Here is a 129,244-nt window from a genome sequence, read left to right on the forward strand (position 1 = left end):
ACATCAACATGTGTTACAACATACAACTACATCAGCATGTGTTACAACATACAACTACATCAACATGTGTTACAACACACAACTACATCAACGTGTACAAAGAGCTGTGATTGTATCAAAGTTGATAGATCTATGTGTCTTACAATCTGCAGTAAGATCACAGTGTGTCACAACGTAAATTTGCTGAATACCACAACTTTCTGTGTGATCAATTTGTGTCACAACTTAAATCAGATCTAATTATACCATGCAATGGAGTGGTTGGATTTTGTGACTTGTTTTTTATTTATTTAAACCCACCCCCTCCAGTGTTTTTTTTTAAGTTAAAACCACCCACTTCGATAAAATACTAAATTAAACTGATTCTATGAGGGTAGCCATGGGGGGGGGAGCTCACCCCCCCCCCCCGGCCAATAAAAACGTTAAAGAAAACTGCAGTTTCTAAATTCAGTGGCAGCCAAAGTTTTGAGCTTAATCCCCTCCCCCTTTTTTCAATAAAACAAAAACTGAAGGATGACCATTAAACAACCTGTCATAATCGTAGCCAAGGAGAACTTAGATGTTAATATCTCCCTTTCTAAATACAAAAAAAAAAAAGAAATGTAAAGCTACAATCCATACATTCCATGAGCTTAGCTGGGTTAGTTTATATGATATCTCTTGCTGGGTTAGTTTATATGATATCTCTTGCTGGGTTAGTTTATATGATATCTCTTGCTGGGTTAGTTTATATGATATCTCTTGCTGGGTTAGTTTATATGATATTTCTCGCTGTGTCATTTTATATGATATATCTTGCTGGCTTAGTTTATATGATATCTCTTGCTGGGTTAGTTTAATTGATATATCTCGCTGGGTCAGTTTATATGATATCTCTTGCTGGGTTAGTTTATATGATATCTCTTGCTGGGTTAGTTTATATGATATCTCTTGCTGGGTTAGTTTATATGATATCTCTTGATGGGTTAGTTTATATGATATCTCTTGCTGGGTTAGTTTATATGATATCTCTCGCTGGGTTAGTTTATATATCTCTTGCTGGGTTAGTTTATATGGTATCTCTTGCTGGGTTAGTTTATATGATATCTCTTGCTGGGTTAGTTTATATGGTATCTCTTGCTGGGTTAGTTTATATGATATCTCTTGCAGGGTTAGTTTATATGATATCTCTCGCTGGGTTAGTTTACATGATATCTCTTGCTGGGTTAGTTTATATGATATCTCTTGCTGGGTTAGTTTATATGATATCTCTTGCTGGGTTAGTTTATATGATATCTCTTGCTGGGTTAGTTTATATGATATCTCTTGCTGGGTTAGTTTATATGATATCTCTTGCTGGGTTAGTTTATATGATATCTCTTGCTGGGTTAGTTTATATGATATCTCTTGCTGGGTTAGTTTATATGATATCTCTTGCTGGGTTAGTTTATATGATATCTCTTGCTGGGTTAGTTTATATGATATCTCTTGCTGGGTTAGTTTATATGATATCTCTTGCTGGGTTAGTTTATATGATATCTCTTGCTGGGTTAGTTTATATGATATCTCTTGATGGGTTAGTTTATATGATATCTCTTGCTGGGTTAGTTTATATGATATCTCTTGCCACTAGTGGATCCAGAACTTTGGAGTGGGAGGTGGCGATTTTTTTTCGAAACCCTAACCCTAACGCCCTGTAAACCCTAACCCTAAGCATAAATGCGAGAACAGTATATATATATACCGTACCGTACGGTTTCCCAGAAAAATTCGTCCAGATCCTACGACACCTTTACAGTCAGTCTAGTTGCTGCATTAAAACAGAAGAGGGAACAACAGAGTTTTTTACCATCGAGACAGGTGTGAGACAGGGGTGCATCTTATCTCCCTTCCTTTTCCTCCTGGCCATCGACTACATAATGTGGGGAGCAATGAACCAGACTGCCTTTGGTATTCCATGGCATGAACAACTCCGATTGACGGACTTGGACTTTGCTGATGATGTTGCACTACTCGGGGCTACAAAGAAATGCATTCAAGAAATGACGGAGAGCCTAGACAGAGAGGCACCCAAAATTGGCCTCCGCATAAACTTGGATAAGACTAAAATAATGCTAGTGGGATATAAGGCAAAGGGTGTCCCCGTCAGACTTAGCGAGTCAAAGCTTGAAGAGCTGGACAAGTTCACGTACCTTGGCAGCATCATAACAAATGATGGAGATGCTTACTATGATGTAGCGTGCCGAATAGGAAAGGCAGGGAGCCTTTTCCAAAGGCTGCAGCCTATTTGGACTAGCCAAGCCATTGGACTCGAGACAAAAATACACCTTCTCAACACAATCGTCATTCCAACTGCTACATATGCATGTGAGACGTGGAAGTCATCTGTCAAAATTGAGAAAAGACTAAATGTGGCTCAACAGAGATGGCTGAGACGGATTTTGGGAGTCAGTTACACAGATCGGGTCTCAAACAAGGAAATCCTATGCCGAACTGGGAGTCGAACACTAAGTGAGGTTGTGACTGAGCGTCGCATGATGTTTACGGGACATTTTCTACGTCAAAATGAGTTACGCACACCAAGAGTTGCGATAACATGGAAGCCAAAACGAGGAAAGCGCAAACAGGGACGTCTTCGTATTACTTGGCGACACACCTTCATGGAGGACCTCAGAACAGAGGACACCAGGTGGGAGGAGGCTTCAGACATTGCCAGTGACAGATCTTTATGGAAACAGCTTGCCGCCCAATGCGCCGAACGGCGCGGGAGGACCTAAGTCTAAGTAAGTAAGTAAGTAATATATATATATATATATATATATATATATATATATATATATATATATATATATATATATATATATTAAAGAGCAGTATTTCTCAACTTTTCTTCACTACAGAAACGCGTTCTCCGGATATCTACAGCTCATTATTCATCCTATTAAAAAATGACCTTTTGAATAATATTTCACTTGTTAAATATTCTAATATGCATTTACAGGCCCTTATTACATTGCAAATACAACCGATTCGCTCCTTGATAAGATAAGATACCCCACATATTTAGATTAAGGTTTTGAGGATCGCCGCCGAAAAAAATATTCGAAGAAAAAAAGACAGCATTCTTCACTGCAGAAACGCATTCTCCTGGCATCTACAGCTCATTATTTATCCTATTAAAAAAGGACCTTTTGAATAATGTTTTACTTGAAAAATATTCTAATATGATTTTACATGCTCTTACTACATTGCAAACACAACCGTATTTGTTTTTTGAAAAGATCAGAGACCTAACATAGTTAGATTAAGACTTGGAGGAGCGCTGCCGAAAAAAAACGTATTCGAAAAAAAAAATTTAAAAAAGCTCATTTGTAAGTGATACATTTTGTTCACTAGGCATGTTTGTAACTTTGTTTTGTTACAGAACTATAATTCAAAGCTCTAAGCAAAAAATCTCGGAAGTGGGAGGAGAAATTAAGTGAACCAATTAGATTCTACTTTACATTTTTTGCATTTTTAGGATTCAAGCATATATTGTGAGTTATAGCGGCACCTTCGATATGGGTTATGGAGGTCACGGTTATAGTCCCACATTTTTTTATGCAGCAGAAAATATCAGTATGAGTAAAGGTTGGAAAAAAGATGACTAGGAAAATAATATTTGGGTTCAGAACTATTCTCAATTTTTACTTTTATAATGAAAAGTTTTGTATAAATTTTAAATTTCCCCAAACAAAGTCTTACTTAAAATAACTCACAGCTTAATGTGTGATTAATGACATACACTCTGTCGTCATATTTGACTTTTCTATTTTAAAACGTCCGGAAGGGGAGAGGGCGGTAGAGTGAAAACGTGAATCCTCGCTTCTTTGTATACTTTCTGCTAATGATTGCATTTGGCATTAAAGAATAGGGGGTGGGGCGACTCGATAAAAGTTTTTAATTTATAACATATATAAATTATATTAGTGACAATTTCTTTTTTAATTTAGTAATTTCTTAACTAAAATACAAAATGAAAAAAGTATTGGTTTGTCCGATGGGCCGAAGGCGATTGCATGTATCGCCCCTCCCACCTGGTACAACTCTTTTTTATTTTATGTTTACTAATGATAAAATTTGAGACCAGAGTGTGTGTGCGACATAATCTACAAATGGGTTCAAACATCAATATGAAGCTTATATTATATAGATATTCATTTAGAGGGCTAGAGTGGGGAGGGCAGTAGAAGCAATCGCCCCCTCCCCCCCACCTCACTAAATCTGCTAAGATACCAGAAGTGTAGCGATAAAATATAAAAATTATATGATAATTCAACTAATTTTCTTCACAAACTATGATTTCTAAAAACAAAATAGGGCTGCCCCCACTCAAAGGCTAAGTTGGAAGGGCAGTAGATGTTTTCGACCCCCAAACCCACCCAATTGGCTAACAGGGGGATGACATAATAATATTAATAATAATAATAATTTTATTTATAAAGCGCTGTTAACAAACAAAATGTAGGTTCAAGGCGATGTAATAACATTACAAACACAAACACGACAACAGAAATCAAAAACTAATCTAAAAAAGTTTTAAACAAGTAGGTCTTAATGTTTTTCTTAAAAGTGGTATAGCATGTTGTCTGTCTGAGATCAATGGGGAGTGAGTTCCAAACCTTTGGTCCGTGCACTGAAAAAGCCCTCAGAAACGTGGCATTGAGTCCATTGAGCGCAGGGCTCTCTGGGGGACATATGGAGTAATCAGTTCTCTAAGGTACAAGGGCATCTCATTGTTATATATACACTGATGACAAAGTGTGGCGACCTTGTAATCGATTCTCGCTTTCACGGGAAGCCAATGGAGCGTGCGCAAGAGCGTAGTAGCAGAATCTTGTCTTGTTTTTCTAAGTACTATTCGTGCGGCGTTGTTCTGAATACGTTGCATTTTAGCTATTTTGTCATCAGGTATACCTGCTAGCACGGCGTTACAGTAGTCAAGGCGGGAGAGTATGAATGCCACAGCCAGCGTTTTTGTTGACTCCGTTGCTAAATATGGTCGGATCTGGCCAATCTACGCAGCTGCAGATAAAGACCCTTGCAGAGCTGACTTATGTGTGGGTCGAAAGATAGTGTTGAGTCGAAGAAAACTCCAAGATTCCGCACTACATGGACATAAGGAAGCTGGCAGTTCGTAATAAAATGAGAATATGTGCCTTCAACTTTCGAGACGTTGTTCCGAGTGCCAACCTTAATTATTTATGTCTTATCTTCGTTCATCTTGAGCTTATTTTCAACCATCCAACTGCTCACCCTTGCAACGGTACTACTGATCGGTTAAAATAGCAATAACATGTATTAATTATATAGATATTTAATTGATTCCGTTAACAAGCTGTGATTTCTACAAATAAATTGGACCGCCCCCCTTGAAAGTTTATGGTTGGGGGGGGGGGGGGCGGGATTAGTGCCTTCGCCACCTCCCCATCCCACCAAATCGGCCAACATACTAGAGGGGGGGGGGAAATAATCTAAAAATAGGTTGAAAATATAAATAATTATTAACATAACTAAAAAATTCGTATGCGAATTGTGTGATTTCTTTAGTAAAATTCGTCCGCCCCCCCCCTTTGGTGTGTGGGGGGGGGGATCGGCCGAGTGGGGTGGGGGGTGCGATCGCCCCTACCGCCTGTGTCTCTTGCTGGGTTAGTTTATATGACATTTTTAGATGCACTTATCTTTAGTAAACCCTTGCTAGTCTAGTCTAGATGTCTATGATAACTCTTGCTGGACTAATTTCAGTGACCTTCAACATCTATAATTTGACCTAGCTAGATGACTTTGACCAACACCTTTTAGTCCAGTACTTTTGACCAAGTGGAAAAAACAAATTCCATAGAAACTCGATCCAATGTTTGTTATTTTTGTAACTCACTTCTATCAGTTCCTGATTGGAGGGGGGTGTGCCTGGTCATCTCTTGACCCAATTATCGATTCTTCAAAGGTAAACCTACTGACCATTTAGACGCCGTTTGAACAGTTTTGATGAAACCAATCAAGTCAGTGTAATAAGTATTAGCAATCAAGTATTAGCAACATAAGTATTAGCAAGCAAGTATTAGCAAGTAAGTATTAGCAAGTAAGTATTAGCAAGTAAGTGCTAGCTAGCAAGTATTAGCATGCAAGTTTTAGAAAGCAAGTGTTAGCAAACAAATATTAGCAACATAAGTATTAGCAAGCAAGTATTAGGGTTAGGGTTAGTAAGCATTAGCCTGCAATTATTAGCAAGCAAGTGTTAGCAAGCAAGTATTTGCAACATAAGTATTAGCAAGTAAGTATTAGGGTTAGGGTTAGTAAGCATTAGCCTGCAATTATTAGCAAGCAAGTGTTAGCAAGCAAGTATTTGCAACATAAGTATTAGCAAGCAAGTATTAGCAAGTAAGTATTAGCAAGCAAGTATTAGCAAGTTAGAATTAGCAAGCATGTATAAGCAAGCAAGTATTAGCCTGCAAGTATTAGTAAGCAAGAAGCGAGAATTTGCAACATAAGTATTAGCATTGAAGTATTAGCATCGCTTTGAATGGACGCAAGACGTATATAACTTGTAAATATTGGCTTTGAATGGACGCAAGACGTATATAACTTGTAAATATTGGCTTTGAATGGACGCAAGACGTATATAACTTGTAAATATTGGCTTTGAATGGACGCAAGACGTATATAACTTGTAAATATTGGCTATAAGATAGCATCCGTCGGCATCTGTTTGATCTAGTCTTTAATTAAGACTCTTTATTATCGACAACATATTGGTAATAACTACATCTTTGCTGCTAAAATATGGAACACCTTCCTACCAATTCTTGTCTTTTGCCCTAGCCCAGTGTGCCCAGTTTAAATTCCTATAGATCTTCAGCTTTTATTTATTTGTCTATTTTTAGGAGCTTTAACCCATGTAAGAGAAATGTGCATTGCGCTTAATTAGAATTTAGAATATGGTTTAATTATTATTTTTTTATTTAAACAAATAGAAAAAAAAATATCCGACCTAAAAAAAAAAAAGCAGTATTTCGCTAGATATGTGCGAAGTGTTAATGAAAAAGTTTGGGAACCACTGGTCTAGACAAGCGTTACTTTAAGTGCTGTCTCTAGAGAATTATGCAAATGTTTCCTTCAGATGTGCAGCACCATTAAGATCTATTAACAGACGTATCACTCTCTTGCCACTACAGAATTCAAACTTCAGCCTCAGCAGAGAACATCAAGAAGATAGCATAGAGTGGAGGCTGGGGCGGGACTCATTTGTTTGGGATGCAATAATAATATTAATAGCAATGCCTTCGAGTCCGAAGATTAAGGAGGAGTGTAGTGTTTCACAGGACTATAAAAACCCAGTTTCGACCTGTATATTTTTCCGCATCTCGTGCCGACAAAGCCGTTGTCTGTGGGCGGTCTATTTAAGTTTTCTTTCTTCTTTTGCGCCTGTTTTCAATAAGGGCTTTGCTTTGGGTCTCAAATGTGTGTCCCGCAGCCTTTGTGAGAGCTATCTGTTACGAGCAGATGAGACTCTTAATTATTCACCAACAGACTCATTTATAATAGATTATGAAGACTTTAATCTTGATTAACAAACAATAACATGTCCATTACAACTTCGTTTACATTACTCCATGTTTACCCTCCCCTTTCTCTCTAACCCTTTCTCTCTAACCCTTTCTCTCTAGCCCTTTCTCTCTAACCCTTTGAACACCCATTTGCACCATTTCACATTCACACTGCGCACGTAACACTATCCAACTATTTCTTTCTTAGGCCATCTGCTACCAGCTATTTTCCTCTATGCCACTGGGGGTGAAAAATAAAATGAGCGAGATAGAGAGAGATAAAGAGTGAGACACAGAGAAAGAGAGAAAGCGAGAGAACGAGAGCGACAGAGAGACAGGGAAAGAGAGAGAGAGACAGGGATGAAACTATCAAAAAATCAAACAAAGTATTTGGGTTTATTAAAATAAATTTCCATAAATCAAATAGAACATAAAATTAAAATGTTATTTAACCTTGGTTAGGCCAATAATGGAATATGCATCCTTTGTTTGGGACCCCTCAACTCAAGAAAACATTAAGAAACTGGAACAGACACAAAATAGAGCAGTGAGATTCGCAATAATCGAATATTCACATTTGATTAGAGTAACACCTTTAGTAAAATCACTAAATTTAGAAAGCCTTCAGGATAGAAGACTTAAAAGTAAAGTAGTAATTATACATAAAACAATGAACCACAATCTTTAAATACAAAAACAAAATCTAATAAAATACTTAGAAAGACACAAAGATAAAGGCACATTCCTCGTCCCATATGCTAGGACAAATGTTCCTTCTTCCCGAGTGCTATTAGAGCATGAAATTGGTTGCCTGAGCTAGCCAGAAAACCAGTGACAGCCGAATTCAGGTCATTGGTTAATATGCATGACTAAATGCATGACGCATAGGACGTAATCATCTTTTTTTTTGAAGTAACGTCTGTATTATTTAAGATAAGATAAGATAACATTTATATTTTCGTAGGAAAATAAAATAAAAATTGGATCGCATCCCCAACCACAGTCAGTAGGTTAGGGGGGAAGGGAATTAGTAGCAAAAAAAACAACAACCCACCACTGAATCCCCCCCCCCCCCACTGAATCGGCCAACATACCAGAAGGAGGACGACATACCAGAAGGAGGACGACATACCAGAAGGAGGACGACATACCAGAAGGAGGACGACATACCAGAAGGAGGACGACATACCAGAAGGAGGACGACATAATATAAAGATTGGTGAAAATATCAATAAGTAGCATTTATCATTTAGATATGTGACTAAGTCTCTTTAAAAAAAAACTGTCATTTGTAAAAAAAATAAATAAATTAGACCCATCTCCCACTTGAATGGTTAAGGTCGGGGGCGCGGGATTGATGCAATTGCACCCCTCCTCCCAACCCCACCGAATTGGCCAAAATACTAGAGGGTGGAGCAACATAATGGTTCAAATATAAACTTATTAGCATATAGTATTAACGTAAGTAAAGAATTCGTATACCAATTGTATCCGCCAGTGACTGGATGTTCAGTAGCAGACTGCCAGTATCCGCCAGTGACTGGATGTTCAGTAGCAGACTGCCAGTCACATTAATCTTGTGAATCTATAATGCCTTACATTCCCAGTCATTTCCGAGCGCGATTAGTCTTTTCAAGATAGATGTTGGATCAGATCTAGACCTAATTATAAATAAAATGTATTTATTTTTTTTTTTACTTTCAAAAACTATAACAGTCAAACCTAGAGTTTTCCCCGTCTGGCCAACGAGCTAGTCATTCTTTTCTCAGCGAAACTGTTTCTAGGAAAATCGTTAGAGCCGATTTTGAGATCCGTGTCCAGGTACCACCCAGGTTATTCCATTACTTTGACTTGAATGGAGGTATTGTTATAATAAGTGAATATATTTGTTTATTTGTGATACTTTACAATGTAATCTAATCCTCTTCGTGGCGTCTCCAGTTGTCAAATGTTGTACATAGATTTAAGTAGATTTAAACAGACTGACCTTTCTCAAAACACATACATGCAGTCATAGGCGTAGCCAGGATTGTTTTTCGGGGGAGGGGGGACTTGGGGGGGGGATTTTTCACAACCTTACTAAGGGGTCGACTCCCAGTTCGGCATATGATTTCCTTGATTTAGACCCGATCTCTATAACTGACTCCTAAAATCTGTCTTAGCCATCTTTGTTGAGCCACATTTAGTGTTTTTCAATTTCGGCAGATGACTATTCACTGCACTTTATTAATGAAGCCCAGTCACTGGTAGAAATGTGTAACCACTGGAGGGGGGTTTAACCTCAAAACTCCAAACCGCATATGGCTACACTCATAGAATTTTAAGTGTGTAAATTGCTTTTTTTTATTGAAGAGAGAGTTTTATAGTAAATTTCGGAGGAGGGTTTAAAATCGAAATCTTCCTTAGCTATACTTTTGGAATTTGGGGATTGTCGTTTGCATTATTTATTGTTTGTTTTGTTTTATAGAAGAGTGGAATTTCACTGCAAAACCCCCTGGTAGGGGTTTTAAACTCAAAACCACCTTGGCTTCGTTGGGGCAAGTGATGGTTTAGTATTAAAATCTTAACTAAAATAAACAAACTCAAGCAAACAATCATTCACTAAATTCCGACTCCCCCCTGCGGGGGGGGGATATTATTTCGGGAGGGGTTTGAACCCCCTGGCTACGCCCATGCATGCAGTTACAAATATAGTTTATACAATTAGATATACGTATAAAATAAGTATACATTAAGTCATACATGTATATATACACATTGATATAGACAATCATTTATTGTAATTTCACTTTGTTCTTTTCACAAATGTTATAACAGCATTCATAGATTTAGTATACTGACGATTTGAATCATTAATATTTGGTTATTGATTGGCTTAAAAATACCAAAGACAAGTTGATTCACTTGATTAAATTTGTAATAAAATTGTGATGGACATTGGTATTAGCAACCAATTGTTGCGTTGATAAACTGGAAGTTAGGCCTAGGCTCATATGCATCTATTGTAGTGTATTGTAAATGAACATCTGATCGATTACAAATTGTTTTTACTCCTAAGGTGAAGCTTTCGACTTATCAAACAGCTGACACTGACATTTTGGGCAGCTGTTGCAGCTGTTATAGCAAAGTCACACTAAGACTTCCTTCATTCCCTGCCAGCAAGTTAGCTGGACTTTGGAATTTCAATCTTAGCTTTGCCGTCTAAAAAATAGTCTGCTACTAAAGTACTATTTTCAAAAAGTAATTTCTAGACTCTAGAAGACAATCAAGTAAAATATGAATCGCACAGACCTAGTCTAATTCTTTTTATCTAAGTATTCCCACTTCCAAGGCCATTCAGACCTAACTACACAAAAAATTTTATGCATGCTTCGAACGAGAGTTTCAAAAAGGAACAAACAAGCAAAAATAAAAATTCTGACTGCAAAAAGTTTCAGACAAAGAGCTGCAATACAATAGGGTTACAAAATGGAATGCTGTTTGTAATTTGTTTTTACTGTTTGTTTTTAACTATATGAAAGCTGTAAGTAAAGCTTTTAAAATGACGCTCTTCTAAGTTGATAACTGCTCCTCCTCTCCCCACTTTGCTAAGTGATAAGAACGTCTTCCATCAGCGCTTTGACATAAACATTCAATAGCATGGAAGTTCAAAGGTCATCATTGTTCTGCTATCTAACCCCCACGTTTACGACCTTCCATGAGTTCACATTGAGAAATCTTTTCTTACCTGACATTTTCCTCATGTGTCACAAACACATTTGTCTTCGGACTTTTGACATCAATACATCAATCTGTTGCTTCTAATGAGAGATTAGTGCGATGTTGACAACACGTCATTGTGTGCAGGCAGGTAAAGCGTAAAAGCATAACCAAACAATCATATCAACACAATAATAAAACATTCTCACAACCATTAGAGATTAACAACACACTTATAAAACATTCTCACAACCATTAGAGATTAGCAACACAATAACAAGACATTCTCACAACCATTAGAGATTAACAACACAATAATAAAACATTCTCACAACCATTAGAGATTAACAACACAATAATAAAACATTCTCACAACCATTAGAGATTAACAACACAATAATAAAACATTCTCACAACCATTAGAGATTAACAACACAATAATAAAACATTCTCACAACCATTAGAGATTAACAACACACTTATAAAAGACACTCATAAAAGACAATAATTGAAATTCAGTTCACAAAACGCGAGCGTAAATGCATAATATTAACATCTCTAATATAACTCCAAGGGCCTTACTGATTTACTCACCACTCACCTTTCACTGAGTCTTCCACTTGCTGTGGTAAAACAAATCACGAAAACTTAACCTGTTATTACGTACATTGCGCCTAAAATAATTGAGCATATTTCACAGTCGAAATCGCAGCGGTTAAATTTAACAAAAACGTTTTTTTAAGTAATTTCGAGCCAATATTTTTGTTTTAAGCCGACCTATCCAAAAGTGACAAGATTAGGCTTCCTCTAGTATTGAAACGCTTTTTGTGCAAATCAACTACTGCTGGTACCAAGTACTGCTGGTATCAAGTGCAGCTGGTATCAAGTACATATGGTATCAAGTACATATGGTATCAAGTACTGCTGGTATCAAGTGCAGCTGATATCAGCTGCTGCAGGTATCAAGTGATGCTGGTATCAACTACTGCTGGTATCAAGTACTACTGGTATCAGGTACTGCAGGTATCAGGTACTGCTGGTATCAAGTGCTGCTGGTATCCGATACAGTTATTATCAGGTACTGCTGATATCAAGTACTACTAGTATCAAGTACTACTAGTATCAAATACTGCTGGTTTCAAGTACTGCTGGTATCAACTGCTACTGGTATCAAGTACTGCTGGTATCAAGTACTTCTAGTATCAATTACTGCTAGTACCAAGCGCTGTTGGTATCCAGTACTGCTGGTATCAAGTACTTCTGGTATGAAGTACTGCTGATATCAAGTACTGCAGGCATCAGGTACGGCTGGTATCAGGTACTGCTGGTATCATGTCCTTAACTAATGATTGTGAACTCCAATATGGGGACTCTGTTTCTTGATAAAATTAAAACATTATAAACTTTTCCTACACGAAACTATTTACAAATGAGCTTGTAAAAAATTCATAAATTTAAAAACAGCGAAAAATATATAAATACTAATTGTGTTTGAGCTACAAATTTAGGCCTACTGACGACATATTTGTAAATAGAACTGTCGATATTATAAATAGTCAACTATTGAGAAATATAAAATTACATTGAACTCACACAAATAAGGAAATAAATATAAACGATGATATAGTCATACGTCTAAATGGGTCCTTTGAGAATTAGTGTGACATTGTGAGTCAATCAGCTAGGATGAGGTTTCACGTGACATTGTGAGTCAATCAGCTAGGGTGAGGTTTCACGTGACATTGCGAGTCAATCAGCTAGGGTGAGGTTTCACGTGACATTGTGAGTCAATAAGCTAGGGTGAGGTTTCACGTGACATTGCGAGTCAATCAGCTAGGGTGAGGTTTCACGTGACATTGTGAGTCAATCAGCTAGGGTGAGGTTTCACGTGGCATTGCGAGTCAATCAGCTAGGGTGAGGTTTCACGTGACATTGTGAGTCAATCAGCTAGGGTGGGGTTTCACGTGACATTGTGAGTCAATCAGCTAGGGTGAGGTTTCACGTGACATTGTGAGTCAATCAGCTAGGGTGAGGTTTCACGTGACATTGTGAGTCAATCAGCTAGGGTGAGGTTTCACGTGGCATTGTGAGTCAATCAGCTAGGGTGAGGTTTCACGTGGCATTGTGAGTCAGTCAGCTAGGGTGAGGTTTCACGTGACACTGTGAGTCAGTCAGCTAGGGTGAGGTTTCACGTGACATTGTGAGTCAATCAGCCAGGGTGAGGTTTCACGAGACATTGTGAGTCAATCAGCTAGGGTGAGGTTTCACGTGACATTGTGAGTCAATCAGCTAGGGTGAGGTTTCACGTGACATTGTGAGTCAGTCAGCTAGGGTGAGGTTTCACGTGACATTGTGAGTCAATCAGCTAGGATGAGGTTTCACGTGACATTGTGAGTCATTCAGCTAGGGTGAGGTTTCACGTGACATTGTGAGTCAATCAGCTAGGGTGAGGTTTCAAGTAACATTGTGAGTCAGTCAGCTAGGGTGAGGTTTCACGTGACATTGTGAGTAATCAGCTAGGATGAGGTTTCACGTGGCATTGTGAGTCAATCAGCTAGGGTGAGGTTTCAAGTGACATTGTGAGTCAATCAGCTAGAGTGAGGTTTCAAGTGACATTGTGAGTAATCAGCTAGGGTGAGGTTTCAAGTGACATTGTGAGTAATCAGCTAGGGTGAGGTTTCACGTGACATTGTGACTATTCAGCTAGGGTGAGGTTTCACGTGACATTGTGAGTAATCAGCTAGGGTGAGGTTTCACGTGACAAGATCCAACTTTCTTGCAAAACTAATGCCTGGAGGAAGATAAAGGATGACAACTCTGCTGAACTTTGACTTTAAGAGGTTAGGGTTAATGTTAGCTTTCAGACGTGTCTGCAGACGTGAAGATGATTACGTCCTTGCCAGACTTCCCGGTGAACTTGAGGATTTGAAACCTGGACTATCGTGAAGACAGCCTGAAGAGCATACCACACGACCACACGACCACACGACAAGGAGTGAAACAAAACATAGTTCTGTTGTGTTGTGTTCTGACAGGTGCGGTGGTAAAGCGCTTGGCTTCTGAACAGATGGGTCACGGGTTCGAATCCTGTTGAAAACTAAGTTTTTTTTTATTTCAGGGCCTTTAAGACGCCGCTGAGTTCACCCAGCTTTAACGGGTACCTGACATTCGTTGGACCTACAGAAAAACAACAACAACTGATGAGCTTTACATCTTCTGCCCTATAGATCGCAAGGCCCCAAAGAGAACTTTTAATTTATGTAAGACAGTCTTAGAAAATTTCCAGTTTTAGGCTATTCCAAGAATGCTGTTGACTACAGTGTTAGAAAAAACTGAACTGGTGACTTGACACCATAGAGTCGTGCTATGATTCAGCCTTGTACAGCCACTAGAGTCGTGCTGTGACAGCCTTGTACAGCCACTAGAGTCGTGCTGTGACAGCCTTGTACAGCCAGTAGAGTCCCACCTCACTCATTGTTTGGATCAATCCAAAGAACACTTCTCAAGTAGGTTCGTGACGACATCCATTGAACTCAATAACCCTAACCCTAAAAATAGTTTCTAGGAGTTAAATCTGTACACTGAATGTAAGAAAGTTTTTGGCGCCATTGATTTGATGTTGTCCTCCAATAGCGAGTGAAAGTTGAATATGTTCTTGGCCCAAATAGTAACAATTAATAGACCTCCCATTTTCTCTCTATCTCTCTCTCTCTCTCTCTCTCTCTCTCTCTCATCTTTACATCGCTGACACTCACTAACTCTTACTGACTCTCTAACACCCATTCTCATTCTCTATATGTCTGTCAACCTCTCTCTGTCCCTCTATCTCTCTCTCTCTTTCTCTCTCTCTTTCTTTCTCTGTCCCTCTATCTCTCTCTCTTTCTCTCTCTCTTTCTTTCTCTGTCCCTCTATCTCTCTCTCTCTTTCTCTCTCTCTTTCTTTCTCTGTCCCTCTATCTCTCTCTCTTTCTCTCTCTCTTTCTTTCTCTGTCCCTCTATCTCTCTCTCTTTCTCTCTCTCTTTCTTTCTCTTTCCCTCTATCTCTCTCTCTCTTTCTCTCTCTCTTTCTTTCTCTGTCCCTCTATCTCTCTCTCTTTCTCTCTCTCTTTCTTTCTCTGTCCCTCTAAGTATCAGTATCTCAGTCCCTCTATCTCTCTGTCTCTCAATCTCTCTGTTTCTCTGTCTCTCTCTATCTGTTTCTTCCCCTCTGTTTTAATAAATAAATAGATAGAGATAGATAGCATGGGCGTAACCAGGGGGGAGTTTTGGGGGTCAACCCCCATCCCGAAATGAAATCTCCCCGGGAGGGGGGATCGGAATTTAGTGACTGATTTTTGCTTTGATTGTGTTTATTTTAGTTGACATTTTAATACTAAACCATCACTTAAAGCTAAAGAATACCTCTTCAATATAACAAAAGCAAATAACACACTCAAAATTCTATGAGCGTAGCCAAAGGGGTTTTGAGTTTAAACCCCCACTAGCGGGGTTTGAAGCTAAAAAATACCTCTTCAATATAAAAAAAGCAAATTACACCCTAAAAATTATATGAGCGTAGCCAAAGGGGATTTGAGTTTAAACCCCCTTCAGCGGGGTTTGAATCTAAAAAATTCTTGTGGGGGGTTGACTTTAAACCCCCTCCTCCAGAGGACTTATTTTAAAGTTTAAAACCCTTCCGGATGGTTTTGAGTTTAAATACACCCATACAGAGAGTTTTGAGGTTGAAAACTTCTCTCTTCAATTTTATTCTAATGGAAACTACAGTTACCAAATTCTATGAGCGTAGCTAAGGGGGTTGTGAATTTGCAAAAAAAAACTCTTGAGATTTTTCAGTTTAAAACCACTAACAAATGATTTTGTCGACAAAACTTCCCTTTTCGATATAAAATCTAAAGCAAACTATAGTTACCTTATTGCAAGAGTTTAGCCAAGAGAGGTTACAAATTTCTACCAGTGGCTGGGCTCCATTTATAAAGTGCAGTGAATAGTCATCTGCCGAAATTGAAAAAGACTAAATGTGGCTCAACAAAAATGGCTAAGACGGTTATAGAGATCGGTTCTCAATCAAGGAAATCCTATGCCGAACTGGGAGTCGACCCCTTAGTAAAGTTGTGACAGAGCGTCGCATGAAGAAATCCTATGCCTAACTGGGAGTTGACCTCTTAGTAAGGTTATGACAGAGCGTCGCATGAGGTTTGCCGGACATGTTATCCGACAAAATGAATTAACAAATAAAGCATGATAAGAGTTGCGAACAGGGACATTCTAGTACAACTTGGCGCCACACTTTCATGGAGGTCCGCAGAGCAGGTGGGAAGATGCTTCAGACATTGACAGTGACAGATTTTTGTGGAAGCAGCTTGAAGCCCAATGCGCAGAACGACGAAGGAGGATCTAAGTCACTAAGAATAGCACATAAGCTTTTTAAAATAAAACTTTTAATAGCAGGATGAGTAATGCACTGTAGATACCTCAGAATTTGCATTTTGTTGGCTTTCAATACCGGAAATATGGTTAAGCGGCGGGGCTCCACCTCGTGCTAGGGGAGCTCACAGCGCTCCTTCAGACCCCCTTGCTGGCTATGGCTGAGAGTTTACAATTTTCCCACTAACTCAAGGAAGAACCTATTGTAGGGTACAATAAACGTCTTCCGAAAGAATGAAGGGTCAGAATGTAATTAAAATTAATCATGTAGATATATTTGCGGAGGGGGGGGGGGGGAGAGAAAAAATCCCACCAACCTCCCTCCTACAAAACAAAAATTCCTGGCTACGCCCATGATAGATAGATAGATAGATAGATAGATAGATAGATAGATAGATAGATAGATAGATAGATAGATAGATAGATAGATAAATAGACAAATAGATAGATAGATAGATAGATAGATAGATAGATAGATAGATAGAAAGATAGATAGATAGATAGATAGATAGATAGATAGATAGATAGATAGATAGATAGATAGATAGATAGATAGATAGATAGATTTTGTATGTAGTATGTATGTATGTATGTATGTATGTATGTATGTATGTATGTAGTATGTATGTATGTATGTATGTATGTATGTATGTATGTATGTATATGTGCGTAGAAAGAAAGATAAAGGTCTACATTTCGCCGAGACATTTTAAACTTTTAATTTTGATTCATTAATTAAAATATATTTAACTTATTAAATTCCATTCATCGTAGACAAGAGTTACACAATGGAATAGAAACTAAACCAGAGACATGTCAGTTCAGAATGTCATGAGGTGATCTAGAAAAGAAAAAAAATATTTTTTAGAGCTAGATCTTGGTCTAGCCAGCATATTCCCGTCATAACAAAGACTGGATAATAAAACAAGTCTGATCAGCGGTTTGCATTACGCAAATACATTTTTATTTAAAAAAATAAATATCTCGTTATATCAAACTTTAATTAAGTTTAATTAAGAAAAAAATTTACAGGATCATTAGCAAGTGTGTCAAACCAAACAAGATTGTCAGCAAGTAGGTCAAACCAAATAAGATTGTCAGCAAGTGTGTCGAACCAAACAAGATCATCAGCTAGTGTGTCAAACCAAACAAGATCATCAGCAAGTGTGTCAAACCAAACAAGATCATCAGCAAGTGTGTCAAACAAAACAAGATCATCAGCAAGTGTGTCAAACAAAACAAGATCATCAGCAAGTGTGTCAAACCAAACAAGATCATCAACAAGTGTGTCAAACAAAACAAGATCATCAGCAAGTGTGTCAAACAAAACAAGATCATCAGCAAGTGTGTCAAACAAAACAAGATCATCAGCAAGTGTGTCAAACAAAACAAGATCATCAGCAAGTGTTTCAAACCAAACAAGATCATCAGCAAGTGTGTCAAACCAAACAAGATCATCAGCAAGTGTGTCAAACAAAACAAGATCATCAGCAAGTGTGTCAAACAAAACAAGATCATCAGCAAGTGTGTCAAACCAAACAAGATCATCAGCAAGTGTGTCAAACAAAACAAGATCATCAGCAAGTGTGTCAAACCAAACAAGATCATCAGCTAGTGTGTCAAACCAAACAAGATCATCAGCAAGTGTGTCAAACCAAACAAGATCATCAGCAAGTGTGTCAAACAAACTAAGATCATCAGCAAGTATGTCAAACAAAACAAGTTTATCAGCAAGTGTGTCAAACAAAACAAGATCATCAGCAAGTGTGTCAAACCAAACAAGATCATCAGCAAGTGTGTCAAACCAAACAAGATCATCAACAAGTGTGTCAAACAAACTAAGATCATCAGCAAGTGTGTCAAACAAAACAAGTTTATCAGCAAGTGTGTCAAACAAAACAAGATCATCAGCAATTGTGTCAAACAGATCTTTTGAACACAATCATCAACATGTATGTCAAACAGAGATATTGAACAAGATCATGAAGTGTGTCAAACAGAGATATTGAACAGGGAAAAATCTATTTAAAGATAATATCGCCATTATACGACTTGTAGAGCGATCGTTTTGCTCTTAATAACTAATGAATGTTCGCCTTGATCAGAGAACAGATGTGGGAGAAATAACGAATACAAACTTTTACCAGACAAACAGAGTTGATATATACTTTGTAAAGACACATTGGAACGTGATACACGAAAGCATAGAGGGGTATGCAAAACACTTTGTTCTTTTAAGCAGAGGTGGCTAGCGGCCCCGCAATCTAGATATTCTTTTTGTCAAATGCGGGAACTCTGCCACATATTCTAAAGTACCAAACCAATATAGAATTTAAGCTTAAAGCTATAGGCGAAGAGACTTTATTCGCTATACCTAACTGTTCCCATTATTGAACCGCTATATCAATATTTGTCTCTTTGCTTACAATTTGTGTCATGTTGAGAGGTACTGAATCATTCATTAGGCCTATCCAATAACATACGCCGTTTACTAATGTCACGTCGACTTTCGGACCCTTCATTTTCGCAATACTTTCTAGTAGAATAACATAAAGACATGTTCCTATGCCCCCACCCCTGTTTTGAGATTATATTTTATGAGGACTTTTTAGCTGCGAGGACCTTATCGTCTTGAATACTGCAAATCAATAAGTTTTTGATGAAAATGATTAGCCTATGGCTGTGTCCCAGAATATTGTAATCTGCCTTCACTAGATACACGATTAAAAGCTGGCCAGATTGGGAAGTTTACAACATAATTATTTTCTTTAGTCTCGCGGATCTTTAAAAAGAAAAGGATCCAGTGTTATTATGTTCAATCTTTACTTCAAACTCATCAGTTTTGTGATTTCATCCTCCTACTAAGCGAGTCCACACCTTCAAAGATGTTTTCTTATTCTTGGTTTGAGAATTAGTATCTTGATGTCATTGTCATCAACTCCAGGATACTCATTTCCGGAATACGTTTAAAAAGAGTCTCAGACAAAACAATTTGTTTACTGGACTCTAGGATTTGGACTTGTAATCAAGATTAGATTTGTATGTAGATAGTATTGAATAAAATATCTAGAGTCCAAATCCCAGTCGTTTGGAGTCTCTTTTGGGATATGTGTATGAGTGTGTGTATATGTGTATGAGTGTGTGTGTGTATGTGTATGAGTGTGTGTGCGTATTGAAGTGTGTGTGCGTATTGAAGTGTTTTTTTTTTATTAAGCATGCTAGCCAATAAGTTGACACCATTGATTTGAGATCGATAAGTTGATACCATTGATTTAATACTGATAATTTGATACCAATGATTTGACAATAAGTTAATATTGATTTGATATCGATAAGTTGATACCATTGATTTAATACTGATAAGTTGTTACCATTGATTATATACTGATATGTTTATACCGTTGATATGATACCATTGATTCGATATTGAATACTCTACTTTGACGTTATAATTTTTCAAAGTAGAAAAAGAAATACATTTAAATTTGGCTACAGAACGAAACAAATATTAATCTTGAACGGACTCTACGTCATCGGGTATTTCCACATTCCTTGAATAAATTAATGATCAGGGGGGAAAAATCATATTGTTTTTTTTTACTCTAATACTCATTAGTTATAAAGAGAAAAACAATCGCTCTAGAAGTTGTATAAAGGGGGGGGTGATATTGTCTTTAAACAGTACAATTTTGAATGTGTCTCTTGTTTTATGTTGATGCTAGAACTTTAGAAGGTTGGAAAGAAAATAAAATCCCTAATGCTTTCAATCGACCTTCACTAAAACAAAAACATGGCGGATGAAGTTTGGCTAAAGACATCTTGAGAAAACACAAAGAAGACTTGAGGCCTGCACCAATGGACAGCACGCGACTGATTTGAACAGAGACAAGGTGGCAAGCTACTTCATGGTTTAGACTTTTGGAAAAAGTCATCGCTAAGAACAGGCTGACAGCGATGAAGTAGAAGAATCAGTCTCTGTATCCGCTAACGTTCTTTCTGAAGAAGACAGAAGCTCCACTGCCTCTGGCATATATATCCTACCAAAAGCTCCTGTGCCCCTGGCCTATATATCCTACCAAAAGCTCCACTGCCTCTGGCATATATATCCTACCAAAAGCTCCACTGCCTCTGGCCTATATATCCTACCAAAAGCTCCTGTGCCCCTGGCCTATATATCCTACCAAAAGCTCCTGTGCCCCTGGCCTATATATCCTACCAAAAGCTCCTGTGCCCCTGGCCTATATATCCTACCAAAAGTGTAGTATGGCTTTTGCTAAACGTCCCACCAGTCCTCATTTGTACTCGAAAGCGAATGGTTTCAAGATTGGATAGGCTCCCCTGACAGTGTAGCTACCTTCAAGACAGCCAATAGATGGACTCGACTGTTTGTACATGGTAGCTGCGGGAGGGGGGGGGCTACACTTTGACAGAACACTAGAGGACACGGAATGGTTGCCGATTCAGAGGCACATCGTTACACAGACTGAGGTTGACCACAAAACTTTATTTGTTGGTGGTCAATATTTTGCAATAGTATCAGCAGCATGAACGATGAACTTGTAGATAAACTTTCGCCGCGTTGAATGTAGACAGTGGATCATGGGTACAAAACTAGCAGACAATTAATGGAACATAATACGTAGGGTCCTACTGCAAGTTGACTAGCGGAACATTTGTGCATCACTAAAGAGCATTCACTCCCAGTCGCCGGCTGACACCAAGTCGAAACTACTTTGTACTGCTGCTGTTATTGAACTGCCATGCAAGACGTTATGCCATCTATTAACTTTTGTTTCATTTTTAATTGTCAATCCTAGTTTTTAATTACGTTACTCTCAGTGCTAAAAGTAAACACAGTCAACAAACCAAGGCCATCTAATATTGTCTCTGACATTTTACAGCGATAAGTCACTTCTCTGTCTAATATTGTCTCTAACAAGTTACAGCGATAAGTCACTTCTCTGTCTTATATTGTCTCTAACAAGTTACAGCGATAAGTCACTTCTCTGTCTTATATTGTCTCTAACAAGTTACAGCGATAAGTCACTTCTCTGTCTTATATTGTCTCTAACAAGTTACTGCGATAAGTCACTTCTCTGTCTAATATTGTCTCTAACAAGTTACTGCGATAAGTCACTTCTCTGTCTTATATTGTCTCTAACAAGTTACTGCGATAAGTCACTTCTCTGTCTAATATTGTCTCTAACAAGTTACAGCGATAAGTCACTTCTCTGTCTAATATTGTCTCTGACATTTTACAGCGATAAGTCACTTCTCTGTCTTATATTGTCTCTAACAAGTTACAGCGATAAGTCACTTCTCTGTCTTATATTGTCTCTAACAAGTTACAGCGATAAGTCACTTCTCTGTCTTATATTGTCTCTAACAAGTTACTGCGATAAGTCACTTCTCTGTCTAATATTGTCTCTAACAAGTTACTGCGATAAGTCACTTCTCTGTCTTATATTGTCTCTAACAAGTTACTGCGATAAGTCACTTCTCTGTCTAATATTGTCTCTAACAAGTTACAGCGATAAGTCACTTCTCTGTCTAATATTGTCTCTGACATTTTACAGCGATAAGTCACTTCTCTGTCTAATATTGTCTCTAACAAGTTACAGCGATAAGTCACTTCTCTGTCTTATATTGTCTCTAACAAGTTACAGCGATAAGTCACTTCTCTGTCTTATATTGTCTCTAACAAGTTACAGCGATAAGTCACTTCTCTGTCTAATATTGTCTCTAACAAGTTACTGCGATAAGTCACTTCTCTGTCTTATATTGTCTCTAACAAGTTACAGCGATAAGTCACTTCTTTGTCTAATATTGTCTCTAACAAGTTACAGCGATAAGTCACTTCTCTGTCTAATATTGTCTCTAACAAGTTACTGCGATAAGTCACTTCTTTGTCTAATATTGTCTCTAACAAGTTACAGCGATAAGTCACTTCTTTGTCTAATATTGTCTCTAACAAGTTACTACGATAAGTCACTTCTTTGTCTAATATTGTCTCTAACAAGTTACTGCGATAAGTCACTTCTTTGTCTAATATTGTCTCTAACAAGTTACTGCGATAAGTCACTTCTTTGTCTAATATTGTCTCTAACAAGTTACTGCGATAAGTCACTTCTTTGTCTAATATTGTCTCTAACAAGTTACTGCGATAAGTCACTTCTCTGTCTCATATTGTCTCTAACAAGTTACAGCGATAAGTCACTTCTCTGTCTAATATCATAATTAATAGTCTGGATTTTCTAACATGTTAAAAAAAATATTGTATGTTTTCGTCATAGACATATATATATAGACTGGACGATAAAGAACACATTATTATCGGAAATATTTGGGAAAAGATCAGTTTGTAGATTCACATCACAAACCTATATATATTTGCCTATGTCTATGATTATAAAACAAAGACAAAATATTGGGAATATGGCAGTTTTGCACTTTTCAAAACTAAAGATCAAAGGTATATATTGGCTGAAATGTTAGTCCTAGAATTTATAGCTCAATCGCCGCCATTTTTTTTTCACATAGTTATAGTACATAAAACATATTGACTCCCCCCAAATAAAAATAACTTCCTACTTCCAGTCTATATTTATTTATGTCTATGGTTTTCGTCCTTTATATTCTTTGTCCTCCTTTTTGTCCTCTCATATGCGTGCGGATGTCTGGCAACTCTATGTTTCGCTCATTTAAATATTATTTCCCGCAATAGAAGATCAAGGAGTGAACATTCGATATAAAACATCACAAAGAATCGTTGTCCATTACGTATCACATTTTTACATAGAGTCTAACGGAGAAAGAGATAAACATAGATATCCATGGTTTTAGCAGATACACTTTTTTTTTTTAAACTCGTGTCTCCAGGGACGCCAATTCAGTGTGCCGGGTTGGACTGTGGAAAGAATCAATCATTAAAAAGCCATTGTGCCAGGGAGAGAAGAAAGAGAGACAATCAAAACGGCAACACTGATCTTAAGAGATGTATTGTTTTCACCAGGAATGGCCGCCCCTTATGATGTGGGTGTCTTAATCTGTAATTTAGTTGATCTGACTCTTAGATGTGGCCCGTGTGTCGCAAAGGAACCTTGGACACACATTGTGCTAAAGAAATATAGACTACAAGACCACAACAATTCATTCTCTCACGTTCTCTCTCTCTCTCTTTTCATCTTCACTTCTCTCTTTTATAGGACTCTCTTATTTCTTTTCATTCTCTTTCTCTTGCTCTCTCTCTTTCTCGTTCTATCTCTTTCACTCTATTTTCTTTCTTTGGATTTCTTTCTTCCTCTATATAAATATGTAGGTAAATATGTATTTTTTTTAATGCCAGAGAAATTTTGAAGGTGACCTCTGGAGAGCCCTCACGAAAGTTGAGTGACACACAAGAGAAAAATCCTTTCCGAAGACAGGTGCAGATGACGCAAAGGACATTATAAGGTATCAGATGTGGCAAACTATGTAGGTGGCAATGGGTTTGTGTGGACTAGTGTACTACAGCATTTATCATTCACCTTTGGACTCTAAGAGCATGTCATTTATTTATAGTGGTAACAGTATGGACTCACACTGACTAACAAAAGGGAAGTAAGGAGAGGAGAAAGAAACAAGTATTGGAGAGAGACAAAGTGAAAGTAAGAGTATTGGAGAGAGACAAAGTGAAAGTAAGAGTATTGGAGAGAGACAAAGTGAAAGTAAGAGTATTGGAGAGAGACAAAGTGAAAGTAAGAGTATTGGAGAGAGACAAAGTGAAAGTAAGAGTATTGGAGACAAAGTGAAAGTAAGAGTATTGGAGACATAGTGAAAGTAAGAGTATTGGAGAGAGACAAAGTGAAAGTAAGAGTATTGGAGAGAGACAAAGTGAAAGTAAGAGTATTGGATAGAGACAAAGTGAAAGTAAGAGTATTGGATAGAGACAAAGTGAAAGTAAGAGTATTGGAGAGAGACAAAGGGAAAGTAAGAGTATTGGATAGAGACATAGTGAAAGTAAGAGTATTGGATAGAGACATAGTGAAAGTAAGAGTATTGGAGAGAGACAAAGTGAAAGTAAGAGTATTGGATAGAGACATAGTGAAAGTAAGAGTATTGGAGAGAGACAAAGTGAAAGTAAGAGTATTGGATAGAGACAAAGGGAAAGTAAGAGTATTGGAGAGTGTTAAGGCCTCCGCGCGGTGTTGATTCTTGGCAATCTGTCTAGTGTAGATCTGACTGGAAGTAACGCTGAACTCAACTACTTCAGTAACACCGGCGAAAGGCCGAAACAATCAAATATGTAGTCGACGCTGATATGTTGTTCTACCAATATGTTTAATACTCAAGAAGGGAATCATCCGATGTCAATAATGTCGTACTCAAGTCTACTACTCTACAAGAAGCGTCTTCCTTTTTGCGTCACTTAGAGCGTTCTTGTTTTTTAACCAACTTTACGTCATCGTCGCTAAGTAAAACTTTACCCTATTCCCGAAACAAATAACTAATTCCTAATCATGTCATAACAAGAGAGACAAAGTGAAAGTAAGAGTATTGGATAGAGACATAGTGAAAGTAAGAGTATTGGATAGAGACATAGTGAAAGTAAGAGTATTGGAGAGAGACATAGTGAAAGTAAGAGTATTGGAGAGAGACAAAGTGAAAGTAAGAGTATTGGAGAGAGACAAAGTGAAAGTAAGAGTATTGGAGAGAGACATAGTGAAAATAAGAGTATTGGATAGAGACATAGTGAAAGTAAGAGTATTGGAGAGAGACAAAGTGAAAGTAAGATTATTGGAGAGAGACAAAGTGAAAGTAAGAGTATTTGAGAGAGACAAAGTGAAAGTAAGAGTATTGGAGAGAGACAAAGTGAAAGTAAGAGTATTGGATAGAGACATAGTGAAAGTAAGAGTATTGGAGAGAGACAAAGTGAAAGTAAGATTATTGGAGAGAGACAAAGTGAAAGTAAGAGTATTGGAGAGAGACAAAGTGAAAGTAAGAGTATTGGAGAGAGACAAAGTGAAAGTAAGAGTATTGGAGAGAGACAAAGTGAAAGTAAGAGTATTGGATAGAGACATAGTGAAAGTAAGAGTATTGGAGAGAGACAAAGTGAAAGTAAGAGTATTTGAGAGAGACAAAGTGAAAGTAAGAGTATTGGAGAGAGACAAAGTGAAAGTAAGAGTATTGGAGAGAGACAAAGTGAAAGTAAGAGTATTTGAGAGAGACAAAGTAAAAGTAAGAGTATTGGAGAGAGACAAAGTGAAAGTAAGAGTATTGGATAGAGACAAAGTGAAAGTAAGAGTATTGGAGAGAGACAAAGTGAAAGTAAGAGTATTGGAGAGAGACAAAGTGAAAGTAAGAGTATTGGATAGAGACATAGTGAAAGTAAGAGTATTGGAGAGAGACAAAGTGAAAGTAAGAGTATTTGAGAGAGACAAAGTGAAAGTAAGAGTATTGGAGAGAGACAAAGTGAAAGTAAGAGTATTGGAGAGAGACAAAGTGAAAGTAAGAGTATTGGAGAGAGACAAAGTAAAAGTAAGAGTATTGGAGACAAAGTGAAAGTAAGAGTATTGGAGAGAGACAAAGTGAAAGTAAGAGTATTGGAGAGAGACAAAGTGAAAGTAAGAGTATTGGAGAAAGTCAAAGTGAAAGTAAGAGTATTGGATAGAGACATAGTGAAAGTAAGAGTATTGGATAGAGACATAGTGAAAGTAAGAGTATTGGGGAGAGACAAAGTGAAAGTAAGAGTATTGGAGAGAGACAAAGTGAAAGTAAGAAAACAAAAAAAGGGACAGAACTCAGGAATACAAGTTATGCATTTTAAAAAAAGAGGGAAATGAAGAAGAGAAGGAGAGAATGATAAAACAATTGAGGAAATAAGAGAAGAGGAGAAAAAATAGACTTAAGGGAAAAGAAAGTCAAACAAGACTGAAGAATCCAAAGTGAATACCAGAGTTTAACAGACGTAGCAAAGAAACAAACAAACAAACCAAAAAGCTAGCATCCAATCTGTTTTTTTTTTTATTTCCATTATCATTATTTTATTATCATCTCTTTTGTAAATAAATTCTTCTAGTCAAATTCATTGTCTGACATTCCAGTTTCACTCTGTAACTATTTTTAAACAATCACTTCCGCTATTTTTTCTATTTCAATTAATTTCTTTATCCGCCCATTTCACACATTTTTAAAATAGAGTGACGCCCTCCTCTTTTTACACACACACAGAGAGAGAGAGAGAGAGAGAGAGAGAGAGAGAGAGAGAGACAGAGAGAGAGAGAGAGAGAGTTAAATCCCATGTATGCTTTATGTTTATTTAACAGTGTAAGCTTCTATTTTTAAGTCAACAATTCAGCTTTATGCTGGTCCGCCCTATTTCCCCGCCCCGGGCGTTTATTTCCCCCTCTTTATGCTTTTTTGTCCCCCTCCCCTTAATCCCCCCCCCCTTTCCCATTTCATTGCAATGAATGAAACTCAAATCTCTGAATGATACGCGAACACCGATATTCCTATTGAGCGAGGTTTACCTCCCCACGTGGAGGGAAGGGGGGCAGTGTTGATTTAAACTTTGTTTGCAGGTAGATCTTACTAAAAACTTACTTCTTGAAGTTTGCCAGGGCTGATACCCCTCCTTCCAACCCCCCACTCACACACATACACAGTTTCCTTGTGTTTAAATTGACTTTCCCTAAGTACGCTGGAGTATTGACTTAATTGTGACGTCGACATTAACATGATTTTGATCTTGGCCGATGCTGTTTGAAAGGAAACTTGTTAAAATCTGGGACTGTCTGACGGTTAAAGCTGTTTCCTAGTTTTTCATCCACATTTGGCAGCTCGTGCATGAAATTATTCTTTGTGTCAATCTGAAAGTCAAACAAATATTTTTTTCTTACCGGATATCTCTCTCTATGGTGGATACCTATAAATAGCTATCTGTTTGGTGTATCCGGTGTAAGCATATATAGGAACTGTTGATAAACTATGTTAGTCAAAAGCTATTCGATACATTCTGTGCCTTTTTATAGAATTATAACATTCAATTTTAAGCTCTTTTACCTATAGCACAAACTAATTTTTATTACAAAGTTGGCAGCAGTGATCTTTTCAATTAAAGCGTCCTTAACATTGTTTAAAATGGAACATTTCAAGTGAAAATCCCCCAATACGTTTTGAGTCCCATTGGAGAGTTTCACGAGAAGCTAAACAAGGTCAAGGACGTTCAATTGAACTTCAATGTTGCCAACCAAATTTGTAAAAAATGTTTTTCAAATTTGATTCTGTAGAACTAAAAAACTGCACGCAAATTATAATCTAACTTTGGAACTAATTTGAACACACCTTTTATTCTGATCACCTGATGCACCAAAAAGCTAGAGAAGAAGTTCAGCATGAAAAATTAACGTAATAGTTTCACTATGCGATCAGCGTAACATGCGTAACACTAAGTGTCTTCTATAAATACTGGATTGGATTCGTCGAACCGTAGCTAGTTATTTGTTTGCAGGGGAGGGTAAAAGATAAATTATTTCCCCCCCCCCCTCCCAAAAAAAATATATTTATAAGCCGTTAATTGATGACGTACACAGTTCTTTGATGTTATAAAAAGAGATTCAAGTGTCATGGAGAGCTTTAGCTTCGGTGTTGACTTTCAATCGTACACTTTTCATTGGTCATGTGATGATACCAGATACAAACGTTATGCTACTGGATAGTTCTGGACCAATGTAAGAGATTTCATTCAATAAAGATGGAAATAAAGATTTTGAACAAATTGAAGGCGATGGACAAACGTTTCCTAGACTGAGCTAGACCAAGAGTTGATCTAAAAGCTTCCCGCCAATAGAAAAGATATATCAACACGTAGACTAATTTGAAATTCCCAGTAACTCTTCCAAAGCGAAAGAGTGTCCTTTAATAGTGCGTTAAATTTTGTGTGTGTACAATCTGAAGTTGTGAATGCTGGAAACAAGTAACAGACCCTAAGGCAAGGGTTGGAGGGTCATGTGGTCATCCTCCTTCCTTTGCATACATCAACATGGCTCTTAAATACGATATTTGTCTGTATTGCAAAACTAATGTAGCACAAGAATTGACTTACAGTCTCATGCTATAAACTAAATAGATCTGACATTGATTGACCAGGGACATGAGCAGGACGTTTCTGTTTGTCTCAAGTAACGTCTGTGTCTGTGTGTATGTGTGTCTGTGTGTCTGTGCCATACCCTAAAATACCAGCTCGCAAAAATGCAATAATAAAAACAAAACGATCACTGCTGCATAACATCAATACTAGAAGGGTTTGGGTTGAAGGGTTTGGGCTGTAGGGTTTTTATTTGAAGGGTTTGGGTTGAAGGGTTTGGGTTGATGGCTTTGGGCTGAAGGGTTTGGGCTGTAGGAGAAGGTGGAATGTAAAACATCAATAAGTAGCGACTATATTTTTCTAAAAATAAATTCTATTTCTGTTTCTCCACAAAAAGCACGCCCGAGAATATTGAACGGAAAGGATGACGATAGGAAAGGGGAACAACCTCTACTGCACCCCATCCGGTTCCACCAGTCATGGGCGTAGCCAGGAGGGGGGGGTGACCCAAGAAATGAAATCCTTCCCTCAGGGGGGTGGGGGATTTTGTGACTGACTTTTTGCTTTGATTTTGTTTATTTTAAGTGAGATTTTAATGTTAAACCTTCGCTTGCCCCTCCGGGGGGCTTTGAGGTTACCCCCCCCCTCTTCTATAAAACAAAAAAAATAATGCAAACGGCAGTCACCATTTTGAGTTTAAAACCACCTCCAATTTTTTTTACACCCTCCAGTTAGTTTTGAGTTTAAATAAACTGCTCCCAGTATGGTTTGAAGCTAAAAAAAACACCTCTTCAATATAAAAATTAAAGCAATCTACACACACACAATTCTGGGATCGTAGCCAAAGGGGGTTTTGAGTTTAACCACTCGACCCATTTCCCGAGGGCTTTAAGTTTCAAACCTCCTCCAGATGGTTTTGAGTTTAAAACCCCCCTACAGATAGTTTTGAGTTTGAAAATTCCCTCTTTAATATTATTCTTAAGCAAACTACAGTCATCAAATTCTATGAGCGTAGCCAAAGGGGTTTCCAGTTGTTGTTTTTTTTTTGTTTAAAACCTCCCAATAGATGGTTTTGACGATAAAACTTCCCAATTCGATATAACATCTAAAGCAAACTCCAGTCAACATATTCCATGAGCGTAGCCAAGAGGGGTTACACATTTTTAACAGTCGCTGGACTCCATTAATAAAGTGCAGTGAATAGCTGATTTGGTTTTTGAACTAAAATATTTTAATAGCAGAATAATAAATGTAGTTACTTTAGAATATGCATTTCTTTTAGTGTTTTAAATACCGGAAATAGTGCTCCCTCAGCAGGGCCGGTCCTAACGAATGCGGGGCCCTATGCGAAACTGATTGCGTGGGGCCTAGTCTGGGTGGCAATAAGCATGATAAGTAAAAATGAAGATTTTGTATTAGAAAAAAATTCGACTTTGCATTTTATTCATTCTTTACTAAGTACAGAATTGCGATCAAATTAACTTTACATTACGAACCTTGCAACCTATGGCATATTTATAAGCCAATGACTATAAAAGTAAATAAGGTATTGGAACTTTCGGTTAAGGTGAAAATTCGTCCGGTTATTTACATTTTATTACATGAAAGCTGACAAAGCCTTTTTTTAGCGCACGTAGGTTTGGCGTTTTTCGTAATAAATGACATCCACAAATGACAATTTTGTCTATTTTTCAGGAGATTTTTATGAATTTTCTTGAGATTTTTATGAGTTTTCAGGAGATTTTAATAAATGCAGGATATTTCCATGAATTTTTCGTATAAAGTTTGCAATTTAATATTCACACATAGAATCAGCGCGGGGCCTATGAAAGCGCGGGCCCACTGCGACCGCATAGGTTGCAGTGGCCTAAGACCGGCCCTGTCCCTCAGACCCCATGGCTGGCAAAGGTCTACAGTTTAACTGTACTCCAGGAAGAATCTATTCTAGGGTACAATAAACGTCTTCCGAAAGAATGAAGGGTCAAAATGTAATAAAGATAACATTACATTCACATACGTGTGTCAAATATATAAAATCCTCCCCAACCCACCCCCTTCTGGCCACGCCCATGCCACCAGTATTATATAGTTACTTTTTTTTTTACTTTATCTTGAGTTACATACGCCAATCACGATTATTCAAATTTAAACCAATGTCTGTAAACATAGATGAAAGAAGTCTATTGTTCTAATATTAAGTACTTACGTATTTAAAAAAAACAAAAAACTTTAAAGTTTCTCTTGAAGGCACAGACTGGGAATTGTGTTTTCTGTCGTGAAATGTCACTACAATTTTATTTCAAGTTTTTATTTTCTAAGCTCAATCAAATCACGAGATAATCATTTAATAATAAATATAAAAACCCAAAATGACACACAAAACGGAAGAGGCGTGGCGTCAGTGGTTAGAAAAACTTTCTCCCGTCTTTATGCCAGCTTCTAAAGGCAGCGCAGATCTCATTTTGTCAGCGACATTTAGCAACATCGATTCTAGCAACATTAAGCACCCTAGCAACTTTTAGCACCGCTGTAAGCTACATTAACATCCCTCGCCACCTTTAGCACTGCTTCAAGCAACATTAAGCACCCTTGCAACTTTTAGCCCCAATTCTGGTTGAAGTTCACCTGCACAAGTGACATCTGGACGTACTGAGAGAAAATATATCACCGACGTGGGAAACATTTGACTGGATGGGAATACAGACTAGAAGCATACCCTTAATTCTGTATTCTCCAATAAAACGACCACTGTCCTTCTCTAAAACCCTTAAATTCTTGTAGTTCTAAATTCTAAAAGACTTGCTATAAAATACACTACTAATGAATGCAATGAAGCTAATTGATAACAACAAGGTGTACCTAGACGTTTCTTTGTTGTGTTTTTTTAAATCAGGATAAGATAACTTTGTGTTAATGAATCCGCTATGCCAAGAGACTATCAAAGTACCTAGCTCAAACAAGTGTACCTACATTTTACATTCTATTTATGATGAACCAATGTCTTTTAATGTCATATACTAAAATAGAGCAGATTATTTTTAAAAAGTATATTGATTCTTTGTTTGTTTCTGGTTCTAGCCGAGATTGTAAAAGTGTTCCAATATTTGATGAAAGAAACCGTAAACGAAAGAAGTCCCCATGATATAAAAACACTGTGGTTTGATCTTCATTGATATAGATATAGATGATACTCGGAAGATAATCCACTTGTCTTTAAATGCTCGGTTTGAATGTCTCGCCACTCCATCGACTTGTAAAACAATCAGATCAAATGGCATGCCCTGTGGTCCTGTCGTGAACAGTTGGTTTTTGGTTTGAAACGAATGAATACTTTTATTTCATCAACTGATCGCGTTCTTACAGACACATTTCATTTAAAACTATTGTTTACCATTTATTCGACGCTTAAGATTTATTTTAAGCATTAAAAAAAATAAGCAGCCTTCTGTTTCTCTCGGAGACAAAAAGTGCAGAAAAGAAAAACAAGATCTATGTTTAAATGAGTTGCGTATAAACTTTTCAGACTGAATGTGCGAAGAATGCAGTTTTTACTTCTATTAAGTTATATATAGGTAAGGGGGCGGGGGGATAACCAAAGGTGTCACTAACGGGCCCTAAATATGAGAGCGTGTATGTGTCGGAGAGCATTTTGAAACGGGTCTTTCCAACTCAAGTCAAAAGTCTATGTGGGAGAAATTACGATGCAAAGGTAAAAAAAAAACCGAGGGGGGGGGGTCCATAGAGCGAAAGAGAGAGAGAAAGAGAGAGAGAGAGATAGAGAAAGAGAAAGCGGGCCGTAAAATGTTATTGTAACAGATACACTAATTCACAAGCTTAAAAAGTATGCTAGGTTGATCGTTAAAATATGGCCCGTTTATTAAAATTCAGAAATAGAAAGAAAAGAAAGGGATGTTTCAGCCTTATTATAAAGCTTATGAACAAATCGACGGGCGCACTGCTAGTTAAAAATTAAAATAAAGTATTTTAAAAAATAAGGGTTAGGCCAAGTCGGGTATTGATCTCGTACTTTGGCTTGCGTACAATTATAAGCACAGTTTAGATCATCTTTCAATAAACTTAAAGGGGGCGGGGTGGCTGAGTGGTGGAGTCCTGGTCTCGAATCTCGGTGAAGACTTGGATTTTGAATTTCGGGATTTTAAGGTGGTTGGTGGTTGTGCTAGGCACATGACACCCTGCTCGTTAACCGCTGGCCGAAGGAACAGATGACCTTAACATCATCTGCCCTATAGATCACATCTCTTTAACCACCACAAGTAAATACAATACACTGTAAGATACGCGCCTGTAGAGGGGGGCAGGAGATGGTTTGAGGTGAACTTGACATAGATCGCAAAGTCTGAACTTCACTTTATCTGGTACAGACCCTGAAAAACAATTGCCTCTTTGTAAATTGACCACTGACCGCACTAGTATCTGATTTTAAAACCATTTGAAAATAGCTTAAAAGACATAGGGCCTATATTTTGTAATGAAGATAAATTCTATTGATATTTAATTGTTAAGAATTTGAGGTGTGGTATTTGACTAGACTGTAAAATAAAAGTCTCAATGCTAAGTTCAGCCTTAAAGTAACTCTTGATGAATGAGCTTTGCTGCTCTAACAAGAGTCACTAAATGTAGTTGGCACCTTTTGGTTTATTTCAGCGTATCTCAAACTGTGGGGTTGGGGACGATACGTTCTCTCAAAGAAAGCGCAATGTCTTGATAAGATAAAAAAAAGTTGTATTTATTTTTATTGTAAATATCAATCCATCTGTGAATATTAGTAAAATATTACCAGTGTTTTAAAAATTTAAAATATTTTAAGTAAAATGTATAGTATTTTCGCGAGGGGTGTTTGCAACACTATCGAATGACAACTTTTTGAAGAAGACATTTCACAAGGTCTCAGAAAACTTTTTGAAGAAGACATTTCACAAGGTCTCAGAAAACTTTTTGAAGAAGACATTTCACAAGGGCTCAGAAAACTTTTTGAAGAAGACATTTCACAAGGTCTCAGAAAACTTTTTGAAGAAGACATTTCACAAGGTCTCAGAAAACTTTTTGAAGAAGACATTTCACAAGGTCTCAGAAAACTTTTTGAAGAAGACATTTCACAAGGTCTCAGAAAACTTTTTGAAGAAGACATTTCACAAGGTCTCAGAAAACTTTTTGAAGAAGACATTTCACAAGGTCTCAGAAAACTTTTTGAAGAAGACATTTCACAAGGTCTCAGAAAACTTTTTGAAGAAGACATTTCACAAGGTCTCAGAAAACTTTTTGAAGAAGACATTTCACAAGGTCTCAGAAAACTTTTTGAAGAAGACATTTCACAAGGTCTCAGAAAACTTTTTGAAGAAGACATTTCACAAGGTCTCAGAAAACTTTTTGAAGAAGACATTTCACAAGGTCTCAGAAAATGTGATTCTTTTCGACTTTCTTGTGTGAGAATGGTCGAAATTCTTCCCACTGTTGCTTCTCATTATGTTGGTGACGTTTGTGTGAGAATGGTCGAAATTCTTCCCACTGTTGCTTCTCATTATGTTGGGGACGTTTGTGTGAGAATGGTCGAAATTCTTCCCACTGTTGCTCCTCATTATGTTGGGGACGTTTGTGTGAGAATGGTCGAAATTCTTCCCACTGTTGCTCCTCATTATGTTGGGGACGTTTGTGTGAGAATGGTCGAAATTCTTCCCACTGTTGCTCCTCATTATGTTGGGGACGTTTGTATGAGAATGGTCAAAATTCTTCCCACTGTTGCTCCTCATTATGTTGGGGACGTTTGTGTGACAAAAAAAAAAGGTCCGCGTCAAAACGTCTTATTTAACACAAGACGTCTTACGTAAAACACAGGTGGTCCTACGACTATGACCCTCATTACAGACTTACGTGCGCTCTAAGTACCTCGAATGTCCCTCTCGCTTAATTATGTTGGTCATCGCAGCCTCTTTAGTTATGAGACGGTGCGCCTACACCACTTCAATAGTGGCCTGGACATTCTCTCTTCTTACTTCGAGGAAAAGGCGTTCTAGACTTCAGGACAGCGTTCTAGACTTCAGGACAGCGTTATAATAGACTCCAGGACAGCGTTATAATAGACTCCAGGACAGCGTTATAATAGACTCCAGGACAGCGTTATAATAGACTCCAGGACAGCGTTATAATAGACTCCAGGACAGCGTTCTAGACTTCAGGACAGCGTTATAATAGACTCCAGGACAAAGACTTTCTGAAGCTCAGAACGTCAGAATACGTTTGGGGACGGGGCTCTGAACTGGTTCCTTTTGGATAGCTTACAGCGCTTTCCTAGGCCTCACCTCTTGCTGAACGAACACCTCCTGCATCTTCAATTCTAAGAATTTGTTTTTAGTAGTAAAAAAAAATAAATACGAAATAATTTTTCTAAAAAAAAAAGTTGAAATTTTAATACACATGAAAAAAAAAGATCTTGAAAATTTTGTTCTACTGATAAGTCTTTAATTTTCTTTTTTCTTTTATTATATTCTTAAAACCTTCCCAGACCTCATTGTGAGAGCCTACAGTACTCCTCCAGATCCCCTGCTGCTAAGTGACTCGTGAACGTAATTTTATCATTTAGGAGGGGGGTGGGAACCGGTAAAAGTTAGAGAAACACTGGCTAATCTAATCAAATGTAAATTGTAATTAATAAAAGAAATCTTTGAAAAATCAGTCTATCCAGTTAGAGTATTAAAACTTAATATTTAAAAAAAAAATATATAGTTTGTCAACATGATCTTATCAATTTAAAACGTGGTGTCTGTCCGTCAGTTTGTTTGTTGTGTTGTTTTGAAAAAAAATGTTATAAAAATTGTAAAATGGTAAAGTAAACACTGACATTTGATGATCTTTACTGTTGAATTAAGCCCGCGAGCCGCGTGTCCTTGATCTAAATCGAATCTTGTAAGACAACATTTCAGTATTTGTAACTTATAAATACCAGCTGAAGGGAACCACAACTTAGCTGACTGGAATCAGGGCAGGACGGACTAATAATGACATTCCAGATTCTCATCCTATTAGTGTCTGCTGTTAACTCAACAGTTTCTAGTTCACCCCGCCACCTCCTTTCCGGGGCTCAAAAATAAAATTAATAGCTAAAATGCCTTTGTCATCCCTGTAATTTCTGGGTCAAAGTTCATGAAGATAGACTCTTGTCTCCGTCTCTATTAAATTTCTGTCTGGTTATTCTTTTAGAGCCTCATACAAATCTTTATATGAGTCGCTCACAACCGACCCATCAGTGTAACGACTAACGAAGATGGCATTGTGTGATAAGGGTTTAGAACGGTTATTGTCATCTCTTTAACCACCAGTAAATACAAGCCACTGAAAGATAGCTCTAGGGCGCCTGGAGGATGTCGATGTAGTTAGAATTTATTTTCATCTAGATCCTTTCTTTGGGAGGAGATGGTTTGAGGTGAAGCTAACACTCTGCTTTAAACAAATCAGCTTTCTTTGGGAGGAGATGGTTTGAGGTGAAGCTAACACTCTGCTTTAAACAAATCAGCTTTCTCTGGGAGGAGATGGTTTGAGGTAAAGCTGACTCGCTTTAAACAGATCAGCTTTCTCTGGGAGGAGATGGTTTGAGGTGAAGCTAACACTCTGCTTTAAACAAATCAGCTTTCTCTGGGAGGAGATGGTTTGAGGTGAAGCTGACACTCGCTTTAAACAAATCAGCTTTCTCTGGGAGGAGATGGTTTGAGGTGAAGCTAACACTCTGCTTTAAACAAATCAGCTTTCTCTGGGAGGAGATGGTTTGAGGTGAAGCTGACACTCGCTTTAAACAAATCAGCTTTCTCTGGGAGGAGATTGTTTGAGGTAAAGCTAACATTCTGCTTTAAACAAACCAGCTTTCTCTGGGAGGAGATGGTTTGGGGTGAAGCTAACACTGCTATAAACAAATCAGCTTTCTTTGCGTTGCCAAGAGAAAGATATCATCTAAATAAAGAAGTTTACGCCATCAGAGAGATGATCAAATCATTAACTTACTTTATAAACTCATCAGTGTGAGCATAGCAGAATGGCGTGTGTCTGTGTGTCTGTGTGTGTGTGTGTGTGTGTGTGTGGGTTACACGCAGACAGAGAAATAGACAAATTGTACATTGCAGCAAGCAATGGTAATACATTTTACTATTGAAGACCAAACGGCCTGATACATTTTGTTTTTCAAAGTGGACAAATATACAATGTTCTTATATAGGTCTGTGTTTCTTACTTGGAAAACAAAAGTGCGCAGCTAAATATAAGAAGCGGTTGCACATAATACACAGACGTAATCTATAAAAATATATATCATTACAATTGTGATTTATGTACATTGGGAAACTTTGACTTGACATGCTTTAAATGTTTTGAAACTGTTTCCCTTTATACAGGGCCGGTCTTAAGCCACTGCTACCTACGCGGTCGCAGTGGGCCCCGCGCTTTCATAGGCCCCGCGCTAAGTATATCTGTAATTGCATAATGATGAAAAATATACGAAAAAGTCGTGGAAATTATTTTTTAAATCTCCTGAAAATTAGACAAAATTGTTATATGGAAAACACAAATCTTACTCGAATAAAAAAAAAAGCATTGTCAGCTTTCATATTTAAATAAAAATATAATAATAGTGCGAATTTTAACCGAAACGAAAGTTCCAATAGAACTAGAATACGTTTTTAAAACGATCAAAACCCGAAAATGAGAACATAATCACTTCTAGTGAGACAGTTGAAACAGATTCTATGAAGAATGCAAAAACTGCAGTGGTGAATGTCGTAAGAGAAGAAGAAAATGATGTAACACTAACAACTGATCAACATGTCGCAAGAAATGAAGGCAATAATGTAATAACTGATCAACGTAGTTATAGATAATGAGCTAAATGTGGTCGATTCATTGAGAAATCTGGATTATCCTTCCATGTGTCTAGAAAAAATGGAAAAATCTTATATTGACTATTTATTACAAAAAGGTCCACCTGAGATTACTTTGGAGAATTTTCCGAAAAATAAGGATGGTAGATATTTCTCTTAAGTGCATTGCAAACCAAACCTGAGTAATGGTGAAAGTGATTTGCGTCCTTGGGTGATATATTCTGTGTCAGCAGACAAGATCTATTGTTTCTTTTGTCGTCTACTGGAAAAACAAAAAAAGTTCCTTTTTAAATGAAGGATTTGACCAGTGGCAAAGCTGTACCACAAGGCTAGCAGAGCATGAAAAATCGCAAAGGCATTTAGACGCCATGACCAGTTACGTGAAGCTGAAGCAAGACATAGTAAAAAAACAACAGGCATTGACAAAGTTCACCAGGAGATGCTTTATTCTGAGACTAAACTTTGGACTAGTTGCAATTGTACGATTTCTAGCGAAGCGCAATTTAGCTTTCAGAGGGACCATTGAAAGACTTAAAGAGCCAAGTAATGGGAATTTCCTGGTCTAGTAGAATTACTCGCAAAGTTTGATCCAGTAATGGAGGAACAACTTCGACGTGTTACCAATGCAGAAATTCATGATCGTTACCTGGGAAAGAAGATTCAAAACGAACTTATTACTGTAGTAGCTGATGCTGTTGTGAATATTATCCTTCGAGACATCAAGAATGCAGTGATATTGGATTGTACTCCAGACATAAGTCACAACGAGCAGATGTTATCGGTATCTCTCAGATAAGGGTTAATGTGAAAGAGCTTGTGGTTGTGTATGAACGTTTTAAGTTTCTTCCTGTTGTTTCTTCTTGTGACAGCGAAAAGAAGTTGGCTGGAAACATGGATGTTGTTGCAATCTTTCCAGCCAAAAGTCAAAGGAAAAGGCAGTATGATAAATCTGTGGAAAACTTCACACCTGGAAAAGCTGAAGATGGCTACAGGATAAAATGTTTCAACAGAATTGTGAACACTGCTATTTACTCCTTGCAGCTGAGATTTGAACTGTAACTGTGGCATCTTGTGAAAGAAGTTTCTCACGTCTTAAAGTAATCAAGAATTACTTAAGGTCAACAATTCACGAAGAGAGATTGAACAATGTGGCAATTCTTGCTATTGAGCGTGATCTATGTAGGAAACAGAATTTTGATGATGTACTGTATGACTTCGCTACACACAAGGCTCGTAGAGTAAAGTTAATTTGATCGTTGATTTTGTATAAAATGCAAAGACAAATTTATTTTTTAATACAAAATCTTAATTTTCACTTATTATCCTTATCCCAACCCAGAATAGGCCTCGCGCAATCCGTTTCGCATAGGGGCCCGCAATGGCTAGGACCGGCCCTGCCTTTATATACTATATCTCTTTTATTGTGTTTGGTCACGGTTCAGTGCGCAAGCCAGGAAAGTAGGGATGACCAGGTTATTAGGTCACATTGTGTATGCGTAAGGAAAAAAGTGTTGTCCTGACGACCTTGAAGTGAAAGATACATAAACAAAAGTAATTTAGGAATAATTAGAGAAAGCGAGAAGGTCAAGAGAGAAGGTCAAGAAAGAAGGTCAAGAGAGAAGGTCAAGAGAGAAGTTCAAGAAAGAAGGTCAAGAGAGAAGGTCAAGAAAGAAGGTCAATAGAGAAGGTCAAGAGAGAAGTTCAAGAGAGAAGGTCAAGATAGATGTTCAAGAGAGAAGGTCAAGAGAGAAGGTCAAGAGAGAAGGTCAAGAGAGAAGGTTAGAGGCTAGAAAAAAAAAAGACTAACAATGACGCAAACAACCCAGAGAAGTCTTGTGACGACACTACATAAAGGATGAAAAACTATTAAGACCATTGTTCCAAGTAGACTATTTAGTGTCATTATTCTATGAAGGATAGTTATTGATCGTAAGTATCTTCACTCTGTGATTTATTCATTCAATAATAACATGATATTATTATTATTAATTTATTCACAGAGGGAATACACATTTTATGTTTGTTCATCCCTGGATGATGAGCTGAATTTGAAAGCATCAAACTCTGGGAGCATCCATTCTAGACTCTGTTTGTGTGTTTAAGTAGAAACCATAGAGGCAGCTCCGTGCTCGTCTTGTAATTTAGGAAGACACTACTACTCTTCAAAATAAGTCGTGACACTATCTATAGTATTTACTCTAAAGACTGTCTTGTAATTTAGGAAGACATTACTACTCTTCAAAATAAGTCGTGACACTATCTATAGTATTTACTCTAAAGACTGTCTTGTAATTTAGGAAGGCATTACTACTCTCCAAAATAAGTCGTGACACTATCTATAGTATTTACTCTAAAGACTGTCTTGTAATTTAGGAAGACATTACTACTCTTCAAAATAAGTCGTGACACTATCTATAGTATTTACTCTAAAGACTGTCTTGTAATTTAGGAAGGCATTACTACTCTTCAAAATAAGTCGTGACACTATCTATAGTATTTACTCTAAAGACTGTCTTGTAATTTAGGAAGACATTACTACTCTTCAAAATAAGTCGTGACACTATCTATAGTATTTACTCTAAAGACTGTCTTGTAATTTAGGAAGGCATTACTACTCTTCAAAATAAGTCGTGACACTATCTATAGTATTTACTCTAAAGACTGTCTTGTAATTTAGGAAGACATTACTACTCTTCAAAATAAGTCGTGACACTATCTATAGTATTTACTCTAAAGACTGTCTTGTAATTTAGGAAGGCATTACTACTCTTCAAAATAAGTCGTGACACTATCTATAGTATTTACTCTAAAGACTGTCTTGTAATTTAGGAAGACATTACTACTCTTCAAAATAAGTCGTGACACTATCTATAGTATTTACTCTAAAGACTGTCTTGTAATTTAGGAAGGCATTACTACTCTTCAAAATAAGTCGTGACACTATCTATAGTATTTACTCTAAAGACTGTCTTGTAATTTAGGAAGACATTACTACTCTTCAAAATAAGTCGTGACACTATCTATAGTATTTACTCTAAAGACTGTCTTGTAATTTAGGAAGGCATTACTACTCTTCAAAATAAGTCGTGACACTATCTATAGTATTTACTCTAAAGACTGTCTTGTAATTTAGGAAGACATTACTACTCTTCAAAATAAGTCGTGACACTATCCATAGTATTTACTCTAAAGACTGTCTTGTAATTTAGGAAGGCATTACTACTCTTCAAAATAAGTCGTGACACTATCTATAGTATTTACTCTAAAGACTGTCTTGTAATTTAGGAAGGCATTACTACTCTTCAAAATAAGTCGTGACACTATCTATAGTATTTACTCTAAAGACTGTCTTGTAATTTAGGAAGACACTACTACTCTTCAAAGTAAGTCGTGACACTATCCATAGTATTTACTCTAAAGACTGTCTTGTAATTTAGGAAGGCATTACTACTCTTCAAAATAATTCGTGACACTATCTATAGTATTTACTCTAAAGACTGTCTTGTAATTTAGGAAGGCATTACTACTCTTCAAAATAAGTCGTGACACTATCCATAGTATTTACTCTAAAGACTGTCTTGTAATTTAGGAAGACATTACTACTCTTCAAAGTAAGTCGTGACACTATCCATAGTATTTACTCTAAAGACTGTCTTGTAATTTAGGAAGACATTACTACTCTTCAAAATAAGTCGTGACACTATCTATAGTATTTACTCTAAAGACTGTCTTGTAATTTAGGAAGGCATTACTACTCTTCAAAATAAGTCGTGACACTATCTATAGTATTTACTCTAAAGACTGTCTTGTAATTTAGGAAGACATTACTACTCTTCAAAATAAGTCGTGACACTATCTATAGTATTTACTCTAAAGACTGTCTTGTAATTTAGGAAGGCATTACTACTCTTCAAAATAAGTCGTGACACTATCTATAGTATTTACTCTAAAGACTGTCTTGTAATTTAGGAAGACATTACTACTCTTCAAAATAAGTCGTGACACTATCTATAGTATTTACTCTAAAGACTGTCTTGTAATTTAGGAAGGCATTACTACTCTTCAAAATAAGTCGTGACACTATCTATAGTATTTACTCTAAAGACTGTCTTGTAATTTAGGAAGACATTACTACTCTTCAAAATAAGTCGTGACACTATCTATAGTATTTACTCTAAAGACTGTCTTGTAATTTAGGAAGACACTACTACTCTTCAAAATAAGTCGTGACACTATCTATAGTATTTACTCTAAAGACTGTCTTGTAATTTAGGAAGACATTACTACTCTTCAAAATAAGTCGTGACACTATCTATAGTATTTACTCTAAAGACTGTCTTGTAATTTAGGAAGGCATTACTACTCTTAAAAATAAGTCGTGACACTATCTATAGTATTTACTCTAAAGACTGTCTTGTAATTTAGGAAGACATTACTACTCTTCAAAATAAGTCGTGACACTATCCATAGTATTTACTCTAAAGACTGTCTTGTAATTTAGGAAGGCATTACTACTCTTCAAAATAAGTCGTGACACTATCTATAGTATTTACTCTAAAGACTGTCTTGTAATTTAGGAAGGCATTACTACTCTTCAAAATAAGTCGTGACACTATCTATAGTATTTACTCTAAAGACTGTCTTGTAATTTAGGAAGACACTACTACTCTTCAAAGTAAGTCGTGACACTATCCATAGTATTTACTCTAAAGACTGTCTTGTAATTTAGGAAGGCATTACTACTCTTCAAAATAATTCGTGACACTATCTATAGTATTTACTCTAAAGACTGTCTTGTAATTTAGGAAGGCATTACTACTCTTCAAAATAAGTCGTGACACTATCCATAGTATTTACTCTAAAGACTGTCTTGTAATTTAGGAAGACATTACTACTCTTCAAAGTAAGTCGTGACACTATCCATAGTATTTACTCTAAAGACTGTCTTGTAATTTAGGAAGACATTACTACTCTTCAAAATAAGTCGTGACACTATCCATAGTATTTACTCTAAAGACTGTCTTGTAATTTAGGAAGACATTACTACTCTTCAAAATAAGTCGTGACACTATCCATAGTATTTACTCTAAAGACTGTCTTGTAATTTAGGAAGACATTACTACTCTTCAAAATAAGTCGTGACACTATCCATAGTATTTACGCTAAAGACTGTCTTGTAAAAATGGTGTATCTCTGTGAAATATTTAAGTTTCACAACAAAAAGGATCGCTTTCAAAAGTAGTTGGTGCATATAGTTTAACAAGCAAAAAAAAATTGTGAAATCGAATGTTTAACAAATCTTCAATTTTTTTGCAAGACGGACTAACTTGTTCTTATTCTTAAAGCACCTTTATATTAAGAACTAGTCGACCAACGCCGTAGCATGTACCGCTATGATATGTTTTTGGACTTCGCTACTCGTAAGCCTCGTAAAGTAATTATGTACGTAGTAAAGAATGAATAAAATACAAAGACAAATTTATTTTCTAATACAAACTCTTCATTTCACTTATAATCCATATCCCTACTCAAACTTGGCCCCGCGAAATCCGTTTCGCATAGGGTCCCACAATGGTTTAATCCGGCCCTCCTATTTAGTGACGGGTGAATACTACTTGTTCTTCCCACCCCCCTCTTTATTTTCGCCGCTAAAGTAACGTGTGGTAACTCTAGTCCGACTTGCAGAAATAAAAGAGTGATCTTTCCATTACGTCTTGGTATCCAGACTGTTGAGCCATGAAGAGAATTATATATATAGACTAGTCGACTCACAGCTTAGCATGCGCCGCTATTTTGCAGGGCCGGCTTTAGGTCAATGCAATCTATGCGACCGCAGTGGGCTCGCACTTTCATAGGATCCGCGATAATTCTAGGTGTAAATTATTAAATTAAACCATTTTATATTTTATAACAGATTTCCTGCGGCCTCCTGTTGATTTAACAGGAGGTCCAGGAATTCTCCTGAAATTGCAAAATATACGAAAAAGTCCTGGAAATCTCCGGAAATTATTAAAATCTTTTAATAACTCTCTTTTAATTACAATCTCCTGAAATATATAGACAAAAATTGTCATTTGGGGTGTCATTCAATATGGAAAACGCCAGTGTTACGCACTATAAAAAAAAGGCATTATGCAATACCCGTAATTATGGAATCTAGTGAAAGAAGCTTCTCGCGCCTCAAACTAATGAAGAATTACTTGAGGTCAACAATTTCTCGTAGATAGATTGAAACATTTGGTAATTCTTGCTATTGAGTGTGATCTATGTAGGAAATATAATTTTTATGATATACTGTATGACTTCGCTAAACGCAAGGCTCGTGTAGTAATTCTGTACGTAGTAAAGAATGAATAAAATGCAAAGACGAATATATTTTCTAATACAAACTCTTAATTTTCACGTATTATCCGTATCCCTACCCAAACTTGGCCCCGCGAAATCCGTTTCGCATTGGGCCCCACAACGGTTGAATCCGGCCAAGTTTTTTATTGTCGAGTGAATACAGAGTAGATTACTTGTTCTCCCCCCTCCCCTCCCCCCTCTTTTTTTTTTTCGCCGCTAAAGTTAAGTGGGGTAGAAATAAATAAAAGAGTTATCTCTTCATGGCTTCTTGGTCACAATGGTTAAGTCGGCCCTGCTATTTATACTACTTGTTTCCCCCCCACACACACACACACACACACTTTTGTTTTGTTCTGGTACCTTTAGTCCGACTTGCAGAAATAAAAGAGTGATCTTGCCTTTACTTCTTAGTGTCCAAACTGTTGAGCCATGAAGAGACTTATATATATATATATATATATATATATATATATATATATATATATATATATATATATATATATATATATATATATATAAGATTATTTTATAAAAGGTCACAAATAAATCTGTGAAAAAGAAAAACAAAGTAAAAGCGTAATTAACCATGTTAAAAAAAGTTCCCCTTTCAGACCTTACGGTCTATAGGGCGGATGATGTTAAGATCATCTGTTTCTTTGGCCAATTGTTAACGAGCAAAGTGTCATGTGACCAGCACAACGACCAACCGACTTTACTTTCCCCAAATAAAGTGAGATACCCATTTACAGTCTTCAACGAGATTTAAACCTATGACCCCAGGTTCGAAAGCCAAGCGCTTAACCACTTAGCCACTGCACCCCATAAACGTGTTTAATTTCTAGCTAAAATATCGAAACCTGCGTTTTGACCTGCTTTGCTTTCTAAAAAATGGACCCATAGGGTCTGACTTTTAGTTTGAATGAAAGCACAAACTCTCTTTGTTATCTTGTTTAAACTTTAAACGTATGTTGCATATTTACGTCTTTTGAAAGGCACTACAAATTTAGAGTAGCTACTGACGTGTTTTGTTGATTTCTAAAGCTGCAGGAGAGATAGCGGATGCATTTAATTACCGTAACATTGTTTTCTAGTGACTAGTTCCATTCACTTTTGTGCACTTGCCATAGGGTACATGTGAAACAACTTAAAGTAAGACACAGGCGCCATTCATGGAAGTCATTTTCTTACCTCTGGTAATAGACACAATTTATTTCGTGTAAAACCAATCTTTCATTTCTATCCTGGATAAAACCATTCTATCTTCATATGGATTCCCTCGTTATTGTCTTTGTTTCATTGAATCCGTTGCTTTTGAAACTCCCAGGCACATCAGGTGAAAGTTGTGTGGACTGCAGAATGTTCTTATCCGTCTTCATAGGACAACAGAAGCTAGATCTAGACACACCGGCTAGAGGATTAACAGCTAGACATACACCAGCTAGACATGTGCCAGCTAGACATACACCAGCTAGATGAGCAGCCAGACATACAATAGCTAGACATAGAATAGCTAGACATACACCAGCTAGACCTACGCTAACTAGATAATCACCAGCTTGCCAAGCACATGGTCACCAACTAGAAATACCAGCTAGACATCCACCATCTAGATCAGTTATGCCCAAAATACGGCCGGGGGCCATATCCGGCCCGCGACGTGGTTCAATCCGGCCCGCCAAGAAGTCGGCATAAAGCGTAGACCCCCCCCCCTCTCCAAAGAAAAACTACGCTAAGGCCCTCACATTTTCTCTGACGGATTGGTCAATGACGCTTTAAAATTTGTGCGTTTATGAAATGGACTCTGAATGTAGAATCTTAGAATCTAACAAGAAGAGTGTATTCATTTTACTTTTTTTATTGTGTGGATATTAAGCCAACATATTTTATTTGTAAAGATTGTGTGGATGTTTTTAAAAGAACAACATATAAACGGCTTTATCAAACGAATCTGACGACTTCTTGGTTTGAGTCGCGAATAAAAGATTGTTACATTTTTTAAAGCCTAGATGGTGGGGGGGGGGGGTTGATGGGAATATTGACCAAAAAATAGCCTTGACAAATTAAAGACTTGTAGAGACTCAAACAGGGTTGTGGTCTAAAACAAACCCCTAAAAATATTCCGCAAGTTTGTTCATAATAAAGTAGGCCTACATACGTTTCACACAGAGGCACTCCCTCTCTCTCTCTCCCTCTCTCTCCCTCCCTCTCCCCCTCCTCTCTCTCTCTCTCAAGTTGTAGAATAATTCCAATAAATGATCAATCTGCGCCAAAGGTAGCGGGGGCTGAGTCACGTGGTCTGCCCATGAAAACGCCCCGGTCTCACGGTGTGGGTGTCGTCCTGACTTTAAAAAGTGTTTAGAACTAGCTGTAGATTACAACCAGTCTAGAGAAAGAGAGGGAGAGGAACTAGAGAGAAGGGTTGCTTAGGATATTTGACAACCACCCTGAACATTGATTGCAAACTAAGGTAAACTTTTTTTTACACAATTTTCAAATAGTTTCTTGTTTACCTCATCAGAGGTTTCGGTACAAGTTTTTCTTATCTGTGACACGCGGATGTGGGTTATGGTCTCTTGAAATAATATAGAACTACTGGAATTAGAACTACTGGATCTATGTTCTAATGGTATAGTCACACGATAACACAAGACTTATGTTAGGAACTAGACCTTTTTGTAAAAAACAAACAAACAAAAAATAATCAGTGTGTTAAAATATAATGTTGGCTACAAGTAAAAAAACATAAACTGGATTTCTGAAAGAGGAAATAGTTGTGAATTCAGTTTTATGAGTAGACAATGACACAACATAAAATTGCACACCTAGAAGTCTTCCTAATTGAAGAACACATCATGTGAAAAGAATTGTTCCATCAATTCCAACTTTACGAAGCTGGTGCTAGTCTATCATTTCTCTTTCTAGTTACTTCTTGTAGCAGGCTACTTTAGTGCAAGGAGTCTTTCCAGCTTCGAACAATCGAGTTTCTCTAGTGACAGTTCATTGAATGATATTACACGACTCCACTCGATATCTGTTGGACCTGTCGCTAAGAGTTTTCGTCCAAGATATCCTACGGCATGCTCTACACTGCTACCCTTACATCTGATGTAGTGTTGATAGCCTAGACTGTACTTCTGGGAGCAGATATATACAAAATCAAAATATAAACAAAGGAAATCATTTTTTTTAATTTCAATAAAATTTGTTGTCAGGGAATTTCAAGCTTTCTTTTCATAAGCAGAAAAACATTTAAAAAAAAAACTTTAAAAAAACAAACAAAGCTTATGTTAAGTGTAATTGTATCAATTAGTTTCGATCAGATATGTAATTATGAACACATATAGTTTACTTATAATAAATCTGTGCAATTGCAAATACTTTTACCAATCGTTTTTCTTTAGCTTTTAGCTTTCTCAATGATCCTATCAGTTATCAGGATCAGTTGTGAAAGGTGGAGGGAAGAAGGGGGTATCTTGGTGAATGTTGACATGATCGTTTTTTTAAATGTATAAAAAAAATGTTCACTTAAGGCTCTAGAGTCCTGAGGGGGACTAATTCACTTTAAACCACCGGATCTGTCAAGTACGATTTTTTCCCTTGTTCAAGATCTCAAACAACAATTATTAATTACCAATATTTAATTATCTAATTGGTAAATGTTTTTATCGATTTTTGTGTTGTCAGGTAAAATAAATAATATGAAAAATTTCCGTTTAATCCGAGATTTGGGCGTGGGAGAAATAACGTGTGAAAACCTTTTACCATGCCGACAGACAGACAGCGTGAGTTGATATAAGATTGTAAATATTGGACAGTACTAGGCACGTTACCAACAGCCTAGCTAACCAACCAGACTACCATTTCAGCTGGAAATAAATGATGCAATGTTTTCCTGCTCCTGGTTTTACTCCTACGACTTGTGGATTGGCTTTGACGCCTTGAGACTTTGGTTCTGACCATGTTTGATAAAGTGGGAGCTAAAAGTAGGGATTGGAAATAAAAAAAAGAAAGATCTAAATTAAAAATTTGTTTATATCATTCTTAGACATTTTATTTCGAAAGCATTCTTTTTTTTTTTTTTGGCACCAACAAGTTACGAGAGAACTGAAAGGTCAGAATAATAATATCTTTGTTATCTTCAAATGACAATGTTTAGTTCTATTTGATAGGATTAGTGCGGTACAGATACCGAGAGATAAATAAAGTATTATATAACAGAATGAATCGCTGTACTTCTATATGTATCTCTGTACTTCTATATGTATCTCTGTACTTCTATATGTATCTCTGTACTTCTTTGTATATCTCTGTACTTCTATATGTATCTCTGTACTTCTTTGTGTATCTTTGTACGTCTATATGTATCTCTGTACTTCTATATGTATCTCTGTACTTCTTTGTATATCTCTGTACTTTTATATGTATCTCTGTACTTCTATATGTATCTCTGTACTTCTTTGTGTATCTCTGTACTTCTTTATTTATCTTTGTACTTCTTTGTGTATCTCTGTACTTCTATATGTATCTCTGTACTTCTATATGTATCTCTGTACTTCTTTGTGTATCTCTGTACTTCTATATGTATCTCTGTACTTCTTTGTGAATCTCTGTACTTCTATATGTATCTCTGTACTTCTTTGTGTATCTCTGTACTTCTATATGTATCTCTGTACTTCTTTGTGTATCTCTGTACTTCTATATGTATCTCTGTACCTCTTTGTGTATCTCTGTACTTCTATATGCATCTCTGTACTTCTATGTGTATCTCTGTACTTCTATATGTATCTCTGTACTTCTATATGTATCTCTGTACTTCTATATGTATCTCTGTACTTCTATATGTATCTCTGTACTTCTTTGTGTATCTCTGTACTTCTTTGTGTATCTCTGTACTTCTTTGTGTATCTCTGTACTTCTTTGTGTATCTCTGTACTTCTATATGTATCTCTGTACTTCTTTGTGTATCTCTGTACTTCTTTGTGTATCTCTTTACTTCTTTGTGTATCTCTGTACTTCTTTGTGTATCTCTGTACTTCTATATGTATCTCTGTACTTCTATATGTATCTCTGTACTTCTTTGTGTATCTCTGTACTTCTATATGTATCAGTATCAGCCGTGATCGTGTTGGTTGAGTATTTCAGTAGTCACCTTAAAATTAAAGGTTCTTGTGTTTTGAGTTTGCGGCTCCTTTCTTTCAAGCTATTGAGTGCCTCATTCCTGCCTGACGGTTCTCAGCCTGAGTGCAGTAGCTCGGCCTCATTCCTTCATAACGGTTTTCACCATGTTTATTAAATCGGTTTTATATTTGCCTGCCTTACTGTTCTCAGCCTGAGTACAGTAACTCGGCATCATTCCTGCCTGACGGTTCTAACCATGTCTCATATATCGGTTTCATATCTGCCTCCCTAACGGTTCTCAGCCTGGGTACAGTAACTCTGCCTCATTCCTGCCTGAGTGCAGTAACTCGGCCTCATTCCTGCCTGACGGTTCTCAGCCTGAGTGCAGTAACTCGGCCTCATTCCTGCCTGACGGTTCTCAGCCTGAGTACAGTAGTTCGGCCTCATTCCTGCCTGACGGTTCTCAGCCTGAGTACAGTAACTCGGCCTCATTCCTGCCTGACGGTTCTCAGCCTGAGTACAGTAATTCGGCCTCATTCCTGCCTGACTGTTCTCAGCCTGAGTGCAGTAACTCGGCCTCATTCCTGCCTGACGGTTCACAGCCTGAGTACAGTAATTCGGCCTCATTCCTGCCTGACGGTTCACAGCCTGAGTACAGTAAATCGGCCTCATTCCTGCCTGACGGTTCTCAGCCTGAGTTCAGTAACTCGGCCTCATTCCTGCCTGACGGTTCTCAGCCTGAGTACAGTAATTCGGCCTCATTCCTGCCTGACGGTTCACAGCCTGAGTACAGTAATTCGGCCTCATTCCTGTCTGACGGTTCACAGCCTGAGTACAGTAATTCGGCCTCATTCCTGCCTGACGGTTCACAGCCTGAGTGCAGTAACTCGGCCTCATTCCTGCCTGACGGTTCTCAGCCTGAGTGCAGTAACTCGGCCTCATTCCTGCCTGACGGTTCTCAGCCTGAGTGCAGTAACTCGGCGTCATTCCTGCCAGACGGTTCTCAGCCTGAGTGCAGTAACTCGGCGTCATTCCTGCCTGACGGTTCTCAGTCTGAGTACAGTAATTCGGCCTCATTCCTGCCTGACGGTTCTCAGCCTGAGTACAGTAATTCGGCCTCATTCCTGCCTGACTTTTCTCAGTCTGAGTGCAGTAACTCGGCCTCATTCCTTCCTGACGGTTCTCAGCCTGAGTGCAGTAATTCGGCCTCATTCCTGCCTGACGATTCTAACCATGTCTCATATATCGGTTTCATATCTGCCTCCCTGACGGTTCTAAGCCTGAGTACAGTAACTCGGCCTCATTCCTGCCTGACGGTTCTCAGCCTGAGTACAGTAACTCGGCCTCATTCCTGCCTGACGGTTCTCAGTCTGAGTGCAGTAACTCGGCGTCATTCCTGCCTGACGGTTCTCAGTCTGAGTACAGTAATTCGGCCTCATTCCTGCCTGACGGTTCTCAGCCTGTGTACAGTAATTCGGCCTCATTCCTGCCTGACGGTTCTCAGCCTGAGTGCAGTAACTCGGCCTCATTCCTGCCTGACGGTTCTCAGCCTGAGTACAGTAATTCGGCCTCATTCCTGCCTGACGGTTCACAGCCTGATTACAGTAATTCGGCCTCATTCCTGCCTGACGGTTCACAGCCTGAGTGCAGTAACTCGGCCTCATTCCTGCCTGACGGTTCTCAGCCTGAGTGCAGTAACTCGGCCTCATTCCTGCCTGACTGTTCTCAGCCTGAGTGCAGTAACTCGGCGTCATTCCTGCCTGACGGTTCTCAACCTGAGTGCAGTAACTCGGCGTCATTCCTGCCTGACGGTTCTCAGTCTGAGTACAGTAATTCGGCCTCTTTCCTGCCTGACGGTTCTCAGCCTGAGTACAGTAATTCGGCCTCATTCCTGCCTGACTTTTCTCAGCCTGAGTGCAGTAACTTGGCCTCATTCCTTCCTGACGGTTCTCAGCCTGAGTGCAGTAATTCGGCCTCATTCCTGCCTGACGGTTCTAACCATGTCTCATATATCGGTTTTATATCTGCCTCCCTGAGGGTTCTCAGCCTGAGAACAGTAACTCGGCCTCATTCCTGCCTGAGTGCAGTAACTCTGCCTCATTCCTGCCTGACGGTTCTCAGCCTGAGTGCAGTAATTCGGCCTCATTCCTGCCTGACGGTTCTCAGCCTGAGTACAGTAACTCGGCCTCATTCCTGCCTGACGGTTCTAACCATGTATCATATATCGGTTTCATATCTGCCTCCCTGACGGTACTCAGCCTAAGTACAGTAACTCGGCCCCATTCCTGCCTGAGTGGAGTAACTTGGCCTCATTCCTGCCTGACGGTTCTCAGCCTGAGTGCAGTAACTCGGCCTCATTCCTGCCTGACTGTTCTCAGCCTGAGTGCAGTAACTCGGCGTCATTCCTGCCTGACGGTTCTCAGTCTGAGTGCAGTAACTCGGCCTCATTCCTGCCTGACGATTCTAACCATGTCTCATATATCGGTTTCATATCTGCCTCCCTGACGGTTCTCAGCCTGAGTACAGTAACTCGGCCTCATTCCTGCCTGACGGTTCTCACCTGAGTGTAGTAACTCGGCCTCATTCCTGCCTGACGGTTCTCACCTGAGTGTATTAACTCGGCCTCATTCCTTCCTGATGGTTCTCAGCCTGAGTACAGTAACTCGGCCTCATTCCTGCCTGACGGTTCACAGCCTGAGTGCAGTAACTCGGCCTCATTCCTGCCTGACGGTTCTCAGTCTGAGTGCAGTAACTCGGCGTCATTCCTGCCTGACGGTTCTCAGTCTGAGTACAGTAATTCGGCCTCATTCCTGCCTGACGGTTCTCAGCCTGTGTACAGTAATTCGGCCTCATTCCTGCCTGACGGTTCTCAGCCTGAGTGCAGTAACTCGGCCTCATTCCTGCCTGACGGTTCTCAGCCTGAGTACAGTAATTCGGCCTCATTCCTGTCTGACGGTTCACAGCCTGATTACAGTAATTCGGCCTCATTCCTGCCTGACGGTTCACAGCCTGAGTGCAGTAACTCGGCCTCATTCCTGCCTGACGGTTCTCAGCCTGAGTGCAGTAACTCGGCCTCATTCCTGCCTGACTGTTCTCAGTCTGAGTGCAGTAACTCGGCGTCATTCCTGCCTGACGGTTCTCAACCTGAGTGCAGTAACTCGGCGTCATTCCTGCCTGACGGTTCTCAGTCTGAGTACAGTAATTCGGCCTCTTTCCTGCCTGACGGTTCTCAGCCTGAGTACAGTAATTCGGCCTTATTCCTGCCTGACTTTTCTCAGCCTGAGTGCAGTAACTTGGCCTCATTCCTTCCTGACGGTTCTCAGCCTGAGTGCAGTAATTCGGCCTCATTCCTGCCTGACGGTTCTAACCATGTCTCATATATCGGTTTTATATCTGCCTCCCTGACGGTTCTCAGCCTGAGAACAGTAACTCGGCCTCATTCCTGCCTGAGTGCAGTAACTCGGCCTCATTCCTGCCTGACGGTTCTCAGCCTGAGTGCAGTAATTCGGCCTCATTCCTGCCTGACGGTTCTCAGCCTGAGTACAGTAACTCGGCCTCATTCCTGCCTGACGGTTCTAACCATGTCTCATATATCGGTTTCATATCTGCCTCCCTGACGGTACTCAGTCTAAGTACAGTAACTCGGCCTCATTCCTGCCTGAGTGGAGTAACTTGGCCTCATTCCTGCCTGACGGTTCTCAGCCTGAGTGCAGTAACTCGGCCTAATTCCTGCCTGACTGTTCTCAGCCTGAGTGCAGTAACTCGGCGTCATTCCTGCCTGACGGTTCTCAGTCTGAGTGCAGTAACTCGGCCTCATTCCTGCCTGACGATTCTAACCATGTCTCATATATCGGTTTCATATCTGCCTCCCTGACGGTTCTCAGCCTGAGTACAGTAACTCGGCCTCATTCCTGCCTGACGGTTCTCACCTGAGTGTATTAACTCGGCCTCATTCCTTCCTGATGGTTCTCACCTGAGTGTAGTAACTCGGCCTCATTCCTGTCTGACGGTTCTCACCTGAGTGTATTAACTCGGCCTCATTCCTTCCTGATGGTTCTCAGCCTGAGTACAGTAACTCGGCCTCATTCCTGCCTGACGGTTCTCACCTGAGTGTAGTAACTCGGCCTCATTCCTTCCTGACGGTTCTCAGCCTGAGTACAGTAATTCGGCCTCATTCCTGCCTGACGGTTCTCAGCCTGAGTGTAGTAACTCGGCCTCATTCCTGCCTGAGTGCAGTAGCTCGACCTCATTCCTGCCTGAGTGCAGAAACTCGGTCTCATTCCTGCCTGACGGTTCTCACCATGAGTCTATTAAATCGGCCTCATACCTGCCTCAAGGAGAGAAGTCTCAAGAAAACCTCCGGACGTTTTTTGTTGCTTCTAGTTGTCTGTAGAGCCTCTAATTAAGATCACTGAAAAGTACATACATTACCTGGCCACCGAGAATTCGGTCGTGAGTCTCCAGAGGCTAGCAGTCCAACCTTTCAAAGATCTTGACACTTGCCCTATTATTCTAATTCCGAGGTCTGCAGGTAGGTCACTCAGTCTAGCTAGTACTTACACTCTGCCACAGAAAGCCAACGCGTTTGTGTGTTTGCATGTGTGAATGTTATCATTAGCCTTTAGATATTTTATTGAATGGCACATTGTATACAAGTTGTAAATCACTTTGCTGCCGAGCCCATTTTCTAGACTTCAAATCCTCAAAGTGGGTACCGTCCCTATAAACTTGAAGAGCCTGAAGTAATGTAGCAATATACTAGGAAGCAGTATTTATTAAATCTCTCTTTTTTTTATTGTGAAGATATGTACATAAGGTTTGTGTTCTTTTTTTTTTTTCAATGTGAGGACAAAAATTATTACTTTTCTTGTATTTTAACGTTTATTATTAACTTAATATATTATTAACTAGACAGATATTACCCGCTGCCGGCGGGTCTGAACTTGCGTATTGCTGACATAGTCACTGAAACATTAACATTAACATTAGAAACAATTATGAAAATAATAATGTTATTAGTAAAGTGAATGCATGAATTCATGAATAAAAAAATATTATAAATGGAGCTAAAAATAGCTAATTGACCTGAATTCAAAACATTGGCGAACGAATGTAGACCTATGTTACGTAAAAATGCTTTAGAAAAACAAATTTTAATGTTAATTTGATTAAAATCTTTGCGAAGAGAAGTTCTATCATCTTAGAGTTGAAATAGAGTTTTAGACCTAGGAATAGAGAGATGTGTAACAGTTCGCGTAATGTCTAATGAAAGAATGTTCGTGAGGAATTCTAAATTCGCGAACGAATTTATGTAAAAATGCTTTTGAAACACAAATTTGAAGGTAATTTTACTAAATAATGAAATCAATAGACTATATTTTGTATTTTCATGTGTCAAAGTAAAAAACTATCTGCGCAAAGTGTAGTTTGTAAAATTAGATCTAGATCTAGATCCTTTCAATCTTTTCATGTAAATATGGTAAACATAGCCTCGATCGATGAAGTTATAATGCTTTCATATAGTTTTTTTGAGGGTCTTAAGTTTGTTTTAGGGCTACAATACATACACTACGGTCTAAGTTAGTACCCAAGGAACATTTATGCCAAGTCTTATTACGATTGGTTATATGGTCTTAATTTCTATTAGAAACATACATACACCTTACATTCTACTTTATAGTATAGATTTGTTAAAATTGATTTTTTTTAAATTGCGCGCAATAAGAATTAGAATATAAAATGTGTTACTGCTTAATAAAGTAATAAAACAAATTAAGTGGGTTCATTATAAAATAAAATTGTTTGAGACATTTAGTATCTTTGCAGTTGTGATTTAGCTTGAAACGAGGTGCAAACTGGTAGTTAAAAGTTAGGCAATTCATCACTGAATACCGGCACCTATTTTTGTTTTTTACAAAAAAAGCAATATATATATATATATATTATTTTGACAAATGACATTACATAATTATTTAATTTTTCTGATATGATTTCTTTTACTTCTATTTATTGTTTTTATTAATTAGTTTTAAAACTAAACTTTAGAAGACAAGAAGTAACCTTTTCATCTAAACTTTGCAGGCGTTAAAATATGGTAAACATGGATTTCCAATGGCTTTTCTAGTTTTTGAGATCTCAACATGTCGGACGGACAGACGGACAACAGAAACCCATTAGGGAATTTTCCTAAAGGGTACCTCTAAAAACAACTCGTCAAATAGTCCCAAAAATTATTTGACCTTTCAAATTAAAAGTTTTAAAGTTATAATTTAGCACACAAAAAAATGTTTTTAAATGTTACTAGTGTCCGTGCCTTTATTTTCGATGTTTCTTTCTAGCATAAAGTACATGTAGCATTACCTGCCTCTTTTCGTTGATTGATTTCTTTGTAGATCTATTTACTTAGCAATACAGTTGCTTCATGTTTTGACCAAACATTCATTGAGGCGATTGGGGGGGGGGGTGCTAGATATCAAACCGGTGGGGGAGAAAAGGGAAAGATATTTGGTTGGAACGTTGTTTTTTTCTCGAGGGGGGGGGGAGTGTTATGTGGGCTGTGGTAGGATGATACCATGCGCTAACCTTATAGCAATAACCCAAGCGAAGCGACTCTTCTCCTCACATCCAAAATCAAATAGGAATCTTTGTGTTAACAGAGGCGGCACTTCGTGTTACTTTTATGGCTAACCTTGACTGAATATTCTCCTTCATCTGCTGCTCATTTGTGACGTCACACAAACATTCCTTTTAAAAATGAAGATGAGATTGACAAATACAATTAGTCCAGGACATCTGTGCCAGGAATCTGTTCCTTCAAATCAGGTAAAAACATCAAGGCAATTTCCAATTGAAGATTCAATTCAGCCAAATTAGATTTTATTTTCAAATGAGCATTAAAAAAGTTTTGTAGACGGCATCGATATGTCTAAATTACTTCAGGGCTAGTCTCATTTTTTAAAGCTTTATGTATGGTATCGATATTTCAAAATCACTTCATGGCTATTCTCATTTTGAAAACATAAGTAACGAGAGGTAACAATATGTCTAAATTACACCAGGACTATTGTCATTCTTTTATGGGCGGTATCAATACGTACACAAATAGTTCATGTCACTTTTCATTTTACTTTAAAGCGTTTTGTAAGGTATCGATATTTCAGAATTACTTCATGGCCATTCTAATTTTGAAAAAAAGTTTTACGGACGGCATCGATATGTCGGAATTAACTTTATAGCTATTTACCACAGCCTGGCCCAGCACGTGTACGTGGACAGCTCTAGATGTACATTCCAACTTGAAACTTGCCTTGACCGATCAGTGCTAGCTCCCAAGGGAACGATGTCTCTAAAGTAGAAGAGTGGGAAACCAACGTTGCTCATGTCATTAAACATTTCATTGGAGTTGTTTTTTTTCGCTTTTGTTTCACAATAAATGTGATGTTCTACACGTGACTTTGTGTGTGTGTATATATATATATATATGTATGTATGTGTGTGTGTTTGTGTTTTGGATTGTGTTTGTGGTTGAACGTGTGTTTGTCTGCATGAGGTCAGTTTGGAAGTGGACATATTTCCTTTGAATGCTGTGTTCAGAAACAACAACTTTGCCGCTAGGAAAGGTGAGACAAGTGGGGAAGTAACTTTAGTCTTGAACTGCGTGCTCACATTACGACCCGCGGGCCCTATCCAGCCAGTCACGCTGTGCTAGACCGCCCCCTGGAAACATCTGTCCACAATGTATAACGACGCTGTAGTGGCCTAATGGACTAGACACAGTGTTGGCGGGCCCACAGCCCGTGACGTAAGTGTCCGAGGAGAGATGGCCTCCAGGCACACACAAAATAATAAAAAAAGAACAACGTCGCACTCGGCTGGTGTAGAAAACATCTGACAAGTTAGGGATGAGAAGGAAAGAAGGAAAGAAAGAAAGAAGGAAAGAGAAGAAATGAAAATGGACGTAAAGGAAAAAGAAAGAAAGAATAGAGACAAGGAAACTAAGGTCAATTAAAGACAACAATAGCAGCCGCTCCCCCAAGATACCCAAATAAACCCAGATAATACTGTCAGATAGTGACAGCAATAGCAAATAGTGGAATCAACTCTTATCAATGAACTTAACCCATTGACGTCTACAAGTGTGTAGGTGTGACTGTATGTGTGTGTTTACAACTGGTGTAAGTGTTTGTTCTTTATTATGGTTTTAATCTCGGAGATATCGTTCCTTTGAAGTTATTTACTCCAATGTAGCTTGTAGATTTAAACTTACTTCTATCCGGTCACGAGACAGTGACACATTTTGTAAGTTTGGTATGAAGTGACGTACTCTAATTGGTGAGACATTAGCACCACGTAACACCTGCTCACAACAAATGCTAAATTTAGATATCAATACCTATTTGCATACGTTTATTAATGGTGAGCTTAAAAATGTGACATTCTGGTGTTCTTCTTAACTCTTGTTTACAACACTTCTATGAACTCCTTCTGTCTGTCTGGTACAAATTGTGTTCACTTCTTATTCTTGGATCAAGTTGAAACTTTGCGACAATTATTCGCTGTCCTTAACAACACATGAATCTATAAAGAAACGTAACCAATTAATTACTTAAATAGTGATAATTGAATAATTTTGTTTTATTTATAAAAAAAAAAGGAATGAAATCTTAAAGTATTGAGATATGTGGTTGTAAATGTGCATTTATTTCCTTTATATAAGCGTTGTTTTCATTTAAAGTATTTGTTAATATTTTGCTTTTTTCTAGTTAGTGTTTATCCACTTGAAGAGATCTATCCCTTCTAAGTACTACTATTGAGATCTATCATTTACATTTTCTGCTAATTAGAAGATATATCACTTCAATCCTACTTCTATGTACTGTTATTGGGATCTATCACTTTATGTACCTCTTTTGAAGAGATCGATCCTTTCCATTTACTGCTATTGAGGAGTATCTTTGTACTTCTTTTGAAGAGATCTATCTCTTTTTTTGTACTTCTATTGAGGAGATCTATCACTGTATTACTATTGAGATCTATCACTTCTTGGTATTTCTATTGAGGAGATCTATCACTTCTTGGTATTTCTAAAGAGGAGATCTATCACTTCTTGGTATTTCTAAAGAGGAGATCTATCACTTCTTGGTATTTCTATTGAGGAGATCTATCACTTCTTGGTATTTCTATTGAGGAGATCTATCACTTCTTTGTATTTCTATTGAGGAGATCTATCACTTCTTGGTATTTCTATTGAGGAGATCTATCACTTCTTTGTATTTCTATTGAGGAGATCTATCACTTCTTTGTATTTCTATTGAGGAGATCTATCACTTCTTGGTATTTCTATTAAGGAGATATGTCACTTCTTTGTATTTCTGTAAACCAGTTTTAACAATGTGATTCACTCAAAGTTCCACCCTGTAAACCAGTTTTAACAATGTGATTCGCTCAAAGATCCACCCTGTAAACCAGTTTTAACAATGTGATTCACTCAAAGTTCCACCCTGTAAACCAGTTTTAACAATGTGATTCACTCAAAGATCCACCCTGTAAACCAGTTTTAACAATGTGATTCGCTCAAAGATCCACCCTGTAAACCAGTTTTAACAATGTGATTCACTCAAAGTTCCACCCTGTAAACCAGTTTTAACAATGTGATTCGCTCAAAGATCCACCCTGTAAACCAGTTTTAACAATGTGATTCGCTCAAAGATCCACCCTGTAAACCAGTTTTAACAATGTGATTCACTCAAAGATCCACCCTGTAAACCAGTTTTAACAATGTGATTCGCTCAAAGATCCACCCTGTAAACCAGTTTTAACAATGTGATTCGCTCAAAGATCCACCCTCTAAACCAGTTTTAACAGTGTGATTCACTCAAAGATCCACCCTGTAAACCAGTTTTAACAATGTGATTCGCTCAAATATCCATATTGTAAACCAGTTTTAACAAGTTTTATATCTCCGCAATAGAAATACAAAGTTAATAATTCTGATCACACGTTTAGATCGACAGATTTCGTTTTGCTCAGACAATCCTTTTTTTCACAAATTAAGTCAAAGTCATAAATTTGTCTATCTCTGACAATAGTAGTTCTAACCCGTCAGGCGGAGGCTGTCAACTGGTCTGGGAAGGGAGCGGTGCAGTTGTTTAGTCAATGACTAGATCGACTCATGTTTCCAATGTTACGCTCAGAAGGTCAACGTGACAGAAAGTTATACCTTGACGCGTGACACGAGCACAGAATAAACCGCTCCCCCGTTATCTCGCCACACTGGTCATTTTATATTGACATTGTCACTCAGCGTGGCGAAATAGTCGATAGTAATTCATGCGTGACGGAACTGGTTCAAAACAATAGTATCCCCTTAATAATGAATACATGTACAGGATAGGATGGCCGGGTAACAGGGCAATTTACCGTCAAGTCAAACGAACCGGGTTCATGCCCTAGTTGTTTTAAGAGTGTTGTTTTTAAAAATCTTACTCCGTCTGTTTGTCTGTCTGGGTGGATGTTTCAAACCCTTTTGAGGTTGAAATTTTGCATCATTTTTCATTGTCGATGACAACGCATGAATTAGTCGAAAAATTAACCAATTAGTTAATGAAATAGTGTTTATTAATTAATTTTGTGTTATGTAGGAAAAGCGTAGATACAACTTGCAATATTAAGAAATCCCTTCACTCAATCTTTGTTTTAAATATATATATATATATATTTCTTAAGTCTTCTTACTAGGCTGACTTCGCAAAAACAAAAGTGTTATTTGTATCAATCCGTCTGTCTGTCTGGGTGGATTTTTTTAACCCTTGTTTTTCTCCCATTTCCCATAATCGGATCAAGTTGAAATTTCGCACAATTCTTCATTGTAGATGACAACGCAAGAATCCATCGAAAAATTCTGTGTGGCATTTGACGTCTGGAAAGATCACTTCCTCCCTTTGCAACTTCTTGTGTGACTAAAGAGACAAATCTTTGATACACAGCTGCGGTCATAGGTTGGGCATCTGTAATCACCAGGGGCAGTTGCACTTTCGTCCTTCTTTCTACTACTGTTGTATATGGCATCTACAAATCTCCATGTGGATCTATCCAGTGCCACTTTTTCCCAGCTGTTAGTCTCGATTTTGAAGAGCTTCATGTCGCGTTTTCCGACATCAGTATACACGACCCGCGGCTCTCCTGCCTTCTGTTAGATCATTATACATCCAATCGAAAAATTAACCAATTAGTTAATGAATTATTGGTTATGAGTTAATTTTGTTTTCTACAGAAAAAGGGAAGATACTACTTGCAATATTGAGAAATATGACAGAGAATGAACAGTGCTCTCCCTTCACTCAATCTTTGTTCTTGTTTTTTTTTTATTATATTGATAGCCTTTGTTTATAAAAGTTGAAATGATTACTTTTGTGTCAATTGTAGCACTAGTCAAATATTTTCTATTAAGCTTTTCGTTCTGAACTTTTATTTAGTTGCCAACTTTGTTGAAGTATAGGTGCGATTTTTTTGAAGCAGGAAATAGAAGCCTCAAATCGTAAGACTGAGACAGAGTTGGCCCGCTTACCGTAGTTAGCCCATCACTGGAACTTTATCGTACAAATCTCTATAGGGAGTAATACATTTTTCTCCGTCTTAGCGATCTAGGGACAGCTGGTGTCAAGTCTCCTTCTATTGCCGATGAATAACGAGAATGATATGTGGCCAGCACAACGACCAAGTGCCTTTACTTTCCCCAACTAAGGTCAGACAACTATTTGACATGGGTGGGCTCATGGCGCCCTAATAATCCAGAAGTTCACAAATGTGTGTCGTGAAATAATATTGTTTCTTTTTATTTGGGCTTTCAATTTGATAAATTGAGGTTTTTAGTTGTTTTATTCCCTTCACCCTACACTCCAATGAGAAATGGTTTTACTTTTGAAAGTCTAGCTCATTTCTCGCCTGCGAAATTTGATGTGTGTGTGTGTGTGTGCGTGTAGGTGTGTGTGTACGTGCGTGCTGAACTACTCTCAAATCACGGTTTATAATTGAACTATTATGCCATCAATGTTTACATTAGCGTATAGCCAGGCAATAAATGAGTCAGTATTATTAATTCATTTTCAAAATAAAATATTAATTCAGCTCTCATTTTTTACGGTGTTGGACGGTTTCATTTCCTTCGGCTTAGAGAACCCTTTTTTTATGGGTTGCAAGTACGCCGTATAACTAATCTACCAAGAGAGAGAGAGAGAGAAAGAGTGAGAGAGAAAGAGAGAGAGAGAAAGAGAGAGAGGAAGAGAGAAAGAGGAAGAGAGAAAGAGAGAGAGAGAAAGAGAGAGAAAGAGAGAGAGAGAAAGAGAGAGAGAGAGAAAGAGAGAGAGAGAAATAAAGAGAGAGAGAGAAAGTTATAGAAAGAGAGTGAAGGAGAAAAGTACAACAGAGAGAAAAGAGAAAACATTGAGGTATTCCTAAAAGAAGTCTAGTGATAGAGACAAAGAGGAGGAGGAGGAGGGTATTGGTATTAGAAAAGATGGATTGAAGGGAAGAGGCATGTTAAGAAAGAGAGAGGTTCTACAAAGTGTTTTAATTTGGAATTCATTTGTCTGATCTATTACGTCCTCTAAGTTTTTAACTCAATGATAATCTCCCCTGAATATGGATGGCTGCCTGGTCGTGCGGTTTGCGCGCTGGACTATAGTTTGGATTTATCGATGGTCCCGGTTTCAAACCCTGCCCTTTCCCATCCCCCGTCGTCCTGCTAGAGGTTTGGTCTAGGAAGTAAACTATCTTCAACTCTGAAGGAACATCCGAAACATGTAAAAAAACAGACATATTTGTTGAACTAAATGATCCATTTCCTCTAAATAAGTCTGAAGCTAAACGACAATCTCTCACACACAAAGACTGTAAAGGATTCGAGCATCTAGAAACACAGTCTTCCCTTTTTGTGGTGAAGGAATCATGAGATTGAGAAGATGGGACTCCAGAGAAGATCAGTATGGTCAATCAAGGTCATACAGAAAGAGAAACTAAAGAATTGCATCATGGGAGGACAGAGGAAGACAAGAAGGCAACTGAACATTCAGGACATCAAATTCCATTCCTCTAAGTCCTACTGTACGCATATAGGTCTACATTTTTAAATGAGTTTATACCAGAATATAGGAAGTGTGTGTGTGTGTGTGTTTATACCAGAATATATGAAGTGTGTGTGTGTGTTTATACCAGAATATAGGAAGTGTGTGTGTGTGTGTGTGTTTATACCAGAATATAGGAAGTGTGTGTGTGTGTGTTTATACCAGAATATATGAAGTGTGTGTGTGTGTGTGTGTTTATACCAGAATATAGGAAGTGTGTGTGTGTGTGTGTGTTTATACCAGAATATAGGAAGTGTGTGTGTGTGTGTGTGTTTATTCCAGAATATAGGAAATGTGTGTGTGTGTGTGTGTGTGTGTGTTTATACCAGAATATATGAAGTGTGTGTGTGTGTTTATACTAAAATATATGAAGTGTGTGTGTTTATACCAGAATATATAAAGGATTCAATGTGACGAATAGATAATATTCCCTAGAAGTAAACAGCAGAGTCAAAGCCGGACTGCCACACGGAGCACGTGACCTCAAAAAGGGATACATTTGTACTTGAAATCATTAGCAGGGCAGAAAGATGGCAAGTTGTTGACAATATCCCCTATGAGCAGTGATATTTGTGTATTTAGGGCTGTTCATGTGTAACCCGACCCTCAGAGCTAATTAAGAATTTTTCTTTTAAAACTGCGACAGTGACACAGTGTCTAAAACATAGGAATGTTCTCTCCATCGGCTGACCAGCATTCATCTCACTAAGTATAATCCTAGATTGATGAGATGGTTCTTTGATTACTCAGATTGTATACAAGTCAATTAGTTAAAGTATTGACAGATTACATTTGCAGAACAATAATTCTTCCAGTCCATGTTATTTATTAAATTTGCTTGTAAATCATTAACCAGATAAAACTACTAACCGTTGTCTTATCTTTGTAGTATATGTTTCTTTAGAAATATATATAAAATATAATATAATAAAATCAGTGCTGAAAAAAGAATTATTACAAAATATTATAACTAAACAGGTACATTTAATATATCAATGAGATCTCTAAAATATTTTTAACATAGGGGGATTTCTAGAATAATTATTGCTTGCACCCCCTATGGGCGTCCCCACAAGAGACAAAAAAAAATTGTAAATTCCTGCTTCAATATTAATAAAAGTAAAATCTAAGGCTTGTCTTCAAGTCCGAAGATAAACGAGGAGGGCAGTAAAATGGTTTTATTACAAATGGTTTGACAATTAAATTATTTGAAGTAAAAGGCTTCCTTTGATATTCTAAGTAAGACTTTTTCAAATGTGAGCGGTGTCCACAACAATTATGAAAACGTTTTGACATTTCAAATCTTCTCTCTTCTAGACTCTGTTATAATGGTCGAGTTTATCTCCACTATCGTTTTATCGATTACGCTTGTAAGACCAAAAAATGGTAGAGAGGAAGGGACAGTGACAAATCGACTTATTTACGACAAATCGACTTATTTACGACAAATCGACTTACACAAGGACGATCACAGACGTACGCATAAAAATATTGTCCAGTGCTGCCTCCTTCATTAAAAGATTTATTTCGCCATGGCTCGTCCCATCTCTTTGTAATGTAACCTTTTTTTTTAACCTGCGCAGTTGTGCCATAAGAAAGAGTGCAATGTAAACACCAGGAGAATGAACTTTTGAAGCTCCGAACTCCGGAGGAGACCCTGTTGGCTGGATGAGGTCCTGCTGCGTTTGCAATACTCTTTACAGACATTTCTTTTTTAAATATAGAAAACACTTAAAAATTAAGAACGAAACTATTTCCGTAAAATAAAGACTAGCGCTTTAAGGAACAGTCATTACGTCAATTTGAAATGATTGAAATAGACTGGAGATATCTGGAGAGGACAAAAAACATTCGACTTACGTCTCTAGTTTTTCTTTTTGATTATTTTCTTAAAACCCTGCACACTGTGAAAGCTTACAGCGCTCCCCCAAGCCAGGCTGGCTAAATAGAGGGTGGGGGGCGCAAATGAAATTTTGTTTAGGGAGGGAAGGCCACTAGTAAAAGTTTCGATGCACTACTGTTCTAAAAGTTTTAGGGATGAATTTCTAATCAGTCAGTGGTTGCCGTCTTTTTTTTTTGTTTAATGTTTTGCATTTCAAAAACGTTTTAATTCCGACTAAATTGAAGATGTCATCACAAGACTGGGTACAAAGAACAAATACAAGAATGTACGCACTTTTTATTTTTTAAATCAATGAAACAGAAATGAGATTTTTTTGTTCACTTTGTGTATCATTCGTTAGAAACGAATAGAATAGCGACCTAGGGGCGAGTAAATAAACTTCATTCCGTATCATTGTGTTAGGCTTACAATGGATTCTCCCCTAAGAGAGAATGGCAAGAAACAATAGGAGCCAACATCCTAACAACGCTAGATTAGCAACTTGTGGACATGACATGTCGTGATGGCACTTCAAACATAGAACGAGAGGACAGTCACAGACTCACAATGATAAACGTAATGAATCGAGTCTGACATTGATTGTGTAAGAAACATGACAAATACTTGTGTTGCTTGTTCCATTATTTTTTTTTACTAATTGTTGAATAATAACTCCTGTCACAATCTCGCTCTATGGTATAAAAGTTCAACAGAGACTATCACCTGTCATCTTTTTTTTTACAAGTAGTGAAATAAAAACCAGTGAGTCTCAACTAAATACTTTGTAGTTTTAAAATGATTTGAATTGCTGCCAACTCTAATTTTAATAAACTTTTTAACCTCTTTTCTTTTCAAAGGTGCTGGTATAGCCGAGTCTTTAGGGAAGGGAACGTAGATACAAGTCTCTCTTGAAGCAAGAAATTCAAGTTTATGGAGTTACTACTGACAAACTCATCAGTTCAAATGCAACTTTAAACACTAAACTGTGTAGCAACGTTGGCAGATGTTATAAAGGAATTGCAAACTTGAACAGATATTCCATAGTTGTAAATTAAAACCCAAATCCTGAAGATGTTGTACAGATTCTGTGACATTCCACAAGTTTCTATTGCAGTTGTGTCAATGTCAATTTGTTTCGTTTTATCCCGTAAGTAACATAATACGTTTGACTCTTTATTTGGTTCATTTAGTTTGGTTGGAATTTAGATAGAGACATTGATATTATGGTATATTGTTATACTCTCTAACACTCTACTATCAGTATCAAAGGTTATATTTTGGTTATCAAGAGTTGTCAGTATCCTTAGATCATAGCTAGATCTATTTACTGTAAAGAAGAAAGTGTTACAGCTAAATATAAACTTCTTATTGGCATCAAATTTTGGATATAAAGTTTGTCGTCAAATGTCTTGCTCTCATACCGAAATTCTCCTGGGTCAGGTGACTAAATGACTGGACCTAGAATTATTTGAACTACTTGACGTCAGTTTCGAACCAATGTAACGACAGTTCGAGGCGCATCTCAAGACCAGGTATAAGGTAATGTTATTGGTCCAAACAAATGGAAATGTAGTAGGCTACGACTGCAGTTGTCGATCTCAGCACTACTGCTATTAATTTAATGATATAGATGTGAATACAAACAACATAAAACTCACACACGCAACCAGCGTTTTATGAATAGCCATCTTATGTAGGTCTCGGTGACGACGAATGACATTGAAACAGCCTGACTGGAAGTGAACCAAAGGAGTTTTAACATCTTTCTGTTCTAGCTTTTAGGAAGAGGAGCTGCGACCACTTCGTCCAGATCGGAGATGTAACTGTGGTGTAGTGGGTGCAGATTATAGATATATAAGGATTTTGTTTTGATTACGTTTTTTGTAGGCATCTTTCATGAAAATGTTCTTCAATAGATATTAGAGAGTAACTGTATTTGAGTGATATAAGATGGTTTTAAATTAATCTATTCAGTCAATGTCTTTGTGCCCATGAAGTGTTACCGTAACAGCTGGTGATGTCAATTTAGTCTACAGTAAGTGATACCGAGGTATTTCCACAACTAATATCCCTTAGAAATTGTTTTGATTTAATAATGGTTTATATGGATGTGCATATTAATATCTTTAAAAAAATGGGACACAATAGAAAGAACAAAAGTAGACGTTGCTTTTAGTTCCAGCTCGATGTTAATGAAATAGAATTTTTAATAGTGCTCTTTTGTTTGTGAGATAGGAAAGTGACGGGCGGATAACACAAACGCAAATAGCCGGAACCAAATGACAATCCTGAGCAGTTCAATGTATCCAAGCCTAATCCTTCAATCTTTCCATCTCTCCATTACCCCTTGGTCCCTCCTCCTTTCTACTGTTGGGATGAAAAGAAAACCTGAAAACTCATTTGAACACCGATTGTTGCAGTATTCGATTATTAATTGAGTGAGAAATGTTTCAGTTAGGTTTGTGATTTGGATGGATTTCATGTTTCGTAGCGTACAAATAACTTTGATCAGCCAGATAGGTTCAGTATCAGCCAGATAGGTTCAGTATCAGCCAGATTGGTTCAGTATAAGCCAGATAGGCTCAGTATCAACCAGATAGGTTCAGTATCAGCCAGATAGGTTAAGTATCAGCCAGATTGGTTCAGTATCAGCCAGATTGGTTCAGTATCAGCCAGATTCAGTATCAGCCAGATAGGTTCAGTATCAGCCAGATTGGTTCAGTATAAGCCAGATTGGTTCAGTATCAGCCAGATAGGTTCAGTATCAGCCAGATAGGTTCAGTATCAGCCAGATAGGTTCAGTATCAGCCAGATAGGTTCAGTATCAGCCAGATAGGTTCAGTATCAGCCAGATAGGTTCAGTATCAGCCAGATTGGTTCAGTATCAGCCAGATAGGTTCAGTATCAGCCAGATAGGTTCAGTATCAGCCAGATAGGTTCAGTATCAGCCAGACATTACAGAGAATATATATATATACTTTGTCCGGGAGGTGGGGTTGTATACGAAGATTTGATTTTTGAATTGTGAACATATGATAGTTACATAATATTTTTACCAAATTATTAAATTTTTACTACCTTTACTATTTTAACTGTGAATAGACCTTGTTTTTAATGATTAACTGTATAGAATTTAGCCCTTGTTATGTAAAGGGAGAATGACCCTTAAAGGATTACGGGCACGACATGGCCCAAATTGTGCCGATGTGCCTAAACTCAAAACTCAAACTTAAATTCTTTTTTTTTTAATAGGAAACCTAGAATTTACTAATTTTCACTAATTAATTAAAAGACATTCAATTTAGCGTCAACTTAAAATATTAATTTCTGTTTCTTAAATAGTTAACATATACGGTAATATTAAAGAAAGAAAGAACAATGAAACTTAGCTTTAAAAACATTTACAATTCTATCTAATAAGAGTAAAGTACTTTCACATTGTAATTGTTTACATATTTATTATTATTATTATTATTATTCAAACATCTATCAGTAAGGACATTTACATTGATTTGTGGTCTGTTGGTAATTTTTTTGTTTTTTACTAACGTTTACATTAAGTCAGAGGCGGCCTTAGCAGAGCGAGGGGCCATACACGAGTGTCATATGCGGGGCCAATATATAGGCCTACCATACCACATCACGCTTACTGGTTCGTCCGCCTCTAACACTGTAGGCCTTATTATTGCTACTAAACATAGTACCTTACGTAGGTACTGTACTAATAGCCTTTCACTAATTACATACTGTATTGTTATTGTTCTGCATGAAAGATTTCGCCTTTTAAGGTTAATACACGTGACTAATGATTCAGAAACATTTTGCATGGAAAATTGACAAACTAGATAATAATAATTTCTGCTAAGCACGCTTAAGTCGGAAAGTAACCATTAATTACGGAGGAAAACCAGAGCATCTATATATATATATAAACAACTCTCTTCATGGCTCAAGAGTTTGGACACCACCTAATAAAAGATCACTCTTTTATTTCTGCAAGTCGGACGGACTAGAGTTAACCTACGAAAAAAAAAGAGAGGGGGGGGGGAACAAGTAGAATTCCCCCATCACAAAATATCAGAACCGGATTTAACCGTTGTGACCAAGAAGTCATGGAAAGATCACTCTTTTTTATTTCTACCCCACGTGGTTTTAGTCTCGAGTGCATAATGCCGTTTTTACTTATCGCGCGTAGGATTGGCGTTTTCCATATTGAATGACACCCCAAAATGACAATTTTTGTCTATATATTTCAGGAGAATTGTATGAGTTTTCTAAAGATTTTAATAATTTCCGAATATTTCCAGGACTTTTTCGTATATTTTGCAATTTTAGGAAATTTCCAGGAGCTCCTGGTAAATCAGGAGGCCGCGGGAAATCAGTTATCTCTTATATAAAGTAGAATGTAAGGCGTATGTATCTATGTATGTATGTTAGCAATAGAAATAAAAAACCGCTTGACCAATCTTGATAAAATTTGTTAGAAATGTTCCTTGGGTACTAACTTAGACCGTAGTGTATGTATTGTAGCCCTAAAACAAACTTAAGACCCTCAAAAAAATAATAAAGTTGTTCGACTCTATTAAAGCTATAGTATTTTATGGATCTAGGCTTTGTTTACAATGTTGACATGAGAAAAGATCGAAAGGATCTAGATCTAGATATAATAAAAAAAATATATACTATAGTTTTTTACTTTGACACATGAAAATACAAAAGGTCCATTGATTTCATTATATAATAAAATTAACCTTCAAATTTGTGTTTCAAAACCATTTTTTACATACATTAGTTACTTATATCTGTGACTACATATTTCCTCACGAACATTCTTTCATTAGACAATACCGCAATGTAACACATCTTTCCATTCCTAGGTCTAAAACTCTAATTAAACTCTAAGATGATATAATTTCTCTTCGCACAGATAGTTTTATACTTTAACACATGAACATACCAATTATGGTCCATTTAGTTCATATTTTGATCAAATTAACATTCCATTTTTGGTTTTCTAAAGCATTTTTAATACATTCGTTTACGAAAGCTGCGAAGCCGTGTTGAGATAGGCCTAGATCTATATTCATTCATGAATCGCGTACTAAAAATTATTTCGTTTAATTGTTTTCTTTATAATCCCATTCATTTAAAAAATCGGGTAAACCCGTTTTAATTGTACTATTAATCTATCGCTCTTTTTGTTTTTAATAGATTCGTATGTATCAGCTTCGGGTAAACCCATTTTCGCAAAACTAATTTTATTTTCGTAGCGAAAGAGAAAAAACTTGAAAGGATCATTAGCTAAGTTTAACATACTTCTAAATCCAATCTACTAGACTAGTAAACACAAACTTAGACCCGCAGGCCGCGGGTAATGTCAGGCTAGTATGTTATAAAATGGTTTAATTTAATAATTTATACTCCTAGAATTAGCGCGGGTCACTGCGGACGCATAGGTTGCAGTAGCCCAAATGCGAAATAGCGGCGTATGCTACGCCACCGGTCGACTAGTTTGCAATAACCATATAGTTGCTTAGACGGTCATGGAACTTTCCTGGCTTGACGTTTTGCACAAATAATAATATTATGAAACTTCTCTCTCGATGCGCGGTCCGAATGCCGAAGCCAAATTGATGTTCTTTAAGAACAATGTGTGCAATAGGAACTACAGTTGTCCCTTCACGTTCGCAGATCCGACTTTCGCGGATGGGCATACCACGTGTTTTCAAAATAAATAAGGAAAAAAAATGCCCCCGAGTTTTTGTTTGTTTGTTTGTTTTGTTTTTTTAATACGGATTTTTCCACGGCCACCAGATGTATATGTACAGGAGCCTATTGGCAAAAAAAAAAAAAAGAATACTTCATTACCAAACTTTCTGGATGCTTACTGGCCGAACGAACAGTCTAGCACATTGACTGGTTCAGTCGAGACCAGTCGTTAGAGTAGACCTCAACACTGACTCGGGGACGCTATTCTTGCCTCAACGTGGCACCCGGGTGGAAACGACCATTAGGAAGTGGTTAGGCTAAATGAATGGTGAAACAAAACCCCCAGTGAGAGTGTCCAAGGGTAGGCAAGAGCTTACCCATTGCACGGCGCGGGGTTGAAATATAGCTCTCATGGTCCTGTCGATAATCCATGCGCAATTCCTCAAGGGAGCGTTACATTAATGGCGAGTTCCCCCATGGTTAGCTTGGTACATCGTAGGAAAATGGCGGAGGTCCCCCGGTGCACTCGGACTTCGGCCATGTCTAGCCCAAGCGTTGGGGGCCAGATGCATCGGAAATAGCAATGCTTCACATAGGCATTGACTTGGGTCTCATTTAGACAGAACTGTGTGTTCACATAAGTTTTTTTTTACTGTTTGACGCTCAAACAGGTTTTTTTTTCAAACTTAGAGCTTGAAGAGCCTTCGGCTCAGCTCTTAAGACGATCAAACGGTCTCAACATTAACCTGCGACGTCGCAACCTGTGTAATAGACTAATAGCTCGTTTCCGTTTCAGGTTGTGACGTCAGAAACAGTTGGCATGTTAACTGTTATCTAAGAGATTAAAGTGTTAGGGTATATCTTGTGATTCTGTTCGAATCCAAAATTTAGTATACGTATATTAAATTAAATACCTCGAAAATTTTAATTTCTCGTAACGTATGCCCCTCGAAAGTCAAAGAAAAAAAACTAAATTTCTTTATTAATTTTCATTGAAAAAATCAATTTTTCAAAAGTTACTTTTATGTTATAACAAAATAAATGACCTATGACTCTTTCGTGTAGAAATAACCGCAGACACGCGGCCGGCTCAAACCACTACGCGTTTTTGTATCAAATTCGATGTTAATTGGTCGCTTCCGGCAACGTGTTGATGCCAATGTGAACTGTTCAACAATGATATCCTCGTAGAATCGACAGGTCATAAGATGCTGTCTTTACCGAAAATGAACGGTATTTGAAACCAAAAATGTCATGCTAAAAACTTATTTGGTAATTGGTATCATTTATTGTTCCGGGAATGCTTCCAAACTATTGAGTCACAAGTCCTAGTTAATTAGAACTGATCTGGATTGCGAAGCTGAAGGTGACAATGAAATCTACGATCGCGCCCCCCCCCCCTTTTTCATTGTAGATGGACGGAACAGAAATGCTCATGACGATCAGTCTTCCAATTAGTCACAAAGTATTTTCCAATCGTCCTTGGAAACCGAGCTCAACATTACTATTGACACTTTAGTGAGCAGGATAAACAACGATCTTATCAAAGGTGCTTCAAACACTTTGTCTCCTATAAGTTGATGTCAAAACCATTTACTCAAGACAATTGCTCTGTGGGAAGTCTTTAAGACATTTAGTCAAGACCATTGCTCTGTGGGAAGTCTTTAAGATATTTAGTCAAGACCATTGCTCTGTGGGAAGTCTTCAAAACATTTAGTCAAGACCATTGCTCTGCGGGAAGTCTTCAAGACATTTGGGACCATTGCTCTGTGGGAAGTCTTCAAGACCATTGCTCTGTGGGAAGTCTTCAAGACATTTATTCAAAACCATAGCTCTGTGGGAAGTCTTGAAAACATTATGTCAAGACCATTGCTCTGTGGGACGTCTTCAAAACATTAAGTCAAGACCATTGCTCTGTGGGTAAGTCTTCAAGACATTTAGTCAACACCATTGCTTTGTGGGAAGTCTTTAAGATATTGTCTTTGTGGTCTCAGCCAGTTAGAACAATGTCTACAGGTTCCTATACTTAAAACGAATAATACACATTCAGAACATCGGAAGATTCAGCATGTGACTCGAAATCGTAGTAAGTGTGACAAGTCAAAAACTCGCTGTCAGAGTCACTCAAATTTATCACAGCATTAATTATTATTTATTATTATTTATTTAGTTTATTTTAATTATTTCCCCATCCTACCCTTAAATTATTCACCCGCCACACCTTTTCCGCTCCAGGCTAGACTTAGTTAACCACATTGGAGATAGTTAAGGCGCGTCCTTTCACATATCTTCCCTTGACCGGGGCAAAGATACGTACAGACTCTTTGATCTTATCGGCAGGATGTCTGACAGCCGCAGTGGACACCACCTTGTGTGGAATGCAAGTCACTCCTCCCCCCCCCTTTCTCCTACGTCTCTCTTTGATCTAGGAGATTACTCGAGTCAAAGGGCCTCTCGACGCTCCCATCTTAAGTCTAATTCACCCACGTGTATGATAATTCTTAGCCTAGGACATTTCCTGTGCCCGCCCACATTTTCCAGGCATATATAAAGTAGATCCAAATCAAATCAGACCCTCTTATTTCTCATTGTCGTTGAGCGATCGAGTCTGGACTATTTCATACATTCTTTCTCCTAGAGGAATACCTGGTGGTAAGCCGAACTTAATCACAAGTTCCATCTTAATTACTCTGTGTATATTTCCATTGGATTTTATCATGTGTAGTTTATGATTTCATTTATATTTAATTAGTGCGTTGTGTATTTCTCTCTGTCGTAAGTAGAAAACATGAACATGGCTAATGTATATTTTATGTATTGCATTAATCTATTAATGCTACGTTGCATCAATTGATCATTGAGGCAACCATTTATATATTTGTACATCTTATTTTATTTCCTTTATCTCGGTTGATCGCCTTGATGATTTTACTATCGCACTAATACTGCGCTTAGAAAGGAGATAGGAGTTATCTCCCCTGTATTGAATTATCTCCCCTTTACTCATTTTACTCTAATGATAGTTGCGCCGCTTGAACGGACACACCATTCAAGCGCGCTCCATTGTTCACGACCCACGGTCATACGTAATCATACAGTCAGGGTCGCTGACCACCGCCCAATTCAACCCCCCCCCTTTTCTTTCTCTATCCACCTGTGTTGTTTATTTGAGATTATTATTTCCCCTTTTATGTACATTTTCATATTAGTACTTTCCCTTTTATGTACATTTTTATATTGCTACTATCCGCCATCTATTTTCCCATATCCCATTTGTCATCATCTCCCCATTGTGCTCTAAAGCAATTTCACCAATCTGACGAATGCACCTCAGTCGAGGGCATCGATAAGATGCATGAGAGACATGTCCTAACTTGTCTTTATTTATCCGCAGCCTCCCTCAGGTGTCTGCCTTTTATCTATTGGATTAATCACCTATTTGCTATCAATAGTTACCTGCCTATTTATTTGCTATTTGCTGTTCAGTGTCTACTCGACGCCACTCAACTACTGCCTATGTGTTGAGTGTTATTCAGCGCTGCACTTACCTACTGAGATCTACTCAACTCTACCACTTGGCGCTATCGGCATTGCCCGCCTATTCGACAGCCCACCTGTCATCTTATTAGGTGCGACGTCCCTATGGACTCAGGTCATAGCTACGCCAACCCTCTGCAACTCACTGGACATATCCTGTCAATTACGCTGCCCACGGCAGATCAGCTCTGCCCGCAGTAACCTTGTGCCCACTGTAGCCGGCCACCCGCCCTACTGTGCCCACTACCGATACTAGAACTTGGGATTGAGACTCCACAAGAACTATATCACCGGCGTACCTCTATCCGCTAGAGCGCCACCTCCAGCTGCAGAACCTCAAGCCAGGACACAGCCAGCTGCGACATCAACAGGACAACCAGCTAAGTCAGAGGACAAGTGACATACTCTCTTATTAGGTGCAAGAGTGATGATTAAACATAGAATATACTAGAGATAGATGCAAACCCTCCCCCTTTTTATCCTCATATGTATATTTATGTAAATAAATATTCTTTATTCTAACTTTTGTATCTATCTTTCATTGCTTTGTCTCGTTGCGTGTCTGCTCCCGATTCATATGCTGATAGGTTGGTGTGTGATGGCTTTAAAAATAATCATCCCCTAGACATTAAACGCGCCAAACACACATCACATTTCCCCACCTGTCACACTATGCTTAACCAAAAACATTAACTTTTCAAATGTCCCTACGTTTAAGGATTGCGTTCTCGTTCCCAAGAGGAACAAGTGAACTTAGTGTGTCGCCTGTCTTACATGTGTACTTAGTGTGTTGCCTGTCTTACATGTGTACTTAGTGTGTTGCCTGTCTTACATGTGTACTTAGTGTGTTACCTGTCTTACATGTGTACTTAGTGTGTTGCCTGTCTTACATGTGTACTTAGTGTGTTGCCTGTTTTACATGTGAACTTAGTGTGTTGCCTGTCTTACATGTGTAATTAGTGTGTTGCCTGTCTTACGTGTGAACTTAGTGTGTTGCCTGTCTTACATGTGAACTTAGTGTGTTGCCTGTCTTAGATGTGAACTTAGTGTGTTGCCTGTCTTACATGTGAACTTAGTGTGTCGCCTGTCTTACATGTGTACTTAGTGTGTTGCCTGTCTTACATGTGTACTTAGTGTGTTACCTGTCTTATATGTGTACTTAGTGTGTTGCCTGTCTTACATGTGAACTTAGTGTGTTGCCTGTCTTACATGTGTACTGAGTGTGTTGCCAGTTTTAAGTGTGAACTTAGTGTGTTGCCTGTCTTACATGTGTACTGAGTGTGTTGCCAGTTTTAAGTGTGTACTTAGTGTGTCGCCTGTCTTACATGTGTACTGAGTGTGTTGCCTGTCTTACATGTGAACTTAGTGTGTTGCCTGTCTTACATGTGTACTTAGTGTGTTGCCTGTCTTACATGTGTACTTAGTGTGTTGCCTGTTTTACATGTGTACTTAGTGTGTTGCCTGTCTTACATGTGAACTTAGTGTGTCGCCTGTCTTACATGTGAACTTAGTGTGTTACCTGTCTTACATGTGAACTTAGTGTGTTACCTGTCTTACGTGTGAACTTAGTGTGTTGCCTGTCTTACATGTGAACTTAGTGTATTGCCTGTCTTACATGTGTACTTAGTGTGTTACCTGTCTTACATGTGTACTTAGTGTGTCGCCTGTCTTACATGTGTACTTAGTGTGTTGCCTGTCTTACATGTGAACTTAGTGTGTTGCCTGTCTTACATGTGTACTTAGTATGTTACCTGTCTTACATGTGTACTTAGTGTGTCGCCTGTCTTACATGTGTACTTAGTGTATTACCTGTCTTACGTGTGAACTTAGTGTGTTGCCTGTCTTACATGTGAACTTAGTGTATTGCCTGTCTTACATGTGTACTTAGTGTGTTACCTGTCTTACGTGTGTACTTAGTGTGTCGCCTATCTTACATGTGTACTTAGTGTGTTGCCTGTCTTACATGTGAACTTAGTGTGTTGCCTGTCTTACATGTGTACTTAGTGTGTCGCCTGTCTTACATGTGTACTTAGTGTGTCGCCTGTCTTACATGTGTACTTAGTGTGTTACCTGTCTTACATGTGAACTTAGTGTGTTGCCTGTCTTACATGTGAACTTAGTGTGTTGCCTGTCTTACATGTGTACTTAGTGTGTTGCCTGTTTTACATGTGAACTTAGTGTGTTGCCTGTCTCACATGTGTACTTAGTGTGTTGCCTGTCTTACGTGTGAACTTAGTGTGTTGCCTGTCTTACATGTGTACTTAGTGTGTTGCCTGTTTTACATGTGAACTTAGTGTGTTGCCTGTCTCACATGTGTACTTAGTGTGTTGCCTGTCTTACGTGTGAACTTAGTGTGTTGCCTGTCTTACATGTGAACTTAGTGTGTTGCTTGTCTTAGATGTGAACTTAGTGTGTTGCCTGTCTTACATGTGAACTTAGTGTGTCTTACATGTGTACTTAGTGTGTTGCCTGTCTTACATGTGTACTTAGTGTGTTACCTGTCTTACGTGTGTACTTAGTGTGTTGCCTGTCTTACATGTGAACTTAGTGTGTTGCCTGTCTTACATGTGTTCTTAGTGTGTTGCCTGTCTTACATGTGAACTTAGTGTGTTACCTGTCTTACATGTGTACTTAGTGTGTTTCCTGTCTTACGTGTGAACTTAGTGTGTTGCCTTTCTTACATGTGAACTTAGTGTGTTGCCTGTCTTAGATGTGAACTTAGTGTGTTGCCTGTCTTACGTGTGAACTTAGTGTGTTGCCTGTCTTACATGTGTACTTAGTGTGTTTCCTGTCTTACGTGTGAACTTAGTGTGTTGCCTTTCTTACATGTGAACTTAGTGTGTTGCCTGTCTTAGATGTGAACTTAGTGTGTTGCCTGTCTTACGTGTGAACTTAGTGTGTTGCCTGTCTTACATGTGTACTTAGTGTGTTGCCTGTCTTACGTGTGAACTTAGTGTGTTGCCTGTCTTACATGTGAACTTAGTGTGTTGCCTGTCTTACATGTGTACTTAGTGTGTTGCCTGTCTTACATGTGTACTTAGTGTGTTACCTGTCTTACATGTGTACTGAGTGTGTTGCCAGTTTTAAGTGTGAACTTAGTGTGTTGTCTGTCTTACATGTGTACTGAGTGTGTTGCCAGTTTTAAGTGTGTACTTAGTATGTTGCCTGTCTTACATGTGTACTGAGTGTGTTGCCTGTCTTACATGTGAACTTAGTGTGTTGCCTGTCTTACATGTGTACTTAGTGTGTTGCCTGTCTTACATGTGTACTTAGTGTGTTGCCTGTCTTACATGTGTACTTAGTGTGTTGCCTGTCTTACATGTGTACTTAGTGTGTCGCCTGTCTTACATGTGAACTTAGTGTGTTACCTGTCTTACATGTGAACTTAGTGTGTTGCCTGTCTTACATGTGAACTTAGTGTGTTGCCTGTCTTACATGTGTACTTAGTGTGTTACCTGTCTTACATGTGTACTGAGTGTGTTGCCAGTTTTAAGTGTGAACTTAGTGTGTTGCCTGTCTTACATGTGTACTGAGTGTGTTGCCAGTTTTAAGTGTGTACTTAGTATGTTGCCTGTCTTACATGTGTACTGAGTGTGTTGCCTGTCTTACATGTGAACTTAGTGTGTTGCCTGTCTTACATGTGTACTTAGTGTGTTGCCTGTCTTACATGTGTACTTAGTGTGTTGCCTGTCTTACATGTGTACTTAGTGTGTTGCCTGTCTTACATGTGAACTTAGTGTGTCGCCTTCTTACATGTGAACTTAGTGTGTTACCTGTCTTACATGTGAACTTAGTGTGTTGCCTGTCTTACATGTGAACTTAGTGTGTTGCCTGTCTTACATGTGTACTTAGTGTGTTACCTGTCTTACATGTGTACTTAGTGTGTCGCAATTCTTACATGTGTACTTAGTGTGTTGCCTGTCTTACATGTGAACATAGTGTGTTGCCTGTCTTACATGTGTACTTAGTGTGTTACCTGTCTTACATGTGAACTTAGTGTGTTACCTGTCTTACATGTGAACTTAGTGTGTCGCCTGTCTTACATGTGTACTTAGTGTGTTGCCTGTCTTACATGTGAACTTAGTGTGTTGCCTGTCTTACATGTGTACTTAGTGTGTTACCTGTCTTACATGTGTACTTAGTGTGTTACCTGTCTTACATGTGTACTTAGTGTATCGCCTGTCTTACATGTGTACTTAGTGTGTCGCCTGTCTTACATGTGTACTTAGTGTGTTACCTGTCTTACATGTGAACTTAGTGTGTTGCCTGTCTTACATGTGAACTTAGTGTGTTGCCTGTCTTACATGTGTACTTAGTGTGTTACCTGTCTTACATGTGTACTTAGTGTGTCGCCTGTCTTACATGTGTACTTAGTGTGTCGACTGTCTTACATGTGAACCTAGTGTGTCGCCTGTCTTACATGTGTACTTAGTGTGTTGCCTGTCTTACATGTGTACTTAGTGTGTTACCTGTCTTATATGTGTACTTAGTGTGTTGCCTGTCTTACATGTGAACTTAGTGTGTTGCCTGTCTTACATGTGTACTGAGTGTGTTGCCAGTTTTAAGTGTGAACTTAGTGTGTTGCCTGTCTTACATGTGTACTGAGTGTGTTGCCAGTTTTAAGTGTGTACTTAGTGTGTTGCCTGTCTTACATGTGTACTGAGTGTGTTGCCTGTCTTACATGTGAACTTAGTGTGTTGCCTGTCTTACATGTGTACTTAGTGTGTTGCCTGTCTTACATGTGTACTTAGTGTGTTGCCTGTCTTACATGTGTACTTAGTGTGTTGCCTGTCTTACATGTGAACTTAGTGTGTCGCCTGTCTTACATGTGAACTTAGTGTGTTACCTGTCTTACATGTGAACTTAGTGTGTTGCCTGTCTTACATGTGAACTTAGTGTGTTGCCTGTCTTACATGTGTACTTAGTGTATTACCTGTCTTACATGTGTACTTAGTGTGTCGCCTGTCTTACATGTGTACTTAGTGTGTTGCCTGTCTTACATGTGAACATAGTGTGTTGCCTGTCTTACATGTGTACTTAGTGTGTTACCTGTCTTACATGTGAACTTAGTGTGTTACCTGTCTTACATGTGAACTTAGTGTGTTGCCTGTCTTACATGTGAACTTAGTGTATTGCCTGTCTTACATGTGTACTTAGTGTGTTACCTGTCTTACATGTGTACTTAGTGTGTTGCCTGTCTTACATGTGAACTTAGTGTGTTGCCTGTCTTACATGTGTACTTAGTGTGTTACCTGTCTTACATGTGTACTTAGTGTGTTACCTGTCTTACATGTGTACTTAGTGTGTTGCCTGTCTTACATGTGTACTTAGTGTGTCGCCTGTCTTACATGTGTACTTAGTGTGTTACCTGTCTTACGTGTGAACTTAGTGTGTTGCCTGTCTTACATGTGAACTTAGTGTATTGCCTGTCTTACATGTGTACTTAGTGTGTTACCTGTCTTACATGTGTACTTAGTGTGTCGCCTGTCTTACATGTGTACTTAGTGTGTTGCCTGTCTTACATGTGAACTTAGTGTGTTGCCTGTCTTACATGTGTACTTAGTGTGTTGCCTGTCTTACGTGTGAACTTAGTGTGTTGCCTGTCTTACATGTGTACTTAGTGTGTCGCCTGTCTTACATGTGTACTTAGTGTGTTGCCTGTCTTACATGTGAACTTAGTGTGTTGCCTGTTATACATGTGTACTTAGTGTGTTGCCTGTTTTACATGTGTACTTAGTGTGTTGCCTGTCTTACATGTGTACTTAGTGTGTTGCCTGTCTTACATGTGAACTTAGTGTGTCGCCTGTCTTACATGTGTACTTAGTGTGTTGCCTGTCTTACATGTGTACTTAGTGTGTTACCTGTCTTACATGTGTACTTAGTGTGTTGCCTGTCTTACATGTGAACTTAGTGTGTTGCCTGTCTTACATGTGAACTTAGTGTGTTGCCTGTCTTACATGTGTACTTAGTGTGTTGCCTGTCTTACATGTGTACTTAGTGTGTTGCCTGTCTTACATGTGAACTTAGTGTGTTGCCTGTCTTACATGTGTACTTAGTGTGTTGCCTGTCTTACATGTGTACTTAGTGTGTTACCTGTCTTACAAGTGTACTGAGTGTGTTGCCAGTTTTAAGTGTGAACTTAGTGTGTTGCCTGTCTTACATGTGTACTGAGTGTGTTGCCAGTTTTAAGTGTGTACTTAGTGTGTTGCCTGTCTTACATGTGTACTGAGTGTGTTGCCTGTCTTACATGTGTACTTAGTGTGTTGCCTGTCTTACATGTGAACTTAGTGTGTTGCCAGTTTTACGTGTTTTAATTTTCTTTTGGATATATATATCCTTTAAATAGATACAGCTGGCTCAGTTTGAACTCAGTGTTGCACAGCTTAACAAGGGGACCTAACTTGACAGTCTTGAACTCGGGCCGACTGGTACTCTGTGCTACGCCACTGGTTGTACTGGGGTGCTTACAAAACATATCACGTTTTAGATTGTAGACATTGCATACCATTCTCTGCGTTTTTAGCAAAGCTGGTATCAGCTCAGTCCGTCTGTCTGATACAAATTGTGTACACTTTATTTCTTTCACTTAACATTCTCCAATCAAGTTGAAACTTTGCATGAAAATCTATAGTCCGTAACAAAACTTGAATCAATCAAATTATTAACAAATTAATGAATGTATTAGTGATAGTTTATTAATTTAGTTTGATATAGAAAAGTGGAAATAAATTGTACAATATTAAGATATATGGCTGTAAATGTGCAGTTCGCAACATTATATAAGCTTTATTTTGTTTGTTTGTTGTTGTTGTTGTTGTTTTTTATATATTTATATTAAAGTAAGTACAAAATTTAAATTATTAACTATTCAATTTTTAGCACGCTTAGCTTTCCTTGTGGATGGATGGATGGATGGAAAGTTTTTATTTTTACCATTTATCAATCTTGTAACATGTGCTTCTGACCAGGTTCCATTGACCTCGAGATTTTAGAGTTTTGAACCACTTGACATTAAAATAACATTGCCCAATCCTAACATTTCTTTAGCTAAATATTATGTTCAGTCCTCAGCTTCAAGTATTTAAAACACCTTTCTATTCAAGATGGGTTTCTCTCGCTATGGGTTCAGGCTACTAGAGTAACTCTAACTGCTGAACATAAACCTAGATCTAGCTCAGGGCGAGCATTTCACAATATAGATTTTGTATACACTGTCTTTGGACATTACGAAAGTGGTCTGGTTGGTAACGCCATCTCTAGAAAATGTAACTTTGATATTTCATTCAGACTGTAACTGTAGTCAAGATAACTGAAATGTACACTTTTGAATCTGGACATCGATTAAGAATTGGTGGCCAAGGTTGAGTTATTTTTATCGTAGCTTAAGAATGTTGTTATACAAAGTTGAGGCCAATTTCCAATGTCTAACTGGAACATTAGAAAGTAACTCAATGAACAGTCTATAAGATCTAAAATCTTCTCTCTCTCTCTCTCTCTCTCTCTCTCTCTCTCTCTCTATGTATATATATATATATATATATATATATATATATGTCAAGGTGACCTAAATAAAGGTCGAGTGGAAGGGACAAAACAACAATGTGTAATGTAAGCGAACTTCCCTTTCGTAAGACTAGACTTTCACTTTATTCAGAATAATTGTACAATGTTTGTTTTGCAATATCTTCTTGGTCTTGGCTGGTTCAGGTTGCCTAACTCTCCTCTCTTGTCTTTTAGGAAATGAGAGTGTTATTGTATTTATATAAGCAACCCTCCGTTTATGCGTTTGTTTGTTTCTACTGTATTATGGTTTCTATACATTAAACTCTTCTTTTAGTCCTATTATTCACTCTCACTCTCTCTCTCTCTCACACACACACTTTTCTTCACTATGCTGAGCAAACAATAAAAAGAATGGCTTATGTCAGGAGAAAAGATCCCGGACACCTGATTGTCCTCCTTAGTGTCCACGTGAGACTTCTTATGGCAAGGACGTGACAATGACCATCTTGTGGCTACCACCAAGTGGTGCTTATCTCCTTCACCATCTTTCCCTGTCCGCCAGATTTATAGAGGTACCGTCTCACCACAACTGGCGTAGTCATCAACATAAACTGTAGTGGGGGATAGTTGGCGTTAACACATGGGTAGAAAACACTTTCAATACAACCGCACTATTTGGGAATGGTGCAAAAAAAAAGTAGAAAAACAAGAAAAAAATACTTAAAAAACAACAAAGCTTATCAATTAGTTTGTATCCATTAGTTTGGATCAGTCATGTAATTAAATGTGTTTTAGATCTAGACTAGTAATAATAAGCCTGTGCGATTAGAAATATTTTTATCAAGTGTTTTTGTTTAACGCTATTTCATGCTTTTAGCTTTCTCACTACGCTATGATCCTATCACTTGAACCAGTTGGAATGATGAGAAAGGGGAAAGAGAAAAGAAATCTGGGTGCATTGTTACGGTATTCGTTATTTAAAAGGATTTATTTTACTAAAGGGGGGGGGGGGAAGGACCTGAATTCGAAGTTATGGCGCTTGCCTCCTCAAGCCGACGTGTGAGGTGCCAATGAAAATAGAAGATTGTATTGTTTGTTACATAATTACTTTCAAGCGGCAACCTATAAAAGGGACTAGTTCAGCTTATACCAACACTTCAGTCAAGTACAATTTCTTCCCTTTGTTTTAGATACAAAACAAAATAATTTATTTTATTAGTTAAATAACTAATTAGTTAGTTTTTCCAATTCTTGTGTTGACAGGTACAAGAAATAATTGTGCGAAATTTCAGTTTTATCCGAGATTCGGTGTGGGAGAAATAACGTGTACAAACTTTTTACCAGACAGACAGAGTGAGTTGATAAAAGCTTTAAATAGAAAAGCCTCAATTGGAATGGTGCGAATAACGTAGAATAGAAATGTACCGTTTGGGAATGGTGAGTTAAATGAAAAGTAAAATGCACATTTTTTAGATTAGTCTTTAGGTGTGGGGCTGTGTGTCTGAGGGGTAAAACCGCTTGGCTGTCTATCAAGGGGCTCAAGTTCAAGTCTCGACAAGAGCAGAGTTGTGTTGTTTCTTTTGTTAGGGTCGTGCTGGTGCCTCCGAACTGAGGGTCTACCTCCGAACTGAGGGTCTACCTCCGAACTGAGGGTCTACCTCCGAACTGAGGGTCTACCTCCGAACTGAGGGTCTACCTCCGAACTGAGGGTCGGTCTACCTCCGAACTGAGGGTCTACCTCCGAACTGAGGGTCTACCTCCGAACTGAGGGTCTACCTCCGAACTGAGGGTCTACCTCCAAGTAGAGGGTCTCGGACTCGAATCTCGATGAAGACTGTCATTTCGGAATTTCAGGACATTGAATGAATCCAAGTCTCATTGGTACATGACAATATTTTTAGAAAGTAATGTGCTTGGTCGTTGTGCTGGCCACATGACACCCTGTAAACTGTCAGCCATAGAAACAGGTGATATTCACATCATCTGCCCTATAGGTCGCTAGGTCTGAAAGGGGTTCTTTACTTTTTTTTTTAGTCTTGACGCTTTCTCAATGCGCTTTGATCTCCTCTCACTTGTCTGGACCAGTTGTGGAAGGGAAGAGGAGAAGGGGTGGAGTGACGTCATTGCATTTTAAAAATAAGCTGTACAACTTGAATTCGAACTCTGGGCTCAAGCCTCCTCAAGGGGACTAATTCAACTTATACTACCACATCTGTTAAGTACGATTTTTGTCCTTTGTTCGATACCAAACAAAATAATTATTAATAATTAATTATTAATTGGTTAATATTTTTCTTCTTTATTCTTGTTTTGTCAGGTACTAAATATAAATGTGCAAAATTTTAACTTGAATCGAAATTGGGTGTGGGTGAGTACAAACTTTATAGCAGACAGACAGGCATGGCGATTTGATATAACCTTTGTGAAAAAAATTAGTAGTTAGGCTTAAATTCAAACTAGACGGGGTCAAGCCTCCTCAAGCCAATACACTAACCACTGTGCCAGCGAAGTTCTTATGAAAGTAGAAGGTTTCATAGTTATCTATTGTTAGTTTCAAACTTTAAATTCTCTACACAAAGTATAAAGGTGACTAATTCAACTTAAACCACCACATCATTGAAGTACTTTTTTTTTTCTCATTTCCGATACCAAACAAAATAATTAATTACCAGTAATTAATTGACTAATTGGTTAATCATTTTATTGATTCTTGTTTTGTCAAGTACAAAACTGTGTAAACAATTTCAACTTGATCCGAGGACGGGTGTGGGAGAAATTACGTGTACAAAACATTGTACTAGGCAGACAGGCAGACAGGCAGAGAGATAGATAGACAGACAGACAGAGAGATAGATAGACAGACAGAGAGACAGAGAGATAGATAGACAGCGAGACAGGCAGACAGAGTGAGTTGATATATAAAAACATTTTCCGAAGTGTAAAGGTAAGATTGCAAGAGATGTTCAAATTGATATTAAACAAAAAACTGTCAAGGACGCTGTTTTATAAGATTACTTTTTTTCAGCTAAATAGTACTAATTAATTTGTACCACAAGCAGAAGAGCCTAGACATTTATTGTGCATTGGTCAAAAAGTGAGAATAATAATTATTCTTTTTTTTTTAATATATCCAAACTTTCGCACCCTATACACCGGACCGGAAACTCCATTTATGAAAATCATCCTTAAAGAGAATGATCGTTATAGATTACAGACATTCTACACGTAGCTATATGGTCAATCCAGTCTTACACCAGTGACATCATTAGGTTGATTTAAAAAAATTATTGTATACTATCCAACAGCCTGTGCCGTGCTAACCTCTAACCCTGCGGTGCTAACCACTAACCCTGCGGTGCTAACCTCTAACCCCAATGTCACTCTTTCAGTTCAACTTTCAAACAAAAACAACCAAAAAGGTTTAGCACTAAATCCTTTAGTTGTATGTCTACATATAAAGGGTAGGGAGGGGCTCCTGTCCAGACTTCATGTCAAACCTAACTTGATATTGTATACAAGATATAAACGAGACAGTAAAAACTTGCCAGCACTAAACGCTATCTGTGAGCTTAATGGAACACTAGAGCGTAAAATAGAATTAGAAAGAAAACAAAATTGGATTGGATTATGTTTCAAGATTAGCCTATCTGTCAACTGAGCCAAGCATCTCTTGTATCAACACTATTTGTCGTGAAGAACAAACCATGTGGCTAAAAGATTATATTTGGTCCGTAGAGTAAACATTCAACTCAGTGATGATTAAACTTTTGTATTTGTCTTCCATTGGAACAAAACTTAAACTAGAAAAACAAAATTGTTCAACTACAATCTGTTGATAGTGTCATGAATATAAGGAAAGTAACGATCAAGGCAAAGATGAATGATATCTAAGTGCATGGAATGTGAGACGATCACACAACACACATACATAACTGTTTTGGTTATCAGTTCTTCTTACAATGGCCTACAAGGTTCATTTTTCGCTGTCATCGCCTCTGTTTTCACTGTCCTACTCGGTTCACTGTCATCGCCTCTGTTTTCACTGTCCTACTAGGTTCACTGTCACCGCCTCTGTTTTCACTGTCCTACTCGGTTCACTGTCACCGCCTCTGTTTTCACTGTCCTACTCGGTTCACTGTCACCGCCTCTGTTTTCACTGTCCTACTCGGTTCACTGTCACCGCCTCTGTTTTCACTGTCATCGCCTCTGTTTTCACTGTCCTACTCGGTTCACTGTCATCGCCTCTGTTTTCACTGTCCTACTAGGTTCACTGTCACCGCCTCTGTTTTCACTGTCCTACTCGGTTCACTGTCACCGCCTCTGTTTTCACTGTCCTACTCGGTTCACTGTCACCGCCTCTGTTTTCACTGTCCTACTAGGTTCACTGTCCTACTAGGTTCACTGTCACCGCCTCTGTTTTCACTGTCCTACTCGGTTCACTGTCACCGCCTCTGTTTTCACTGTCCTACTCGGTTCACTGTCACCGCCTCTGTTTTCACTGTCCTACTCGGTTCACTGTCATCGCCTCTGTTTTCACTGTCCTACTAGGTTCACTGTCACCGCCTCTGTTTTCACTGTCCTACTCGGTTCACTGTCACCGCCTCTGTTTTCACTGTCCTACTCGGTTCACTGTCACCGCCTCTGTTTTCACTGTCCTACTAGGTTCACTGTCCTACTAGGTTCACTGTCACCGTCTCTGTTTTCACTGTCCTACTCGGTTCACTGTCACCGCCTCTGTTTTCACTGTCCTACTCGGTTCACTGTCACCGCCTCTGTTTTCACTGTCCTACTCGGTTCACTGTCACCGCCTCTGTTTTCACTGTCCTACTCGGTTCACTGTCACCGCCTGTGTTTTCACTGTCATCGCCTCTGTTTTCACTGTCCTACTCGGTTCACTGTCATCGCCTCTGTTTTCACTGTCCTACTAGGTTCACTGTCACCGCCTCTGTTTTCACTGTCCTACTCGGTTCACTGTCACCGCCTCTGTTTTCACTGTCCTACTCGGTTCACTGTCACCGCCTCTGTTTTCACTGTCCTACTAGGTTCACTGTCCTACTAGGTTCACTGTCACCGTCTCTGTTTTCACTGTCCTACTCGGTTCACTGTCACCGCCTCTGTTTTCACTGTCCTACTAGGTTCACTGTCCTACTAGGTTCACTGTCACCGTCTCTGTTTTCACTGTCCTACTCGGTTCACTGTCACCGCCTCTGTTTTCACTGTCCTACTCGGTTCACTGTCACCGCCTCTGTTTTCACTGTCCTACTCGGTTCACTGTCACCGCCTCTGTTTTCACTGTCCTACTAGGTTCACTGTCACCGTCTCTGTTTTCACTGTCCTACTCGGTTCACTGTCACCGCCTCTGTTTTCACTGTCCTACTAGGTTCACTGTCACCGCCTCTGTTTACACTGTCCTACTAGGTTCACTGTCCTACCCGGTTCACTGTTACCGCCTCTGTTTACACTGTCCTACTAGGTTCACTGTCCTACCCGGTTCACTGTTACCGCCTCTGTTTTCACTGTCCTACTAGGTTCACTGTCATCGCCTCTGTTTTCACTGTCCTACTAGGTTCGCCTTCTCCGCCTCTGTCGCTTCTAAGACCGCTACTAGAAGTTCACAGTCCGTGTCTCTCTTGTGGTTGTCTCAAGAACTGTTGCCCTTCACAAACCTACAGGAATGTTTTCCTTCGCAGGAACGACCTTTCCACCCACAATGTTCTGATGTCAGACACAGAGAACAACATTAATTCTTATCAGAAAACCCTGCGCTCAATGGACTCAACGCTTCTAGTGGTGCCACGTTTCTCCCTCAAAAGCTGCGGTCTGCGGGCTTTTTTTTAGTGAAAGACCAAGGGTTTGGAACTCACTCCCCATTGATCTCAGACAGACAACATTCTACACTACTTTCAAGAAGAACATCAAGACTACCAGTTAAAAACTTGTTTAGATTTAGTTTGTCATTTTAGCTCTCGTGTTTTGTGTTTGTAATGTTATCACAGCACCTTGAGCCTACATTTTGTTTGTTAACAGCGCTTTATAAATACTATTATTATTATTGTTATGTACCGTCCAATCGGCGTGGTTTCCTTCTATAACTCTATGTGGATCGAACCAAGCTCTAGTTCTGTTTCTCAACTGTCTGCCTCGATCGTTCAAACAATCCGTAATGCACGAAAGAATATACTTTCCAAAGCTTAATATAGTTCTCTGTGCAGTGGTGAGCCTGCTGTGTGCACAGGGAGCTATATTGTGTCACCCCCCCCCCCCCCAATCCTTCAACGGCCCACTATTAGCTTTGTTTTTCTGTATATCACTTATCACAATCAGAGTTTTAAGAATACTAGAAGATTATGAAAAAATAATTTCTCCTTTTAATAAACAAATAAATAAATGTACTATAAGCCAAATCTCGTTTTCGATAATAGGCTAATCATTTTTTTTTTTACAAATTAAAACAAAAATACCAAAAAATGATCTAAATTTATTCTTCTGATATAACATTTAGTTCTCTTGCTTAAAAGCCCAAAAGTCTCGTTATAGATTACAGGTTATTCAGTTGGTATTTTTTGTTTTTTTAAGTAAATATTAACTCCAAATGATTCTTTGAAATCCTATTACTTTAGCTGATGATAAAAACAAGGTTACAAAAGACAGTTTGTGTGGAAACACAAACTCAAAATCGGCCCCCGAAGTGGTCCACCCAGGCAGGCTTCAATATTTTCAGAAAGAACATCCGAATGTAATTATATCAAAGACAAATGAGAGATAAGAATGGAGAAAGAAGGTTAACAGATCTTGTGTAGTGCCCCAACGGTTCCGCAGATCAAAGGATAGGTGAAAGTTAATGTAAAGTTAGATGTGAACCTGGCCTAACTAGTTCCCCTTTCAGACCTTCTGGTCTATAGGGCAGATGATGTAAAGTTCATCTGTTTTTGTGGCTTACGGTTAACGAGGGTGTCATGTAGCCAGCACAACGACCAACCGCCTTTACTTTTCCCCAACTAATGTCAGGTACCCATTAGAACTGAGTGGACTCAGAGGCGCCCAAGGATTCCAAAGTTAAAAATCCCAGTCTTCCCCAGGATTCGAAGCCGGGACCCCCGGTTCGGAAGCCAAGCGCTTTACCGCTCAGCCACCGCACCTCCCCCTTGCCTAACTGATGTCTTATAATTGATCTAATTGTTTTCAATAGGCTCAATCACTTATTCAAATCCTTAAATACTATGAATACAAAAATAAAAGTTTACAAAAATGAAGTTTACAAGATTACTATTCATTTTAAATTAGGTTAAACTTATAATGCATACTAATTAGCTTTTTCTCTTTAAAAAAACTGCTTGCAAAACTGATTTTAAAAATTAGATTTTTCACCTTCAGAAAAAAAAAAGTAGCCGTTGCATCAGAACTTTGAATGGTCTAAAATATTGTGATGTCGGATTTTCAATATCTTTTCTAGTTTACGAGATCTAAATAAGAGATCTTTGTAATCTTGTCTTTTTTCAATAAACAGCAAATTTGGCAATTAAAATCCAACGTCTTATTAATTATTATTAATACTATTATTGTTATTTTACAATTTAAAGAAACATTGCACTGATAATTTAAGAGTTACCTTTCTTTAATAGGCATATTATATTGATGTGTAGTTGTGTGTTGTTGTTTTTTTTGCAAATGTCTAAGGCCTCCTTCAGTCGCGAAGATGAATACCTGGGCATTATCTATGGCAGGAACGATGTCGCCCACACAGCAGTTCGCAGCTGATGTATCCAAGGGAACGGCAACTGCCAATACAGTTTGGGAATAGCGGCATAGCAGGCTCTAAAGGATTGTAGCACTGTGTGCTGCAAAGTGCCTAAGAGTCGCCATCTTTTGATTTTTCCTGAGGGTTGACTCCTAAAACCTTTCCCATGTATAGCTGCAAGCAGCGTAGATTTCAATTCAGAGTTTTCCTTTTCCTAGGCGGGTAGCCAGCTAAGGTTGACGAGCCCCTCCTGCCCGGCGCCAGTTACTCGTCTTTGCCCCTTCTCCTGTTAGTGAAAATAATTCCACCGGACTCAATATCTGAGCAACACGTGAAGGCCAGGAGTTGGACTGGTTGTCGGAGGCGCTTCGAGACGTATGCCGTTAGGAAACATTTGAAATAAGTAGTGGAGTGCTTATATCCCTTACCATTTCCGGCAATCACAATCTTTCGGAACCTTTTGTGTTGTTGTTGTTTCGTAATGTCGATAGGAAGTCACTCTGTATCTTTTCTTTTTTTGTAATCAGAGATTGTTGTATGTTTTTTTGGGTGTGCGGGTTTTTTTTTTATTACTACGTTATTATTCTCAAGCATTGAGGTCTAGGTTAGGCTGGTAGGGGAAAAGGGGTAGAGGAAGAGGGTAGAGGAAGAGGTTAGAAGAAGATGGTAGAGGAAGAGGGTAGAGATAGATGGGAAAGGGAGAGGGGAGAGTGAGAGGGTAGAGGAAGATGGTAGAGGAAAGATTACAGGGGCTGGGTTCGGGTCTGATATGACAGCCTAGAGCGTATACCAAACGATGTGTTAAAAGTAAGTAAATGAAAGGATAAAGTGGGCCCATGGCCAGCCCTAACCATTGCGCCATTGCGGGACCTTATGTGAAATGGATTGCGCGGGGCCCAGACTGGGTAGGAATAATGATAATTTCAATATTTAGATTTTGTTTATAGAAAATGCATTCGTTTCTTTGCAATTTAAAAAAGTTGTACGAAAAAATTTTTTTATTAAATGAAAGCTGACCATGCCGTCTTTTTTTATTGCGCGTATGATTCGCACCACAAGATAACAAATTAGTTTTTCAAGAAATTTTTATGAGTTTTCGAGAGATTTTATTAATTTCAGGAGATTTCCTAGACTTTTTCGTGTATATTTTGCAATTTCAGGAGATTTTCAGGATGCCAAGTAAAATCAGGAGGCCGAGGAAACCCTGTTATTATATATTAGTTACAATGGTTTTATTGAATAATTTACACCTAGATATAGCGCGGTGCCTATGAACGTGCGGGGCCCACTGCGATCGCATAGGTTGCAGTGGCCTAAGGCCGGCCCTGAGTGAGCCGTTACCATTGAATATAACTTCAAATACTAGAATTTAAAAGCCATTTGGGAAGAGACGAAATCCGGGCCATTTCATTGGAAATGGGAAAAAAAAAAAGGTGGATTCCTGACAGAAAACTATGTGGGAGAGAGGGAAAAATGTGAAAAAATGAAATTTAACACAAAATTGGGATGTTCCTGTGATTTTATTAGAAGTGGATAAGAAAAAATTATCTACACTGAGAACAAATAAACGGGCGGAGCTGGTGTTGTATGCTAGTTTAATATATAGTTAACTTTATTCAAATGTCAACACTAGTCTGGACTCTTGATTACTGCTAAATATCACGATCTGACCTTTTGTTTTTACATAAGGTCAAAGTTTATTGTCGTGTCGATTTTTGAGTGAAATATAGTTCTTTTTGTTTCTTTTTTTTTAAATTTCTTCTATTGCGCGCCGACTGAGCAGTAATGTTTCAATATCTTCTGTCGCTATTTCTTAGCACGTGACAATAGAAACAATAGATCACGTAGTTTTCAAATCTAATTAAAGGAGATGTGTTGCTTTTTTAACTTAATACCAAATCCTGATACAAATGCGTCTGTTTTGATTGTTTAATTACGTATGCATGGAGCTGTAATGACATTACAGACACAAATAGCCTTCATCTTGAAATATACATTGGGCAGGGCAGGGTAGGGAGGAGAGATGAATCAAAATAAAAAAAATATTTCATGAACCAGATGAACAAGTGACTTGAACACGGAACAAGAATAACATTTAAAAACAACAACTTTATAGTAACTTTATACATCTTATAGAGACATTAGTTTGCACTTAGTAACTAATGAATGTTAGATTTAAAAACAAAATGGAACATTTTATATACAGCCCCATCCCACCATCCCACCCTCCCACCATCCCACCATCCCCCCCATCCCACCATCCCCCCATCCCACCCTCCCACCATCCCCCATCCCACCATCCCCCCATCCCACCATCCCCCCATCCCACCATCCCCCATCCCACCCTCCCACCATCCCCCCATCCCACCATCCCCCCATCCCACCCTCCCACCATCCCACCCTCCCCCAATCCCCCCATCCCCCCATCCCACCCTCCCACCATCCCCCATCCCACCCTACCACCCTCCCACCATCCCCCCATCCCACCATCCCCCCATCCCACCATCCCCCCATCCCACCCTCCCACCCTCCCACCATCCCCCCATCCCACCCTCCCACCATCCCCCATCCCACCATCCCCCCATCCCACCATCCCACCATCCCACCATCCCAGTGGGAGAAAAAACAAATCCTGGTTAATGAAGCGAATGTAATAACTTCTAAACCTTCTATTTTCATTAGCCTTTCGCTGGTGCATTGGTTAGTGTACTGGCTTGAGGAGGCTTGAGCTCTCGAGTTCGAATTTAACTCATACAACTTTTTAAAAATATAACATCCATTTAAAAAACGATCACGGTAACCTTCACACAGATAGCCCTTCTTTCTGACAAGTGATAGGATCATAGCGTATCAAGATAGCTAAAAGCATGACATTGCGCTAAACAAAAACAATAATTACAAGTAAAAATATTCCTAATCGCAGATGTATTGTTGTTGATCCAAACTGATTCATGTCATTAGACTTTATGCACATTTTTTTTTTTTTGTATTTGACTTGATTTAACCATTGGAAAGAAAAATATGGTTAGGAATACATATGACTTGATCGATGACAGGTAAACTTTGTGTACAAATAAAACTTTTTAAAACAAAGAGGAGATCCAGGGAGCAATAACTATTAAAAAGGGGTTGCTTGGGATGGGGGAGAGGCTGATTGAAGGGAAAGAGATAAAGTCGCATATCCTTTAGTCTGCTGACCGTTAGGGCACCACACATGATCTGCTGACGGTCTCTCTCTATATATATATATATATCTGTCTATACCACCCCTCCTTTGATGTTGTTTTTCCATCACTTTCTCTGTCTGCCTCTTCTTCTTTTCATGGGTAGCCTACTGTTCACTGCAGAAAGGTCTTTGCGAGCCCTGAGGACCTCGTGATATGGCACTACAGCTTTAATTTGTGTTTTTTTATATTTTTACATTGGTCAGCAGGACTCAATTTCTGCTGTGATCCTGTCAATAATAATAATAATAAATGTTAATAACAAAGGTTCGATTCATAATAATTGTGTTTTCTTCTGTTTTCCACACCTAACAACACGAGCTGTTTCAGCGACTCTACAGAGAGTAGCCAAGGGGAAAATATATTCGGGTCTGAAATAAATCTTAAATATTTATATTTAGGTAAGGAATGACAAATACAAGAAGTGCACAAATAAATAACAGAACCTTAGATTTTTGATGATGTCAATCTTATAGAAATGTGTAGAAAATAGAACCATTATGTAAGAATCAGTAATTTAATCGACATTCAGGAAAACAAGAGAACTGGGAATCAGGAGACAGCACTAGCTAGAAAGTACATTCAGGAAAACAAGAGAACTGGGAATCAGGAGACAGCACTAGCTAGAAAGTACATTCAGGAAAACAAGAGAACTGGGAATCAGGAGACAGCACTAGCTAGAAAGTACATTCAGGAAAACAAGAGAACTGGGAATCAGGAGACAGCACTAGCTAGAAAGTACATTCAGGAAAACAAGAGAACTGGGAATCAGGAGACAGCACTAGCTAGAAAGTACATTCAGGAAAAAAAGAGAACTGGGAATCAGGAGACAGCACTAGCTAGAAAGTACATTCAGGAAAAAAAGAGAACTGGGAATCAGGAGACAGCACTAGCTAGAAAGTACATTCAGGAAAACAAGAGAACTGGGAATCAGGAGACAGCACTAGCTAGAAAGTACATTCAGGAAAACAAGAGAACTGGGAATCAGGAGACAGCACTAGCTAGAAAGTACATTAGGGAAAACAAGAGAACTGGGAATCAGGAGACAGCACTAGCTAGAAAGTACATTAGGGAAAACAAGAGAACTGGGAATCAGGAGACAGCACTAGCTAGAAAGTACATTAGGGAAAACAAGACATTTCAAATGCAAAAGAAACAAAAATCAACGAAGAATATTTTGGCCCAAGCTTACAGGAAATATTGAGATCTAAAAATTGCTAGAGAAATTCAACAGGATTGAATGAAATGAAGAAAAAAATGACAGCCAAAAAGAAATACGCCCATGTGTAACAAAGAAATACGCCCATGTGTAACAAAGAAGTGGTCTGGTCATGTCAATCAAATCGTGGCTGTAACAGATAGGTTACACATGTCACACTGAACAGGAGTGAAGCGAATTATTCAGACCTAGATGTAGATCTCATTTCTTTGTATCAATTTCACACATCATTGTAAGACTTTTGAAGACGCTTTTTAATTGTTTAGAGTCAACGTTTTTTTTAAACGAAAGAATTGTTGTTTTTTTCTAGATAATAATATCATCTCGAAAAAGGGCGGCTCCACACGCAGCCGATATTTCAATGTGATGGTCATGGAAAATGAGGGGAGGGGGGCGTACCTTGCTCGGGCGTACGTTTTGCTCACTACGCCCCTGGTATAGAGTATGTGTTGCTATTAAAGGTTAATAAATGAATAAAGACTATATGTCCCACGTCTTTCCACAGATCATTCAACCAATTTTTTCTCGAATATTTGCGTGAGACCTGGTCACTTCTTTATGAATAAAACATCAAAATGCCACGCAATAATGTATTCACTTCTTATAGTAAATTTAATTCACTTGCTATATGCGCACGGCCGTCATTTTTTTTTTTAAATCTTGCTATCTGAAGGCTTTCTGTCCTGTTTATTCAAGGAATGTTTATCACGGACCCGTACATTTATCACGATTCTCTGTGTGTGTGACTCAATGAAATTATTAATTGTATATGCCAGCCAATTCTCTAAGTCAATGCTAAATGATCTCTTTGTTTCTGTCATCATTTCCATACTTTCTTTTCCCCAGTGTCCTCACCCATTCAAGACGCCACAGAGAACGACAAAAGGTTGTGCCCTGAAGGCTGGCTGCGCTATGAAAAGTTCTGCGTTGCCAAAGGAATTGGCTCATCTGACAGAGCTGTAGCTATCTATTGCGAACGGTTTGGAGGGATAGGCATTAAAGGGCTCTGTATAATACGTAAGTACAAGGGAAATAATCACTAACTAAATGATATAATGAAAATGATTATTAACGAAATAAAGCAAGGGAGACAAACATTAAAATGATTGTATGAATCTCCATGTGACAAGCTTGAAGTGTTCCTACATGATATTTGAATCGGTTCTTGTTAACACGCCTCTCTTCACTTCACACTTTTATAAATATTGCCATTTATCATTAGACGTAGTCCTTCTATGTGTTTTAATAATAGATAATGTATTTAATGTATTATATTACTTTCATTGAAAGAGAATTTGATTTGGGGGGGGGGGGAAATAGGACTTTCATGGGGGATCCAATGGCATCTAGGGGCACTAATTATACATAACAAAGAAATTAGCATCAAAGTACTCGGTAATAAGTACTCAGCACTATGTACTAATAACTAAGTATTGAGTACTTCGGTTTACGTACTCAGCATTGGGTATTTAAGAAAAAGTACTCATTACTATGTAGTCATAACGAAGTACTTAGCAATAAGTAGTACTCGGCACTAAGTACTCAGCACTGAGTGCTCAACACCAAGTAATCAGCACTTTGCGGTCGTATGACACTTGACGGCGCACAATCCTCATTAAGCTGATCCATCACTAGCCCATTACTCGCCGAACATTTCACAGCCCTTCACTGTTGCAGTCTGACTTCTCAAAACGTGGTAAGCAGCTCTGGACACTGGACACTGTATACCATAACATTAGAACAAAGGAAACACAGAAGAAACACAGTGGTGCGCCAAACAGATGAAGGTTGTCCTGTAAACATTTCTAGTGGACAACAAAAAATCCGCTACAAAACTATGTTTCTAAATGTAAAGCCGTGCAGATCTACCACAGAGGAAGGTGTGCACCCGCTGTGTGGTTTCTATATGTCACGCCGCTGATAAAAAATTCTAGTTTTGATTCAATATTCTTTAACGTGTAGGCCTATTTAGTTCAAACCATATTTAACATTGACCTTTGACCTTTTTTTATTAGGATGAATGCAGGAGTAAGAAGTACATTGTACAAATATTGGAAAATGTCCACAATAAACTCAACAATGTCAAGGACGGTCACCTCAACGTGGCCAACTAAATTTGAGAGGAAATACAAAGTGCCAGCTTCTAATAGAACGCACCTCAATATTTTTAAAAAGATAAATTATATCCTGGTATTGACCTTTTGTTTTTAAATCAGTTTGAAATCAGTTTGAAGTTGCGCCACGAGTGAAAGTCTAAATACTTCCTTCATGTTCCAATCATTTTGTGCTACAAACGGCAGAGCTTAGAACAGTTGATTCTGTAGGACTAAAATGTGCCCAAAAATTAATATAAATTAAAAACAAAAAACACACACACACTTAGCTTTAGTTTGGACACCGCATACACCAAAAAGCGAGCTATTTATAGTATTTCCGCCATGTATGAAAATGTCCAAAGTCACATGACACAATACTGCCTGACTAGATTAGATTTTGTTTTCAGCCAATATGACTCTTCCATGTACCGAGTCCCACTGTCGATGGAAAGATCACGCTGTTAAATTGATCTAGTGTTTGGGAATGATACAGATATTAAATGAAATTGTGTTGTTGATTTTTTTTTTTGCTTCCAATTAGTTAATTGCATTTCTCCCAGAGCAGTCCTATCTCTCAAAACTATCCCCTCAAAACTATGTCCACACTTTTCTCATATTTCAGGCCTGTCATATCACCATCTTCGCAATATCTCTTTTTTTTTTAAAAGTCACTTCTACTGATACCATAAATATCATTCCTCTGTAATAACACCCCCCCCCCCAAGTCCTCTGCTAAATGTCCCAGCTATATGAAGCGCCACCCCCCCCCCTGATATCATATTGCCATTCTATTGTATTTACTTGTAGCCGTGAATGAGTTAATCCCCCAGCAGTCCTTTATACAAGGCATGGATGTGATGGTGCCAATGTAGAGCCCCAACAGCTAGACCTCCATTTACTATCAGATCTTGTTAACGGCTGAATTGGTTTCACCTAAAAGTGCTTAACACGTGACAGGGAAAGGAAGGAAAAGTAGTTGGCTTATTGGGGGGGGGGGGAGGGTTATATAAACAGTGTTAGGAACATACAATGATAAATTTTTGACAGAATAGTTTTATAGGCCAGAGATTGCTTACTAGATCTATTTCCAGTTTGACCAAGTGGCTATTCTTTGGAAAAAAAAATAATAAAGCAATTCTTTTTATTTTCAAACATTTAAAACTGGAGATCACATTTCGTATTCAAAGAGTCACTTCACATAAAATGTATTGAAGAAGTGTCTTCTTTTCTCTGACAGATAAAGTTGTGATGATAACTATAGAAATATATTGTTCAGTCTAGAGATTGAAATAGATGTGTGTCCATTTACCTTATTTATTTGTACTGTCTTCGTTATGTTGTTTATCTGTTCCTCTGTCTGTAAAGTTTTCAAAATCCAAAAGAGGCCCACTAATAGTCTTATCGCTGCATTTGCCTTGACCGCGTCTGCCTAGGACGCCTACCATCTGTTTCCTTGTCACTAGTGCTTTGAAGTCACCAAAAGCTAAGTTAGTCAACAGTGTCCACATTGCTTAGGACTCAAGTCTCCAAAGAATCTTTCTTGAGCATTCGTATCTGCCTTCCTCGCTGTAGAGATTTGACGGCAACTTTTGGTCTTCAGAAAGCACGTTCTCTTAGTTTTTTGTTTTGTTCGTCGTGCATTTAATATGCGCCTATGACGAGGCCATTTATTTTAATTGAAAAAGGAAGTGTATGTTTGTGGCAGCATTCTTTTAATTACACATACAAATATGAATAGACGATTTTGTCGTTTTCTGAATCGAGGGTCTACTTAATAAAAAATCCATAAGCGGATAGGCGGGAGGGAGGAAGTGATACTAGAATTCAACGGCTAAAATTAATTGTGTGGAGGAGAGCGATATAAATAACCAGTGATGGTTCCAATTGAACGTAACAGATTCTACTTGCCAAAAGTATATTTGGGAAGCGATAGAATCCGGGCCGTTTCTTTGGAAACGAATTTTTAAATAAAATTGGGGGGGGGGAGTTTCATTAGAAACGGATTGTTTGTTTTTTGAAAGTGAATTTCTGCCAGAAAACTATAAGCTAGGGTGGAAAGATGCAATGGATGTAAAAATAAATAGGGTTTAGCCCCCTCTCTTCTCTATAAAGCAAAATGAATTAATTACTACTAATTGATGAACTAATTTGTTAATTTTCGGATTGATTGGTGTATCGTTATTGACTATGAATAATTGTGCAACGTTTCAACTTGATCCGAGAATGGGAAAAGGGAGAAAAACGTGTTAAAACGTAAGAAGGGGATTAAATCCATATATACATCCACATCTCTCATTAAGTAGCATTTATTCCCCTTATTTCGATATCAAACACAATAATTAATCACCAATAATTTATTAACTAATTCATGATTTTTTTATTGATGTCATGTCAGGTACAACAAATAAGTGTGCAAAGTTTCCACTTGATCCGAGTATGGGGAATGGGAGAAAAAAAACATGTTCAGACTTATTATCGGAGAGAGTTAGTTGATACAAGCTTTGAAATAAAATATCAAGTCATTGAATTCTACTCATGGTAGATTGACTAATACATAATTTTATTTCACAGGAGCGCAGACAGGGGATTCTACGAGTGACCAGCAGTCAGCTGACACTCTCGGTCATGAGTCAGACATTGACCACCAGCAGAGAACAGACAATCTACTGCTTAACTGGTCACTCCTAGGGGATAAAGCCAGAGGTGACGCTTCTGACGAAGACAACGTGGATGAGGACAATAAAGTGGCACAGTTGACTCAGTCCTTATTGGATCAAGACATGCCGGAGGACACAGGGGCGTGTCCTAGAGGCTGGACCCATTATGGAACTTTATGTGTGTATAAACCTTGGAGCGTGCAGGAAAGATGTCACTCAATGAATGCCATCGAGTTTAACGGGCTCTGCTTAAAACGTAAGTAGACTCAAATATAAAAACATAAACATCCAAAATAATTTTTTTAAAAACAACCAAAGCTCCTATTAACCGTACATGTATCTTTTTGTTTGGATCAGTCATCTCTATATATATAATTCTCTTCTTCCCTCAACAGTTTAAACGAGTAGTAAGGAGTAAAGGAAGAAGGGGGGGGGGGAGAGAACACGTGGTCACACAATAGCCAGGGCAGTTGCAATATCACTCTTTTTTGTTTTTATTTCTACCTCAAGTTAAAAAAAGGGGGGGGGGTAATCTACTCTGTAGTAACTATCAAAGCGACAGAGCACGCTCAAGAGTTTGGACACAATGGAAAGATCACTCTTTTATTTTTTGCAACTCGGACGGAGGGAGTTATCCTAGGTAATTTAAGAGTGAAAAAAAAAAGACAATTTTCGTCTAAATTTTTCAAGAGATTGGTATGAGTTTTCAAAAGATTTTAATAATTTCCGGATATTCCCAGGACTTTTTCGTATATTTTGCAGTTTCAGGCGATTTCCATGACCTCCTGTTAAATCGACAGGAGGCCGCGGGAAATCTGTTATAAGTTATAAAATGATTTAATTTAATAATTTATACACCTAAAATTAGCTCGGGTCCTATAAAAAAGCTGGGCCCACTGCGGTCACATAGGTTGCAGTGGCCTAAGGTTGGCCCTGCAAAATAGCGGCGTATGCTACGCCGCCGGTCGACTAGTGTAATTAAATATGTAATAGATCTAGAATCTAGACTAACAATAAAATAGCATTTAAAAAGATATTTTTAAATTCGAACTTGTGATCTAAAGCCTTCTCTGGCTTCTCAAGCCAACACGGTAACCACTCTGCTAGTGAAGAGTCTATGAACAAGAAAGATTGTAGAGTTATCTCTCTTGTTTCTATTTCATGTGTTCATTAAGCCTGAGAGGTAGACTAATATAAAGATGACAAATTCAGCTTATACTACCACTTGAGTCAAGTACTATTTCATTCCCTTGTTTGATATACCAGACAAAGTAATTTATTACCAATAGATAATTAACTAATTTGGTAATATTTTTTATTGATTCTTGTGTTGTCGGGTAAAAGAAATAATTGTGCGAAATTTCAGCTTAATCCGAGATTGGGTGTGGGAGAAATAACGTGTACAAACTTTTGGCCAGACAGACAGATTGAGTTGATATAAGCTTTATAACTAGGGCAAGATAACTCATATCATAATGCTTTTAAAAGTAAGGCTTCCAGGTTTTTGAGCGGATCAATGACAGCGTAGCCCACGGGTGGTGAATAGGGCGATTTAGTACAACAGGTTGGAAAGTTGTATAGAAATTTAAAATATCATAGCGCCAGAACTTTGCAAGCTTTAAAATATCATTGCACCAGGGCTTATCAAACTTTAAATTACCATTGCACTAAGCCTTGGCAAGCTTTAAAATATGAAATCGGATTTTCAATATCTTTTTTAGTTTTTTGAGATTATAACAAGAAAGATGGATGGACGGACAGACAGACAAAACACATATATCTAATAGCGTCTTTTCCCCTTCTGGGGGCCTCTAAAAAAAACACTACAGAGCTGTACAATCAACCTACATTTCGTATCTTTAGTTTCACTGAACCCGTCATTGACTGTTTTCTTCTAATGTCTAAGCCGACAAGATACGCAAACACACTTTCTGAAAACATGATTGTATGGAACAGCAAAGACGTTATGGGTCCAGACAATAAAGAAACAAAAAAAAACATGCTTTGAGAATTTGTATCTTAGCCCAGGGCAACTTTCTGAATAGCTATCAGATACATCTGGTCCACTAGACAAGGGCTACAACTCCTTGATGGCAGCTAAGCAAAATGTCCTGAAGTTAATTTTCCCTGGATAAAAAGTCCCTTTACACCGAGCTTAAAATGAAATAGAATCAAAGTTTAAAGTGTTTTAAAACGTTTCACTTTATAAAGTAAATAACTGGAAAGAAATTCTTGTTTATTTAAGGTATCAGTAATCTTTGGCTCGCCTGACAAGGGGGATGGTGCTGATCCGACTGCAGGGATGAGTGACAGACTGAAGCTAAAAATACTTCTTGGGGTTTCAAATTATAGAATAGGTCTCTAACATTTTGCATAATATTTATTTATTTAGGTGCTATATATTTGCCCCTTTAGAAATCTTCATAAAAAATACATAATTGATTTCAGAAAAAAAAAACAATTAGCAAGAATTTGCAAAAAAAAAAAGATTATTCTCTGATGCTCCCTCCCCCCTCTCCCTCCCGGGTCACAATATTGAATGAAATGAAATGAAATCTAAAATTAAATTTAAACGATAGTTCTGTCTGAACATACCAATTGTTAACAAATATTTATGTTCATTATTTGTTGTTGTTTTTTTATGCTCATAAACATTTTAAATTACAACAGTAAAAAAAGAAATCAACAAAATCCTACACATGAACCAACAAGTAGATAAATACTGTTGTAAGGCATTGGTTCATATTTGTTCATAACTTATTTAGAGTTCACTCCATCAACGGCTAGCTTGTGTGTGTGTGTTTGTGAGAGTGTGTGTGCGGCTTCTTTTAAAAGCAATTAACAATGTGCTATGCAGAATCATACTTTTCAAGTTCTTTCACTTGGAGCAGAAAATTATGTTTATTTAGTTGACAACAGTGATCTTTCGGTCTAGCGTCCTTGACATTTTCTTTTTGTCTATTTCTTAAAACTTTGTTTCAAAATCTTCTTCTTTTTATTATTTTCTTTTCTTTTTCTTTTGTATCCCCCCCCCCCAAAACATTTTTATATATCGCCTGTTTTATGGCAAGCATTGCAATGCAAAAATCCGAAACCAATCCAACTGTCACGTTTAAAGCTTCAATAAACTAGAAAAGCTATTGAAAATCAAAGTACAACCCGTAGTGTAGCTCGCAAAGGTTTGTTGCAACGGCTACTTTTAGTTATCAGAAAAAGAGATATTTTGTTCTAAAATTAATTAAAATTAATTATTTATATTCCACTCCAGGAAAAACCTATTCTAGGGTATAATAAACGTCTTCGGAAAGAATGAAGGGTCATCAGAATGTAATTAAGATTAGTTATATGTACACACAGGCACACACACACACACATTTATATATAAATACAGTGCTTTTTTTTTTTTTTTAAAATAGATGCCGGTACTCAGTGATGGATTGCCTAACTTTTGATTACTAATCAATTAATAATAAACGTCGTTAAAATGCAAGAAAAGTATCATTTTTCCCCGACATTGAAAAAGGTACAGTACTCCGTACCTGTGCGTACCGTCACTGTTTTATACATAATTAATCATGCAACGCTGTCACAACCTTACTAAGTGGTCAACTCCCAATTCGGCATAGGATTTCCTTGATTGAGACTTGATCTCTATAACTGACTCCTAAAATCTGTCTTGGCCATCATTGTTGAACCATATCTAGTGTTCTTCAATTTCGGCAGATGACTATTCACACCACTTTATTAATGGAGCCCAGCTATTGGTAGAAATTTGTAACCTCTCTTGGCTACGCTCTTGGATTTAAGTGACTGTAGTTTGCATTAGATTTTATATCGAAAAGTTTTATCGTCAACATCATCTGTTGTGGTTGGGGGTAGTGATGGGCAAAAGTTAACCAAAAAGTTAGAAACTTTTAGTTTAACTAAAAAAAATTAGTTAAGGCCATTGTTTAACTAGAAAAAAAAAGTTTAGTTAAAATCGTAGTTTAATTAATTTTTTTAGTTACTAACTAACAAGTTTAATTAAAATTTGTAAAACTTTTCAACATGTGGTCAGGGGTGAAACCCCCTCCCTGTTTTCTGGTCATGTGATATGAATAACTTTGATTATCAAAAAAAAAAAAATGATGCAGTTAACAACTATTTAGACAGTCTGCATTTGAAGAGGTTAAAGTAAGATCCTGGTAGAAGTTATGGGAGTAAATATTTGCACTTGAAAGTAGCAGTATTATAAAATGTTAAACATTTTTTGCCAAAAGCTTCTATGCAGTATTATGAATGAGGTTGTTCCATTTGTTTTTGTGAGCCACGTGGAGGTGTTTAATTTTAGTTTCTAGTGGGAATCTGATTAGTGAGTTAGGTCAATATTTAGTGGTTTTAATCAATTCATTTGCTGCAAACAATATTTTTTAACTGCAGATACACCCTTTTATAGTCTTAAGACTTATTATTGAGATCTATTAAGTCTAAATCTACAGCTAGGCCTATATAGATCTAAAAGCATTAGGTTAACCAACTCTAGAAAAAAAAATCTTAATCCACACCCTCTCTGACCATAAAGTAAATAGACTGTGTCCAACTGATTTTAATAACCTCGTCAGCTAGACATACACATGGCCACATGTAGGCCTAGTGTACTGTACGTCTGTAGTCGATAATACTGTAAGACTACCCTGCATTAAGCGTTATGCAATAGTGTTTGCTTAATGTGGAGAGATCAGACAAGAAAATAACACACTGGCGTGGCTAGTCAAGCATGTTCGTAGATATATCTTTACACTAAAATAGTTATACACCCTCCCTGCCCACAAAGTAAATAGACAGTGTGTCCGACTGATTTTAACAACCTGGCCAGATAGACGTACACGTGTAGGTCTATATAGTGTACTGAGTGTGCAGTCCATAATGACAAGATCACCCAGTTTTTTTTACCTTGCGCGTTTAACGGTTATGCAATAGTGTTAGTTGTATTTTTAGTGGTCAGACAAAAAAATAGCACATCGGCATGGTTAGTCAAGCATGTATTTTACATTATAAAATAGCTATAAAGGTCAAAAGTTTCTTAAAACTCCAACGATTTCGTTTCTATTTCTTTGGATACTAGATCTAAATTTGAAATTCTAAATCTATGTTATTTAATTAGATTTTAAACTTTACCAGTAGGCCTATAAGTAAGATTTTCCGTTATATAATAAGTTAATAAGTTAATATAATATTTTTTTTTTAAAAAGAGTACCATTATTTTCTTAAGGTTTTAATTCAAGGCAAAAATACAAGCACACATATTTATTTAGACATTTTATTTTATTGTGCATTAACATTTATGTAAGAAACATATTCCTTAATACTGATTTTATTATAGATAAATATTACTAGAATGTTAAAAGAATAAGATCGAACCGTATGCATACAGTCGTATGATTACATCTATATAGGTCTAGTTCAGTTTAACTTTTAAAATTTAGTTTAGTTCCCATCACTAGTTGGGGGGGGGGGGGTTAAACTAACAAATTCAAAACCCACTTAGCTACGTTCATAGAATTTGGTGAATTTAGTTTGCTTTAGAATAATACTGAAGAGAGAGATTTTCAGCCTCAAAACTCTATATAGGGGAATTTAAACTCAAAACCAGATGGAGGGTTTTAAACTTTTAAAAAAGCCCTCTGGAGGAAAGGGGTTTAAACTCAAAATCCCCCTTGGCTTGACTACGCTCATAATAATTTTGAGCGTGTAATTTGCTTTCTTTTTTATATTGAAGAGGTATTTTTTAGCTTCAAACCCCGCTGGAGGGGGGTTTTAAACACTACGCTAATAGAGTTTGGGTATTGTTTAAATATTTTTTTTTTTGGTTTTGTTTTGTTTTATAGAAGAGGGGTTTTTAAATGCGAAACCCCTGGTAGGGGGTTTTAAACTCAAAACCCCCTTGGTTGCGCTGGGGCAAGTGATGGTTTAGTATTAAAGTCTCTCCTATAATAAACAACTGTCTCGTTCTTTTGTTGTTGTTTTTTAACAAATTCAAAACCCACTTTGCTACGCTCATAGAATTTGGCGAATTTGCTTTAGAATAATACTGAAGAGAGCAGGAGATCACTCACGAAGGCCGCGGGATACACATTTGAGATCAAAAGAAAATCCGCTGCCGAGGACAAACGCAGACGGCGAAAAGAAAATCTAATGGTTATGCTTGTTCTGGTTGTGGCTAAATATGTAGGTCACAGCTGAGGCTGCGCAGCCACGGGAAATACTGCATTTCTCACTAATCTTCGGACTCGAAGACAGACTTATTATAATAAACAAAATCAAAGCAAAAAATCAGTCACTAAATTCCACCCCACCCCCGCAGGGGGGAGTTCATTTCGGGGAAGGGGGGTTGAACTCCAACTCCCCCTCTCCCTGGCTTAGCCCATGAGCTCTACAAGATTACATCATGGATATAGACTAATATAGATTAATATATTGTTCTATATTAGCCAGTATCTATACTCCAAATAAACGAAATAAGAATGTGTGAGCTTCTATTTTTCTTATAAGTTATAGATATCGATCAATAGGTATAGATGTATATATTAGTTATATGTTTTGTGATTAACTATTAACAGCATGCTTAGGACGCCCCACTCACCGCCCTCATGCACACAGACACCTTAAAGTGTGTGTGAAATTGATGTAAATGTAAGGGAAGCAACTCAACGAAAAAGAATTAGAAAGGATGAAAATGTTTATTTACAATGAGTTAGAATGAGATGTAGAAACTACAAACACAGATAGTAGTCCTGAGTCCTGAGTCTTGAGTCCTGAGTCCTGAGTCGTCGGTTCTTGTCCACTTAATGCACAGTTGCAAAGTCATAGGTCTATGGCCACTCTAGTCTCCAGTTATGACAAAACAACACTCGGAATGTCTTTCAAAACCAAGGAACGACTTTCTAGTCTACACAGCACACTTTCCTGACAAAACAGCAAAGTAAAAATAAAATAATCCGTCTACATTAAAACGATTTTAAAACATGTAAGTTATGTGTAAGAAGGTGCATTCTATTATTTGTGTGTTGGGAAGGAATCATAATTGCTATGCAGTAGTATACAGGGCTCCGCTATCACATGCTAAAGATTAGTGTTGGATGTCCTGAAATTCAAATATAGCCAAAACCAAAATCAAGTGTTAAAAGACTATTTAAAATTGCAATATGCCCAACTTCCGATGAGTCACAAATTATACAAACCTATTACAATAACGTCATATTCCACTGAGCAGATTTCTTTTTACTTGAAAATCAAAGAGCATGGTTGACTTGGGATTCTACCCAGCACTGCAGTTAATTATTTCATTACGTCTTAGCCGACTCCTATTGGAAGTCACTGGTGGTAAAATAATGACCAATCACGTGTCATTTCATAGCATGATGACCAATCACATATCATTTCATAACATGATGACATCATACCATCTTTCTGTATCGGGGGGCGGGGAAAACATGTCATTTCATAACATGATGACCAATGACACGTCATTTCATACTATACTGACCAATGCCATGTAAGTAACCAACGTTCATCCACTTGTATTTGGTCATTAGTGTTAATTCAACTCTAGAGCACCATTTTAGGAAATACGAATAATTGACCAGTTCTCTGTTTCAGATGCAGACACAAGTTTTGTAGCCAGATACAAAGACGGACCATTATTACAAAAAGGTGATTTATCTATTTTATAGAAAATTTTGCGTTATGTTTATTCATGTTTGTTTGTTTATGGAAAAAATCAATGCAGAATAGAAATAAAAAGTCATGACTTTTTCATGATTATGTTTTAGATCTACTCTCCCCTATAGCTTTGTACTACATTGTTATGTTTTAGATCTACTGACCAATTCATCTTTGTACTACATTGTTATGTTTTAGAAATGAATTCCGTTTAAAACACTTAAACATCTAGTAGATTTTATGTACATTCTATAAACTGTGAGTTATTACAGCACAAATCTAAAGTCAAACGTATTGTTACGACTTTGGAGTAGACTAAAGGAAGTTAATTCACCGATTGTCAGGTCGCCGATATTCTTCTGGTTGCAGAAGCACAATCCACTACGAACAGTCAATAATCCAAGTAATCCAAATAATTTCACAGTTCACCTAATCAAATGTACATACAACTATCCACACAAAAAAAAAACGATTCAAGAAAAAATATCCTTCGTTCAAAACAAATCCTCGATCATAACTAAAGTCTCTTCACACATTTTTCTTTAGTCAAGGTCATTTACGCCCAACAGCATAAACAAAAATCACCCTACTTTGCACATGGAAACAAAAAAATGGTTAGTCAGGGAGGAACAGGGTTACAACACTGCCCCCTCCCTATTTCTGTTCGTCCCGAACAGACCCTGGTCTCCTCACAATACCGGTGCAACCGATGCAGGTGCACAACCTCGTCCTGGAACACCAAATCAGTCTGGCCGAGCCCATTTTCACTGTCTGGCACGACGTCCGCAAACTCCAGCAACATTTGCCTACCCCCACCGCATTCTTCCTCCGATAGATCCTCACCCTCATCTCCAAGTATCCGATCAACTCGAGAATCACATGACAAGGCACTAGCTACAGGGGCCACCGCATCACACGATGCAATAAGTTCCATTGGACAACAAGTGGCGATAACATTCTTCTTCTGAAGGTTGTAAGCTTGAGTGTCAAACTTCATAACCCGACCAGGTACCTTTCGGTCGTTTCTATTAACAGCCAGTATTCTCCCCACAGGCAGTCTGCTGCGTGCTTCCTTTGACTGCTCTATAAGGCTTGCGACAGACACAGGACCATTACCGTCTATTATGTCCCAACTAATGGCTTCAGACTGTGCGGGTTACCTGGTACCTTTCGTTATCAATACCCTCTTTATCTGTTCTTCTTCCATGTCGTTTCCCAGCAACGGAATTTCAAGATTTCCATATTGCACTGTGCCACCCCCAATGTTCAAGGAGAGTCCAAATAACTGAATGAAGTCTAGTCCCAGAATACACTCATCCATGATATTGGCGACCAAGAATTCATGACTAAAATGTTGATTTGCTATCTCAATGTTTACAGTGATCTGTCCTAAAACTGGCAAAAGTTCTCCACTAGCTGTTTTTATAGAATAGCCACTTATTTCATGTATTACGTTATTCTCAATAAGACTAGGATGAATTATCGATCTCGATGCGCCCGTATCTAATAGACATCTGCAAAAACGAACTCCTATTTTCCCTTGCACTCTCAGACTTCTATTTTTTCCTAGCACAGCTACTGGGATGATAAGCCTAGGGTTTCCTGTGAATCTCGCTGCCTGTCTCCGCCCCACGAGACCGGCAGAATCTAGTTTTCCTGTTTCTGAGATTGGATACTGGCCTGGTGACTACCCAATCCCTGTCTCTCTCTTGGTGAGCCTGTATATCCTCGGGTACAATTTCTCTGAATGTGGCCAGGAGCATTGCAATTCCAACAGTGAACGACCGGTCTATTAGGTCTGGGCATTTGCTGACACCGTCGGTCATCTATAGTTTCCACTACTTGTCTGATGATATCCGTGAGGTCCTCCTCCTGAACATGAAGCCCCCGACTGAAATGGGTCGTTTTTGATGCGTCTTTAGCTGCCTCAAAAGATAAGGCGTATACAAAAGCATCGCTTGCCTCTCTTTTTCCACTTAATCTGATAGCCTTCTTCAATTCGGGGTCACGAACACCATCAATAAACGCGTCTGTTATGAGAACTTCTAAGATCTCCTGGGTCAAGGTTGGATAAGCCAGGCGTGCCAGTCGTTCGATATCTGCCATCAACTCCTGTAGTGTCTCGCCTGGTTTTTGCTGCCGAGTCTTCAATTGCACTCTATAAACCTCCTTCATGTGTTCCTCCCCAAATTGCAATTCCTTTGTTCTAACAATGGCCTCGTAATCTTGCTGGTCGTTAACTATCTGTAGCAATTCAGAGACTTTCTTCGCAATGCTAACATTAATCCAGTTGCTTTTTCATCGTTCGTACTCCAGTTGTTCACTTTAGTAGCCGCCTCAAATTGTCTTTTATAGACTGACCACGAGACTGTACCGTCAAAAATAGGTGGCTTGACTTTCCAAGTTGCTTCGCTCGATCCTGAATTAGTTTTTATGCGTTGAACCTTGCCCAGCTCGACCTTGACTGCCTGGACCTGGTCGTTAAGGGCTTTAATCTTTTGCTCCATCTCTGCTGTAAGATGTGACTTCACAGCGGCGATTTCCTCCCTTAACTTACTTCTGAATTCCTCCAGATCTGTTTTCAGACCAATCGCCACTGCTCGCATTGACCCTAGAAGTTCCTCTTTTATTTCACTCAACATTCTGCCGAGATCAGCCTTCATTTCAAACTCGTAAGTGTCCGGGTGAAACCCGTCTTCTTTCAAAGCATCTCTCAGACGGCTAACGAGGACTTCTTTGTTTCTTGACGCTGTGATGTCCCGCCTTTTTAACTCCTTACGGATTTCGTTAATCTGGAGCTCATGTAGGCGTTTAGAAGTAGACATGTTGGTAAGTAGAGTAGGCGCTATCCCGCTTCGACACCAGTTGTTACGACTTTGGAGTAGACTAAAGGAAGTTAACTCACCGATTGTCAGGTCGCCGATATCCTTCTGGTTGCAGAAGTACAATCCACTACGAACAGTCAATAATCCAAGTAATCGAAATAATTTCACAGTTCACCTAATCAAATGTACATACAACTATCCACACAAAAAAAAAAACGATTCAAGAAAAAAAATCCTCCGTTCAAAACAAATCCTCGATCATAACTAAAGTCTCTTTACACATTTTTCCTTAGTCAAGGTCATTTACGCCCAACGGCATAAACAAAAATCACCCTACTTTGCACGTGGAAACAAAAAATGGTTAGTCAGGGAGGAACAGGGTTACAACAGTAAATTTATACTTAAGATACAAATTAGTAGGCCTACTATTGGATAGCTTCATCTTTGGTGGAAAACTATAGGCCTAAATAGCGAGATATTTGGTGTATCCGGTGCAACAGAATAAAACTATAGGCCTAAATAGCGAGATATTTTGTGTATCTTGTGCAACAGAATAAAACTATAGGCCTAAATAGCGAGATATTTGGTGTATCCTGTGGAACAGAATAAAACTGTAGGCCTAAATAGCGAGATATTTGGTGTATCCTGTGGAACAGAATAAAACTATAGGCCTAAATAGCGAGATATTTGGTGTATCTTGTGGAACAGAATAAAACTATAGGCCTAAATAGCGAGATATTTGGTGTATCCTGTGGAACAGAATAAAACTGTAGGCCTAAATAGCGAGATATTTGGTGTATCCTGTGGAACAGAATAAAACTATAGGCCTAAATAGCGAGATATTTGGTGTATCTTGTGGAACAGAATAAAACTATAGGCCTAAATAGCGAGATATTTGGTGTATCTTGTGCAACAGAATAAAACTATAGGCCTAAATAGCGAGATATTTGGTGTATCCTGTGGAACAGAATAAAACTATAGGCCTAAATAGCGAGATATTTGGTGTATCCTGTGGAACAGAATAAAACTATAGGCCTAAATAGCGAGATATTTGGTGTATCCTGTGGAACAGAATAAAACTGTAGGCCTAAATAGCGAGATATTTGGTGTATCCTGTGGAACAGAATAAAACTATAGGCCTAAATAGCGAGATATTTGGTGTATCTTGTGGAACAGAATAAAACTATAGGCCTAAATAGCGAGATATTTGGTGTATCTTGTGCAACAGAATAAAACTAGAGGCCTAAATAGCGAGATATTTGGTGTATCCTGTGGAACAGAATAAAACTGTAGGCCTAAATAGCGAGATATTTGGTGTATCCTGTGGAACAGAATAAAACTGTAGGCCTAAATAGCGAGATATTTGGTGTATCCTGTGGAACAGAATAAAACTAGAGGCCTAAATAGCGAGATATTTGGTGTATCCTGTGGAACAGAATAAAACTGTAGGCCTAAATAGCGAGATATTTGGTGTATCCTGTGGAACAAAATAAAACTGTAGGCCTAAATAGCGAGATATTTGGTGTATCCTGTGGAACAGAATAAAACTATAGGCCTAAATAGCGAGATATTTGGTGTATCCTGTGGAACAAAATAAAACTGTAGGTCTAAATAGCGAGATATTTGGTGTATCCGGTGCAACAGAATAAAACTATAGGCCTAAATAGCGAGATATTTGGTGTATCCTGTGGAACAGAATAAAACTATAGGCCTAAATAGCGTGATATTTGGTGTATCTTGTGGAACAGAATAAAACTAGAGGCCTAAATAGCGAGATATTTGGTGTGTCCTAGGGAACAGAATAAAACTAGAGGCCTAAATAGCGAGATATTTGGTGTATCCTGTGGAACAGAATAAAACTAGAGGCCTAAATAGCGAGATATTTGGTGTATCCTGTGGAACAGAATAAAACTGTAGGCCTAAATAGCGAGATATTTGGTGTATCCTGTGGAACAGAATAAAACTATAGGCCTAAATAGCGAGATATTTGGTGTGTCCTAGGGAACAGAATAAAACTAGAGGCCTAAATAGCGAGATATTTGGTGTATCCTGTGGAACAGAATAAAACTAGAGGCCTAAATAGCGAGATATTTGGTGTATCCTGTGGAACAGAATAAAACTATAGGCCTAAATAGCGAGATATTTGGTGTATCCTGTGGAACAGAATAAAACTGTAGGCCTAAATAGCGAGATATTTGGTGTATCTTGTGGAACAGAATAAAACTGTAGGCCTAAATAGCGAGATATTTGGTGTATCCTGTGGAACAGAATAAAACTGTAGGCCTAAATAGCGAGATATTTGGTGTATCCTGTGGAACAGAATAAAACTGTAGGCCTAAATAGCGAGATATTTGGTGTATCCTGTGGAACAAAATAAAACTATAGGCCTAAATAGCGAGATATTTGGTGTATCCTGTGGAACAAAATAAAACTAGAGGCCTAAATAGCGAGATATTTGGTGTATCCTGTGGAACAAAATAAAACTATAGGCCTAAATAGCGAGATATTTGGTGTATCCTGTGGAACAAAATAAAACTATAGGCCTAAATAGCGAGATATTTGGTGTATCCTGTGGAACAAAATAAAACTATAGGCCTAAATAGCGAGATATTTGGTGTATTCTGTGTTTAAGGAATAAAGAAAGTGTTGATAAGCTATGCATTTAAAAAAATAAATATTTCAGATTCTAAGCTTTTTTGATTGTATAGAACAAACTAGTTTGTATTATCTAGTTGGCAACAATAATCTTTCCATATTACGTCCTTGACATTGTTAAGAAGTGAGACTTATTTTGAAAATCCACAATAACGAGAGATAGGCAAAGAGAGAGAGAGAGAGATGTCTTTAGCTTTCTCCTCTAAGATACCCACTCCACTCTAGTGTCCACAAAAGAGATTGGACCAAAGAGCACTGTGCATAGGAGAAGAACAGCAAAGACTTGCTATATAGATTTAATTGTAATGATTGAGGACTAGCCATTTGAGGGTAAATAAACAAGTGAGTTCCCTACCAAGACAAAGGTAAACGGACAAAATGGTAAAATGGACACCCAGTTAAGGAAGGATAACTCATGTATTAAATGATCACTAGTTCAGTCTATTACAACGCTTTCAAAATGAATAAATAAGTAAATATATTTTAACGCATTCTAATCTCCCTTAGTAGAGTATATCAATAACGTAGCAACATCGTGCTAATTTATCTCCCTTCGGTTACCTAAATAATTGTCTGGAGATTACTTAATGACAGCGCTGTCTAACATATCTATATATAGATATAATTCTCTTCATGGCTCAAGAGTTTAGACAAGAAGTAATGGAAAAATCCCTCTTTTATTTCTGCAAGTCGGACTAGAGTTACCCTACGAAAAAAAAAATGGGGGGGGGGGAGAACAAGTAGTATTCACCCGTCACAAAATAGCAGGGCCGGACTTAACGGTTGTGACCAAGAAGTCCTAGAAAGATCACTCTTGTAGTTTTAGCGGCGAAAACAAGAAGGGAGGGAGAACAAGTAATCTACTCTAACTCGGACTTAAGCATTGTGGGGCACTATGCGAAACGGAATCCGCGGAGCCCAGTTTGGGTAGGGCTACGGATTATAAGTGAAAATTAAATGGTTTAATTATGGTAGAATTAGCGCGGGTCCTATGAAAGTGCGGGGCACACTGCGGTCGCATAGGTTGCAGTAGCCTAAGGCTGTCCCTACAAAAAAGCGGCGTATGCTACGCCGCCGGTCGACTAGTTGTATAATAAGACAGTAAAGAAAGTAATTTTCAATCTTGTTTTATCCTTCTCTAATAGCTCTATGACATCTTGGTTAATCCCTATAGCTCTATGACATCTTAGTTAATCCCTATAGCTATATGACATCTTGGTTAATCCCTATAGCTCTAGGACATCTTAGTTAATCCCTATAGCTCTATGACATCTTGGTTAATCCCTATAGCTCTAGGACATCTTGGTTAATCCCTATAGCTCTAGGACATCTTGGTTAATCCCTATAGCTCTAGGACATCTTGGTTAATCCCTATAGCTCTAGGACATCTTGGTTAATCCCTATAGCTCTAGGACATCTTGGTTAATCCCTATAGCTCTAGGACATCTTGGTTAATCCCTATAGCTCTAGGACATCTTGGTTAATCCCTATAGCTCTAGGACATCTTGGTTAATCCCTATAGCTCTAGGACATCTTGGTTAATCCCTATAGCTCTATGACATCTTGGTTTATCTTGTATGACTTATTTCGAAAGTAACATTGTTGATCATTTCGTTAACGTCCTAACAACCGTTCCATTGAAGAGCTTGTAATTGAATTGTCATGGAAAGGGTTGTGTCTACTTTATTGGGACTGACAACCGTTCCATCGAAGAGCTTGTAATTGAATTGTCATGGAAAGGGTTGTGTCTACTTTATTGGGACTGACAACCGTTCCATTGAAGAGCTTGTAATTGAATTGTCATGGAAAGGGTTGTGTCTACTTTATTGGGACTGACAACCGTTCCATTGAAGAGCTGTAATTGAATTGTCATGGAAAGGGTTGTGTCTACTTTATTGGGACTGACAACCGTTCCATTGAAGAGCTTGTAATTGAATTGTCATGGAAAGGGTTGTGTCTACTTTATTGGGACTGACAACCGTTCCATTGAAGAGCTTGTAATTGAATTGTCATGGAAAGGGTTGTGTCTACTTTATTGGGACTGACAACCGTTCCATTGAAGAGCTTGTAATTTAATTGTCATGGAAAGGGTTGTGTCTACTTTATTGGGACTGACAACCGTTCCATTGAAGAGCTTGTAATTGAATTGTCATGGAAAGGGTTGTGTCTACTTTATTGGGACTGACAACCGTTCCATTGAAGAGCTTGTAATTGAATTGTCATGGAAAGGGTTGTGTCTACTTTATTGGGACTGACAACCGTTCCATTGAAGAGCTTGTAATTTAATTGTCATGGAAAGGGTTGTGTCTACTTTATTGGGACTGACAACCGTTCCATTGAAGAGCTTGTAATTTAATTGTCATGGAAAGGGTTGTGTCTACTTTATTGGGACTGACAACCGTTCCATTGAAGAGCTTGTAATTTAATTGTCATGGAAAGGGTTGTGTCTACTTTATTGGGACTGACAACCGTTCCATTGAAGAGCTTGTAATTTAATTGTCATGGAAAGGGTTGTGTCTACTTTATTGGGACTGACAACCGTTCCATTTAAGAGCTGTAATTTAATTGTCATGGAAAGGGTTGTGTCTACTTTATTGGGACTGACTTGAACTCTATGTGAAGTGATTTACATTAGGCTTTATTGTGTTTATATGGAAACTGATTTGGTTAGCCTTCACAGTACACATATATCGTAACAACTTATTAGGTGTTAATACAGCATATAAATAAATTTGCCATAAAATCAAAAGTGAATTAGAAACAATAAATAGGTCACATATCCTTGTTATCTATTAAAAGCTGAACATATAACTATTCCACATTATTTCCAAATTTATTTACAAACGTGTCATATCACTTCTAAACTTGTTAATAAACCTAAAACATATGAATTTATTTTACACGTAAATTCTAAATTTCTTAATAAACGTCTCACATATTAAATCTGAATGCATGACATAAAAATGAACATATCTCAAAAACCTGTCACATATCAAATCTTAATGAATGAAATAACAAGAAAAATATTTTTTTTAAATACTGTAGAACAAAGAAAGCTTATATTAAGTGTAATTGTATCAATTAGTTTGGATCAGTCATACAATTATATTAACGATCGATCTATGCAATTAGAAATATTTTATCAATTGTTTTTGACTTTTTGTTTAGCTTTTAACTTCCTCAGTACGCTATGATCCTATCACTTGTCTAGACCAGTTGGGACAGGGGGACGGAAGAAGGGGGGGGTATCTTGGTCAATATTTACATTGTCGTTTTGAAAATGCATTTTAAAAAATGTTCACTCAGGGCGCGAGTCCTCAAGGGGACTAATTCAACTTATACCACCAAATCTGTCAAGTACGATTTCTTTCCCTTTTTCAAGGTACCAAATAAAATAATTAATTACCAATAGTTAATAACTAAATGGTTAATTTTTCAAATTGGTTCTTGTTTTATCAGGTAATAGAAATAATTATTCAACATTTTAACTTGATCCGAAATCGGGTTTGGGAGAAAAAACTTGTACAAACTTTTTACCATGTGAGTTGATAGCAGAGTGAGTTGATATAATCTTTGTAAAATTGAACATATCTCATACACCTGTCACTTGGTAAATCTAAGGCATCAGACAAACATGTTGTGCATTGAAACTGACTTTGTCATATCAATTTGTTATGTTTATAACTGCCTTTGTGATATCAACTTGTTATGTATATAACTGCCTTTGTTATATCAACTTGTTATGTACTGAAACTGCCTTGGTTCTATCAACTTGTATTGAAACTGACTTTGTGATATCAACATATGTATTAAAACTGACCTTGACATATCAAATTGTCATCATTTTTTTTTCTTTTTTTCTTCTCCAGTGAAAAGGATATGTTGCTGCGCAAGCGTCAGAGGCAAACCCAATAATTATGGTTGCTAAATTGAAATGGGGGTGAGCCATAGTTTGTTTCCAGGAGAGCCCTTGATGATAACCAAGCGTTGTAGAGAACAAAGATGGGAAACAAGGACACATCACAAACAAAGATGGGAAACAAGGACACATCACAAACAAAGATGGGAAACAAGGACACATCACAAACAAAGATGGGAAACAAGGACACATCACAAACAAAGATGGGAAACAAGGACACATCACAAACAAAATGGAAAGACTACATAGTTTTTAAAGAAACTTATTAGTAAACTAATTAATGATGTTAATTGATTATAACTAGAACTGCTAAAAGTTAGCTGTTAAAACTTAACTGTTAATATAATTTTAAGCTGTCTTTCTGTATGTATTTGTGTGTTATTTATATAGAAATCAATCAAAACCATTGTGAAGGTCATATGATGTGTTCGGATCCCCTGCTGGAGAATACTGTGGGAAATTCTTGTTTTTCAACTTGTATTTCATACATTTAAAACATTAGCATTACAACATTAGCATTAAGCGAATTGGAACAAGAGTGTAATGATGTTAAATTGCAGCCTAACTTAATGTGCTCAGAAATTCAATCAATCCAGTTTTCCAGCTTCAATTCTGATTATAATTAAACAAATGAGTAAACTTAATTAACAAGTAAAAAAATATACATTTATATCAAGATTTACTGATTGATATATATTACATTTGAATTACTAGTTTCAAAAATTGGAGTTGACAAACTTGCAACTGGCTGAATTACATTTTAAACTATTTAAAATAAGGATGTGTACATATTGATACTTGGAAGATCTAAAATTTTATGATACAAAAAAAAATGAAAGAAATATGTGGCAATAGCCCGGACAGCGCTCTACAAGTCATTACCGTCAGTATTTCTTTGTAAATCAGACTCACCTTATTGATGTATTGATGGAGTGAAGCAAAGTGGTTAGATCTAAAGAGTTCTGTGTTTGGTTATATCTGTGTTTGGTTATGTTCAAGTGATATCTTGGGAATAAATACAATGCCAAAATAGATGAAGACTTTTATTTATTTTGTTGTTGACTTGCACACAATCACTAGCTCAATCAATCATTCACTCCTAATAGCCTCTCAATCAATCAATCACTTTCAATTACCACCCGATCAATCAGTCTCTCCCCACTTACCTGATCAATTAATCATCCACTCCTGATTATCAATCACTCGCTTCCACTCAATCTCTCTGACTTACTCACTCAATCACTCACTCCATCAATCAATTAATCTATCGTTCACATGTGCAACCCCTGTCATACACGCCCATGCCTATTCTTCTTCTATATATGCATGATAGATTGGAGTGCTCAGTGGGTCAAACAAATAATCTTAAATTGTGATTAGCCTAAATTAATCATTATAAAGTCAAAGAACTAGTTCTATGCTTTATCTCTTATAAAAATTGTCCGTTGAAAACAAAAGTTCTATATTTCCATTTACAATAATTCGCCCAAGGTGTTTGACAAAAGTTATATTAAATCTGTTAACTGTCTGGTAAAAAGTTTGTGCACGTTAGTTCTCCGACAATCTCGGATCAGGTTGAAATTTTGCACAATAATTTCTTTTAGTAATTAATTATTTTGTTTTGTATTGAACAAGGAATCGTACTGACAGATGTGGTGGTATAAGTTGAATTAATCCCCTTGAGGAGGCTTGAACCCTGAGTTGGAACTCATGTCCTACAACTTTTTGTATGTATTTAAAAAGCGATCACGCTATCGCTCACACAGATACCCCTTTCTTCCCTCCCCCTTTATCAACTGGCCCAGACAAGTGATAGGATCATAGTGCACTGAGAAGGCTAATGCATAAAATCGCGCTAAACAAAAACAATTGGTAAAAATATTTCTAATCGCAGTTATTGGTCTAGATCTATTAGAAATTTAATTCAATGTCTGCTCCAAACTAATTGCTACAATTACACTTTACACCTTTGTTTTTTTTTTCTTGTAAGAGAACTGTCTTTTGATAATTGATTCTCATTCATATTTATGTATTTATTCATGTTTACTCATTCATTTATTCAAATTGATACACACTCGATTTGAAACAAAAAGATATCAAATGAATGGCAATAATTTCAAATGGAAAAATAGTGCTATGATAATGATATAACTATAGAGATGATTACAAGTAAATGTAATGTACCTGAGATGTAATTGATTACAAGTCATGGGCGTAGCCAGGGGGGGGTTTTTGGGGTTCAAACCCCCCCCGAAATGAAATCCCCCCCCTCGGGGGGGGGGAGACGGACTTTAGTTACTGATTTTTTGCTTTGATTTTCTTTATTTTAGGTAAGATTTTAATACTAAACCATCACTTGCCCCAGCGCAGCCAAAGGGGTTTTGAGTTTAAAACCCCTACCATGGGGTTTTGAGTTTGAAACCCCTTACCACCGGGGGGGGGGGGGGAAGACGGACTTTAGTGACATGTTTTTTTGCTTTGATTTTGTTAATTTTAGGTGAGATTTTAATACTAAACCATCACTTGCCCCAGCACAGCTAAAGGGGTTTTGAGTTTAAAACCACTACCAGGGGGTTTAGAGTTTAAAACCCCTACCAGGGGGTTTTGAGTTTAAAACCCCTAACAGGGGGTTTTGAGTTTAAAACCCCTCTACCAGGGGTTTTTGCAGTTAAATCCCCCTCTTCTATAAAAAAAAAACACAAAAAAAATGCAAACGATAATCCCCTAATTCCAAGTGCATAGTTAAGGAAGATTTTACGAAAATTTACGATAGACCCCCGCTTCAATATGAAAAAAAAAGCAAATTATGCAATCAAAATGTTATGAGCGTAGCTAAATAGGTTTTGACTCAGTTTTAAGTTTAAACTCCCCTCCAGTGGAGTTTGAAGCTAAAAAATACATCTTCAATAAAAAAAAAAAAAAAAAAAAAATTACACACTCTAAAATCTAAGAGCGTAGCCATATGGGTTTTGAGTTTAAATCCCCACCAGCGGGGTTTGAAGTTAAAAAATACATCATCAATGTAAAAAAAAAAAAAAGCAAATTACGCACTCAAAATGCTATGAGCGTTGTCAAAAGGGGTTTTGAGTTCATATCCCCCTTCACAAGGGTTTGATGCTAAAAAATACCTCTTCAATATAAAAAAAAGCAAATTACACACTAAAATTATTTGAGCGTAGCCAAGCGAATTGGGTGTTTTGAGTTTAAACTCCTTTCCTCCAGATGGTTTTGAGTTTAAAATCCCTCTACAGAGCGTTTTGAGGTGGAAAACCTCTATCTTCAATATTACTCTAAAGCAAACTACAGTTACCAAATTCTATGATCGTAGCTAAATTGGGGTTTTGAATTTAAAAAACTACAACAAAGTCCTTAGATTTTTAGTTTAAATCCTCTAACAGATGATTTTGAAGAAAGAATTTCACTTTTCGATATAAAATCTAAAGCAAACTACAGTCACCCAATTCCAAGAGCGTATCCAAGAGAGGTTACATTTCTACCAGTGGCGGGGCTCCATTAATAAAATGCAGTGAATAGTCATCAGCCGAAGTTGAAAAACACTAAATGTGGCTCAACAAAGATGGCTAAGACAGATTTTAGGAGTTAATTATTGAGATCGGGTCTAAATCAAGGAAATCCTATGCCGAACTGGGAGTCAACCCCTTAGTAAAATTGTGACAGAGCGTCGCATGAAGTTTGCGGGAGATGTTCTCCGACAAAATAAATTACGCATAATAAGAGTTGCGGTGACATCCTAGTACAGCTTGGCTCCACACAATCATGGAGGTCCTCGGAGCAGGTGGGAAGAGGCTTCAGAAATTACCAGTGACAGATTTTTGTGGAAACAGCTTGACGGCAAATGCGCCGAACGGCGCGGCAGGGTCTTAGTCAGTAAAAATAGCACATAAATTTTTGACTTTTTAATAGCAGGAAAATGCACTGTAGATACTTCAGAATATGCATTTTATTGACATTCTATGCCAGAAATAGTGCTTGGCTCCGCCCCGCTCTAGGGTGAGCTCCTAGAGCTCCCCCAGAGCCCCTTGCTGGCAATGGCGGGGAGTCAACAATTTTTTCACTAACTCCAGGAAGAACCTATTCTAGGGCACAATAAACGTGTTCCAAAAGAATGAAGGGTCAGAATGTAATAAAGATTTTGAACACACACACACATACATATATACAAATATTTTTTTTCGCGAGGGGGGGGGGGGGCGGGGTGGGGTGGGGGGAAATCCCCCCCCCCTAAACCCCCCCCGAAAAAAAATCCTGGCTACGCCCATGTTACAAGTTATTATCTACCAAGAAATATAATTCCTTCGTAAAGTTCATATGCGTTGAATAACATCAGAAAAACAACATAATAATTAGTGATGGGCAAGGATGAACCAGAAAGTTGGTAACTTTTAGTTTAACTAAAAAAAATTAGTTAAGGCCAAAGTTTAATTTTAAAAAAATAGTGTAATCAAAATCCTAGTTTAATTATTTTTTTTTAGTTACAAACTAAAAAGTTTAATTACAAATTTTACAAACTTTTTTAACATACATACGGTCCTACCAATAAATATTTAGATATATGTAATTCGGAGAATATATATAATGAAGGATAGAGAGGAGAATAAACTAGAGGGTGCACAGGTCACTAGAAAGCCTTTTGACCTTTACCCTATAATGGCCGCTATTCCCGCCTTTTAAAAAAAAATACACGTGTTCATTATATTTCTAGCAAGTTTCGATGCTTGATAAATCCTGATAATTCCTTGCTTCTATAGATCTACATTTTGCTGCTTTTTTTTTTTAATTAAACACCAGTGTGTTCCTGTATAGCTGCAGGCAAATAAATTTGCTTTACTATATAGTTCTAAAAGAAATGTCGACTCTTTTTATTTAAAAACTTTTTACTAGATAGATCTAAACTTAGAGTCTAGACTAGTGACGTCTAGTCTAATAATACAGTCTATTAGTATTAGTCTATTACTACTATTAGATCTATAGTCGTAATAGTCTATATTTAATTATTCTAGTCTCTTAGTCTTAAGTAGAGTCTAACTCTTAGTAGTCTAAGATCTAAATGTAAATTTAAAATTATAAGTCAATAATATAAATCTATTAGTTTAGAGATTCTACTATTCTAGAATTAGAGTCTAGATTAGATCTAGATATATCTAGAAAATTCTAGATTACTTATTAGATTAATAAATTAACTAAATCCAGACTAGATCTACATCTACTTCTATTATAATTTATACTTATAGATCTATCTAGGGCCTACTATCTAGATCTATTAGAATTTATTAGATCTAGATCTAAGTATTATCTACTAGAGTAGGTCTATATTATATTATAGTATATTATAGATCTAAATACCCATATCTTGTTATAATCATAATTATAATAATATAAAATCTCTAGATAGATGAGTTACTAAGATATCTACTAGACTCGATTTAGGTTTTAGATCTAGTAGTAGTAGTAGTAACTAGTATTTCTTAAATTATTATTATTAATTATTTGATCTTGGTCTAGTAGCTAGATCTAATTCTAGATCCAGATTATATTTCTGATCATTTCGTTTGTAGAAGATATTAGATCCAGAATATTCTAGAATCTAGAGTTAGTTAGCGAGTCAACATGCAGTTTTATCATTACTTCTAAAAAGGTAACTTATATTAGAACTTGGACAATTACTTCTAATTTCTTTCTATAATAGTATCATTCTAGTCTAATCTAGTGATTCTATTAAGATCTACATCTATCCCATAAAGACATTTAAATTTTTTTTCATGTGCACAAATAAATGTTTATTACATTTTGCTAAAGAGATAGGTTGTTGTTTATATTTTTCATTTTTGGCTGTTTCATCCTTAAAAAAGGTCAGAATAGTTAGTAAAAGTTTAACTAAAGTTTCTTAGTTTAGTTAAACTAATTTTTTCAATTTGTGATTAACTAAAAGTTTAATTACTTTTTTTTAGTTCAAACTTAGTTTTAGTTTAACTAAAAAAAATTAGTTTAGTTCCCATCACTAATAATAATTGAATGTCTATAACTCTGTTAACAAATAGAATGTAAACTCAATAAAACAAACTTGATAATGAAAAAGTTAAGAACCAAATGCAGCAATCATGAACACGAACTCTTATTCTCTCCCTCCTGTAATGAAAAGATTGAATCAACAATCAACAAATGCACACTGTGATCCCGATGTAATGTACATACTTTTTGAAAAGTCAATTCAAATGACGCTTTAACCTGGTAATCTTGAAATCAAAAGTATGAGGTGCAGTGTGCCTAGGATACAGCATAAAAACAACTCCATAGACATATATACTATATTTAGACTGGACATGGAGATTTTTTAACACTACAAAAAATGTGAAATTTATTTTAGAAAGTTAGATCAAGGCGTTGTTTTGTAAAGTAGTTAAAAGAAGTAAAGTTGTGTTTTTTCAACCCTAACCTACGTAACATATAATTTAATTTTTAGATCTAGATCTACTAATTGAACATTAAAAATAAGAGTACTCTCGTCTCATAATTATTATTTTGCAATTTTTAGATACATAATCTAGAAAGATCTAGGTAATCAATCTATTTAAATGTACATAAGATGATTTAAATCAACATGAATTATTTCCATCTAGGATTTTTGAAACATTATCTCAATGGAAACAAACAGGAAATGGCGTTGTTTCATATATTTGCGTGAATATCCGAGAAATGATTTTGCATTATTTCTAAACTTTGAAAATTAAAGATCATTACTTTTCTAAGACAGAAAAGATTGATTGGGGCGACTTCCCTTTGAACCTGAAAAAAGAGTTTACGTACACACACATATAATATATATATAAATATATAGGTCTGTGAATCGATCAATCGCGGATAAGAATTTATTTCCGGTTTCCAGTCTAGATATAATATGAACAACTCATTTTGACATATTAATGAACTACTCCTACATATTATACGTTGGTGAAATATGTCTATACTAGCCACATATTACCCGCGACCCGCGGGTCTTAATTTACGTATCACTGTCGATAGTTTTGGAAACAATTAAACGAAATAATAATGTTATTAGAAAGCCAAAGCGTGAATGTAAAAATAGTATGAATAGAGATATTAAAATGGCTAATTGACCTAAATCCATTTTTTAAAATAAAAACATTTACTTGTAGCCTATAGGCCTACATATATTTAGATCTAGAGTCTAAATACTTTTATAATATATGTAAACCTACTAATATAAGAGCGAATTCAAAGGCCCTAGAAGCTTTTAGTTATCGTACGTTAGTATATTTAATATCCCCATATAGAGCCTCATGTAGCCAGTCCAATGATAGTATGCTAACATGGGGAGGAGGGTTAGAGAGTCGGCGTGCGTGCGTGGTGTCCCGCATGGTTGGGCGACGTAGAGAATTATATTTACAGGTATGTCTATATGATCCATTCTTCGAGTGATACAGACGTCAAGCTGGTGCCATCTTTTTCAGCGTGGGTGAGGTCAAGAGACTGTTTGGCATTCCTTGCCATAGAAGAATGTCTTTGTTACACACAGTTCATGAGAGCTACAGTATTCAAATAGCCTCTGGCCATTGACATTAATCTTGCCACATCATGAGATCCAAAACAGTTTGGCCACGCATCATTTTCAACACAAACTCGGGCATGACAATCCCTGTTGACATAAAGGTGCTCGTTCTTTGGGGTGTTTCTAATTACATCCTCCAGAGCTTGGAAGAATTTGGCTTCGTCCTCTTCCGGTGCATCAAGGGTTGGTGATTAGGCACAAAGATATAGACTAGCAGTATAAAGTCTGGTGTCTGAAGGTAGACTAGCACTATAAAGTCTGGTGTCTGAAGGTAGACAAAGCACTATAAGGTCTGGTGTCTGAAGGTAGACAAGCACTGTTAGGTCTGGTGTCTGAAGGTAGACTAGCACTATAAGGTCTGGTGTCTAAAGGTAGACTAGCACTATAAGGTCTGGTGTCTGAAGGTAGACTAGCACTATAAGATCTGGTATCTGAAGGTAGACTAGCACTATTAGGTCTGGTGTCTGGAGGTAGACTAGTACTATTAGGTCTGGTGCTAGGAGGTAGACAAGCACTATTAGGTCTGGTGTCTGAAGGTAGACTAGCACTACAAGGTCTTGTGTCTGAAGGTAGACTAGCACTATAAGGTCTGGTATCTGAAGGTTGACTTGCTATATAAGGTCTGATGTCTGAAGGTAGACAAGCACTATAAGGTCTGGTGTCTGAATGTAGACAAGCACTATTAGGTCTGGTGTCTGAAGGTAGACTAGCACTTAAGGTCTGGTGTCTGAAGATTGACTAGCTATATAAGGTCTGGTGTCTGAAGGTAGACAAGCACTATAAGGTCTGGTGTCTGAAGGTAGACTAGCACTATAAGGTCTGGTATCTGAAGGTAGACTAGCACTATAAGGTCTGGTGTCTGAAGGTAGACTAGCACTATAAGGTCTGGTGTCTGAAGGTAGACTAGCACTATAAGGTCTGGTGTCTGAAGGTAGACTAGCACTATAAGGTCTGGTGTCTGAAGGTAGACTAGCACTATAAGGTCTGGTGTCTGAAGGTAGACTAGCTATATAAGGTCTTGTGTCTGAAGGTAGACAAGCACTATTAGGTCTGGTGTCTGAAGGTAGACTAGCACTATAAGGTCTTGTGTCTGAAGGTAGACTAGCTATATAAGGTCTGGTGTCTGAAGGTAGACAAGCACTATTAGGTCTGGTATCTGAAGGTAGACTAGCACTATAAGGTCTGGTGTCTGAAGGTAGACAAGCACTATAATGTCTGGTGTCTGAAGGTAGACTAGCACTATAAGGTCTGGTGTCTAATGGATGCACTTGTTTTCTTAGGACACTTTTTTTTTCTTTATTTATTAAAGTAAACTAAATACACTTATTTTAACTGTTCGTCGTTCATTTGGGATAATTGTTAAATAACGTAATTTGTTTTAATGTGACATATTTAAGTAGGTCATTGCTTTAATAAGACAGATTTAAGTAGGTCATTGTTATAATATGACTTATTTAAATAGGTCATTGTTTCAATTGGACATATTTAAATAGGTCATTGTTTTGATAAGACTTATTTTAGCAAGTCAGTTTTAATGGGACATATTTAAATGGGTCATTGTTTTAATAAGAATGATTTCGAGGTAAGTGGTTAAATTATTTGTGTTTAGCAAATTTACTGTACTATCCACAGCTCATTGTGTTCATGTTCTAGTTATTAATTAAATTTAAGTAATGATCTCTCAACATTGACCTGACAACATAATAACCCTCGTAATTTTTGTTTACTATTTTCCATACTTTGAGGTAATCACTTGCTACTTTGAGGTAATCACTTGCTATTTGTCTTGTTTTTCATTTCACTCAGTGCTAATATTCAGTATCCCCCGACCCAATAGGATAACAAAAAAAATGATTATTGTTAACATTTATTTCTAATCGACAGAAAAGTCAGAGACTAAACTAGGCTAGGAATTTAGTTTTAATCAACTATAGCATTGACTTTTCTTGTCAAAGAAATATTCTATTTAGAAGTACATTTCTTTGACCTCTGTGCATGTTTTTGTGTTTTTTATTACTTGACCTAGTTTTGGTGACAAATAAAATAATTGTTGTGATGGTGTAGCGTTTAAGCTCGAACATATTTTGACATTTGCTATCAATCAAATATTTACACGGCTCTAAATGTTCATACTTAGCAAGATACACTTACCTTGATCTATTATGTATAGAGTTAATATTGCTAGGAATTAAAAGATCTGTGTATTCCAACATTCAAGACGCTGGCGTTGTAACTGGAGAATAGTGTTCATATGTTCTAAGATTAAAAAGCAAGTCTTCGCTAAACATTTTTTTTATTCTGGTCATAAGTATTGACCAATGCGTCTGTTTTCAACAGGAGGGCAAACGGACTCAACTTTTTTTTTTTAGATTGTGTCACATTGTTAAATTAATTTATTTTCTGTCATTTTCAGTACCTACTTTTTTTTTACTCTATTGTGGTTTGAAAATGTTCTTTGAACTTTCCAGTATTTAAGAACATAAAGTGGACAATATGGCTGTCTTTGGACATTGTGCTTATCCATAATAAATCATTTTAGCGTCAAAATAAATTTTTAAAAAGCAAGGCAACAGGAAAAATCATTGTCCCCCAATCCTTTAAAATAGCAAAGACGCGACTAAGTGAAGACCTACAGACCCATTTTACTGACTTCTACCGAAAGGATGGTCAACGAGCAGCCTGTGTGGTGCTTTGAGAGAGCCTGTTTTCTTTCGCCAGAGCAGGTCTCTGTATTCGTGCAGGAAGTGGCCGATGATTTCCAGAGGTCTGAGAACACATTACTTAGACTTAGATCTTCCCACGCCCTTAGGCGCATTGGGCGGCAAGCTGTCTCTACAAAGATCTGTCACTGGTTAGTGCTTCCTCGTAATGGCCTCCATGTCATCACAATTCTTGGTATACTTAATTCATTTTGTCAGAGAACATGTCCCACAAATCTCATGCGACGCTCTGTCACAATCTCACTAAGTGGTAGACTCGATCTCTATAAGTGACTCCTAAATTCCGTCTTAGCCATCTTTGTTGAGTCACAATGAGTGAGCACTTATGCAGTATATATTGACCTAGAAAAAATTCTAATGGCCATGTGCGGAAGTATATAGAGAACATGCACACACACTATACACACAAATGAACCACTTTCACGTGATCTGTTTCTGAAAAATACTGAATGTTAAATAGCAAGAAAAAAAATTACCTGCAATGAAAAAAGTTGTACTATGTCACATTTTACACGATTAATTTTTTTTTTTAAATCCATATTTTCGATGGTCTTAGGCGATCCCTGGCAAATCGTCATTCGACCCCGAAGGGGGTCGCAATCTGCTGTGTTAAACACCCATACCATAGTGTCTTTTCCATTTATTAGGATCTAGATTTATATAGATCGATAGGTATGTGCCCCTATTAATACCAATTATTTTCTTTGCAAAAAAAAAAAAGGAGGGGGGGGGACAGATGACAAGAGGTAAAACAGTGAAAAGTCATGTGACCTGAGATTTACTCTGTTTAGGTTCAGAGAAGAAAGGATTATGTAGCAGACAACGGATTAGCATGATTTCAAATATTTTAGTTATCGGAGCATGAATATTTTTAGCAGTTTAAATTACTGTAAATTTATGCATAACCCAACGTTACGCCATTGTGGAATTGTGGACATTATTTCTAAGGTGACATCGTAACGATTTTAAAAAGTAAATAGTCAATATTATGCCCTCGTTTTATAATCAATTATTTTGAAGGTAACAAATGGGTAACAAATTTCTGTAAATTAAAAATAATAGTGGACCTAAGACTGTTCCTTGAGGTACACCTGTTATTGGTGTTGATTTAGAGCCATTTATTATTACAGTTTGTTCTTTCCTATCAGAAAATCCTAAATCCACTGATGCAGTGGACCATCAATGACAAAATGTTTTAATTTCTTAAGCAAACTATCGTGGTGAACTTTGGCAAAAGCCTTAGAAAAATCTAATAAGATAGCATTTATTTGTTCACTATTATTTAATCTTTTAAAAAATCGTCAATTAGTCCTATTAGTTGTGTTTCACATGATCTATATTTCCTAAAGCCATGTTGGTATGGAGTAAGGAAATTATGTGGGGGGGGGGGGCGGCGAAAAGAATGTTCAGACCCCTTGCCGACTTGAACGGAAACCTGGCGTATCTTCAATTCTACCTCCAGGAAGAACTTTTACAACGCTTAAAAATGATGTTGGCAACACAATGTCCCAAAAACAATAACCAACGTTTAGTGAATTTTCATGAGGTCAGTTTGTATTACATAGTGTTAAATAGGCAAAATTAAAAAAATTGTGACTAAATTTCTTTTCCTTTTATTACATTCTTTAAAAAAAAAAAACGGACCTCACTGTGGAAGCCTACATCGCTCCTCTGGACTCCAGCTTCTAAAGGGGAAATGTTGTTATCTATTGAGTCGTCACCCGGGAATGTCAGAAAAACTGGCTACGTTTTATTTCAAGTCATTGTATTAGTGACTTGTACTTTGGATTCTTTATTTTGTATCAATAAAAATATTCAGCGCTGAGTTGCTTCATTTGTTGGATAAATTTGTAGTCAGCTCTGAATTTCCTTATGTCAGATGATTGTAGATACAATGCACATCTCTCCAAAATACAATCGTGATAATTATTATGAAAGTGAGTCCACCCAGTTAATGGGTACCTGACATTAGTTGGGGAAAAGTAAAGGCGGTTTGTCGTTGTGGTGGCCACATGACACCCTCGTTAAACCGTAGGACACAGAAATAGATGACTTTTACATCATCTGCCCTATAGACCACAAGGTCTGAAAGGGGGAACTTTGCTTTACTTTTTTAACCATATAACCCTGTTGAGCCGTCAAAGTTATCGAGAAATTGTAAATAGATCGTAATTATTTACACTATTCATTGCAATATACCTGCCGTTGCTCATTAATTATATATATATATATATATATATGTATATATATTCATGGGCGTAGCCAGGATTTTTTTTCGGGGGGGGGGTTGGGAGGGGGCCAACCGCGGAAAAAAAATATGTGTGTGTGTACATAATTAATCTTTATTACATTCTGACCCTTTCGGAAGACGTTTAATGTGCCCTAGAATAGATTCTTCTCGGAATTAGTGGAAAACGTGTAGACTCCCCGCCCTTGCTAGCAAGGGTTTCCGGCAAGCTGTTTCCGCTACTCTTATTTTGCGTAATTCATTTTGTCGGGGAACATGTCCCGCAAAACCTCATGCGACGCTCTGTCACAACCTTACTAAGGGGTCGACTCCCATTTCGGCATAGGATTTCTTTGATTTAGTCCCGATCTCTATGACTGACTCCTAAAATCTGTCTTAGCCATCTTTGTTAAGCCACATTTAGTGTTTTTCAATTTTGAGTGCGCAATTTGCTTTTTTTTTAAATATTGAAGAGGTATTTTTCAGCTTCAAACCAAGCTGGCAGAGGGTTTTAAACTCAAAACCCCTTTGGCTACGCTCATAGATTTTATAGTGTGTAATTTGCTTTTTTTTTTATATATTGAAGAGGGGGTTTATCGTAAATTTTGGAGGGGGGTTTAAAATCAAAATATTCCTTAACTGTGCTGTTGGAATTTGTGGATTTTCGTTTCCTTTTTTTTTGTTTTGTTTTATAGAAGAGGGCGATTTAACTGCAAAAACCTCTGGTAGGGGGTTTAAAACTCAAAACCCCCTATAGGGGGTTTTAAACTCAAAGCCCCTGGTAGGGGGTTTTAAACTCAAAACCACCTGGTAGAGGGATTTGTATCTCAAAACCCCCTGATAGGGGTTTTTTAAATGTCATAACCCCCAGGTAGGAGGTTTTAAACTTAAAACCCCCTGGTAGAGGGTTTTTAACTCAAAAACCCCTCGGCTGTGCTGTAGTAAGTGATGATTTAGTATTAAAATCTCACCTAAAATAAAAATAAACAAAATGAAAGCAAAAATCAGTCACTTAATTCCGTTCCCCCCCCCCAGGGGGGGGGGATTTCATTTCGGGGGGGGACCCCAACCCCCCCCCCCCCCTGGCTACGCCCATGAATATATATATATAGTTCGTCCATCGTGGTTCGATGATGACCACTTTGTCATCCAGGGGGCTGAGGGCTTTGCACTGGGGTTTTATGCCTCCTCATGTGGCTGGTGAGACCTATGTGAGCCCGGAATGTTCGGCCGCACACTGGGCAGGTTATTCCAGCTGGAGCTAGTGTCGTTTGCCTTGCTTTTCTTCTCTGGCGTTTTTCTTCTGCCAGCGTTGTTCTCTTTTCCTCAGCAACCTGTGCGCCAGTTTTCACAGCGCGACGCCATGATGCTCTGTCATGTGCCTCTGTCTCACAGGTGCCCGGGGTCTATGCTGAACGCCTTCAGAGAAGCTTTGAGGGTGTCGCTGAAGCGCTTTCTTTGACCACCTTGCGAGCGCTTTCCTTCGCTTAGTTGGCCATGCAAGAGTCGTTTAGGGATGCGGTGGTCTTCCATTCTGCAGACGTGTCCTGCCCATAGCAGCTGGGACTGCATCAGGATTGTGTGGATACTTTGCAGACCCGCTCTTCGAAGGACTTCAGTATCTGGTATTTTGTCTTGCCATTTGACATTCAGTATTTTTCTTAGACATGTCATGTGGAAGTGGTTCAGTTTCTTTGCGTGTTTTCTGTACACTGTCCATGTTTCTGAGGCATAGAGCAATGTAGGGAGGATGACGGCTCTATAGACTTCTAGGTTTGTATTTGTGGTGATACCACGTCTGTTCCAGACATTTTTATTAGACAGTCTGCC

The 129,244-nt window shown here is 37.8% G+C and overlaps 1 protein-coding gene across 1 annotated transcript; it reads left to right on the forward strand.

Moving 5' to 3' along the window:
* The first annotated feature begins 46,253 nt into the window (after positions 1–46,253).
* On the forward strand, positions 46,254–115,913 carry LOC106066570 (uncharacterized). The gene is made up of 6 exons (XM_056038890.1): positions 46,254–46,442; positions 64,954–65,243; positions 93,873–94,043; positions 97,694–98,035; positions 105,418–105,471; positions 114,830–115,913. Exons 2-6 carry the CDS (start codon positions 65,168–65,170, stop codon positions 114,886–114,888), a joined length of 702 nt encoding a protein of 233 aa, XP_055894865.1. The 5' UTR covers positions 46,254–46,442; positions 64,954–65,167; the 3' UTR covers positions 114,889–115,913.
* The last annotated feature ends 13,331 nt before the right edge of the window (positions 115,914–129,244 follow it).

This window comes from Biomphalaria glabrata, chromosome 1, assembly GCF_947242115.1.
Source record: "Biomphalaria glabrata chromosome 1, xgBioGlab47.1, whole genome shotgun sequence".
In the NCBI taxonomy this organism is placed as follows: Eukaryota; Metazoa; Mollusca; class Gastropoda; family Planorbidae; genus Biomphalaria; species Biomphalaria glabrata.

Coding starts and splice junctions, on each gene's coding strand:
- LOC106066570 (XM_056038890.1), top strand. CDS start 65,168: ATGTTGTACAGATTCTGTGACATTCCACAAGTTTCTATTGCAGTTGTG. Junction 65,244..93,872: donor AATTTGTTTCGTTTTATCCC/GTAAGTAACATA, acceptor TCTTTTCCCCAG/TGTCCTCACCCATTCAAGAC. Junction 105,472..114,829: donor CGGACCATTATTACAAAAAG/GTGATTTATCTA, acceptor TTTCTTCTCCAG/TGAAAAGGATATGTTGCTGC.